Source organism: Megalobrama amblycephala, linkage group LG11 (genome assembly GCF_018812025.1).
Source record: "Megalobrama amblycephala isolate DHTTF-2021 linkage group LG11, ASM1881202v1, whole genome shotgun sequence".
Lineage (NCBI taxonomy): Eukaryota > Metazoa > Chordata > Actinopteri > Cypriniformes > Xenocyprididae > Megalobrama > Megalobrama amblycephala.
Window position 1 is genome coordinate 35,432,530 of NC_063054.1, and position 125,572 is coordinate 35,558,101.

Consider the following 125,572-nt stretch of genomic DNA (forward strand, 5'->3'; position numbering starts at 1 on the left):
ACAACAGACCCGGAAGAGAAGACAATGCTGAATAAAGTCGTAGTTTTTGTTATTTTTGGACCAAAATGTATTTTCGATGCTTCAACAAATTGTAACTAACCCACTGATGTCACATGGACTACTTTGATGATGTTTTTATTACCTTTCTGGACATGGACAGTATACCGTACATACATTTTCAATGGAGGGACAGAAAGCTCTCGGACTAAATCTAAAATATCTTAAACTGAGTTCCGAAGATGAACGGAGGTCTTACGGGTTTGGAACGACATGAGGGTGAGTCATTAATGACATAATTTTCATTTTTGGGTGAACTAACCCTTTAAGATAGTCCCAGACTAAAATGCATGTTTTAACTGAAAGCAACTTGCACTGACATATCTAAAAATATGTCTTTGTTTCGTCTCAAGATGCACACCATGATGTAAGGCCTTATCCATTTCTGGCTTAATCTAAACCCTGCCTTAAACACAGATATGTTAAGATATGTAGTTAGAAACAGGTAAATTGTTTACATCACATTTAAAAGAATAGCACATCAAAACTTGAAAAAAATTCTGTAATCATTTACCTCACCACAAATAGTAATGCCCCAATGCGGTAATCATACATTTTTTATAAGCTACTTTATAATGGGTTTGTGTCAGCTTCATTAAAAAGCTTATATTTTAAATCTGCTTTTGTGTTACACAGAAGAAAAAAAGTCACGAGGTTGAGTAAATTATGACTTTCAAGGAATTGTCAACTTTTTTCAAGCAAACTTTTTTCTCTTTTTTCCTTTTAATTGATCATCAGGGTATAGGTATTCCTCCACCTGTCTTCTTTGTGTCTGTAATAGCTCTCTCTGTTGCTTCTGTTCTTTCACCCATTCATCCACGTCTTCTTTAAAAAGCAGCATCTGTTGCGGCCAGCGCGCCGCAGAGACACCGAGAAACAGCGCCCCCTGCAGGGCGTGTCCGACAGCGACACACAGCGTCGACGCGACTGCCAGCAGCTGTGAGAGACACTCACAGAGCAAACACACTACCTCCAGGTAACGAACAGCCGCCTTTCTAAAATACGGCAAAAGGTACCAGAAGCGCTCTTCATCAGTACTAAAACTCGATAACTTTTGATCAAAATCATTAACACGTGGTTCGATTAAAATTTTCCAAGCAGCTCTGGCGAAGTGTTGAACGGCATGACGTAGCAATACCAGCGCCAGGTACAGCTGACACACCGCCTTGGCCACCGTGTGAAGAACCAGACGACACTCGTTAATTACCTTTGCTGTGAATGACAAAAAATTACAAAAATAAGAGCATGTTTAATAGGCCTAAGTAGATATATTACTTCGTAATTATGAAAATGCATTATTAAAATCAAAAGTTGTATTTTAGTAATATTATTTTAATGGACCTACTAATATGCATGAGCTAACATAAACTAAGAGTGAACGATTCTATTTTTATTAAATAACATTAACAAAGATTAATTAATAAACAGCCTACTGTAACAAATGTATTTCTCATTATTAGTTGCATTAACTATAATGGGACCTAATTGTAAAGTGTTACTGCATAGTGTGTCAGAATATTTAAAAACAGTATAAAAGTGTTTACCATCAACGAAAAAAATAATCCCAATAACCAACAGGATCCACATTTTGTTGATGACTGTGATCCTCGGATAGACCCGTGGCTGTGGAGTGAGCGTCTGTTTGTGAGAAACGAAACTCAAGACAGCTGGGCTGCGTTCCACTCCAGTTTTAGACACGCACTCGCGAACTTCCCTAAACACTTCTGCTGCGTCCCTATTCGCCTACTTATACTACGCCCTAAAAGTATGCACTCTTTCTGTGAACAAAAAGTACTTACTTTTGAGTGTGTAGCAAAAGAGTAGACAAGCTTTGGGACATACTGTCACGTCATACAATCGCGTCTTTGCTCTCTGTCGCATCCAGTCACCGTAAACTGACCTGTCAATCATCTTACATCCTCCACATTTCATTTAGCTAATTTCCTACCGTATCGGAGAGAAATGCAGCACGTTGATATGCAGTCGCGGGTCTTTCATGTGGAGAACTCTCCTCATGTTAATGCATAATGACGCATTTAAAAGTTAATGGCCATTCGGATCTTTATAAAAGTCCACATTGGTATTTGCAGATGAAAAATAACACGGATAACATTAAATATATATTTTCTATCAGGTTAAACTGATTATTAGTCACTCAAACAACCTCTCAGCGTCGATCGCGCGTATCCGCCATGTTTTGTAGTTTTTTAACACTTTTTACTCGTGTTTGTAGTTCTGAACTGAATCCTCGTCCAACGCGCAATGGGTTGTGGGCAATATTAGCCTTTATAGTGTACACGAATCCACACTTCGAAAATCTACCGGAAATAGTAGACCATCCGGGGACTTTTGGCATACTCTTTTCAACATACTATGCTTTGGGACACACTTATTTTAATCTCACATACTATGTAGGATGGATAGTATGGACATTGGAACGCAGGGTCCCCCTCGAGGGAATCCTCGATTTTAACCGAGGGAGCGAGTCTACTTCACATGTACACTTCAGGCAGCTCCATAACCCACAATGCAACACGATTATGACGTCAGCGCATATCGCGTTTAATTTACCCTACCGCAAACAATTCTATGATATATTAATTATTTTTTTAAACATTTAAAACACACATATATACATATAGAATGTTGTATTAAACAAATTTGTAAGGGGAAAAAATAAATAATAAATCAGCTCCATTGCGAATTCCAAGAGATCAAGGGCTTAGGACGTTCCAGTTCAGCTCATTGCAAGGGTTCCGCCAGAAGTGGGCACTCGTGCAACGTAAGCAATGACGTACATCCGAGTCAACGAGACCGAGGGAAGTTAGCGAGGGAAGGGCATTTAAAAACCGAACTGGAACGCAGCCCAGGTCTCTCAGGCAGGTAAACGTCACAATGCTGCGTGATTTTAACACACTGACATCTATTGTCACCATATGGTGTCAGCAGTGTGACTGCTAAAACTCATGGGGCCCGAAACAATATTCCCTGTTGTTATGGGCCCATTTCAAAGACTGTGATATGCATTTCCAAAATTATTTAAAAAATAATGTAAATCTAGCTAAGTTTTTATATTTTCACTTTTAAATTAGGCTCCTTGCACATCCGAATCAATCATATGTGTGTTGGAAATCCATACAAGTTTGCATTGTCACAAAAATATTTTATTCCAGTAGAATTACACTACCACTCAAAAGTTTGGAAACATTACTATTTTTAATGTTTTTGAAAGAAGTCTCTTCTGCTCACCAAGGCTGCATTTATTTGATCAAAAATACAGAAAAGAACAGTAATATTGTGAAATATTATTACAATTTAAAATAATGGTTTTCTGTTTTAATATGCTTTAAAAATATAATTTATTTCTGTGATCAAAGCTGAATTTTCAGCATCATTACTCCAGTCTTCAGTGTCACATTATCCTTCAGAAATCATTCTGATGATTTGATACTCAGTTATTATCAAAGTTGGAAACAGTTGTGTTGCTTTATATTTTTTGGAAACTGTGATGCTTTTTTCAGGATTCATTGATGAATAAATAGTCCAAAAGAACAGCATTTATTCAAAATAGAAATATTTTCAAACAATATAAATCTTTACTATCACTTTTTATCAATTTAACACATCCTTGCTGGAAAAAAAGTATTAATTTCTTCCAAAAAGAAAGAAAGAAAAAAATACTGACCCCAAACTTTTAAACGGTAGTGTATATTTTTACAAAAGATTTAATTTAAATAAATGCTGCACTTTTTTAACTTTTTATTCATCAAAGAATCCTGAAAAAGTATCACATTATAAAAAAAAATATTAAGCAGCACAACATTTGTAATAAATCAGCATATCAGAATGATTTCTGAAGGATCATGTGACACTGAAGACTGGATTTAATGATGCTGAAAATTCAGCTTTGATCACAAAAAATAAATTACATTTTAAAGTATATTTAAAAGAAAAACATTATTTTAAATTGTAATAATATTTTACAATATTACATTTTTTTTCTGTATTTTTGATCAAATGAATGCAGGCTTGAGAGACTTCTTTCGAAAACATTAAAAACAGTAATGTTTCCCAACTTTTGAATGGTAGTGTATTTTGGGTTGCAGTTATAACATCCACCGCCCGATCAGTTCAGGGTGGTCTGACATGGCACAGATGTCCCGATCAGGGGCATTGCAGTCCCCCAGCAGCTAATGACAAAGAAAAACATTTTTAATCAACATTTGTTTATTAAAAAACTTTCTTTTGAGCCAACTAGCTTTTATCAAGCATTTCCCAACAAGGCCACATATGAAGGTCTGAGTAGATTAGAAGTTGAACAAACAATCAGTTCTCATAATCAACATGTTGGATGCAGGAGAAATAAGCAGGAATAAAGATCTGAGTCGCCTTGCTTTAACAATTTGGCCCTTGTCAGAGTATCTCTGAAACGGCAAGGCCTGTGTGTTTCTCCCGGTCCCGACAGGGTGTTGGGCGACCAAGGCTCATCGATGCACAAGGCAGCGAAGGCTATCCCGTCTGGACCGAGACAACAGAAGGTCTACTGTGGCACAAGTCACACAAAATTTTAATGATGGTTATGGAAGTAATGTGTCACGACACACAATGCTTCTGCTGCGTATGGGGCTGTGTATGATGACCCATCCACCATCGAAAGCACCTACAATGGGCACATGACCTTGGAGCAGTGGAAGAAGGTCACCTGGTCCGATGAGTCCCGTTTTCTTTTATATCACGTGGACGACCATGTATGTGTGCACCATTTTCCGGGGGAAGTGATGCACCAGGATCACTGTGGGACGACGACAAGCCGGTGGAGGGGGTGTGACGCTCTGGGCAATGCTCTGCTGGGAAACTCTGGGTCTGTCATTCATGTGGATGTAAATTTGACACATGCCACATACCTAAACATTGTTACAGACCAGGTTCACCCCTTCATGACAATGGTGTTCCCGGTGGACTCTTTCAGCAGGATAAACTCTGCCACACTGCACACATTGATCAGGAATGGTTTGAGGAACATGATGAAGAGTTCAAGGTGTTGCTCTGGCCTCCAAATTCCCCAGATCTTAATCCAGTTGAGCATCTGTAGGATGTGCTGGACCAACAAGTTCAATCCACTGTGGCTCCACCTGCTGAAAACGTCTTGTTTTGGCAGCATGCGGAGGATCAACAGCATAGGCAGGTGGTTATAATGTTTTGGCTCATTCGCTTTCTTGAGTGATGCTAAAACTCAAGGGTGGAATTTTTAAACTGTGTTTGATTTTCTATATTGTCAACATCCTATTAGACCTGTTTTTTATACCCTGGCTAAAATTCATAAACAACTTATTGAGCCATCGGGTCATCCTTTAGTGGCTCAAAATGATTCTCTTTTATCAACTTTAGCGGCTTTTGTATCGGAGGTTCCTAGAACTATTGGCTGAAGTACCTGGATTTTGGTATGTTCGCACCGCAGGAACTAGGAACAATTTTAGTTCTAGCTACTCCTTTTGGAGGAACTAAATAAGCTCCTACTTCAGAGTAGGGTCTAAACCAGCACTATAGGAACTGTCAGTGACATAAGTGTATGTTGATTGGTCAAACACCGGCACCCCTCAAATTTTATAAGTCAGATGGCATCATATGTTCTGAAATATAACTATTTTGGTTTTGATGAGGACTTCTACTTACAAATGAGTAGGACAGTGATGGGATTGATCTTTGCTCCAAATTATGCAATTATTTGCCAATTTATGACAATTGTTTTTTTTGGAACATTATGTTTTTGAAGGTGCAATGTGTAAAATTTGGGAGGATCTATTGACAGAAATGCAATATAATATACATAACTGTTTTCAGTGGTACATAAAGACCTTTTATAATAAAAACATAATGAACCGTTATGTTTTTATTACCTTAGAATGAGCCATTTCTATCTCATATACCGCGGGTTGTCAAGTTGTCATTTTGCGTTTCTACAGCAGCCCTAAATGGACAAACACTCTACAGAGCATGTTTCATCACTACGTTGTTGTTCTTCTAAATCGTTCGTGTTTTTAGAGGCAGCTTGCATCGCCACTACGTTGAATATGCACAAAGTAGTAGTAGTAGTAGAAGTAGTCGTCTGGTTTATTAGAAGCAGGTACCGTTCTTGTTAGAAGTAAGAATAAACCTCATTGCTTTACACAAGCTACTCTCTGCTCTCTCAGACGACAACATGTCGGCCAGACGGCTTCTCCAAAAGAGAGGGGTGTGCGCCGTTAGTTGCAGTTCTCAACCTCACCACTAGATGCCACTAAAATTTACACACTGCACCTTTAACAAATGTGAACCCATTCATTAAAAAGATTTTGAGGCGGTAAAGATATATTGATGAATTTTTTTTGTATTTTTTGTAAGAGAATATAATGAGGTCCATGATTTTGTTATATTTTTACATGGGCTCATTTTTTAATTTTCTTGACATGTGGGTTCTCAAAAGAAATGGACCGTATTATGAACTCCAGTTTTCACCATTTTTGTTTCTCCAAAGAACCTTTCAGTGAACAGTTCTTCAAGTAACTTTTGAATAATCTAAAGAACTTTTTTGTACTAAAAAGTACCTTTTTTGAAATGGAAAGATTCCATGGATGTTCAAAGTTCTTCATGGAACCATCGGTGCCAATAAAGAACTTTGAGTTTTAAGAGTGTAGGAGAATATGTCATTCAGATACTGATTTTATTGAAAAATCAGAATGAAACAAATTATTTGTACAACGGGGTTGCCCAGAGGATTGCTGAACAGGTATACAGGGAGTGCAGAATTATTAGGCAAGTTGATTTTCTGATCATATTTTTTTCCCAAGCACATTTTACCAATTCCAATCCACATCAATCTTAATAACTACTATTAATATTGTTTTTAATCATTTATAAGTGATATATAATTGTTCATGAAGGCTGGAAATGAAAAATGCCTTATATTCAGGTGTGCAGAATTATTAGGCAAGTTTTCTTTTACAGGCAAAATGAGCCAAAAAAGAGATTTAACTCAGACTGAAAAGTCAAAAATTATTAAATACTCATGAGAAGGACGCAATACTAATGCAATACTAGAAATTGCAAAGTTAAAGCATGACCAAGGGACAGCAAAATGCTCATTGGGTCAGCGGGGTCAGACAAAAACAGGTGGAAAAGAAAAGACACATGTAAACTGCAAATAATTAAGAATTAAGGTGAAGAATTAAGTGTGAAACCATCAGGAACCCTTTAGTCTCCAGCGCCACCATTTTCCAGAGCTGCAACCTACCTGGAGTCTCCAGAAGTGCAAGGTGTTAGGATCTCAGAGACTTAGGTTAGCTAAAGAATCCTAAAAAATGACCTGCACTTGATAAGAATCACAAGCTGAAGTGTTATAAAATACATGAAGACTGGGTTTTAATAGGGCTTATAGACAGACAGCTTGAGAATGACTCCTGATGGACCAGCACCACATCCTCTTGTACCACTGTTTGAAGAATTTATCCAGAATCTGGCAGTAAGGTGTTTGAGTTCACTTTTAGTCCATCTCTTATCCTGAAATGTCTGTCTTGCAGAGATGGACTAAAAATGATCTTCCAAAACTTACTGCCAGATTCTGGAAGATAAATTCTTCAAACAGTGGTACAAGAGGATGTGGTGCTGGTCCTTCAGGAGTCACTCTCAAGCTGTCTGTTTATAAGGCCTATAAAAACCCAGTCTTCATGTATTTTATAACACTTCAGCTTGTGATTCTTATCAAGTGCAGGTCATTTTTTAGGATTCTTTAGCTAACCTAAGTCTCTGAGATCCTAACACCTTGCACTTCTGGAGACTCCAGGTAGGTTGCAGCTCTGGAAAATGGTGGCGCTGGAGACTAAAGGGTTCCTGATGGTTTCACACTTAATTCTTAATTATTTTGCAGTTTACATGTGTCTTTTCTTTTCCACCTGTTTTTGTCTGACCCCGCTGACCCAATGAGCATTTTGCTGTCCCTTGGTCATGCTTTAACTTTGCAATTTCTAGTATTGCATTAGTATTGCGTCCTTCTCATGAGTATTTAATAATTTTTGACTTTTCAGTCTGAGTTAAATCTCTTTTTTGGCTCATTTTGCCTGTAAAAGAAAACTTGCCTAATAATTCTGCACACCTGAATATAAGGCATTTTTCATTTCCAGCCTTCATGAACAATTATATATCACTTATAAATGATTAAAAACAATATTAATAGTAGTTATTAAGATTGATGTGGATTGGAATTGGTAAAATGTGCTTGGGAAAAAAATATGATCAGAAAATCAACTTGCCTAATAATTCTGCACTCCCTGTATAGGGCAGTAAATAGTAATTTATTCAAAACAACTTTAAAATAGATTTAGATGGACTGGAATGGCAGCATTTCATTTCAACTACTCAAAAACAGTCAGTGTGTTGTTTCAAGTTGGTCAGTGGGATGTTAAAGATCTTCTCTCGCACCATAAGAAAGACACGACGAAGGTGATTTTAGCACAAAAACAGTACATTTAATTCAAGTGTTCCCCAGCACAAGTGCACAGGAAAGGAGCCGCTGTGTTCGGCCATCTCTCCTTTCACTGCGTACAGAGAGAATTATGGAAGGATGAACTGCTACTATAACACTCCAAAGACCATCGAAACACAACAGAACTACAGCCACGCCGAGAGAGAGAGAGAGAGTGAGGCTAAATGTGTGTTACAGCGGGTGAAGAAAGGAAGTATAAGAGAGAGAGAGACCTGTGGACTGATCAGATGGACGAGGCTGTAGGGCAATAAATATTGAGGCAACAACAATCATATATAAAAAAACATTATAGTCTGACCTTAGCAAGAGTACATGGAGGGAGTTTGTAGAAAGGAATGTTGGGTAATGTAGTTTTGCCATCACTTCCAAGCAGTTAGGTAACAGTGTACAGTAATGCTGCCTTCAAGTCCTCCGGGGAAGCTCCTACTTACGAGTTCGAAAGTCAATTTGAAGTGACCGAAAATAAAATGCATTTCATATTTCATTTCCTGACAAACACAAGAAGCTTTTTAGCAGAAAGAGAAGAGAAAAAGATGTGCATTAAAGGGTCAGTTCACCCAAAAATGAAAATTATCCCATGATTTACTCACCCTCAAGCCATCCTGGGTGACTTTCTTCTTTCAGATGAACACAATCAGAGTTATATTAATAAATATCCTGGCTCTTCCAAGCTTTATAATGGGAGTGAATGGTGCCATTTTTATTTAAGCCCAAACTCACAAGGCTCCAGGGGGTTAATAAATGCCTTCTGAAGTGAAGCGATGCGTTTTTGTAAGAAAAACATCCATATTTTTAACTTTATAAACTATAATCACTAACTTCCGGAACTAGACTCGCGTACAGCCATAACCTGTAGAAGAGTGACCTCTGACCTCTTGTGTTTGTCTGAAAGAAGAAAGTCATATACACCTAGGATGGCTTGAGGGCGATTAAATTATGGGATAATTTTCATTTTTGGGTGAACTATCCCTTTAAGTGCAGGGAATGATGGAAAGGGTGGTTTTGTTTCCCCATAAATCGACACGTTTTATAGATAATTTTCTTCGACAGTACATGCCAATGTAAATTATGCAGCCAACATTTGCAATGAAAACCAAATTATGACCAATAAGATACAAAACTCAAAAATTCAAGAGACGGCGTTCGTTCACGTGCGCTCGACTCGTAAATAGAATCGCTCCGACGTGACCTGAAGGCAGCATGCGAATACAGTATGAATGAATGTTTCTTACTGAGAGGCACATACTACAGTAATGTCTAGGCTAAAACACATGAATCTGTACATTTTTATTCGTCTTTTTTACTTTTACATTTTCATCAAGTACAAAGTTAAAATGCCTTTTGTTAATATATTCATAAAAGAGTAAAATAATAGTGCTTTTTCAAGACTACACAACATAAAACAGTCATTGTCAAGACCAAGTCACTTCTCAACGATATAGTTTCACGTCATTCTTTTCTAATTCATCATTTATTAAGAATAATGTATAGCACCTTTTTGAAACAACCCTCACGGTCTCTTTGCGTCGAGATATTATTCCTAAAATAAGCTCACGCAAGACCCCCCGCCTCCTTTTTAGCTGAAAACGGTTGGTCGGCTCTCAAACGCATCACCTGTCGATCACCTTCCCCACACGGGTTCATAAATAGAAATTTATTGGACACGGCCACCTCTGACTCAGAGCTCCACCCCCTTTATTATAACAGCCATGCATATAATCATACACTAGCCAATAATAACGGCATAATTACTCTAAAAGAATTCAAAAACACCCAGCACACAAAATGTAATAAATTTCTAAAAAAAAAAAGAAAACAAAAGAGGCAAACTTATCTATGTACAATTCATTTACCACTGAAGTCTCGACTAATAACAATCAAACCTCACGTTGCGTTACGAGATTCACCAGCCTTCACCAAACGAACACAAACAGACTCTAAGGCTACGAGCGGTTCGACCCAGCACAGTGCCACAAAGATCCCGCTAAAGGAGTTGGATCCTACCAAGCGAACCCTGAAAGGAGAACATCCTGCATTTTAGATATTCGCTTTCAACATCTTGAACTCTTAGACTTGGCAGGTTTGGTTTGATTGAAATGAACTCTGCTGCGATTGCTCCGTTAGTGTGGTTCATTTGAACAAATGTGAACGCTTGCATCCGAATCCTGGTACAAGCGGGACCGAGACCCATCTATTCAGGGTGTCCGCTTCCAAATGAACTCCGGTGCGATTCGACTGAAATATGAACGCAACAAGGACCAAAGACATCTAGATGAATCCAAAACAGAACGTGATGGTCACAAGACGTGACGCTAAAACGGACAGAATGCTCAAGCACACCTGGTTCCTACGTTGCCCATCACAGTTCGGTACAGGTGTCGGCAACACCGTCTCCTTGCAACAGATCTTCGTTTGTGTGAAACAGAAATTCCTGGCAAAGTTTTGACTTCTTTACACATTTTAAATGCTCTTCATGAGTTCTCAGCTGGTAAAAATACATGTTTAGCCCAGTACAAAGCCGTTTTTTTTGTTTTGCATCTTTAAGTTCGATCTTAAAAATGACAGTGTGAATGCTAAATGAACCAGGACTAAACGTATTTTCTTTTTTTGGACCGAAAGAGCCAAGAAAACTGAACTACAAGTGTGAACACACACTAAATGATACTGGAGCAAAATAAAATGTTTAGGGTTAAAGGGGTTGGGATGACATTTGTCTTCAAAACCTAACAAAAGACATGCTGGTCATGTAAATGCATGCAAGCTTTCTGGAGAGAGTTTTCATTAAAACCTTTTTGGCAACAAAAATTGTCGGTGTTATCTCTGCGAGGCATTTGTAGACAGAATAAGCCAACTTTTTTGCATTTAAACATGGCAAATTGAGATTGCTAGACACTTACTCTCTCAAATTATGACAAAAATGGACTAAAATAACAAGGTGTTTTGAATCACATTTGCCCAAAGTGAATTATTATAATCAAGCAACAATCCAATAACTTCAAACATCTAAAAGGCAGGATGTTTTCCTTTAAGATCGGTTTCTGAGCATGAGCTAAAGCAGAAGTTTACTATAACCTGTGGGCCATAAGCATATTTCAACATCAACTGTGATATATAACCATTCAGGTCTGAATCTGAATCTGCAAAAAAAAAATAAAACTGTCTTTCAGGTAATGAGTTGGTTGACTGGCTTCAACATAGCCAAAAGTTCAAAGAAATGAGCAACTCTCAAATAAGAAGTAGTCTAATGTGCTAGTTTGATTAGAGAAACCAAAAAAGTGTCCTTTCCCGGTTGAAATGTGATCTGTATAAACTCTTCCCTCCAGCGAGGGCCAATTTAATTAATCAAATTCGTACAAAAATCCTCGGTTTCGTAGCACATCTCTGTGAGCACCAGAGTCCTGTTTACTTCAGATCTGAAACAGGATTATAAAACAGCACACGTAGTAGAGTTGTACAGTAATCCAGTTTGCACGTAATCCAAGTGTGAACTCTCCGATTGCACCAGAAGATTCTGGATTCTGGGAGCACCAAGTGACCAGCTTTTATGACATCACACAGATGGGCCACTTTCCCAGAATCCCGAGCAAGGAGCACTGAATATATCAGACTATCAAAAACCAGAACGGTAGAAACACAATGCTAGTCAGCCTGTAGATTAGCACGCGGGCTGATCCGTACGCAGTTCAGCACGAGAGAGAGAAAGGCTGCGTTCACACCGCAAGAGCCTGATTCAGATTCTAAAATAAAATATGCTTAAATTACAATTTGAATCCAATTTGGCCTCAGACTTTAGGACCCCATTATATTTTATAAAGAAAGATATTATCATTGTAATATTATAAATTTCCTTTTTTTAACTTTATTTAGTTAATTTATAGCAAGTTAAATTAACTCTTTCCATGCCATTAATGAAATTTTCCGTAATTTATGAGACAACGCTTTCCTGCCATTTACATAATTTTCTGTTTTTCACTATTATACGGTAGAGGGCGCTATAACGCATCTTCTGAAAGGGTACAGAATCTCCGGATCAAAACAAGGCCAAAAAAAGGAGCAGAAACAAGTGATAAAAGCATTGCTTATGCATGTTGTAGTCTTCTGTGGGCCATGAAATTTTTGCGAAAATTAGCAAAAATGCTGGTGGTGGCTGGCAAATGTATCTATTTATTTATAAAAAAAATAAAATAAAAAAACAAATGGCAGGGAAAGAGTTAAGAATGCAACTACACTACCATTCAAATGTTTGGGATCGATAAGATTTTTTTTTTTTTTTTTTAAAGTCAGGCTTAATTTATTTGATCAAAAATACAACAAAAACAGTAATATTATGAAATATTATCACAATTCCAAATTTTCTATTTGAATATATTTTAAAATGTAATTTATTTGAAATTTTCTGCATCATTCCTATATGATGATTTGCTGCTTAAGAAACATTTCTTATTATTATCAATGTTGAAAACAGTTGTGCTGCTTCATATTTTTGTGGAACCCATGATACATTTCTTTCAGAATTCTTTAATGAATAGAATGTTCTAAAGAACAGCATTTATTTGAAAAAGAATCTTTTGTAACATTATAAACGTCTTTACTGTCACTATTATTTTATTAAATGCATCCTTGCTGAATAGAAGCATTAATTTCCTTAAAAAAAAATCTTACCGACCCCAAACTTTTGAATGGTAGTGTATGTTAAATCTCCGTTGGAAGACGAAAATGTAATTTTTACTCACACTGTTGTCAAAAAACAGATATGGGCCACACGCATCTGCGGCGTGAACGTAGCCGAGCTGAACCGGGAGCAGAACGCAAGTCAGGAGAGAGTGAGAACGAAGCACCATGAAGCTGCACCATGGAGTATCTGCGGCACCACTGAGTTCCAGCACCAACAGGAGAAACGCATGCAGGGGCTAAAAACTACACAACATCCCTGATACCTGACTGAACACACACAAACATTGAACACAGTAAGAGTGGTGGTGTCTGGACAAGTGTGGAGTGAAAACGGCAAGATCTGGCAGAATCGGATGCAAATAATTCCATGCGGAAGGTCAGCTTCTGTCTGCTGGCGGAATATTGCATCAGAGACGACAGCGAACAACATGAAAATAAACTTCTCTCAGAAAGAAGTAGTTCACTCCCAAAATGAAACATCTGTCTTCTTTACTCACCCTCGTGTCATTACAAATCTGTACGACTTACTTTCTTCGGTGAGGGTGAGTCATTTAATTTTACCCTATCCTTTTACATGAATGTGTATGAGTGTGTAACAGCTCTCAGCGTGCATGTGTGTGTGTGTGTGATGTGACACAGCTCTCTCACATGTGCCCTATAGGCTCCAGCAGAAAGGCATCATACAGGACTGCGTGCTGCGTTTGTATTGCTGAGAGAGACAGGGAGACAGAGAGAGAGAGAGAGAGAGAGAGCACCATAGTCGAGTTAGTGGAGTTGTGAGTGAATAGTTACTGTAGTTTAGTAGTACCGTATTAAGAGCGTAACCTGTAAACAGTGTATTGTTGATTCTTCAAGCACATCTTCTCTCTCACAGGAAAAGTGTGTTTATGCATGAAAATGATGTTTGTGTCGATGTTACAGACACGTATCCTAACCAGGCACGACATGATAATTCGGCAAGTGATAATGTTAATATAAGGCTGTCCAAACTAACCGCGATTCACCTGATTTCTATACATGTAATGGTAGAAATAATACACAGCACTGCTTAATGCTTAATCTCTTGTAAATATGTCTGAGGTAAAAATTCATCCAAAAATCGAAAAACAAAACCTATTTTTAGGACCTTTTGGATTTATTTTTATAACAACTTTAACCACATTTTCCCCCAAATTATCATTACCATAATGCATCTGGATGTTTAACTACTATTGTAATATATATATATATATATATATATATATATATAAAAATGTTGGCATCAATTACAATAAATGCTACAAAAATTAATATTTGCATTACAATGAAATTTGGGAAATTAATATTTATATTTTTATATAATATAAATTACATATAAATATAAAAATATAAATATACACGTATTCATAAACATGATATTTAGAGGTCGACCGATTTATCGATTAATCGGCACCGATAGTTGATTGGTGGAACAAACGGTTATCGGCAAAAATCCTTGCTGATAGTTTTTTCCGTTGGAAGAGCTATATTAGGAGACTGGAGCGGCTGAAAAGGGTCTGCTCGTCATCATACAGTAGATTAGCGGCCTCTAGAGGCCAAATAAATACTAACACTGCGCTGTTGTTTACTTTGACACATGAGGCTGCAGGAGATCGCATTTAAAACACCGACAGCGAAATGGTTGAATACAGTACACTACAGTACATGCTGTCATATCATTATAAAATAATTAATTTGCTGACTAGATGCTGCATTAGCAGAAAAAGAACAGCAGTGCTAGGCTACCCTATGTATGTGATCAGGCTCAGAGGACGCTAACATTAGTAGCACCTCAAGCGTTTGAAACAACATGACAAAACGCACGCAAATCCGACCCAAACGTTTAACGTCACGATTGTTTTCATCTATTTGCACTAGTGTATATTCAGCTGGTCACTTTTATGCTTTCATTAGCCAGCGAAGTTGCATATTTAAAGCGACGTGTGAAAGTTCATGCAGCCGACAGAAACATAAACAAATCAGAAACGCATCCGATTTCATTTCTTTATCGTCACTGCAATACATATTTTGGTATTTGGATTAGATGATCATCAAGTGTTCTAAAATAGAGGCAAAGATTATTTATCTAATTAATATATTCATATTAATTTATTTCATTTAGCACATTTTCATGGTTCAGTACTTATTTATAAAAAAAGTTCAGCACTGTTTTACTTAGTGTTATTTTATTATTATTATTTATCCAGTATCCATTTTAAAAACTATCGGCTGATTAATCACTTATCGGCAAGTATGGTCCAACCTAGTTTTCGGTAAAATCCGATATCGGTCGACCTCTAATGATATTATGTATATATAAATACACATACATACATGTATTTATTTAAGAAATATTTATGCATACATGTTTATGTATATATACATAATAAATATACATAGTACACACACATGTATTATGTAAAAACAAACGTTTATTTTGGATGCGATTAATTGCGATTAATCGTTTGACAGCACTAATATATATATAATGAAATTTGGGAGGGGGAAATGTGCTTTTGTCATAAAAATCATGGTGCTGTTTATAATTTCTGATTTTTTTCTTTTGATATTAGGGTGAAGCATGACCTGCACATATTTTCCGTGAGATATATAAAACATTATATATGTGTTCAGTGTGATTTTGACTGTTCACCGCAGCATTTCGCTTTCAGTGAGGTCAGAACAATGACTTGACTCATGACGCTTGAAAGTTGCCACATCTTACCTAGTTAGTTTACGCTGCAACATCAGATTTAGGGTCGGGGAAAAGGACTCGCCCGGTTCGAGTATTCAGAGAGCGTCTGCTTCTGTTTCACACTAGTTAACCAGCGGTTTGTGCTCTATATTTTCGCGCTCGGACAAACATACACTTGCAAACACACTCACATTTTGTCTCTGTCAGTTTTGTGAGAGAGAGAGTTGTCACAGTTGGAAAATGACCAAAAAAAAATCTAAAACGACGGACAATAAAATACAAGAAAATTAAAAATGTGGACTCCAAATAAATATGTGAAGTGTGGCTGTCTAGTGGGTTGAACATTAATCTTGGGATAGCACCAGACATTCACAGGCCACGAGCAAAAATAAATGAACACAAGAAGGTGGAGCTTATTGGAAAGGAAAGGAAGAGGAGGGACGTCACGACGCCATCATGCCGTGTGGTGGGCGGAGCTTCAGAAACAGGCGAAGTATTCCTTCAGAGGAGCGAAGAGGTGGCGAATCACGGGCACACTCCATGACCTTCCCAGAAGCCTTTGCCTGGCGAGACGACTCATGTTAGACACGTCAGTGTAATGGACGGGGAAGCCGAACACTCTGTAACATGAACAATATATATTTATTATTATATAGCGTAATTAGATAATGATATGATTATTATAGCACATTTTTTGCATCTGGATGTAATTTTTATGACTATTAATATTATTATTATATCATTATTATATATTAATTTTGTTACAAAATTATTAAATATTAAAATTACTAAAATTCTTAATTTAAAATTAAATTTTCATTTTATATGAAAAAAAGTTCCAGAAAAAAGTTTATATTTATTTCCGATTATTCTCATTGAAGATGTAATAGCATTGTTTTTACTGGATTATGTAATATTTACAATTATTTAATTTTTTTTTATTATGAACAACAAATAAAAGACAGCACAACAACACTAAAATTATTTATATATTTATTTAAATTTTATTACATTTTTTATTATTGACAACAAATAAATGACAGTACAAAAATACTAAATTATTTATAAATATTTTATACATTTAACGATTTTTTTCAGGATTCTTTGATGAACAAAATGTTCAAAAACAGCATTTATTTGAAATAGAAATATTTTATTTTATTTAATATTTTATATTTTTTACTGTCACTTTTGATCAATTTAATGTGTCCTTGCTGAAGTTATTTCTTAAAAATAATAATAATAATAATAATTTACTGATATAAATATGTACAGTGACTCAAAAATGTATTTGGACACTAATGTTAGATTATTATTAGCATAATTTTTATATTTTATATGAATTTTATTATTAAATTATTAATTATTTAAATGATTAAAATTACTAAAATTTTGAATGAAAGTGATAATGATAGAGTAGGTTTTTTATTGGATTATTGTTAAATTTATCTTTTATTAACTTCGACAAATAAGAGACAATATAACAATACTAAAATTATTTACTTACTTTTTTAAAAATTTACTATTTAATTTAAAAGGATGGATACGAGAATTTGGGAGAAATATGCACAAATGTCATGAAAATAATGTCACGCTGTAAAAAAAATCTCCAAATAGAAATGTTTATTTTATGCTTTCAACTTTGGGATGAAATATTATTAGAAGCACCGGTCATGTGACCGCCCTCACCTCTCCATCTCGGTGCACCACAGGATATCCTCTTTATTGTTCATATAGACGGGATAGTGCTGGTCTTTGCCCTGTTTTATGGAGTTTGAGCGAGTTGTGATGGTTCGCACTTTGCCGAACTGAAAAAACAAAGCCAGTGCAAGAGTAAATCACTTCGCTGTCGGCCACCCAAACCTAGTGTCACGTAGCTAGTCTGTCGACATGGGCCAAGAACAACCCATTTAGAGAGGAAGAGACTGACATGGACAATAACCAATCACTATTTGTTTAGTTTTTTGCTACATTTAGGGGCATCAATCTGAAATACTTGAAAATTAATCGACTCAAGCAAACCACAATATAAAGTTCTGCCTCAAAGTGCCCTAAACAAGACTCAAACCTCCATGTTAAATTATGTCTGGATACAGTCAATAATAACAAATTATCTGAATAATTACAAACTGTCCTGAACAATTCATACTGAAATCATGATCTTTTCATGTATAATAATCATAATCACACCGTGTTCTTTCGTCGGCCAGAGGAGGACTGGCCTCCCGACTGAGCCTGGTTTTTCCCAAGGTTTTTTTCTCCATTCTGTCACCTGATGGAGTTTGGGTTCTTGCCACTGTCGCCTCTGGCTTGCTTAGTTGGGGACACTTAATATCAAACAGTATTATTGATTTGACTGCACTGACACTACTGGATCACTGTTTTCTGCAGAGCTGCTTTATAGATGAAATGAACTCATTTAATAACTGATGATCTTTACAACAGAACTGAACTAGCACTGAACTGACTTCAGCTGAACTATTTTCTCCTAGAGCTGCTGTACATCTGAACTGAACTGTGCATCACTGAATCATTTTCCTGTCCTCAATGTAAAGCTGCTTTGAAACAATCTACATAGTATAAAGCGCTATATAAATAAAGGTGACTTGACTATAATAAAACAAACTGAACACACACACCTTAGCTGTGCGTCCATGCTCCAGACAGTCTTGCAGGTCGAGTTTATCATTTGCCATGGCAGTCAGTGGCCTGAAAGAGAGAGAGTTTGTTTGGATGCTCATTTTTCACATGTAAGTCAAACACTACCAACAACAGATAATCTCACTCATATTGTAGATTGTACCGGTTCATTCCAGGTAAGTTGCCCCAGAAGTATCGAGCTCTGTGTGCGGCTGACACCTCCTTAGCGTCGATCATTACTGGATTACACTGGACGCACAGAGAGATGAGGAATTTCAGTACGTGCATTCTTTACAAAATGACTGTCAATGAGTTTCACTAAACAGTATTTGCAGGCCTTCAATATGTTTTTGAAAGAGTGTCTTCTGCTTATCAAGGCTGCATTTATTTGATCACAAATACAATAAATACACTAAAATTGTGAAATATTATTAAAATTTAAAATAACTGGCTTCTGTGTGAATATATTTTAAGATGTAATTTATTCCTGTGATCAAAGCATCATTACTCCAGTCTTCAGTGTCACATGATCCTTCAGAAATCATTCTAATATGATAATTTGCTGCTCAAGAAACATTTATATGGAAGCTTGTTTCCGCCACTGGATAAAAATAAAAAACATACTTGCGACTTTTTAATTCGCAATTGTGACTTCATTTCACACAATTGTAAGATATAAAGTCGCAACTGCAAGTTATAAAGTCCAATTCTGAGGACAAATAGGCTGATTTGTGACTTTATCTTGCAATTCTGACTTTATAACATGACCTTATGAGCAAAAAAGTCAGAATTGCGAGTTTATATGCCACAATTGTATAAAAAAAGTCACAATAACCTTTTTTATTTTTTCTGATTATTATCAATATGAAACATGAAAATGTTGTGCATTTATATAGACAGATAGATAGACTCCAAAATGCATTTGGATAATTGCCTGAATGTCACTGCATTAGTTTAAAAAAAAAATACTACTAACATGAAAAATTTAATTTAAAAAAGTTTCATTTAAAAACATTTTTGTTAACTGTTTCCCACCTCAATACAAAAAAGTCAGGATTTAAATGATAAAACAATAGATCAATGTTGAAAATAAAGATAAAAAGTATTTCACTTTGTGACTTTGTGTTAATCAGATGCGAAATTCAGACATTTTTCATTGTCCAAATCCATTTTGTGCTACTGTACACATAGACTGTTACATGCACAACCACAAGAGGGCAGTGCTGATGAACACCACACATGATTCACTTTACGCATGAATGTGTGTGTGTGTGTGTGTGTGTGTGTGTGTGAACACACCTCCAGAAAGCGTGAGATGTCCCTTTTATCACTGACTCCCATGGCAACAACATTTTCAAACAGCCAGAAGAACGGTCGGTCGTCTCCGTCTTTGGGTCGTGCTTCGTGAAGCAGCCGGTAGAACTCAAAAAACAGACGCCCGGTGCCCTCTGCACATCACACGGACAAACACTTAATACAACACAAATGCATCGATACACACCAGAGCTGCATGATTCTTGATAAACTGAGAATCACAAATTTTTGGTTTAAAATACAGATCATGATTCTCCCACGATTCTGAATAGACAACTAAACAAAACATGTAATTTACCAGAGATTCTGACAAAATGTTAATTGCTGCAGTCTATTTAAACAAAAATGTAATTCATTTGAATTAATTTTTTTTATCAGTTTGAATGAATGATTCAATGACTTGCTCATTACTTGTTTCATTACTGGATGAATCAGCTTTTTTGAATGAATCCCGAATGATTCAAAGACATTTTTTAACACTCACTTGTCGCCACCCACTGGTGTAATGATGTAATTGATAGCATCAAGTTGCTTTCAAAATATTATATACTTTATTTAATTGCTGCCGTAGACATCAGTGTTTATATCTGATCTATAAACTTTTATCCCAGTACTTCTGTGGTCATCTGAATTATTGTAATAATGGTTGGAAAGACTGTTTGTGAAGCTGTTTCATACCTATACATGACAACTGCTCTCTCTGGCTCAGTGGCAGTGCAAACACAGACTTGAATGTCCGCTGTGATCGTGCTCAAATGTTTAACAGACACAGCCGAATCGTCATCATTTAGGAATAAGAGTGATGGGTGTTTGAATCAAGATCACAATCTTTTAAAGGTGCCCTAGAACCAGTTTTTACAAGATGTAATATAAGTCTAATGTGTCTGTGAAGTTTCAGCTCAAAATACCCCATAGATTTTTTTAAATTCATTTTTTTAACTGCCTATTTTGAAGCATCATTAACTATGCACCGATTAATCATGTGCGGCCCCTTTAAATCCTCCCACTCCCTGCTCCTCAAGCTCTCGACTATTACAGTGCATTTACAAAGTTCACACAGCTAATATAACCCTCAAATGGATCTTTACAAGATATTTGTCATGCAGCCTATCGGATCATGTAAGTATAGTATTTATTTTGGATGTTTACATTTGATTCTGAATGAGTTTGATGGTGCTCCGTGGCTAAAGCTAACATTACACACTGTTGGAGAGATTTATAAAGAATGAAGATGTGTTTATGAATTATACTGACTGCAAGTGTTAAAAATGAAAATAGCGACGGGTCTTGTCTCCGTGAATACAGTAAGAAACGATGGTAACTTTAACAACATTTAACAGTACATTAGCAACATGCTAACGAAACATTTAGAAAGACAATTTACAAATATCACTAAAAATATCATGATATCATGGATCATGTCAGTTATTATTGCTCCATCTGCCATTTTTCGCTGTTGTCCTTGCTTGCTTACCTAGTCTGATGATTCAGCTGTGCACAGATCCAGATGTTAATACTGGCTGCCCTTGTGTAATGCCTTGAACATGGGCTGGCATATGCAAATATTGGGGGCGTACATATTAATGATCCCGACTGTTACGTAACAGTCAGTGTTATGTTGAGATTCGCCTGTTCTTCGGAGGTCTTTTAAACAAATGAGATTTATATAAGAAGGAGGAAACAATGGAGTTTGAAACTCATTGTATGTCATTTCCATGTACTGAACTCTTGTTATTCAACTATGCCAAGGTAAATTCAATTTTTCATTCGATGGCACCTTTAAAGATGAATCATGCAGCTCTATTACACACACAAATATTCTGGTTTTGATGCCGGAAATAGATCTCAAACTGGGTGTCGTACCGTAGAGGCCTTTCCTGGCAGGGTTGACGATAGACAGATCATTGCAGGGGCTTCCACCGATCACAAGATCAAAAGGCCCCCACTCCTGAATCTACAGAGACATGTGACGACAAACAGAGAGGGACATCAGAAGTGCGTCCAGGAGAAAAGACAGTGTGAGGCAGAGAAAAAGACATATGCTCACATGTTTGCGTGTGACGTTCCTCACATCGCCCACATACATGATCCGTTCCGGGTGTCGCACCATCCCCACCGTGATGGAGTCTTCACATATCTCTGATGCCACATACCGCTCCACCTGAATACCCAGATCCTTCAGCACCAGCAGCCCTGACAGCAAAAACAAGGAACCACAGTTGGTACATCAATATAATATTAACCGTGAACAGTTGCTGGTCCCCACTGACTTCCATAGTATGAAAAAAAAAAAAAATACTATGGAAGTCAATGGGGACCAGCATTCTTCAAAATATCTTCTTTTGTGTTTAACTGAAGAGAGAAACTCATACAGCTTTAGAACAACTTGAGGGTGAGTAAATGATGACAGAATTCACATTTTGGGGTGAACTATCCCTTTAAACACTAATGGTGCTTTTCCACCTCGTGGTACTACTCGGCACGGTTCGGCTTGCTTTACTTTTGGTTTGCTTCTCCACTGCAGTTTAGTACCGCTTCAGTAGTGGGATTATAGACTGATCGTATAGTTGCGCCGCCTCTACTGCCGTGGATACGCTCCTCGGCTACCAATGAGTCTGCACTTCATCTACTGACCACGATACAGCCATATATTTTTTCAAGTTGTGTGCGACAGTCACTTTCATAAATGATACTGCAGTGCGGTGGCTGTTACTGACTATTTAAATCTAGAGGGTTTTGGTGTCTCGTGTTTCAAATCCAATGATGCTGGTAGTGACGATTCTTTTTTGACCAATCAGTGACCTGCAGTGTTAACACACCACATTTAGTATCTGTACGGCATGCATGGATCCTCAACCAAAGTGAAGCCGTACCATTCCATATCGAACCGTACCTTGAGGTGGAAAAGCGCCATAAGGGTATGTTTACATGGCAATGAAGTACTAAAAACAAAGTTTTTTTCTTTGTACAGATAACAACTTTATCAAAAATACACCTGTTCACGCGGATCCGCGAAAAACGACTAAAACGCTAGTATTTTACAGAGCTCTCATGCCAAACAATGCCTGTAGACTAAACACGTAATACGCATGTGCACGCCGTCACACAATGCACAGATCTGTGTTTTTGTTGTTTACACAGAAATGATAACGGTATTATTTTCAAAAGTTTCTGTTTTTAGGCCCCCAAAATGCTGTTGTCATGTAAATGAGCGGGCAAAAGCATAAAAAGTAACAGGGTTGAGGTCTTCAGGCGTGATCTCACCTGTAGCGATGCCATCAAATAAAGAGAGCACTCTGATTGGCTGCCTCTTCTCTGCCGCTACTGGAGTATACAACCTTTGTGGTTCCTGAGATGGGAGAGATGAACAGATGTTGATTTTTTTAACTTCCATTTGTGTTATTTTAAAAGTTATTCAAATGTATTCAGTACTGTTATCAATTTGAATGAATGATGAGAACAAAACTTGAACTAAATTGAGCTGAATAATGACACCATTGTCTTCTGTAGAGCTGCTTTAAAGCTGAATTGATTTGATTTCATAATTGATGAATTTTTGCAACATTGACACTGAACTGACTTGAGCTGAATAATAACACTATAGTGATGCCCCAAGGAGACCTTTGCAGAAATAAAAAATATACAGGCTTTCGAATACGCATGAGAAACTTTTGGGTCCTCTCGAGAAACTATTTTTTTGTGTGCTAATGCGTCACAATTATGTAATTATATAGTATGTATACTATAACATTTTTCCTTTGTGTGTTGCTGCCATTTTACTACGGAGAAAACGAGAGTATGGATGCGCATGAATTAGTAAAAGACCTATTTGCTCAAAATTTGCCTTTGCAATTAGGGCAGTATACTATGGAGTCAAATTAATGCCTTAAAGTTTTGCACAAAAATTAAGTTTTGCAAAACACAAAAAAGAATTGAGCAATAAAAAAAATGTTTTTCAAACAAAAATAAAGAATTGCAAAGGAAAAATAAAGTATTGAGCGGAAAAAAATAAGTTTTGCAAACAAAAATAATAAATTGCAAAATAAAAATATAATCAATTACAAAAATCAATGACAGCTGTAATCCTATTTTATCTTTGCCACATATTTTACATGCTCAAACCTACCAAATCATTTGCAACGCTCATTTTATTCTGCGTTTCAGTCAAGCCTGCACTCACGATACCGGTTTTCCTTTGCGCTGCACTTTTCCGTGCGGTTCTCTTTATGGCACTGTTTTGACGTGGGGGTGGAGTCAAGAAACAGGGGCACGCCCCCGCAAAATGCATTGGAGGGGAACGTAATCGGCGACAGGTGAAATAATTCTTTGACATGGTTAAAAATAATGAATGGTTTGTTTTTGTTGGTTTGTTTAGCATATGTTGTCGCCGATTACGACCCCCTCCAATGCATTTCTTATAGTAATATGACCCGTTGCGCTCTGTCTCACTGCCTGTATCCACTTTTGTGTCCTTAAACATTCGTTTTTTGGGGTTGACAGCTTATAAAAACTTATTTCTGGGTTTTTTTAGCTTGTTAGCTGTACACCTTGTCACACACCAGCTTTTAGGCATTGTTCTGTATTCACGCAATACAAAGTCAGTGGAGACGGTTGGATTGTTTCCCCCCCGGTGGGTGTGGTTTTCAGATTATAATAAATGCGCTCTGTCTCTATATGCTTGATCTGTTCTGTTCCGATCTGCGTCTCCTGCCGATGACGTGTTTCGCGGAGGCGTGCCCCCGTTTCTTGACTCCACCCCCACGTCAAACCAGTGCCATAAAGAGAACCGCACAGAAAAGTGCAGCGCAAAGGAAAACCGGTATCGTGAGCGCAGGCTTGACTGAAACGCAGAATAAAATGAGCGTTGCAAATGATTTAGTAGGTTTGAGCATGAAAAATATGTGGCAAAGATAAAATAGGATTACAGCTGTCATTGATTTTTGTAATTGATTATATTTTTATTTTTGCACTACGTTACTTTATTTTGCATTTTATTATTTTTGTTTGCAAAACTTATTTTTTTCTGCTCAATACTTTATTTTTCCTTTGCAATTCTTTATTTTAATTTGCAAAACATTTTTTTATTGCTCAATTCTTTTTTTTTTTTTTGCAAAACTTTATTTTTGTGCAAAACTTTAAGGCATTCATTTGACTCCATAGTATACCTCTAATTTCACGGCCTTATGTCCGCTTTAACGCATCCTCTGTGGCGGTGAGAAACTGTGCTGTAAAATGGGCTGTTTGCGCAACTGTCCTATTTGCCAGGTTCAAGGGTCCATAAAAAAAGTCTGATACAGTAAAAAGTGCTAAAAATTTGGCTTTTGTTAGGGCAGTTATAGTGTACATAAACTGAAAATTGTAATGTGTGAGCATGCAAAAAAATTCCTGTGCGCACATGAAAAGTTTCTTGAAAGTCTATATATTTTATTTTTGCAAATGTCCCTTTAGGGTCCGTACTACGGTCTTTTTAGAGCTGCTAATTTGAATTTGTCTCATATCATACTGTTACGCTGCTTTGAAACAATCTGTATTGTATAAAGCACTATAAAAATAAAGATCACTTGACTTATTTTATAAAATGTTGCCAAACTGCTCAAAACTAGATCAACTCACAAAGTCCTGGTCGTGGTTGTTGGCGAAGAACATCTGCAGTCGTGAGGTCCAGTCGTCTCTGCGCCTCAGAAGGCCGAAGACGTTCTTGCTGCAGCACATGTAGCAGTTCCAGGGGTCTTCACGGATAGCGGCCTGTGCCGAACCGACCCCGACGAGCAGATCGACACACTCCACACAGAAACACCTACACAAACACACACAAGTCAATTTGCACAGATCTCTCTCAGGCTATGTCTACATTAATTCGGACACATTTGAAAACACATTTTTCTCTACTTTTTGACCTTTCTTCCACACTGAGACGGTATTTTTGTGCAGGGAAAATTGAGCTTTTGAAAACGCTCTCCCAAGTGGATATATGTGAAAACTGTTTTCGCATTGTAGTGTGGACTGTGAAAACGGAGGTATTCAAAAATTGACACATGTTTAGTCATGTGACACAGTGAAACCAAAAATTATTCAGACATTTTTGATATTTTTGGTATATTTTTACTATTGGGTGCAGGACACTATAGTTTATTTCTGTAAGTGAGGATAGGAAAATAAAGTAAACTGTGACATGTTATACCCCAAAATTCTTCATACAGTGGACTACCAGTAAAACTGATAAAAATTTGGAACCAAAAATTATTCAGAAACTTTCATGTGACCATGTTTTGCTTAAGTGTTATCTGACATAATTAAGATGATTTTTTTCTGACACAGTTTAACTCTGAAGGCCTGTTCACACCGGGACGAATATCGCGCGCGATTTTCGCCGACGTTTAATGCCTCGTGACTAAACAACGGGCGCCAATGTGAGTGTGCACACCGACGCGAAAAAAGGCGAGGCGTAAAAGCGTCATTTTTTTAAAAAACGCCTCGGGTTCGTTTTTTTGGTTTGACACGCCGCGTTAAAAACTGGCCGACCAATGAGATTGGTGATTTTGTTCACATGCCTGGAGCTGCTGAAGTTACAGTAAAACACGACTTGGTGGCGCTCAAGCACAAAACAGTCTTGCTGAGCACACAAGACGACGAAGAGAAAGTAAGTAGACGAGGAAGACCCCTACAAACTATCTCTGCGTCAAACTATCCCTGCGTCTCAAACGGCTCCCTAGCTAGATAAATGCTAGGGAAGATAAAAATCCCTAGCATTTTTATCTTCTTTAACTTTATTAATATCATAAATATGTTTATTTGCACTACAGTTCAGCACAAGCGCCACATACTGTCAGGGAGTGAATTTGCACGTTCACTCTGCGCATCGCCAGTGAAAATCGCTTGGGTGTGAACACAAAAAACGTCTCGAAAAACGCTGGCGATAAACGCGTGCGATATTCGTCCCGGTGTGTACAGGCCTTGAGATCTTGTCATATTTTATTACCTTTTTTTTTAACTATAGTGAATAAACTGTATTAATGAATGAAATGAACTTAACAAATATTTTTTCTTTTTTTTATATAGAATATTGCAGTATTATTATACATTACTTATCTACGCACATCTTTTTTTTTTTTTAATTAGTGTGCCCTCATAATCTTTAATCAAAAAACTTCCCCTCCCTATTGCAGCGACATCTCGTCTCTCCGCTGATGCCGTGCTTACTGGTGCGAGGGCGGGACAACGTGTCAATCACATGAGATTGACCAATAGCATTCAACAATCCAATCAATTTCTGATGGGGCAAAATCAAGTCCCGCCTTACATTTTTTCTTGTTCAAGAAGCTGTTTCACTCAGAATCTATGTCACAATAGGAAAACCTACTGTACATACACCCATACATACACACCTGCAGCAGTTGTTGTTCCCGCACATGAGCACTTCTCTTCCTCCACAGCAGATGGTGCAGTACGACTGATAACCGTCATCGTCGTACTGATACGCGCACTCCAGGAAACAGTTCTGCAGGGGAACAGAACACCTCTTCAGCACCAATCAGAGGTCAGAATGGGCTTGATTGACAGGTGGAAATGTGTGCATGCATACCTTGCAGCTCTGGCACATGGCTCCAATAAACAGAGGATGTTCAAGTGATACGTTCTGACTTCCACAGGAAATACAGATATCTGCACACAAAACGACTCCATGATGATGTTTGGAATAGCATGCTACTGTGCCATATTATTTTTGTTGTTTGCATATTATTCACAGTATGCACATTTTGACACTCTGACCTACTATATTTGCCAAAATATATACTTCTAGCACACAAACTGGCACTCACACATTGTGAAGATTCTTTGCATAGAGAATTATTTTGATGTAGAAAAAAAGTATTGATGATGCTAAACTGAATGTTATGTTTCAGATGAGTTTCTTTTAAAAAGAGCAAACACCCATGGGTCAAAGGTCACATTCAACAGCAAACTCACCTTCGAGATTGCAAGACTTCTGCCTGACTTCATACACGAGTCTCTCTGAGGAAAACAAAACACGCATTAACAATCGCTGCGGTTCATGTGAAATGTGAAGATGGCACGTGTGTGTGTGTGTGTGTGTGTTTGTGATACCTCGGGTTCCTTCATCTATAATCTCTTTAATTTTGGGTTTCTCAACACTGTTCTTCCTGGGTTTCTTGGCAGGGGGCGGAGCTGTGTACGCAGCAGCCTCAGGCTCCACCCACATCTCTGGATACACCTCAGTATAAGGGTTCCGCTCCGCTAGAGAACACACACAAATACGCTCACAAATGCAATGTCTCTAATATCTCAACTGTTTCTCTAAGATAGCAATGAGGTTTACTGGAAATAAAAAGTCTTCTCAGATGTTTATATCGAGAATAAGAGAGCAGTAATTTGATATTTTGAAATCCTCCACAGTTTCAGAAGAAATCTCAACAACTGTGCTCAGATTCTTTCAATGAATCAATCATTTATCATCAGATTCTTCCAAGGCCAAATTATCAGGTCTATGACGTCCAAAAAATAATTTGAGCAATACAATAAATAAAAAAATTATAAATTAAATTAATCAAAATAAAATAACTAAAATTGAATATATATATATATATATATATATATATATATATATATATATATATATATATATATATATACATTTTTAATAAAAATAAAAATATATATAATAAATATAACAAAATATAATAAATAATAAAATGATAAAATAATTGAATAAAAATACATCGCATTAATTTAAATAAAACATAATAAATACAACAATAACACAACAACTTAATTAAAATAAAATAAATATTAATATAATTAAAATAAAACATTAATCAAAATATAATAAATAATAAAATGATAAAATAAAAATAAATATCATTAATTAAAATACAACAATATAACAAAAACACAATAATAACAATAAAATTATAGCAAAATAAAATAAATATTAATATAATTAAAATACAACATAAATATAATAAAATATAATAAATAATAAAAACAGTAATAAATTAATAAAAATAAAATAATTTGAGCAATACAATAAATAAAAAATATAAATTAAATTAATCAAAATAAAATAAGTAAAATGTATTTTTTTACATTTTTAATTAAAATAAAAATATGTAATAAACATAACAAAATATAATAAATAATAAAATAATAAAATTATTTAATCAAAATGAAATAAATATCATTAATTAAAATAAAACATAATAAATAATAAAAACAATAAAAATAATTTTCCTTAATTAAAACAATAAAAAACAATAAAATACAAAAGTATTTTATTCATATTAATATGCATAACTTGTATAATAATATTCGTAATAGCAGTAATTATTTATAATGATAAATAATAAATAACAAAAAACTAAAAATAAATGAAATTAGACAGTACCTGGTGGCGGCTCCAGGCCTTTGGCACCGGAGGGGAGGAACCCAGCGCTGGCCCATTCAATCATCTGCCGCGTTTGCAGTTCTACACCCTTCACCGTGTCCGAGTCATCCGTGGACACACACACAGGGAACGGTTTACCTGCACGCGTACTCGCCGTCTGTACAGAGATCCACAGAAACAACATAAGAAAATACACACATGCCGATCTATATGCATATTTAAATCCATAAATACTTTATACACTCCATATACTTGATTAAGATATAGTTTAGTCAGAGACATCAGTTAGTAAATCAGGGCATTAACACATGATGGAGAATTATCATGTTAGTTGCATGACTTGCCTGTAAAACTTCATAGATGGCTTTTCTGTACATGGGTTGTTTGTTGTAGGTGGGCTGATGAAAAGATGTGCAAAATGTGCTCAAGGGCAACAGCTTTTCCACACACACCTGAGAGAGGGAGGGATGTTCACTGTAATGTCTGTTATCGGCACTCGTGAAGGATCCTGATTGGTCGACTGACTCACCACTGAGAATTTGCCATCTCCAAACCACATGACCCAGCGGGTTCCTTCAGCGGCCCGACTGCGACCCGTCATCCACCACGACACGATCCGGCCGGGCCACCAGGAGAATCCCCGTAACTTTCCCCAGATGAGCTCTCCGATCCCGAACCCACGGCCGTCCTGAGAAAACACATTTATTTACTAATAATTAATATTTTAGCAATTAGGATTAGTTTAAAAATGTATCATAATATTAATTAATATTGTTATCTAATTAATAATAAGATTTTAATTTATACATGTGAATTTACAATTATAATAAATATATTTAGGGAGTGAATTCACAAATTAATGTAGAATCAACATAAATAAAGCATATTTTAGGTGATATTTGTTTAATGGCAACTTTCATAAGTAATGTTTCCACTGTTTTTGACCCATTCAATATGAGTATATATATTAATAATAATAAATATGATTTTGTGTGATTATTATGTATATTATTAAATAAAAATATTAAAGAAAATAAAATATAATCTGTACTAATACTATTGTCCTTTTTGTTAATTTATATTAATCATAATAAATATATTTAAGAATTAAATCCTCAAAATTAAATTAAGTCAACAGAATTAATAAATAATAAATATATAAATAATAAATATATTTTAAATATTAATGTTTAATGTTTTATATATATATATATATATATATATATATATATATATATATATATATATATATATATATATATATATATATATATTATTACTATTAAATAAAAATATTATTAAGAAATCATTTGTAATAATACTAAATATTAAAGAACATAGGAAATAATCTGTAATAATAATATTGTACTGTTTGTTCATTTATATTAATTAAATATATTTAAGCATTCAATTCTCAAATTAATGTGGATGAAGTAAATGAAGCATAAATGAAGTATATTGTAAATGATATTAGTTTAATAGCAACCTTTTATCCTGATAAATGCATGTATTATTTAGCCAAAAAAATGTGGGAAAAAACATAGCGTTTTTTTAACATTACAGAAATTAACTTATTAATTTGTCCAGCCTTAGTTTGCAGACATTCAAAATCAACCTACTTTGAATTTCATGTTAGATAACAATATAACTTGCATATCTAATAAAACTGAACTAAAAACATTTGTTTTGTTTTGTTTTAAAGTCATGGAGCACCAAAGACTACCCTATTCAAAGTGCTGTAAACAACCAATGAAGAACCTGTATTTTTAAGAGTGATGGATCAGGACAGATATTGACCTCATATTCCAGATCCATCTCTGAGGACCTCGTCATCACTTTGTTACCGCAGGCGACAGGAGGTGCCTCAGGTGTCGTGGCAACCGTTGGGGAGGCGGGGTCAGTGTGCTGCTGCTGAGGTGTGGGTGTGGATGGGAGGTTGATGGCTGGCTCCTCCTCCTCCTTCTGAGAACTCACTGCTGATTGGTCGTCCATTGTGTCACTCACGGTGTGCACCGGGTGGGCCTTCTCCTCCTTAAAGACACGGAAACAACAAACACATGTGGTCAAAACAAGGTGAAATACAGATACAAACGCACATGGATTTTTACTCACATTGCTTGCAAATCAAAAGCAGCCACGTTTTAAACATCTTTTGCCAGCAAGACGACAGACTAGATTGTATGTGTGTGTTTAGGTAAATATTGGTTTGAAATCACTGTGGAAATGTAGCCTACAGGTTTTTACTGTCATGTGAGGACAAACTCTCAGCTAACAGGAGACAGGATGTCTCTGTGTGTGTATTAGACTTCTGAAATCTCCAGAATTATTGGTGTTTTTGAAATAAATGCGTGTTTACATGGACAGTAGAAATCCAACAGTTCAGACTGTTCATAGAACTGCTTCATTCATACTTCTGTTTATATGCATGACGATTCTGAGCGATTATGCATCTGTATCATCTTTGTTTCTATAGTTTTTATTGCAAAAGGATGCCGAGTTACACTACCATTCAAAAGTTTGGGGTCAATAAATATAAATATATTTTAAAATGTAATTTATTTTCAGCATCATTACTCCAGTCTTCAATGTCACATGATCCTTCAGAAATCATTCTAATATGCTGATTTGCAGTGCAAGAAACATTTCTTATCATTATCAACAGTTTGGGGCTAACACATTACAAGTAACGCAAGTTATGTAATCAGATTACTTTTTTCAAGCAACTAGTAAAGTAATGTATTACTTTTAAATTTACAACAAAATATTTGAGTTACTTTTTCAAAAAAGTAATGCAAGTTACTTTGTTTTCCATTTTATTGGCTGACAGCTCTCTTTTCGCCATGTTGAGAGAAATTGGGAGTGCAGAGGCGTTGTGTGAACATGATGGTTAGTCAAGACTAGTTCTCAGTGTTGGGCACGTTACTTTAAAAAAGTAATTAGTTATAGTTACTAGTTACTTCTCACAAATAGTAACGGAGTTAGTAACTGAGTTACATCATTATAAAAGTAACTAATTACCAGGGAAAGTAACTATTGCGTTACTTTAAAAAAAATAAAAAAATAAATAAATAAAAATATGCCAAATAAATTGAATGCCCCCAATATTACATATAAGTCTAAGAATAAATTATTCTTGATGCGACTCCTGACTCATGATCCGCTCTTGCTCACGACATGAAATTTCTCTGTACTGTGTTGGTAGCCATTAAAGAAAACGTAGTTTCATATTTATGTTTAAATAGTCCTATGTTATGTTTTAAATCCATTTATTTGATTATGAAAAGTGAACAGCGTGAGTAAGATGCATCATAAGATGCGCAAATATATCGGGAGACATGGAGTGGGTCAGACATGATTTTAAACACTTCATTAAGTTTTGTTTTATAGAAAGCCTCTCTTTAAAGTGAATTCCGTTTTGTAAAAATTGTATCTTAATTTTAATCGATGTTTCATCAACCAATTGCTTGGATTTAATATATAACAAGCAAATATAGCAGACAATAAAATCATGACATGGAAGCGCAGGCGCGATCACTGGCGCGTGAACTGGAGCGCGTCTTATAGGCTAAATGAACCGAAACTCAGAGGCTGCTTGCCTTGCAGACATGAGAAATATATCTATAGAATGCTTGAAATATCTACTTTAACGAAAATGAAGTAATTAAACACGAAAAGAAAGAGGCTACTCTGATTATGTAGCCTAATCCGAATGAAATGTGCGTTATCTCTCTAGGCGCGTCCATATGAGCAGATGATCAGCAATGAGAATCAGCAATGTCAACTTCATCTTTGCAGCCTACACTGATTCAGAAAACATTACTTTATTAATAAACAATTAAAATGTCTCCTTGCTGTTTTTGTCACACTCATAATCATTACTTTTGCCGGTTCTTTATGGCAATTATGCGTGCCCTTGAGTGCTATATAGCCTATATTACGTAATCGCTCACTATTATGGTTTATTCTCTCCAGTAATTAAGAAATTAAATTAATATAAATGTGATTAGTCAACTAATAGCTTAAATGAACAACTACTAGTCAACTAGAAAAAAACTCATTTCACATATTTTCGATCAAGCATCAAAAAGGGTATTCTGGTTTGAGCTCGCGCTTCGCGCGCATGCTCTGACAGACACACACACAGCGCATCATACATTATTATCAGTTTAAAATTATATTTGTGTATGACTAACCGCAGTACACACCAGAGAAAAAAACTTTGCAGGTCCTATGGCTGAGAGAGAGCTTACTCGGATGAAAACCGCTTCAGTGAGCTCAATTATAGTAACGCGGCATTTTTTTTGTCAGTAACGCTAACGGCGTTGTAACGGGAGAAAAAGTAATTCGTTTGATTACTCGTTACTGAAAAAAGTAGTGGCGTTAGTAACGCGCATTATTTATAACGCCGTTACTCCCATCACTGCTAGTTCTATTCTTCTGTATTCCAGAATGTCAGCACAGCTGAAAGACTTGTTTGTTTGAGCTGCGCACCTCTACTGTACATGCATGAATTTGCATTTCCTTCAGCCTGAGGCTTATTCATTTAACTTCTGGGGCCCTATTTTAGCGATCAAAGCGCATGGTCTAAAGAGCACGGAGCAAGTGCACTTAGGGCGTGTCCAAATTCACTTTTGCTAGTTCAACAACAGGGAAAAATGGTCGGCACGCCTGCCGCATGGTCTAAAAGGGTTGTCCCTGTTCTCGTAATGTTTTGGGCGCATATTACTAATGCACTCTTTAAATAACAAAAAAAATTAAAAAATTGCGTCATTGACTTTAGACCACGTTTCAGTTGGTCAATGGCGCAGTCATTTTCAGTTCCCTCAAAATAGCAATGCGCCAACAATGCACCTGAACACACCTCGTTTTCAGACCAGCACGCCCATGGGCGCACAAATGCATATGCTATTTAAACGACGTGGTGCAGGACGTGAAAATGAAAACTGCGTTGGGCTAAAACTAGCAAAAAAAAACACTTGGGTCGTGCCTGGTGCCACATTGCGCCGGGGCCCATAGTCTGAAAAGGCCTTTACATTTGCCAAAAATAGAACTTTTTTGTTGTTATAAAAACAAACAAACAGCACAGCCCAGATGAGAAAAAAGTAATGCAAATGTAATGTATTCATTTCCTTAAAATGTAACTCAATTAGTTACTTTTTAGGGAGTAATTCAATATTGTGATGCATTACTTTTAAAAGTAACTTTCCCCAACGCTGAATATCAATGTTGAAAACAGTTGTGCTCCTTTATATTTTTAAGGAAACGGTGATGCATTTGTTTCAGGATTCTTTAAAGAATAGAAAGTTTAAAAGAGCAGCATTTATTTGAAACAGAAATCTTCTGTAACATTGTAAATGTCTTTACTGTCACTTTTGATCAATTTAATGCATCCTGACTGAATTTTACTAACCCCAACCTTTCATTGGCAGTGTATGTCTAGTCAAGAATCATTTTGTGCAGATTTGAAGAAATACCGTGGGTTTGGAAGGAGACAAACAGATTCTGATGATGATGTCAACAAGATTCCCATGACATTAGAGATCCAGCACCACTGATGCAGGAAAGGAAAATTACAAACGAGATCTCAACTGTTTCCACAAGCCATTTTTCATTGTTAAATGTTAAAATACTTCCTCATACCCCTGCTAAACTACTAAAAATAAACCATTTATATGTAAATGTCCCTGAAAAGTTTATTCAAAACATTGCTCTGTCCATTTGAGCATCCTGACATACCAAAAAAACTCCACTTACACATGATGCTGCAGAACTTTACGCAGTTTCGTTCTCGATGCTTAGGCTTCTTTTGTAACTATACTGTATGTGAGAGTGAAACTTTGATGCCTTTGAGCAGCTGTTGGTTCCTCTTGTGCGACCTTTGCAGGAAGGTCATAAGTGCCTCATTTGACCTTTAACCCCACTAAACGGCCAACCACAGAGTAGCTAATCGCACAAAAACACAGAGACACTAAAATACAGAAAGACAGGCCTGTTTGACGGGTCAATGGAGACTCCATAAATAGTGCAGTCCTTCACACAATATTTTTTCCATGTGAGGGATGGAAGCAGACATCTCAGATGCTCAGCCCTAAAAAAAGGTTTAAACATGATGCATATAGTTTGGCGATCTGATCACAAAGCGCAGTCAGATGAATAAATAATCGTGTGCAAATGTGTGTCATGTTATTGTCATCTGCACTCTTGAGAGATGTGTGTGTGAGTGTCTGTGTGTGTGTGTGTGTGTGTGTGTGTGTGTTCTGGAAGTGCTGCTGATTATATATGATTATAATTAGCTTTACAAATTCAAGTTCAAGAACATGAACACACACACTAGCTCAAATCCTAATAAACGGCCTTGCAGCTTTTGGAAAAAAATTAATATTTTTATTCAGCAAAAATGCATTGATCACAAATGACAATAATGATATTTATAATGTTGCAAAAGATTTTAAAATTCATTATGGTTTTCTAAAAAACTTACTTCAATATTGATAATAATAATAAATATTTCTTGAGCAGCAAATCAGAATATTAGAATGATTTTTGAAGGATCATGTGACACTGAAGACTGCAGTAATGATGCTGAAAATTCAGCTTTGAATCGCAGGAATAAATTACATTTTATTTTATATTCAAAAAGAAAACAGTTATTTTAAATTGTAATAATATTTCACAATTTTTACTGAATTTTTGATCAAATAAATGCAGCCTCGATGACATCTTTCAAAAACATTTTAAAAAATAGTGTAGAGTAGTAGAGTAGTAGCAATAATATCTAAAAGCAATGCTATACTTACTTCTCTATCACCATCAAAACATTAGCTGGAAGTTTTTGTACAATAAACAAAATGAGTGATATCTTTATCAAAAAGACGATTTGCTCTTTTAACGATTGCTACAGCCGTCATAATGAGCATTATGATTTATCTCATTGATTTTTATGCGATTGTTCTGCCTCCTCCTCATAACGTCTCTGTTACAAGAGAGTTTGACATTAGCATTCTGGAAACATGAATATTGGGTAAAATAATTAGCTTTTTCAATCAGAAATTTACACAGAGCAATGCATTCTGGGATCGCATCATTCGTGATGAATACATGCGATGATGCCTTAGAATTTGGCCAAAATTTCAGAAGGCAGCATAAAGTTGCCGCCTACCTTTTAGAACAGCCTTCATTCGAACCGAACGCACCTATGATGCCTTAAAATACTGCAGCTCACTAGGGTTTTGGAAGAGAGCTACTATCTGAGGCAGATTGTCTATCCTCTTCCAGTCGTGTCTCCATGACGTTATAGTGGTTGTGTTGGTGGTTACCCAGCAGCCCCTGGCAAACGGCCCAGTGCACCCTGGGAAATGCGGTCTAAACAGATTACCTAATTTCCTGCTGCAGCTTCCCAAAAAACTTCACTGGCACTCTATAAATGGCAAGTCTTTCTGTGTGCCTACAAGTAGAAATCTTTTGCAAACTTCTCATGAAAAGTGTGTGAACGTCTCCCACTATGACCTGAACACACCCTCTGACCCCTTGGACTCAGTGATGACCCTTGGCTTTACGACAAGTTTCAAGAGCTGAGAGCTTTATGACCGTGACCCAGGCGTGGATGACCTCTGACCCCAACCTCACTGTGACCCTAAAGTCTCTCAGGCTCATTTCTATACAATTGTCACTCCTATTGGTAAAGCATTCAAACACGGTTTGGGGTTGGTAATATTTTTTTATGTTTTAGAAAGAAGTCTCGTCTGCTCACCAAGACTGCATTTATTTGAATACAGTAAAAACAGTAATATTGTGAAATATTTTTACAATTTAAAATAACTGTTTTCTATGTGAATATTTTTTTAAATGTAATTTATTCCTGTGCTCAAAGCTGAATTTTCAGCATCATTACTCCAGTCTTCAGTGTCACATGATCCTTCAGAAATCATTCTAATGTGCTGATTTGATGCTCAAGAAATATTTCTGATTATTATCAATAAGTCGTGCTGCTTCATATTTTTGTGGAAACCGTGATCCTTTTTTCAGGATTCTTTGGTGAATAGAAGGTTTAGCAGAACAGAATTTTCCTTCATTATTTTTTTTCTTCAAAATCTTACTGACCCCAAACTTTTGAACGGTAGTGTTCACACAAATACACGTCATATGTCATATATGTCTAGAACGATCAATGCAATACAATGAAGAAAAAAACAGCAATTCCAAAAAGGTCCTCGCAGTCCTATAAATCGCAATATATGGTTGTATTGGCAGAGACCTAAAATACACTGAACAAATATTACAGTGTCCTAACTAGATTCCAGAAACAACTAATTCAAAGTCAATCAGGAAAAAACAAACTAAAAAATCTCATGGTGGACGGGGCTACCCAGTGCAACATGACAGAAATACACACCCAGTAACTGACAAAACATCAGCGGTGTATAATTTGTTGCTTTATCACAGGGATTCTCAAACGTTTTTTGTCCGCCAAACCACTTTGAATTGTAATATTTACTTAAATCCCTGAGATTTTAAAGGGGTCTTTGTTTATGATTTCACTTTTTTAACTTTAATTGGTGTGTAATGTTGCTGTTTGAGCATAAACAACATCTGCAAAGTTACGAAACTTAAAGTTCAATGCAAAGGGAGATATTTTCTTTTAAAAGAATTCTCTGTTTAAGGACTACAACAAACGGCTGGTAGGGGCTACAACGAGCTTCTTCTCCGTAGGTGACGTCACAAACCCAAAATTTACATAATCCCCGCCCCCGAGAACACGCAACAAAGGGGGCGAGGCCATGTTGGGCTGCTTTAGAGAAGAGGAAGAGTTTTTGTAGTAGAGTGTTGTTACCATGCCGTCATTTTACGCCGGACTGCTTCACAAACGAGGGTCAATTCAACGCTGGATTTGCACAAAAGATTAACATGACGGTAAATGCTAGTCGACGAGTTGAATCAACTCCACAGCAACTACATAAATTTATCCACTAACCATTCAGAAACATCCAGTTTCATTCTAAAAGTTGTAACTTCTCTCCATCAGTGTCGACTCCGGTTTGAACAATGTAAGGCTGAACACCGTTACTGACAATCCTCATTTTGGCTGCGTGAGATTCTCCAGCTTTGTTGTTGTTGAGCAACCGAAGCACAAGCTATTAAAGCTCCACCTTCTTTTGGAAATCGGGCCGGGAGCAGCAGCTCATTTGCATTTAAAGGCACACACATACAAAAACGCTGTGTTTTTGCTCACAACCAAATAGGGGCAAATTTGACAAGCTATAATAAACGATCTGTGGGGTATTTTGAGCTGAAACTTCACAGACACATTTTGGGGACACCAGAGACTTATATTACATCTTGTAAAAGGGGCATTAAAAGAATATTTCAATAATTTAACAGCACTTCTGCATTTTCATGGTTCTCTGAAATCAGTTAATGGTAACATAACATGCAGGAAAAAAAATTCATATCACATTTTCATTTTGATTGTTTTTACTTTAAATATATATATATTTTTTATTTTACATATGACTCCCGAAACTCAACGAACCCCTTGCATTTCCCCTCAAGAACCACAGTTTGACAAACCCTACTTTATCACATAATGGTGCAAGAATTTTGTCAAATTCCTCACACACAAACACTGAAAATGGAAACCTTTTCAGTTCAAAGTGACTATCAATGCCATTCAAAAATTTAAAAAAAGGCAGTTTGAGACTCAAATATATGGAAGAGTAAAAAAAAGAAAAGCATCCAGCTATATTACACTCTAATGGACAAACTTTCACTCTATGTTCACAAAAGCATAATACTAGTACCATTTCTTAAGTATGCAGTGTGCATACTGTGCACACACAGTATGCAATTTTTTGCATGGAATACCCAAATGACCTACTACATTTGCCAAAGTATGCATACTACAATATATATCACACAATGCCATGCATTTGACTTGGCTTTCCATTATACTCCGATGACTGAATTGAAACAACTGTGATCTTCGACTTATTTGATCACACTGTCAAAATGTAAGACTTTTTAAAACAAAATGACATTAAAAATGCAAAATAACTATGTATTTCCATGCACAAAAACATATAAATATTTAGCATAATCATCTGCATAATGATGCACTTTCTTTTTAAAAAAAAATAATTTGCAGTACATAGTATATACTGCACAGTATGCACTGCAGGAAGCAGTAAGCAGGCATGGCTTTATAAAGCTACAGAGCTAGAGCTCTTGTGTTTGGTTTAAAGTGACACACACACATGCACACACACACACACACACTTATGCAAACAACCAAGTCAGCATTTTCTACCTTCATCCTCTGCTAAACACACACACACACACACACATCAGTAAATGTGTCTTTTCCACACAGTGCACACGTACCAACACACGCTGCTGTGTCTGATCGCCAGTCCCTCTCAGGTAGCTGTGTGTGTGTGTACATGTGTGTACGCAGGCAAAAAGACACTTTTAAAGCAGAAAGTGGGGGGAGACACACGCACAATGTCTTTGTTTAGGAATCGTGGGTCACGTGACTCAATGCTGATTGGTCACAGAGGGTTTGCAAATACCGGCCAGGAGGGCGTCCGCCGCAAAACCTGAACGAGAGCGGAGCGCAGACCAGAGAAAAGAGAGAAAAGAGAGAGTGTGTTTGTGCAGGATTAGATTTGTTATTGTGCGATTCCTTCGCTGCGAGGAATTTTACTAAATGTGTCGACTGTCATTGGAACTGAGAAAGACGGGAAGGTTCAATTAAGCCATGATTTATGACCCTTGAATGAATGAAAGAGACACACACACACACACACACACACACACACAGAGAGACACACATGCACACACACACACACACACACACACACACACACACACACAGAGAAAGGAAACTCTTTAAGAAAACAAATGAAAAACACTATTGCGAATAATTACATTATTCTTTATAGTGTCTACATAAACTAAACCGCTTCACACACCATGTGTGATTCTCTCAAACACACACACATGTTTGTAATCAAGTCTTGGTGAAGCGACGTAGCAGCGCTGCGCCAGAGTTTGATGAGATCCAGAGGCTGCAGTGGGCGGAGTCTCCCCAACCCGAGAGAAACAGTCCTCGCTGGGTGAGCCGAGGACACGGCAGCCCCTGAAAACCCCCGCGGCCCCGGATAAACACACGCTTTAATACTGCATAACATAAACCGACCTTTGTTATCTAGTTACTAGGGTTGTTTTGAGCATTATAACTAAAATGACCCTTTATTAGATTTGCATAACATGGTTAAAACAGAGATAAGAGCATTATGCTCTAATTGGTTGCTGAAAGAATCATCAAATTAGCTGAAATATTTCACGCTAAAGTGTTTATTTATGATTCAGAGTAAATCCGAGGAGCTTTCTGTGGAGTGAAATCCAAACACAAGTACTTAGACAGCAGAATTATTGTCATAAAGATGGTTGTATTATATCATAAGAGTAATTTCAGTCTTACGGCATACTAAAGGGCCACCCAGAGTTTTGGTTTGTTAGTGAAATAACTGATAAATCTGTTTGAATAAATATGTAAATATTAGTATTTGTATTCGTCCCATGAATTTTCGGTACGTGGCTTACGGTTCTGTACGCATGTGTACACGACGAATACAGTGTTGTAAGCTAACCACCATTAACCACCGATAATTGGAAAAAGCTCCGCGGTTTGTTACTTTTGACAAGAAACAAAGAGTCAACTATCAAATTCTGTCCATTTTATCACGAAATACAAACAAAAAATGCCGCTCTATCAGCGCTCGACGGCGGAAAGACGTCAATAAAACAGCTTGTAATGTAAACAATGTCACTTAGCATTACATTTACCTCAGGCACGTCATTCAGTGTCCACAGCTTATTAGTTCAACTCTTTCGCTAAATATATGCATTATATTAGCCTATATTTTCGTTATATTTTACTTAACCTGTTAGTGACGTCTTGATTATTTATGTTTAAATCTCTCATGAAATTGTGTAAATGATTATTTCAACAATGAATTGGACTAAAACATAATTTTATAATTAGATTTAGAAGTTAATGCAAAAAATCCCTTATGTGCAATTTACATGTTTGCATAGAATATGTTATTTGTGTTGATTGTTATCGAACCGTGACTTCAAAACAGAGGTACGTAACGAACCGCCACTTGTGTGTACCATTACACCCCTAGTAAATATATAAACCAATCCTGTCAACACCGAATGCAAAAAACTATATAAAACATACTACTTACATGATTGAGTCTTATTTAAATGGGAAGTAAATGCTAAAAAAATAAAACCATAACACACTAAAATATATATCAATAACTTCAGAGCTGGTTTGAGTTCGCCCTGTTCAACACACTTGCACAGCACACACCTCTACAGGAAACAGGGCCTCACAATGTGGCCAAGCACTCTACTACTACAAACACTCATTCTCTCTCTCTCTCTCACACACACACACACACACACGGCTGTGAGGCAAGTAGACAGTGTTTTAGTGAACCCAACCCAACTGACTTTCCACTGATGTTCACTTTCCGCTCACTTCACTGGACAAAACACACACACACACACACACACACACACACACACACACACACACACACACACACACACACACCAGAACAGTATGCATTCAACTCAAGAGTTTTGGATCTGTACTTCTCAACGTTACTAAATTGTTTTCCATTCCTCATAAACACACTCATTTGTATCATTCAGCACCTTAGACTGAAGGACGTGAGTTTTCCATACATCTTTAACTCAACTCATCTCAACCTTCAACAGCAGCGATTCAAAACTTTCCTTCTTTGTCTCTAAAGGAATGTTCCAAGTTCACTACAACTTAAGCGTTTGTGGAATAACGCCCATTACCAGAAAGAATTATTTTGAGTTGTCGCTTGCAAAAAAATCATGGTTGCAGTAACGCACATGAGTGGGAGTACACCGGACAGTGCAATAAACATTAAAATACCATTTTCCAAAACCACTTCCATTATTAAATTTACAACATAATGTAAGTAGTAACAGATTTTTTTTATTCATATTATAAATGTACATCCAAGTGAAACATTCTTGAAAAAGAAAGAAAATGCAGTCGATGTTGATGGTAAGAAAGGAGCGGGTTTAAAGCAGAACTAAGTAACTTTTTTAGCTTCATAAATAGTTGTCTAAGTCCTTACGATGGTTAATTGACTTGTAGTGGTGTGTTTGAGGCGTGCACTAACCCCCTCTGGCACGTCTACGCCAGAAAACAGCACTTGCAAGTTGAGCTGCGCCGACCCGACACAATCACGCCTCGTGTTCACGTTCATGCGAGAGCGACAAAATGCTTTACGGTATTTCAAAAACAATGTATATATTGTGACTTTATAAGACAATTTCGAAAATGACCCACCTCCATCGAGATTTCTTGTACTGTATTTGCAAAACTACTGCGCTGGTGAGCGTTGTAGTCGTTGTAGTCCAGAGCTGCGCTTGGAGTATTTACGACAGTGTGATTCACTGAAGGAACCTGTAGGGGGAGCTTCGCAAATCTTACTGAGTTCCGCTTTAAGTGGACTAAATGATTAGATTTATTCAACTGGAAGATCAAGTTATGATATTTTGATTAAAAATAACAAGGTTGAAAACAGAAATTTATGCACAGATGAAACAACCACAATAAGATCTATAACACATGCATTTAGAAAATAGGACGAAGTTTCATTTCATGCCAACTTTAACATTCCATTACTTATAAGACTACCATGATGAAATCACTTACTAACCTGTCCTGTGTTAAGTTATCTGGTAAATCTGACACTTGACTTTTCAGACAGAAAGTAACCCAAACATATCCATTACGTGAGTGAGGTACAGTATAACAGCATATACAATATATGAGTCAAAGATAATTAGCAGTAAATTACTTTTACACCATGAATGTTGTTGATAGACTGTACATAACTATTGTATTGACACTTCTTTAAAATCACTCATCAGAAATAACTGATTGGCTGTGTCTGAAATTGCATACCCTCTTGAGTAGGTGCTTATTTTGAGTAAGTAATTACTTCATGACAGCTAAAAAAGTATGTTCTGTATAGTATAAATGTATGTAGTATGAATGTAATCCGGACACACTACATTCGCCATGTTGTCATTATCATCTCACTCACAAATCCTCTCCCATGGCCTCATGGGATCGGATGCAAACACTTCAGAATCTCGCCGGAAGTAGTAGGTCATCCGGGTACTTTTTGCCTACTCTTTTATGAGTACTGTGAATTCGGACATACTTTGTTTTTTCACATACTTTTTTTCGCCTACTATACAGAATGGAATTATGTGATTTCAGATACAGCCATTGTCTCTCTCACCTTCACTTTCTTCCAGCGGGCGAGCCACTCCTCTTTCTCCCTGCGGCTCATGTAATAGGGATCTCCAGCCTGGTAGGTCTCTCTTGGTACGGGCCGTCTCCTTAGACTGATGTCCCAGCCCTGCCGGCCCCTCAGACGGCCCCCTTCGCTCTACAAGTCAAGTCAAGTCACCTTTATTTATATAGCACTTTATACAATACAGATTGTTTTAAAGCAGCTTTACAGTAATAAACAGGAAAATAACAGAATCAGTGATGCAAACAGCTGTAAAAAAGACAATAGTGTCATTCTTCGGCTCAAGTCAGTTCAGTGTTGATTCAGTTCAATAACTGTGTAAAGTTCATCAATTTTGAAACAAGTTCAATTCAGCTATAAGCAGCTCTACAGAAGAGAACAATGTTGTTTTTCAGGTTAATATTGATTAACACAAGAATGAACCTCATTGGTTCTTGCGGAAGCTCAAACATGATGCGTAACACAAGAACGAACCTCATTGGTTCTTGAGAAGCTCAAATGTGATGTGTAACACGAGAAAGAACCTCATTGGTTCTTGAGAAGCTCAAACATGATGCGTAACACAAGAATGAACCTCATTGGTTCTTGCGGAAGCTCAAATGTAATGCGTAACACATGAGAATGAACCTCATTGGTACTTGAGAAGCTCAAACGTGCTGCGTAACACATGAGAATGAACCTCATTGGTTCTTGAGAAGCTCAAACGTGATGCATAACACAAGAATGAACCTCATTGGTTCTTGAGAAGCTCAAACGTGCTGCGTAACATGAGAATGAACCTCATTGGTTCTTGAGGAAGCTCAAACGTGATGCGTAACACATGAGAATGAACCTCATTGGTTCTTAAGAAGCTCAAACGTGCTGCGTAACATGAGAATAAACCTCATTGGTTCTTGAGAAGCTCAAACGTGCTGCGTAACACACGAAAATGAACCTCATTGGTTCTTGAGAAGCTCAAACATGATGCGTAACACAAGAACGAACCTCATTGGTTCTTGAGGAAGCTCAAATGTGATGCGTAACACGAGAATGAACCTCATTGGTTCTTGAGAAGCTCAAATGTGCCGCGTAACACAAGAATGAACCTCATTGGTTCTTGCGGAAGCTCAAACATGATGCGTAACATAACAACGAACCTCATTGGTTCTTGAGAAGCTCAAACGTGATGTGTAACACGAGAAAGAACCTCATTGGTTCTTGAGAAGCTCAAACATGATGCGTAACACAAGAACAAACCTCAGTGGTTCTTGAGGAAGCTCAAATGTAATGCGTAACACGAGAAAGAACCTCATTGGTTCTTGAGGAAGCTCAAATGTAATGCGTAACACGAGAAAGAACCTCATTGGTTCTTGAGAAGCTCAAACGTGATGCGTAACACGAGAAAGAACCTCATTGGTTCTTGAGAAGCTCAAACATGATGCGTAACACAAGAATGAACCTCATTGGTTCTTGCGGAAGCTCAAACATGATGCGTAACACAAGAACGAACCTCAGTGGTTCTTGAGGAAGCTCAAATGTAATGCGTAACACATGAGAATGAACCTCATTGGTACTTGAGAAGCTCAAACGTGCTGCGTAACACATGAGAATGAACCTCATTGGTTCTTGAGAAGCTCAAACGTGTTGCGTAACACGAAAATGGACCTCATTGGTTCTTGAGAAGCTCAAACGTGATGCATAACACAAGAATGAACCTCATTGGTTCTTGAGAAGCTCAAACGTGCTGCGTAACATGAGAATGAACCTCATTGGTTCTTGAGGAAGCTCAAACGTGATGCGTAACACATGAGAATGAACCTCATTGGTTCTTGAGGAAGCTCAAACGTGATGCGTAACACATGAGAATGAACCTCATTGGTTTTTGAGAAGCTCAAACGTGATGCGTAACACGAAAATTAACCTCATTGGTTCTTGAGAAGCTCAAGCGTGCTGCGTAATACGAGAATGAACCTCATTGGTTCTTGAGGAAGCTCAAATGTGATGCGTAACACAAGAACGAACCTCACTGGTTCTTGAGAAGCTCAAACATGATGCGTAACACAAGAACGAACCTCATTGGTTCTTGAGAAGCTCAAACTTGCTGCGTAACATGAGAATGAACCTCATTGGTTCTCGCACGTCAAGCAAACACGCTTGAGCTTACGTTTACCACAACTGATGTGTGAGTTGATGAATGTTTATATGTGAATAAAAGCCCAAATTAAATCAGTTCATCATATAAAGCGATCGAGTCTCCTCAGAAAATTTGGACTAAACCATTAAATTCATATGGATTAGTTTTACAATCTCTTTATGGACTTTTTGAAGCGTCAAAGTTCCAGTTGTAAAGGCAGTTTATGGAGGGAGAAAACTCTCAGATTTTATCAAAAATATCTTCATTTGTGTTCCGAAGAGTGTTACAGGTGAGTAAATAATGACAGAATTTTCATTTTTGGGTGAACTAACCCTTTAAGTTTTCATCTGATAGTGTGAGTGCAGTCAAATCAATAATATTACTGAATATTAACCCAAGACAAACACAACTCCCCTACAGTTATACCTACAGTTTTAAGGGAATACACACATTGTGAATGACAGACTCAAATAGCTCCTGCTTTCATGAGCATTATATGTTTTTGGTGGCGTCCTGTAGGTTTTAGGGCCCTGACATGCTAATAAAACTCATTTGATGCATAAGAAAGTGACTTTCACAAACTCTTGATTTGCAACGTGTAGGCGTCTTTATTTACTCTGCGCACATTTGTGAAGTGTTGTATGTACATAGCCCCAATAAAACATATGTTCAACAGCCTGTAAACTCATTTCAGTGGCGTGTTACCACTTACAGCTGCCATTTGGGCCAAGTTACGGCTTTACACATTCATGTCTCTCACATAAACAGCCTGGAGCATTCCACCAGTCCATTCTCATGCTCTTGGTGAACATGTTGTCTATTTTCTGTGATCTACGTCGAGCAAGAGCAGATTAATCAATCACAGATGGTCAGCTCTCTGTGGTGTATTAACTAGACCTGTCTGAACCACCCGACTGGGTCCAGATAACCAGTTAGTTTAAGTTTAACCAGTTTTCTAAGCAACTCTCATGGATTCTGTGTAGTCCTGGGTAATAAAACCAAAACTGTGATATGGCTTAAGCCAGGGACACACCTAACGATTAGCTGAAACATTCTAAGACTGAACTGAACACATGTACCGATTATTTCCTGCGACTGAAGCAGATTTAAATACTTACACATGGAATTTAAACACCGACTGTAATTGCAGACTGAACGCAACTGGCTCTGACTGGACGCATTTGAGCGTGATCAGTCACAAGTATCAATTTACATTCATAATCGGCCTTATAATCGTTAAGTGTGTGCGCGGCATTAGTGTGATTATAAAATTAATTAAACATATACTGTTTTTGCGCTGCGTGTTTCAAAGTGAAGCATGGCACTGCATTCTTTTACACACAAGCAGCTCATGCTCATCTGGGGTTACAGGATCTTGGTTCGATAAGTTTGTGTTTGGGTTTGCCAACTATCTTACCAAACAAAATCATTATCAACAAAAGAGAATCTTTTTTTTTTTCCGAAACACGTTTTTAAATCGCTGGTAAATCTTACATCACGTCACAAACTACCTTGTAACCAATCACATCAACATGCCGGCAGGCTTTAGCATTTCATTAACTATGATAAGCTTCATAAGCTCTGAAGCAAGGGAGTCGTGTAACATTAGCAACACATTATAAGCTGATAATGTAGTCAAGCAAAAGGCTAATCATATTAAAGGTGCCCTAGAATCAAAAATTGAATTTACCTTGGCATACTTGAATAACAAGAGTTCAGTACATGGAAAAGACATACAGTGAGTCTCAAACTCCATTGCTTCCTCCTTCTTATGTAAATCTCATTTGTTTAAAAGACCTCCGGAAAACAGGCGAATCTCAACATAACACCGACTGTTACGTAACAGTCGGGATCATTAATATGTACGCCCCCAATATTTGCATATGTCAGCTCATGTTCAAGGCATTAGACAAGCCCGTATTAACGTCTGGATGTGCACAGCTGAATCATCAGACTAGGTAAGCAAGCAAGAACAATAGCGAAAAATGGCAGATGGAGCGATAATAACTGACATGATCCATGATTACATGATATTTTTAGTGATATTTGTAAATTGTCTTTCTAAATGTTTCGTTAGCATGTTGCTAATGTACTGTTAAATGTGGTTAAAGTTACCATCGTTTCTTACTGTATTCACGGAAACAAGAGCTGTCGCTATTTTCATTTTTAAACACTTGCAGTCTGTATAATGCACAAACACAACTTCATTCTTTATAGATCTCTCCAAACTCATTCAGAATCAAATGTAAACATCCAAATAAATACTATACTCACATGATCCGACGCATGCTTGAAGTATTCATGACGAACATCTTGTAAAGATCCATTTGAGGGTTATATTAGCTGTGTGAACTTTGTTTATGCACTGTATTATCGTCGAGAGCTCGGGGGGGGGAAGGGAACGCACAATTTAAAGGGGCCGCGTGCTGAATCGGTGCATAGTTAATGAAGCCCCAAAATAGGCAGTTAAAAAAATTAATTAAAAAAAATCTATGGGGTATTTTGAGCTAAATCTTCACAGACACATTCAGGGGACACCTTAGACTTATATTACATCTTGTAAAAACTGGTTCTAGGGCACCTTTAATTACCGTTATGTGTCCGACGTTGTAAAAAGCAATACCACTGTGCAGCGTTTACCTCAGTAAGTTGATCGAGTGGATCTCTGAGCTTGTGCGAGTGAGTAGAGGAGGGGCTAATTTGCATATTCATAGATTCGTGTATACTAAATGAGGCAAGGGTGTAGAGTTACATTTAAGCTATGTTACCGCATTAAGATTTTTTTTCCCACAGGAAAACTGTTTAAAAATATCATTTTGGTGATCAAAGATGAGTTTTAGGTGATAAAATTTTTGATTTCAGGGGGACTTTAAAGGCTTCCTGCTGTTTTCCGCCAAAATAAAAGCTTAAATGTTTAATGTTTGAATGCAATTTTTTTTAAATTTTCTAATTAGTTCACCCAAAAATATAATCCTGTCATTAATCACTGGTGGACGATATCAGAACACTGCTTTGTGAATCTTTTGTTCCGAATCAGTGATTTGGAGCGTGTATCAAACTGCCAAAGTATTATTAACTATTGAAATTTTGAAACACTTATGATGTAACGAAGCCTCATTTACTGAAATCATGTGATTTTGGCACTCCGAACCACTGATTCGAAACAAAAGATTCGTAAAGCTTCGAAGCTTCATGAAGCAGTGTTCTGATATCGCCCATCACTATTGTTGAATAAAGTTGCTATTTTTGGCACACAAAATGTATTCTCGTCACTTCATAACATTAAGCTTGAACCACTGCACTCACATGAACTGTTTAAATATGTTTTTAGTAGCTTTCTGGGCTTTGAAAAAGGAAACGATCTTGCTGGCAATGGAGGCCTCACTGAGCCATCGGATTTTATCAAAAATATCTTTTGTGTTCCGAAGATGAACGAAGGTCTTACGGGTGTGTAAAAATTCTTATTTTGTTAAATATTTTAATTTATTTTATGCAAATTATGCACCCCTACAAACAAGTAGAGCAAACCTTGAGGTATTAAAATAAATAAATAAATGCATTTTAAACCAAAATCACAATTTTTATAAGATAAATTACAATTAGATTTTTTCCCCACATCATGCAGCTCTAGTCATATGTAACGTTAGTCATGAAATGTAGAAAATGTGATTCTCAAATTGTATTATATACTTTATTTGACTATGTTTTATTGTGTTTTGACTCAAATTTTCTCACCTCTGCTCTGCTGGTGTCGCTGCTGGTGTCGTCCTCCTCCACGTCTGAAAGACAAACGCAGAGGTCATTTAAAGGAAAACAAGGCTATAAAGAAAAAAACGTGGACCCCTGTAATGACAAAAACAGATGCATTTGCTTGGCTGACGCACTGATGCGCTCCTGCATTAATGTGGCAGTACTCAAGGGGGCGATATAGCTACTTGTGCCATTGCTTTTATTGCATTATAAATTGTATTTTCTGACACTTTTTGGAAAGAAAGGACATTTGAAATCTGACTGAACAAGAAACGAGTGACTCACGTCGCTCTGGGTGCTCGAGTTTCCGTCGGCCTCGTTTCTTCCGTGGAGTGGAAGGGGCAGAGTCTTCGTCTGCCCCGGGGGGTGTGTCTGTGCAGTTCCTGTGGGTGGAGTCAGGGGAGGAGTCGTTCCGCTCCAGGTTTTTCTGAGAAACCCGACTGTCTGCTTCACCGTTACACCCTGCCTGCTTTATACAGGCCACACCCTCTATTACACGCCCACAGCTATCCACCTATCAAGAGAGAAAGATGCAATCAGGGAGCAAATCACTTAAATGTCAATGCTGGATGAGATGTCTGTGTCATAGAGGGAAAAGGAGTAATTAGGTAGGTGTACATGCAGCAGGGACTGTCCCTAATTTTATAATAACAGCGACATGCAGTCTAGTAGGATGAATATCAATTAGCTAAAACATCCTTCACAGAACAGTTGCAGTTTACAACAGCAATATATTTCTGTTTTCATTTCTTATAATTAGCATTAAAACTGATATTTATTTATTTATTAGGCTTGTTATTATTATTACAATTTAATTCAACCAAGGTTTTTTTTACCGAATAACTGTAATTTACAACAGTAATATATTATTTCTGTTTTCATTTATTATAATTATAATTAAAATTATTTATTTATTTATTTACTTGTTAGTTAGTTAGGCCTGTTATTATTATTCAATTTAATTCAATCAGGGTTTATATAGAACAATTGAAAGTTACAACAGTAATATATTTCTGTTTTCACAACTAATACTATTTATTTATTATTTAATAATAATAATAATAATGATCTATTTTGATTCCCAAAACAGCAGTTTGACCATTAACCAACATCAGAGAATCACGCAAATGTGTTGTTAAATTACTGAAATATTAACTTAAGATATCAGGGGGACTTCAAGTAAATATTTTATGTCTGAGGGGTTTGGATGACAAAATAAAGTCTGGGAACCCTTTCTATAAATGAACATACTGAAAGTCTATTATTTTTTACTTCTGTTATAGTCTTGAAACATGACATTTCGAGTATTGTTGGCTAGTGTGTCTTACATAAATTGCTTGTGGTTTTCCTCATTTGTTGCTTCAGATAAAAGTGCCTGCAAAATGTGAATCAGCATAGACACATGGCATAAAACACACATCGAGGCACAGTGACACAGCAGCTAGCACATTAGTGCTAATGGTGTCATGGATCAGCTAGCAGTTTATAGTTCTTCCTGTATTGCATATTAAAGATGTATTGCAAATGCTTTATAACCATTTACCTCTTTATAAACAATTAGTAAACATTATGCTTTTTCTGAATATTACCTTTCATGCAGTGTGTAATATAGCTGTTTGTGAATGTAAATGGTCTGCAAAGTTTTAAAAGATCAAAGTGCACAACAAATAAAGTTATTGAAAGAATCAATTCTAAACTGCTGAAACAAGTCATCATTAATACCAGTCTCATTTCCTATGCCTACATAACAATGTAAGTAATTTGCATAATGCCAGTCTATGGTTTTCTATGGAAGCCTGTTTCCGCCACTAAATAAAAAAATAAAAACAGTAATTGCGACTTTTTATCTCAGAATTCTGACTTTTTTCACAATTCTGAGATATAAAGTCGCAATTGCATGATATAAAGTCACAATACTGAGATATAAACTTGCAATTGTGAGAAAAAAGTCAGAATTGCGAGAAAAAAGTCAGAACTGTGACTCTATATCACGTAATTGCGAGTTTATCTCAGAATTCTGACTTTTTTTCTCACAATTGCGACTTATGAAGTCAGAAATGCGAGAAAAGAAGTCAGAATTTATCTCGCAATTCTGACTTTATAACTCACAATTGTGAGAAAACAGTCAGAATTCTGAGATAAAAAGTCACAATTACTGTTTTAATTTTTTTATTTAATGGCGGAAACGAACTTCCATAGTTTTCATTGGCTGCCCGCAAACGTCTACTTTGACCCTCAAACACTGTAGCTGAGACTGGAAGACTTTGGCTCGTGTTGTCGACATGTCAAGTATACATTGTTTTCTGTGCTGCGTATCTACTTTGCTGCACTTCAAAAGGATGAGGATTTGCACTGGAATTGATATGGAAAAAACCGATGGCATCATTCGAATAACTGTGTATCAAGGGCAGAGGAAGTCTCTGGAGCTGAAATTCAGTTATGGTAATGGCCGTTTTGTTTCTGACATGCGCTGTAAGTGGTAGACCAATCACAACAGACTGAACCATCGGACCAATCAGAGCAGGCTCACGGAAAGGAGGGGTTTAGAGAGACTGAATCTTCGAACTAAAAGTTTTCAGACTCTTTGAGAAATTAGGTGATGTGCAATGTATATTATAAAAAAATTAAGTGTTTTTTGACCTTGGGTGCATGTAAAACTATTGCAGGAGATCTCTAAAACACATAAAAATTTACTTGACTTAACAATATTTTCAAGCATGGACTAGGTGACATCAGCCGAAAAGGTTGTTTCAAAGGTGAAGTTAACATATTTTTATAAATGCATTAAGAAAATAAACAAGGTCATGTTTGATTTCACATTGACATTATCATCCATCAATGACGAAAATAAGCAGGAAATCAATCAAATGTTTGGCAGCTGCTGGGACGTCCTACAGCGTGACGCTGTCTGCTAACTTTATGATGAACAATAAAAGTCTCTTTGGTTCAGTATGATGAGGGCTGGTGTGAGTTTTACTGCTGTCTGTGAGTTAATAGATGCCAAACACACTCGTGCACACATATGAATCAGTGCAGGCACACACACATTAGTGGTTTAATTAGAGTGATTGGCGACACTCTTTGACAGCTGCTGATGCCTTTAATCAACAGGTGAGAAACTCTATAAACCTGCAGGTGTTTCAAACCCAAGCACACACACTCTTTCTTCACTCATTCTCTTTAAATGAGGAAATATACTCTGAAGTATGTGAATGCATATGCGTCTAGCCACGCAAGCTCAATCTCATGCATCCAAAATGTGTTGAAACACAAATTGCCTTCATTCAAATGCATTAATTGTGCTTGAGTACTTGTGTGAAGGCTCTGGCCTATATCCAAACATATTGCACCAGACCTACATGGACGTTGCAAGATCGAGGAGATGAAATGGATCAAATAGTTTGGCAAAGCAACTGTACATTAAAGAGGATAGTGAGGCCTGAGGCGAAGGAGTGTGTTCAACATTCATCTACTGAATAAACACTCCAATTCCCACAAGACTTCTGAGCTTTTAGAGAAAGACATGGCTGTGATGATTTTATTAGACATCTGTAGACATTTTTGTTGCCTTTTTGCTCGTACTTTCAGAGCTTAGTTTGTTACTAATGATAATGCACAACCTGTGCATTGATATGATAAATATGTGTTTACATAGTATAGAATAGTACCTGCATAATAGTATATGCAGTGCAATGTAAAAATGAAAACCACTAACAAGCAAATATCTCCTGTGAGAATTTTTCACATTGGAGAGTAACACATTTTGGAAATATGGAAAATATTTAGTGGCCAAAACATCTGAAACAAACAAACAAACAAAAAACTTCTTGTTTGGTCTAGATTCTGGATTGTTTGGTCTAGATTCTGGATTGTTTTGTCTATATTCTGGCTTGTTTTGTCTAGATTCTGGCTTGTTTTGTCTAGATTCAAGCTTGTTTTGTCTATATTCCGGCTTGTTTTGTCTATATTCTGGCTTGTTTTGTCTAGATTCTAGCTTGTTTTGTCTAGATTCCAGCTTGTTTTGTCTAGATTCTGGCTTGTTTTGTCTAGATTCCAGCTTGTTTTGTCTATATTCTGGCTTGTTTTGTCTAGATTCCAGCTTATTGGCTTGTTTTGTCTATATTCTGGCTTGTTTTGTCTATATTCTGGCTTGTTTTGTCTAGATTCCAGCTTATTGGCTTGTTTTGTCTATATTCTGGCTTGTTTTGTCTATATTCTGGCTTGTTTTGTCTAGATTCCAGCTTATTGGCTTGTTTTGTCTGGATTCTGGCTTGTTTTTTCCTTTCTTATTTTGTCTAGATTCCGGCTTGTTTTGTCTAGATTCCGGCTTGTTTTGTCAAGATTCTGGCTTGTTTTGTCTGGATTCTGCCTTGTTTTGTCCTATCTTATTTTGACTAGATCCCGGCTTGTTTTGTCAAGATTCTGGCTTGTTTTGTCTATATTCTGGCTTGTTTTGTCTGGATTCTGGCTTGTTTTTTCCTGTCTTATTTTGTCTAGATTCCGGCTTGTTTTGTCAAGATTCTGGCTTGTTTTGTCTGGATTCTGCCTTGTTTTGTCCTATCTTATTTTGACTAGATCCCGGCTTGTTTTGTCAAGATTCTAGCTTGTTTTGTCTAGATTCCAGCTTATTGGCTTGTTTTGTCTGGATTCTGGCTTGTTTTGTCCTGTCTTATTTTGTCTAGATTCCGGCTTGTTTTGTTTATATTCTGGCTTGTTTTGTCTAGATTCTAGCTTGTTTTGTCTAGATTCCAGCTTATTGGCTTGTTTCGTCTAGATTCTGGCTTGTTTTGTCTAGATTTCAGCTTAGTGGCTTGTTTTGTCTGGATTCTGGCTTGTTTTGTCTAGATTCTAGCTTGTTTTGTCTATATTCTGGCTTGTTTTGTCTATATTCTAGCTTGTTTTGTCTAGATTCCAGCTTATTGGCTTGTTTTGTCTGTATTCTGGCTTGTTTGTCTATATTCGGGCTTGTTTTGTCTAGATTCTAGCTTGTTTTGTCTAGATTCCAGCTTATTGGCTTGTTTTGTCTGGATTCTGGCTTGTTTTGTCTAGATTCTGGCTTGTTTTGTCTAGATTCCAGCTTATTGGCTTGTTTTGTCTAGATTCTGGCTTGTTTTGTCTAGATTCCAGCTTATTGGCTTGTTTTGTCTAGATTCTGGCTTGTTTTGTCTAGATTTCAGCTTATTGGCTTATTTTGTCTAGATTCCAGCTTGTTTTGTCTATATTCTGGCTTGTTTTGTCTAGATTCTGGTTTGTTTTGTCTTGATTCTAGCTTGTTTTGTCTTGATTCTAGCTTGTTTTGTCTAGATTCCAGCTTATTGGCTTGTTTTGTCTGGATTCTGGTTTGTTTTGTCTAGATTCTGGCTTGTTTTGTCTAGATTCTAGCTTCTTTTGTCTAGATTCTGGCTTGTTTTGTCTAGATTCCAGCTTGTTTTGTCTAGATTCCAGCTTGTTTTGTCTATATTCTGGCTTGTTTTGTCCTGTCTTATTTTGTCTATATTCTGGCTTGTTTTGTCCTGTCTTATTTTGTCTAGATTCCGGCTTGTTTTGTCAAGTCTTATTTTGTCTAGATTCTGGCTTGTTTTGTCTAGATTCCGGCTTGTTTTGTCTATATTCTGGCTTGTCTTGTCCTGTCTTATTTTGTCTAGATTCTGGCTTGTTTTGTCAAGTCTTATTTTGTCTAGATTCCGGCTTGTTTTGTCTAGATTCCGGCTTGTTTTGTCAAGTCTTATTTTGTCTAGATTCTGGCTTCTTTTGTCTAGATTCTGGCTTGTTTTGTCTAGATTCTGGCTTGTTTTGTCCTGTCTTATTTTGTCTAGATTCTGGCTTGTTTTGTCCTGTCTTATTTTGTCTAGATTCCGGCTTGTTTTGTCTAGATTCCAGCTTGTTTTGTCCTGTCTTATTTTGCCTAGATTCTGGCTTGTTTTGTCCTGTCTTATTTTGTCTAGATTCTGGCTTGTTTTTTCCTGTCTTATTTTGTCTAGATTCTGGCTTGTTTTGTCCTGTCTTATTTTGTCTAGATTCTGGCTTGTTTTGTCCTGTCTTATTTTGTCTAGATTCTGGCTTGTTTTGTCCTGTCTTATTTTGTCAAGATTCTGGCATGTTTTGTCTAGATTCCAGCTTGTTTTGTCCTGTCTTATTTTGTCAAGATTCTGTCTTATTTTGTCTAGATTTTGGCTTGTTTGTCCTGTCTTATTTTGTCTAGATTCCAGCTTGTTTTGTCCTGTCTTATTTTGTCTATATTCTGGCTTGTTTTGTCCTGTCTTATTTTGTCTAGATTCTGGCTTGTTTTGTCCTCTCTTATTTTGTCTAGATTCTGGCTTGTTTTGTCCTGTCTTATTTTGTCAAGATTCTGGCATGTTTTGTCTAGATTCCAGGTTGTTTTGTCCTGTCTTATTTTGTCAAGATTCTGTCTTATTTTGTCTAGATTTTGGCTTGTTTGTCCTGTCTTATTTTGTCTAGATTCCAGCTTGTTTTGTCCTGTCTTATTTTGTCTAGATTCTGGCTTGTTTTGTCCTGTCTTATTTTGTCTAGATTCTGGCTTGTTTTGTCCTCTCTTATTTTGTCTAGATTCTGGCTTGTTTTGTCCTGTCTTATTTTGTCAAGATTCTGGCATGTTTTGTCTATATTCTAGCTTGTTTTGTCTAGATTCCAGCTTATTGGCTTGTTTTGTCTGTATTGTGGCTTGTTTGTCTATATTCTGGCTTGTTTTGTCTAGATTCTAGCTTGTTTTGTCTAGATTCCAGCTTATTGGCTTGTTTTGTCTGGATTCTGGCTTGTTTTGTCTAGATTCTGGCTTGTTTTGTCTAGATTCTGGCTTGTTTTGTCTAGATTCCAGCTCATTGGCTTGTTTTGTCTAGATTCTGGCTTGTTTTGTCTAGATTTCAGCTTATTGGCTTATTTTGTCTAGATTCCAGCTTGTTTTGTCTATATTCTGGCTTGTTTTGTCTAGATTCTGGTTTGTTTTGTCTTGATTCTAGCTTGTTTTGTCTATATTCCAGCTTATTGGCTTGTTTTGTCTGGATTCTGGCTTGTTTTGTCTAGATTCTGGCTTGTTTTGTCTAGATTCTGGCTTGTTTTGTCTAGATTCTAGCTTCTTTTGTCTAGATTCTGGCTTGTTTTGTCTAGATTCCAGCTTGTTTTGTCTAGATTCCAGCTTGTTTTGTCTATATTCTGGCTTGTTTTGTCCTGTCTTATTTTGTCTAGATTCCGGCTTGTTTTGTCTAAATTCCGGCTTGTTTTGTCAAGTCTTATTTTGTCTAGATTCTGGCTTGTTTTGTCTAGATTCCGGCTTGTTTTGTCTATATTCTGGCTTGTTTTGTCCTGTCTTATTTTGTCTAGATTCCGGCTTGTTTTGTCTAGATTCCGGCTTGTTTTGTCAAGTCTTATTTTGTCTATATTCTGGCTTGTTTTGTCTATATTCTGGCTTGTTTTGTCTAGATTCCGGCTTGTTTTGTCTATATTCTGGCTTGTTTTGTCCTGTCTTATTTTGTCTAGATTCTGGCTTGTTTTGTCCTGTCTTATTTTGTCTAGATTCCGGCTTGTTTTGTCTAGATTCCAGCTTGTTTTGTCCTGTCTTATTTTGTCTAGATTCTGGCTTGTTTTGTCAAGATTCTGGCATGTTTTGTCTAGATTCCGGCTTGTTTTGTCCTGTCTTATTTTGTCAAGATTCTGTCTTATTTTGTCTAGATTTTGGCTTGTTTGTCCTGTCTTATTTTGTCTAGATTCCAGCTTGTTTTGTCCTGTCTTATTTTGTCTAGATTCTGGCTTGTTTTGTCCTGTCTTATTTTGTCTAGATTCTGGCTTGTTTTGTCCTGTCTTATTTTGTCTAGATTCTGTCTTATTTTGTCCTGTCTTATTTTGTCTAGATTCTGGCTTGTTTTGTCTAGATTCCGTCTTGTTTTGTCCTGTCTTATTTTGTCTGGATTCTGGCTTGTTTTGTCTAGTTTCCGGCTTGTTTTGTCCTGTCTTATTTTGTCTAGATTCTGGCTTGTTTTGTTTAGATTCCGGCTTGTTTTGTCCTGTCTTATTTTGTGTAGATTCTGGCTTGTTTTGTCCTGTCTTATTTTGTCTAGATTCTGGCTTGTTTTGTCCTGTCTTATTTTGTCTAGATTCCGGCTTGTTTTGTCCTGTCTTATTTTGTCAAGATTCTGGCTTGTTTTGTCTAGATTCCAGCTTGTTTTGTCCTGTCTTATTTTGTCTAGATTCTGGCTTGTTTTGTCCTGTCTTATTTTGTCTAGATTCTGGCTTGTTTTGTCCTGTCTTATTTTGTCTAGATAAAAGACACAAACTCACACACTTTCAGTGTCTGCCGTCACAATATATGAAGACATGAACAAATAAATTTCATATCCAGAGCTGCTTTAAGAGTCACTACACAAGTTTTTTACCATTTCATTTGCGAAAAACTATCATCAAATACACGCTGAAACTAAAACTGAAAGATCTTCACGATAAACTGTCAAAATAAAAGTTCACAGTATGTATGAGTTGCAGTCTGAACACATTTTTCTGCACCCTTTTGATTAACAGGATATAATCGGCCCTAATCATCAGCCGAAAAATCCTTACATTTATATATCCTTACATATGTAATTATAAGTAGGCCTACTTTTTTACTTTATAGACAGCGGGAGATCTAATGAGCTGCATTCACGTACGGATCTCTTTTGAAATATAATAAGTAATGTGGTTTGTCCTGTCCATTTAATTCCTTAAGCCAAAATTGACTGTGTTTACATTCATTTTGTGTCATAAAACCATTTTGAGATGCAAGTACATTAAACCACTTATACGGAGTCGCACACAGCCGCATGCGCGAGCAGTTTTCACAAACAAAGCGTCAGAATTTAAAATCGAAAGCAGCCTTCTGTAAGTGAGTTTCATATTTTAAATATATAAGTCCACTGCATTCCAAACTACATAAATGATGCCTTCGTAGAGCATTTGTAAGGAAAATACCGATGGGTGAGACCGCGCACAGCAACATTAAACAAAGCGTGTGTCTCTCACAGCGCATCCTGTGCAGCCCACGAATACCGTTGTAATTCGCTTCAACCGTTCCGAACTTTATGAAAGATTATTTTACGGAAGGTTCGAGTGGCGTATCTGCATGTGGAATTGGAAGCAAGCAGAATCTGGGTGTTTCTAAAGCACACGCATTGTCATCGCGCATCTAAATAAAAACTAAGCTCAGAATCGATTCTGAGATCCAGAATCATTGGAGAGAGAATCGTGATGCATCGCTTTTCTCTCCAACCCCTAATAATATATGTATGTATAATATATACATACATACATACATATATCCCCTAATAATAATAATAATAATAATAATAATAATAATAATATATATATATATATATATATATATATATATATATATATATATATACACATACATATACACAGAGAGAAAGAGATCATTTAGTAAAAACAATCTAGAAAGCATGGCTTACTTTTTTAACTAGATTTTTAGTGCATTTCACTAACAATTTGATTATAATTTTCAACTCAGGCTGTTTGATTACAATGATGCTTCTGCCTGATAAATTCACCCCTTTAAAAGCTCCATTTCAGAGCAAATACATAAATAATCAATACTAATTTTATTTTTGCTGGCTCTGTTCTGCTTCAATTCCATTCAATTCCTCCCCCATACATCACATTGCGGAAGTAAAAATGGCTGCGAACAACATTTAACATTGACTTTAAGCATGCGCCTATACTTCAAAAGACTCTTAAAGGGACAGTTCACCAAAAAATCTTGTCATCATGTTGTTTCACACTTGTATGACTTTTTTTTTCCATGACATAATGTTCATCTAAAACAATTAGGAAGACATTGATACAAACTTACCATCATCAGAGACCTACAGGCTAGAGCACCTCGTCTTTCTCTCACTCTCTCACACTTCAGACTTCAGATCATGTGACTACGTCTGCAGCAGCCACAATTTCCTGTTCCTGTCAATGTGCTCGAGTAAACCTGACCTGTCTCTACGTTCTCAGTACTGCATGGCGGCTGCAAGCGTTGCAGGTTCAGTCACAGGTACATACGACACGGTGGATGATAGCGATAGAGGGACTGTCCCTGACATTACTAAACTATGCTATGAGTATGTGTTTGGTTTTCGGTTTAACTTCGGAAATTAGCATCATCAACTGAATTAATTTAGTTAAAATTTAGCTGATTATTATAGTCAAAAATCCTTGATGTGTGTCTCTGGTCGCCTCTCAACAACAGTAATCATTAAAATACTTCAGATAAAGGCAAGCCTTTCCATTAAAGCAATAGTTCAGCCAAGAAATGGAATGCAATTTACCGTCAGGTCATTGCATACCTATATGACTTGCTTTTTTCCGTGACAGACAAAGGAGTTTAAAAGATGGCGTAGGAGTGTGCGATATAACCAAATTCTTATTTCAGGATATGACAAATCTTATTTCATGGTAACGATATATATCACAATACAGATACTTTGGGTTATTTTATATCATTTCTGTTTTAAATTACAAACAACAGGACAAATACTATATAACAAAAATATGAATTAAACTAATTAAAGGGGTGGTTCATTGCGATTTCACTTTCTTAACTTTAGTTAGTGTGTAATGTTGCTGTTTGAGCATAAACAACATCTGCAAAGTTACGACTCTCAAAGTTCAATGCAAAGGGAGATCTTTTCTTTTAACGAATTCTCTGTTTAAGGACTACAACAAACGGCTGGTAGGGACTACAACAAGCTTCCTCCCAGGTAAGTGACATCACTAACCCTAGAATTTACACAAACCCCGCCCCCGAGAACACACAACAAAGGAGGTGAGGCCATGTTACTGCATTACAGTATGTAACACAAAGGCAATAGCATGTCATAAAAGCAAGATGCCAACATAAGTTATAACTGTAATTAAACTAAACTATACCTGTTCTATCTTCATGCAGCATATATTCTCTGGCTCTGTAGGATCTTATAACAGTTCCCACATGAGCGATTTATAGATTATCATGACAGAATATGCTAATCAATGACTTTAAGATAGTTAACTCCACATCAGTTACATAAATTCATCAACTAACCGTTCAGAAGCGTCCTGTTGCATTCAAAATGTTGTCACTTCTTCTTGAGTCTCTCTATCATTGTACTAAAAACTTATGTATCATTACATAAACTTAATGTCTAATTAATGTCTAATTGACTTGCTGACATCTTGAAAGTGATGTCAAATGACGCGTCTCGCTGAGGTCGGGGTTGATCGATGTACCCCGACGTCAGAGGTCGAATGTCCCACTTTGAGTGGTGTTCCAGACGTTATTTCCTAAGAGGTAGGAAAAATCCATTTTCCCATCTGTCTGGAACGCAGCATTTCACAAGCTCCTGAAACTCCACCCCCTTCTGAGCAGCAGCAGCTCATTTGCATTTAAAGGGACACACAAAAACTTCACATACACACTCTGGGGAGATTAGAGACTTATTTTACACCTTATAAAAGTGGCATTATATGATAAACTCATTATATGAGTTTTTCATGTACAATAGGTTTATTTAAAGTATTAGATGAGCATTTGTGGTTAAAAAGTATATAATTATTTATTTATTTATTTTTTAAATGACCGATCGTTTCGCTAGATAAGACCCTTATTCCTCGTCTGGGATCATGTAGAGCTCTTTGAAGCTGCATTGGAACTGACATTTGGACCTTCAACCCGTTGAACCTTGTTGAAGTCCACTATATGGAGAAAAATCCTGGAATGTTTTCCTCAAAAACCTTCATTTCTTTTTGACTGAAGAAAGAAAGACATAAACATCTTGGATGTCATGGGGGTGAGTAAATTATCAGGAAAACTTCATTAAGAAGTGAACTAATCCTTTAACATGTAGTTAGAATTAGTACAGAAATGTAATAATCAAATGTAATAGTTTTCACTGTATGAATTAAATATAAATGTTTTCTTATTAAAGCTAAAAAAAAAGTTATTCAGTCAAGAGCAGTATGTTATTTTCTCTTTTGTTTGATTCACATTAATGACAAAGAGCAGAAGCAGGTATATAAGGCTGCTGTCACTTTAAGACCGCACTGAGCTCCTTTTCAGGATATTTTGCACTTACAACTCTTTTTAACATTAAAATCATCCTGCTCTTTATATTCTCATTCATGCATTTCATCACACTGAAATGTCAATAGTGATATATATTTACACACTGCGATATACACAATATAGCAAAATCTCTAACGTTTAGACATTTTATACCACGGTAACGATATATATCGTCATACGGCCCAGCCCTAAGATGGTGCATTTTAAATGAAAATGAATGGGGACAGATGCTGGCGAGATACAAAAACACACCACTGAAGCAGTTCACACAACTCAAATTTCCATACAATGGCAATTCACAGTGACAGCAAATTTTAAGCATCAAAAAGGACATAAAAAAATCATCATAAAGCAGCATAAGATTATTCAAACTGGCTCATGCACTAGATGTGGTCACTATGAATTGCCATTGCACAACCTACCGTTTTAAAAGTTTGAGGTTGTAAAGATTTTTGTTATGTTTTTGAAAGAAGTCTCACCAGGGCTGCATTTATTTGATCAAAAATACAGCAAAAACAGCAAAATTGTGATATATTAATACAATTTCTATTTTCTATTTAAATGTATTGTAAAATGTTATTTATTCCTGTGATCAAAGCAGAATTTTCAGCATCATTACTCCAGTCTTCAGTGTCACATGATCCTTCAGAAATCATTCTAATATGAATCAGCTCAGGAAACAATTCAAGATCTGACAGCAGCTATATCGCAAAATGTACGAATTTCATAATGCTCTGTAAATTATGGCTTTAAATGGATGTTTTCAAAACACTCAACATGCAATAATGAGGGGGCGTTAATACTTTTTTCTATGCAATGATGTTAGCCAATCATAACAGTGACCCTTTACTGACAAGATATAAGGTATAGTTCACCTAAAAATGAAAATTCTGTCATCATTTACTCACTCTCAAGTTGTTCCAAACCAGTAACCAAACAGTTGATGGGCCTCATTTCCATACTATGGAAGTCAATGGGGTTCATTAACTGTTTGGTTACCGACATTCTTCAAAATAACTTCCTCTGTGTTCAGGAGAAGAAAGAAATTCATACAGGTTTGGAACAACTTGATGGTGAGTAAATGATGACAGAATTTTCATTTTCGGGTGAACTATGCCTTTAAATCAACAAATCATGCACACAGACACACAGGACTGAAGCTGGCATCTCATGCAGTATTTGATCAGCTGCTGATTTTTTAATCACGGCTCACAGACATTCAGATCAGCTCTTTGAATTACTGCCATACAGAAGACAAGGCAATGAACATGCTAAGCAAATCTATTATTAGTCCACAGAACACACATTGTGTTAATGTGTGTGCAGTAGCTGTGCATATGTGCACATGTACTCACTCCTGGTGCTTTGCGTTTTCGAGCGGGTCGTCCGACTCTTCGTGTTGGTGTGTCCGTCACTCTCTCTTCATGTGTGACCTCACACACTTCCTGTTCCGCCTCTGGACTCTAAAACAAACAAACACACAAACACATCAGCACTACAACAAACGCACTCACTCACTCACTCTCTCACACACACACTCTTTCTTTTCTCTTTCATCAGTAACACTGGCTCAAAAACTGCACTATCCTATGAGAAGATATTCTCTGATAAAATGTATTTTCACATAAATATTGAGTATCAGCAACAATGATGACTGCTTTAGCAAAGAAACACCTAAGAATTATTAAAAAATAATAACAAAAAGTATATAAAATTACATGCAATTAAATTAATGATATTTTATTTTATTATATTAATATAATTTAAAATAAGTTGGTATTTCATATAATATTTTATACAATATAAATAAAAGAATATTATGAAAAAATAAATTAATATTTTATGAATCAAAATAATATTATTTTATAAATAAAATATAATACAATTAATTAAAATGTAATAAAATAACAAAAAAATAATATTAAGGCCTTTGATCTATAAAATAAAATAAAATAAAATAAAAAATAATCAAATAAAATAATTTTAAGGATTTTATATTAATATTTTCAGATTCACGCACACACACACGCACACGTAGATGATCCGTCTGGACTCTCTCAGTGGGGATTCAGTCGGATGAGAGCGACAGAGAGGCAGTGGTTACTAAGGTGAAAATACTGCTTAGCAACTGTCTCCAGGAGGTCATGATGCTGCTCTCCTCAACAAAACCATGAGGTCATTTCCCTGGCAACAATCCCGGCAACCATGTGCCCACTAATGTTATTTATCCACTAGTCCTATCATCACACACAACCATGAAACCACAACACACACTAATTCATGAACTCTCCTGTCTCTCTCATAAATCGTTCTGTCGTAACCTTTGAAACAACACGAAGTTTGATCAGTCCCCACAGGTCAAGGGTCACCAGGGGAGTATTTCTACAAATGAGATTGTGTGAAACTGAATGGATGTTAATAGTCATTAAACATTAACCTCAAGTCCATCAGAGATATGAAAACCCCAAACCATCCACCAGTAAACATGACATGAACTCTCACTGATCTGTGTTGCTTCACGTGATCATTTTGGTTAATTTTGTTGCAATATCTGACAGCACGGAGAGGCTGTATTTGAATGGCTGACCTAAATTTACACACACAAAAAAGAAGTAAACAGTAATAAAATAAGTTTACGTTTTTCAGGTGAGTCTAACAGTAGTATTCGGAGAAATACTACAGAAATGAAAGTAATCAAATGTAAAATAGCACTGGATAGTCTTTTAAATACAGATAAATGCTTATATTTAAAGTTACAAAGTTATTCAGTCTAGAGCAGCAAGTGATTTTCTCTTTGTCTTTTGTTCTTTCATTAACATGACAGCAGCAGTTTTATTAGGCTGCTGTCACTTTAAGAGCTTACGCAACATGCGTTTTCTCTCAACTATTTATGTTCCAAAACTGATTGTATTTACCTGAATACTTGGCAAGATGGGCATTTTGACATCATTTTGTATGTATTTGACTGTTTAAGCGCAATAAGCCATGAAAAAAAGTCAATTTGGTACTCACTAGCTATTTGAGAGGCGGCTTTATGCGAGCGCCACTTATATAGATCAGTGATGCGCGTGCGCTTCTGGTGTGAGCGCAAAACCTGCGGGGATTAGTAAAATTATGTGCAAAACAAGCACTATTCAACTGCACTACCAAAGCAAATGAGACGAGTGAGTAGGGCTGGGTATTGACACAATTTTCACAATTCGATTCGATATCGATTATTTTAGATGTATATCAGATACAGTACATGACAAATTTTCTAGAGGAAAAAAATCTCTCAGCTAAAGCTGTAAACTACACATGGGAGTCAGTTGGTACTACTATATTAATATTGAAGGTTAAATTAACTTATTTACATACAAACACTTAAATTACACTCATTGATGTTTTTTATAACAAATAAAGTTTCGAATTACATAATCATATTTCTACTCCAATTCGTTTTTTTTTTTAAATATAAACATTTAAATCTTGGCTGTCAACAGATTTATTCAAACATGCATTAAATATTGAACATTAAAAATTATAATGAATATGTAATGGTGCATAGCGCCATTTATCAGAGTGCTGCTCTCTAGAGTTAATTTTTCTAGCTGACTAACAAGTTTATGGTCACTGAATATGTTTTTCTGAGGTAAATGAGACGTTACGTGACATTGTCTACAAGCTGTTTTATTGACGTTTTTCCGAGGTTGAAAGACTGATTGAGCTATTACACGAGACATGATACGGATTTCGGTAAGTTGTACTGTGTCTTTTAGCATACCTTCAGATGTTTAGTCGTGTTTATTTCGCGCTGTAACCGGTATTAAAGCGGAGGAGAGGATGTTCACATGCGCTCGTGCTGCCGCTTCTCTTTAACTGAGGCGCTACAGCGATCTGTCACGCCACATTAAACAGCGCCAAAACTGTATTTATTTTTAGAATCTCATAATGAGATGGACGTCATTTGAAATCTGAGACTTTGCTTCATATCAGAAGTAACAAAGCACAAAGATTATTGCGATTTATTGGATGGGAGGTGCTACATATTCTGTTCATTCATCAACTGAAAACAGACTAATAGATTCTTGGGATTTAAGAATTGATATCAGTTTGTAAAAATGAGAATCGATTAAAATCGAGAAATCCATATTTTTTACCCAGCCCTACGAGTGAGTGACAGGAGGCAGGTGTGTGTCAATTTGCCGTTGGGAGGAAGAGAGCAAGAATATAATGTGATATAATATAATATATATTGTAGAACACTTATAAGCGATGTGCCACATTGTACTTCATCTCATGAGATATCACTGAAATACATCATAATTAAATATTGCATGATTTATCGCTGTACTTCAGTCCTTTATAATAGTATAAAAGAAAATGTGGTAGTAATTATACTAATACAATAATTGTTGTGGGTTACTCGTAATATAAGTGTACTACAGTATAAACACATGACTCAGTGTTTCAGTTTTTAACAGTATAGTAGGATATTACATCAGAACATCAGAGCACCGGAGACATTTTGTGTCTGGTTTTGTCATCTCCCGATTATTTCGGTCATCAGCGGGTTATTTTAGGCCACTGCTGTTGCCAAGCAACGAGACTGGGCCGAGAACAGGAGGAAGTTCCCTGGTGTAACGAGTCTGTTGGGTCCTGCAACTCTCTCTCTCTCTCTCTTCCACATACTCCGCTCTCCATCTCCAGGTAGAGTATAATAGACTCATACACATAGGCTGAAATGACTGAAGAAAATACACCTGCACACTATCCTACACTCTTAAAAATAAAGATTGCAAAAGGGGGTTTTCGATACGATGCCATTGAAGAACCATTCTGGGTTCCCCAAAGAACCCTTCAGGAAACAGTTTTCTTAGTGTATAGAATCTTTCTTAACTATAAAGAACCTTTTGTGAAATGGAAAGTTTCCATGGATGTTAAAGGTTCTTCATGGAACTATACACTCTAAAAAATGCTGGGTTAAAAACAACCCAAGTTGGGTTAAATAAGGACTAACCCAGCGATTGGTTTTTTTTTTTTGATTGGGTTAAATTTTTGACTACTGAACTATTAAAAATCACCATATGGCTGGCTGAAAATGAACCCAAAATAGGTTGTAAATTAAAAATCAGACACATAATTAGGAAACAGTAATAATCAAAAGGTGAACATTTATTAATAAGCAATTTAATAAATGTTTATTTAATTATTATTCATTAAACCTATTAATAATTGTTAATTTCCAAACTATTTTTGGGTACATTTTAAGTGAGCAATATAGCAATTTTTAAACTATAAAATAAGGTTGGGGCAAACATTTAACCCAACTGCTGGGTCAAAACAACCCAATCGCTGGGTTTGTCCATATTTAACCCAAATTAAGTTATTTTTAACCCAGCATTTTTAGAGTGTAGATTCCAATTAACCATTATTTTTAAGAGTGTACACATGGCAAATTAAATACATTTTTTTTTTAAACTATATATAATATTTATAAATGTACAATTAAAATCTAAGTATCATCATTGAAATAATTCCACAGTATTCAATGCCCAATATATAAAAAGGTCAGGGCATTGCCGCATATCCAAATGCTCATGCTTGCTTTTCAAATTCTCATTTAAATAGTTTGCGATTATTACCAATCATTCACAATAACACCAAGAACATATTTAAGAACCAATAGGAATTCATACTGACTCTTAAATTAGTGTTTTCAAACATCTATAATAGAAGTAAAATAAGTCAAGTCAAGTCACCTTTATTTATATAGCACTTTTTACAATGCAGATTGTGTCAACGCAGCTTTACGGTGATAACTGGTATATAATTTTGGCTGCACAGCAGCTCTTAAAGAATAGTGTCAATGCAGGCAGATCAAAGCACTGTTGAATATCAAATGTCAAGTCAAATGTCAAGTGTCCCCAACTAAGCAAGCCAAAAGGCGACAGCGGCAAGAAAAATAACATATTTCAGTTAGAATAAATGGTAACACTTTAGTTTAGGGTGTAATTTTTACTTATTAGCATGCATTTTACTAGGATATTGGCTGTTTATTAGTAATTATACTACAACTTATTCTGCATGACCACATTCTACATCCATTAATCGTACCCAATAACCTAAACTTAACAATTACCTTACTAACTATTAATAAGCAGTAATTAGGAGTTTATTGAGGCAAAAGTCATAGTTAATAGTAAGTAATAGTGATAATTGGACCCTAATCTAAAGTGTGACCGAATAAAGCATATTGAGGACATAAGTTGAATGTTTGTGTGCTCCTATATGCAAGCACAAGCTTTTAAATGGGTCGATTTTCTCTGCCAAAGCAAACACTATCTGATCGCTGCCATAAATACTATATCAGCCAATAAATAACTTCTGCCGGGTTCACAGAGGACATCTGAATGAGTAAAGCAATAAAATACACCACAAACAACACACACACACACACACATCCATGATCTCAAACACAACTTTTGCTCTGTTCAAGATTGATTACTAAAGCTCTAGTAACTGATTCACCTGTTCAACAGACCAAAGTTGGCCCAAAGTTAATGAAAACCAATGAAAACAGGACAGTAAACCAGTTCACCCCCAACACATTGTAAAAAAGAAAGCTGATAATAGTTCAAAAGATCATCAGTCCGTTATTTCACAAACACACTTGTGTCTAGATTTGGGTGTAAACTGACTCTCTTCCCCTCAAAATACACCAATTCACCTTCAATGTGACATGAAAATCTACCACATGCCTCACCTCACATGACTTCAAGCCGCATAAATCGGTTAGACAAGGCTTTCCTGATGACTGTAAGGCCAGCGTACATAAACTACTCTGACTGTGTGCTGGTCCAATCGCTGAAAACAGATTTATAATAACTGAACGGCCATTAAACTGTAAGAGGAGCGGAGAAGGAAAATGAAGAGTTACGGAGAGTTACTAGAGCGTTCCTACACACCCACAGTCGTAACCTCAATGACACTGCAGTGGTTCTCTCGAGATTCCTGAGGTCAGTGGGACTGTAAAATCTCTGATGGGTTCCAGGTTAATGTTCATCGGTGATTTTAATGAGTTTCCCTAATCATTTATGTGGTTATTTCACCTACTGATTCCAAAGATGGGCCATTTCAGTTATCGACTAGCTCAGGGGGGAGATTTTATTAGTTTAGATGTGTTTCTGTGGCTCTACAGGGGTATAACATAAAAAAAATGCTACAATAACTTCAAGTTAAAAGCAATAACATTACATTATTGCAACTAAAATGACATAGTTGCCTTACACCTTACGGTACAGCTATAATAACATATATTTTGTTAAAATATCTTATCAGCTTCATTGTTTTTTGGCGCTTTTAGGCTAAAAACAACTTGCACAAGGATGCAAGCACAGACATAATGGACAAAACTGTTGTGTATACCCTATCAAAAGTGTGAAAAAAACCCCTGCAAAAATACATTATGCTAACTTGAGCAAATTTTGGTCGCAGCTTGTGGAAATGGTGAGAATGCAATGCGAATATAATGTTTTTGATTCAGCGTTTTGAACCAATCGGTTGAGTCAAAGATTCAATGACCCATTAATATACAATTGCCTCATTCTTGAATTAATCAGCCGTTTGAATGAACCAGCCGTTTTATAAAGCTTTTAATGGCAACGACCTGTTTGAAGCTCGGAAAAAAACGCATCATTCCATCATAAACTCCACACAACTCTGGGGGTTGATAAAGGCCTTCTGAAGTGAAGCAATGCTTTTGTTTAAGAAAAATATCCATATTTAACACATTATAAAGTAAAATATCTAGCTTCCGCCAGACTGCCTTCCACATTCAACTTACGGAAAAAGCGTAGCTGACACAACGTTTCGTAAGTTGACTACAGGAGGCGTAGAACGTAGTGTAAGCATTTTGAACTGCGAGAGGAGTTCCACTTTCTTTGTAAGTTGAATACGGAAGGTGCTCTGGAGGAAGCTAGTTATTTTACTTTACAACATGTTAAATATGGATATTTAGGCCTTCATTAACCCCCTGGAGCAGTGTGGAGTATGCTTATGATTGATGGATGCACTTTATAAGGGTTCAAACAGGTGGTTTCTGTGCACTGCCATTATAAAGCTTACACATCAGGGTGTTTAATAATATAACTCCGATTGTATTCGTATGAAAGAAGAAAGTCATATACACCTTGGAAGGCTTGTGGGTGAGTATATCATGAGGTAATTTTCATTTTAAAGTGAACAAATCCTTTAATGCGTAAATATTTATATAATAATGAGACTCTGAAGCCTTTAAAGGGTTAGTTCATCCAAAAATGAAAATTCTGTCATTAATTACTCACCTTCATGTCGTTCCACACCCGTAAGACCTTCGTTCATCTTCAGAACACAAATTAAGATGTTTAAGTTGAACTCCGATGGCTCAGTGAGGCCTGAGCAATGACATTACCTCTCTCAAGATCCATAAAGGTACTAAAAACATATTTAAATCAGTTCACATGAGTACAGTGGTTCAATATTAATATTATAAAGAGACGAGAATATTTTTGGTTCGCCAAAAAAAAACAAAAAAAACCCGACTTATTTAGTGATGGCCAATTTCAAAACACTGCTTCAGGAAGCTTCGGAGCGATATGAATCAGTGTATCGAATCATGATTCGGATCGCCTGTCAAACCGCCAAACTGCTGAAATCACGTGACTTTGGCACTCCGAACCGCTGATTCGACACACTGATTCATAACGCTCTGAAGCTTCCTGAAGCAGTGTTTTGAAATCGGCCATCACTAAATAAGTTATTTTGTTTTTTTTGGCGCACCAAAAATATTCGCGTCGCTTTATAATATTAATATTGAACCACTGTACTCACATGAACTGATGTAGATGTGTTTTTAGTACATTAATGGATCTTGAGAGAGGCTATGCAGGCCTCACTGAGTCATCGGATTTCAACTAAAATATCTTAATTTGTGTTCCGAAGATTAACGAAGGTCTTACGGGTGTGGAACGACATGAGGGTGAGTAATAAATGACAGAATTTTCATTTTTGGGTGAACTAACCCTTTAATATAATACCTATTATGAGGGTATTTCCTTCTTGGTGCAGTTTAACTACTTTCAAGCATCGTTTTCTGAGCGACGTGTGCGCAAAAAAAAAAAAACACACGACAAAACGACTTCGTTGATAAAAGCAATATCATAACGTTCAGGAGGAGGGCTTTCATGTAATGTATTTTATAACCTCTTCAAAAATATAGCTAAAGTAGCTAACTTTTTACACAGAAATAAGAAAGCATTTTAATTGCGTTATCTAATCTATTATTAATAAAGAGACAGCCTAGCCTATAGTTCGTTTCTTTTAAACTATTCTCAGGCGTCGTTTAATTATAGCCTATATCGTAACTACAAAAGTAGAACCATCCGTCATAATCAACGAAGTCGGAATAACCTGCGTAATGCAAGCGCGCTTCCTTGACTTTAGCCTAACTGGAGCGTACTATTTTTGTCTTTTAGACCGCGTAAAAAGGTGCGTTTTACGCGCAGCCTGGTTGTCCTCACTTATGCCTGTGTCTGGCGGCTTCCGCACGGCTCCCCCGCACACACACATTCACAGACAGACCAAACTAGTGACGAAATGAATCTCCCTTACCGTTTTGTTCGCCGCTGCGTCACAGTCCAGATCGAGAGGCATGATGAAACAAAAACACACTACAGGCCTGATCGATGCATTTGAAATCAACACAAGTGAAATAAAAGACATTAAAATGCTGAGAGACTTTTGTGGCGATGAAACTGATCCACCTTCAGACCATCAAATCCTTCTTCTCCCTGCAAAACCAAACATAACAAAGACCGTATTAATTTCTGGAGTATGAAAAATGCATTTGTATACATTAATAGTGTATGATAGTATGAGATCTTATTATTTTTCTGGTAAAGTCTATAAAAGCGACACATTTTATAACAGCACAAGTGTCTGTAATGTTTCCCTTATTATCCCTTGGTATAAATGAGGCAAGAGTGTCTCATCATATCACGACAGTCAGTGAAAAAGACAAAATTTGTGTCCACAGAAGACAAACAGCAGCCAGTTTGTTGTTTAATGTGGAGAGTCTGTAACATGGCGGGCGTTTGAATCTCTGCCAGTTTGTCTTTGCGGTTTAACACGGACGCGTCGCGTCAAGATGCGTTCGGTGACGCTCTGGAAAGCGGCTTTCTCATTTATTCATAACATCTCATTCATTTTCACATAACCTCATTCAAAAACCTCCGACATACAGTGTCAAGAGAGCAGTGAAATTAAGAGCTTTTCCTGATGAAGAGCGAAATGACTTTATTGTCATCTTAAAATTGCCACAAAATTGAATACAAAATTGCCGTAACATCACGTAAATGTAAAAATGCATGTTTAAAAGAAACAGATTTCGCTCTACATCAATACATAAGCTACTCTTATAACCTTTTTATTTGACTGCTTGAACTTTTCTGACGTTGATGTGTCGAAGACACTTTCTCAAAAGTAGTTTTCAACCAACACTGGATTGAGGAAATCTTTAAAAAATAAAATAGTTAACATTACATTATATGCTTGACAGATCATTAGTTGACAGAAATTAGTCAGTTCACAAAATGTAAGACACACTGTAGCCTAAATGTTATATAATCATCTTTTTGATTATGTCCTTTGCTAGATATTATTAATTAATGACATTCCACTTAAGTATTTTTAAACACACAATGAAGCATTGGGAAAAGGAAATTCAGCCTGACCATTTCTTTAGATCTAGCAGACACACAATAGGGCGTTTCTGATGTTAAACAATGAGTAAGTGGAACAAATTGAAGGCCTAATGTGGAAAATCACGAATACACTCTTACAAATAAACGTTCTTTAATGGTTCTTTGCCACAACTTCAGGTTCAGCGCAGCATCAGAAACATAGCTGGCTATTTTAATCTTTGGAGACTAAACAAAAACAAGGTTCTTCAGATCAGCATGTTAGTTTTTAAAGCATCATAGATGTTCTCCTTTACTGTAAAATCTTTTTGTTTTGAACTTTTAAGAGTGTAAGAGCTCAAGGTGTTTATGAAGATGCATGACAGTGTGATCAAAACTGTGAGCTGCTGTGGGTCACAGTCCAGACAACCAGTGAAACCCATGACACCTGACACAGGTGTGGACAGACCTTCATGAATAAACTCAAAAATGCACATTTTATTGCTGTTAATTAATGATACAGTAGAGACACAAAATAGGCCTACTAACAGGTCAGATAGAGCTTTCAAGCTTTCTAAATATATATAGGAATTCTTAAATAGCCAACAGCAACGTTAAAAAGCATTGCGTAAAACAAAATTTTACTATATAGGCTATTTGCACAAATATAATCCTGAAAGAGGCCTCACAGAATTAACATCTCAAGATCAACCAGAACTGCTTTGTCTTCCGTTTTAAACTTCATTTCTCACATAAGAGGAACAGTTAACACTCGAAGTTGTGATAAAGTCAAAGATATTGATTAATATTGCATTAAATCCTGGTGATCATGTGTAATGCCGGTTGACAGACTTCAGCTCGCGTCATTCACACATTCATTTAATCATTTCACTAAAGCGAATTGAGCTGAATTCACATGTCACATGAACTTATGCGTGCGGACAGAAGAAAAACTATTTTTATGCAGCAGCTGCTGGGTTTTAAAACGCACATCTGCGCAGATCTGAAATAATCATGATCTTCACCACCACCTTCTTCATCATCATCATCATCCTCGTATGTCAGACAGAAGCTCGGTGTGTGTGTATCTGTGTGATTTACCCGTTTCGCCATGCAGCCCCGGGCCTGAACCCTCCGGTGGTCGCGAACTGCCCGTCTTCCCTCCGCGTCTCTCCCCGTCCTGACCCTCCCCGGCACCGGCCTGCTCCTCTCCGCCGTCTCGGGCTCTCAGACGCCGCAGAGGCCCGTCAGCGGGAAGAAGTTCGCTGGGTCCTAGAGACCGTTAGAGATGGGTCGCAGTGACGTCACAATCCTCACGCACACTAAAGAGATCGATAAAACACGTGATTTAAAGCATTATAAATTTGTTTCATCGTCTGACATTGTTTGGTTACACGTGTCTGTGTTATGTTCTTGTTTTTCTTTCACTTTATTTACAGTGATGGGAATAACAGCATTATAAATAAACGGCGTTACTTTTTTCAGTAACGAGTAATCAAACGAATTACTTTTTCCCGTTACAACGCCGTTACCAATGCTGACCAAAAAAAAAAAATGCTGCGTTACTATAATTGAGCTCACTGAAGCGGTTTTCATCCGAGTAGGCTCTCTCTCAGCCATAGGACTTGCAAAGTTATTTCTCTGGTGTGTGTGTGTTGGGGTGGGAGACATGCTAACTGATAACGATTGGTGTGGGAGTAGAGATGACAGACCTGCAAAGCGTTTTGTTGTAAAGAAATAGTACAGGTTAGTCATACACAAATATATTTTTAAACTGATAATAATGTACGATGCTCTGTTTGTGTGTGAGTGTGTGTGTGTCAGAGCATGCGAGCTGAGCGCGAGCTCAAACCAGAATACCCTTTGTGACATGCTGGATCGAAAATATGTGAAATAAGTTTTTTTTAGTCGACTAGTAGTTGTTCATTTAAGCCATTAGTTGATTAATCACATTTATATTAATTTGATTTCTTAAATACTGGAGAGAATAAACCATAATAATGAGCGTTTACGTAATATAGGCTATATAGCACTCAAGCACATGCATAAAGCTTGCTATAAAGAACCGGCAAAAGTAATTTCATCCTTTCTATAGATATATTTCTTATATCTGTGAGGCAAGGAGGCTATAAGCTGAGTTTCGGTTCATTTAGCCTATAAGACGCGCTCCGGTTCACGTACAAGTGATCGCGCAGGCGCCTCCATGTCATGATTATATTGTCTGCTATATTTGCTTTTTATTTATTAAACCTAGGCAATTGATTGAGGGAACACTGATTAAAATTCACTCTAAAGAAAGGCTTTCTACAAAACAAAACTTAATAAAGTGGTCAAAATCATGTCTTACCCATTCCATGTCTCCCGATATACTGCGTATCTTATGATGTATTCTATCTTACTCATGCTGTTCACTTTCCATAATCAAATAGATGAATTTAAAACATAACATAGGCCTACTTAAACAAATAATAATTTATTTTTAGACTTATATTTAATATTGGGGGCATCCAAGTTAATTGACATTCTTGATTTTTTTTAAAAAGTAACGCAATAATTACTTTCCCTGGTAATTAGTTACTTTTATAATGATGTAACTCAGTTACTAACTCAGTTACTATTTGTGAGAAATAACTAGTAACTAAAACTAATTACTTTTTTAAAGTAACATGCCCAACACTGCTAATGTATGTTTCAGTCGATGGATACACATTCTGGCTTCCCAATATTACAACAGCGTTGATCCCAAAAAAAAAAAAAGAGTTCGAATTCATAGTATTCGAAAAACAGTAGGTGAAAAGTCCCGGATGACCTACAACTTCTGGCAAAATTCCAAAGAGCGCATTCGATGGACACTTTAGTATCCCATGAGGCCACGGGAGAGGATTTATGAATGAAGGTGAAGCGACGCAACTGACGCTGGTAGGTCACGTGATAATGACAACATGGCGGATGTAGTATGTCTGGATTACATTACCCACATTCATGTACTTTTTTAACGGTTGCGAAGTAAGTTCAAATTCAAATGTACTCAGACAGTACACGATTTCAGACACACAGTGTGTGTGCACTCATCTGAAGTGCGCACACAGAAAGTCGCATCTCAGACAGCGTGCAAATTCTTGCACTTTAACAGACAAATTCAAACCAACATTATGTCAACATGCCCATTTTGGTGAGTATCCTAGCAAACATAGTCGGTTGAAAATGGTGGTTGAATTGCTGTCTATGGATGAGTCATACACCTCTCGGATTTCATCAAAAATATCTTAATTTGTGTTCTGAAGATGAACAAAGGTCTTACGGGTTTGGAACGACATGAGGATGAGTAATTAATGACAGAATTTTCATGTTTGGGTGAACTAACCCTATAAGTGAACGTAAACAACGCATGTGTAACAGTCTTAAAGTGACAGCAACCTAATATTCCTGCTGTGTTTTTAATGTTATTCAAACAACAAAAGACAAGGAAATCACTCAGTGCTCTTGACTGAATAGCTTTTGTAACTTCAATAATGACTAACTTCATTCAAATTTTCCCTGACTATAGCACATATCGAACCGTACCAGAATGTGATAAAAACTGAACCGCGAGTAATTTGCACACAGTAATATACACACACATATCCAGTCAAAAGATTTAAATAATTACGACTTTTTAAAAATGCTTTTGAAAGACGTTTCTCATGCTCACCAAGGTTGAATTTATTTTAAAAAAAAAATTTCATTAAAAACAGCATTACTGTGAATAGATCAAGTTTTTGCTTATATATATACCAGCAAAGTTTTTGTTTTAAGGGACATGACCTAATATAACTGTAATAGAGCATAACAGACAGCCAGAGACGGTGAGACTGGAGAGAGACGGTGTCCTTGAGTGAATCCATGCACCGTCTTACTCTGTTACACACACAGATTTCCCCCAGCGTACGTCTGTTCATGCTGCTCTCATTAAAATTCACCCCACGTCATGCCTGCTCACGCTGGCAGTGCACAGAGACCGTCCCACTGCCCCTCTCTCTCTCTGTCTGTCACCCACAGGTACTCAAACAGAAGAGTTTAGAGCTATCAGATCTCAAAGCGCACTTATAGAAGGACAAAACATGCAGAAAAACTGATGTGGATCCTGGCGTTCTGTTCTACTAATACTATATACACAAAAGTATACACGGTCCCATCACCAGCAAAGCGCATGTTTTTGTGCACAGAAGTGTAAATTCGGACGCAACCACTGAGAGCATCATATTACCCAGAAAGCTTTGAGCCTGTATGGTACCTGAAGGAAAACCAAACATTCAAATTTAAAGAAAAAAATACAAAGTTAAAGAGAGAAGAACTTCAGATAGAAAGAACATTACTCCAGTCAATGCTTTTTTTTAATAATATTTATTCTGAACACAACAAATCATCACTTGAAATCACATGCGTATGATTCACGGCCTCATTTCTGTAAAATTAGCTTTTTAAAAAAAATATATGAAAGTTGTTCGGTGGAAAGAGCGAAACACTACGGCTACCGGCACCGTAACGATAGTCTCGGTCAAACCAGCCAGCTTTCACAGAAGAGCTCTTGACCCGAAAGGGCACAGGAAGTGATGTTATTAAGCCCTGTGTGCTGCAGGTAGAATCACATGATGGAGAGGACCATAAACAAATGAGTCCATGAATGAATTTGGTGCAAAAAAACCAACACATTTTTTTTAATAAGAGTAAATAAGACTGAAAACTTAAAAAAAAAAAAAAAACTAAATCAAGAAGTCATTTTTGGCAGGTATTTAAGAATAAAATGAAATGAAGGCATCAATATGATTCACATTCCAGCTTTGCACAAACACACACGACTATAGAGAGGCAAACATACCACACAAATACACACATCTCCAGAAAAACACACAGCAGGTCAGACGTGTGTGTGCAAATGTTTGTAGGTAAGAAATGTTCGTTCACAAGAAATATGACTACAAACAGTGCTTCTAGAAAAAAAAAGAAAAAAATCGACAAAATTAATGATGGGTAAAACTCTCCAGTAAAAGGAGCACAGTAAGTAATTCACCTCTTTATCAAAGTACCTGTTTGAAAATCTATAAAACTAAATCATTCTGATCTTAAATATACATAAATGCTGAATCGGACTTGAAAATCTGAAATCGATTATTTGAAATGACCAAAATATTTCCTCAAATGTACATCGAAAATGCTGCTGAAATGCTGTTTGTCTAATGAAAATAAATTAAAAAAAGTGAATCGAAAATAAATTACAGTACAGCTTGACACTTTCATTTAGATCCTTTAGAAGGTCGTTTTTACGCCATTCGCAGCAACTGCGTCCTCAAAATCAACATGACCACACCAGAACCCACATCGAACAAACCACGCCCACATACTTCAGCCAGCCAATCATCAACTCTTCACGCTTGTCCTTCAATCATGTATCACATTCTATCGCGTTCCGTTCCGTTTCCACCTCAGTCCATTCTGTCCCGTTCTCGACAGTCTTTGGGTGCATACGTTTTTCAAAAGCTTTCAAACTCACAAACTAACAAAATCAGCTACAAAACTCAAATGAGAGTAACTAATCAAACTAGCAGGTTTGCAACACAGACCCTTAAATCCACATCTCAAAAACAAAAAGAGTAAAAAACATTGAAAAACAACAAAACATTTTCCTTCTCAAGCAATCCACAGGAAGCCACGTCCCACCCAAGTCCCTGAACTCTCTCTGACTGGCTGAGCCTGGGTTCAGAGGTCACTGTCTTTGTTGTGATGTCAGCAAAAAGTGTTTGCATGGTGATGCCACACCTGAAAAAAGATAAAATAACATATTCAAAGTGAACAAAACACCACACCTATAGTTGTCCTATAATGTGTGATACTCACGTGGCACTGCTTGCTTCATATTTGGCTTAACCTGGAAAAAAAAAAAAAAAAAACTTGTCATTTTAAAATCAAAGACTCACAATACTGTAAAGCCTGACATAAGAAATAACCAACAAAAAAAAACTAGAACAGAACAGTTTATTGAAACTTTGGACAAACTTTGGTTTCATATTTGATACATTTTTTACAAGCTTTTATGGTTCATACAGTATAAAAACATAGTAAAGGCTTTATAGGGTTAATAAAGAAATAAAGAAATAAGAAATATCTTTTACTAACATATGAACAGTAATATTCACGCTGTCTGCAGGTCTCTAGTGATCCATTAATTCTCTTATCTGGAATTAGTAAAGCTGCTTCAGCTCAGTACAGTAACTAATTGAGTAGATAATCTACCATCTTGTTTCCTCAACCCCTATTTAACCTACATAATGTTTTTAATTAAACAGACCCACTACACATTTTACAAAGCGTAGAACAATTGTGCATATGAAACAGCTGGCTTTCGTGTCCCTCGTTATTGTATGAATAAATAATGTCTACAAAAATAAACAGCTGATGCGAGCCTCATCCACAAAAACAAACAAAACACAACAAATCAATAAAAATAGATGATTTTGAGATATATATATATATGTTTTCATCTGTACTTGGTGCAAATTAGATGCATAGATACTACTGTTCAATACTGTTCAAACATTATATATATATATATATATATATATATATATATATATATATATATATATATATATATATATTTTAAATTACAGTCAAACCAAAATGTATTCAGACACCTTGAACATTTCATTTATTAAAGCGGAACTCAGTAAGATTTGCGAAGCTCCCCCTACAGGTTCCTTCAGTGAATCACACTGTCGTAAATACTCCAAGCGCAGCTCTGGACTACAACGACTACAACGCTCACCAGTGCAGTAGTTTTGCAAATACAGTACAAGAAATCTCGATGGAGGTGGGTCATTTTCAAAATTGTCTTATAAAAGTCATAATATATACATTGTTTTTGAATTACCGTAAAGCATTTTGTCACTCTCACGTGAACGTGAACACGAGGCGAGATTGTTTTGGGTCGGCTCAGCTCAACTTGCAAGTGCTGTTTTCTGGCGTAGACGTGCCAGAGGGGGTTAGTGCACGCCTCAAACACACCACTACAAGTCAATTAACCATCGTAAGGACTTAGAAAACTATTTATGAAGGTAAAAAAGTTACTTAGTTCTGCTTTAATACAGTTTATTCACTACAGATTAAAAGAATGGTAATAAAATATGACAAGATCTCAGAGTTAAACTGTGTCAGAAAAAAAATTATCTTAATTATATTAGATAACACTTAAGCAAAACATGGTCAGGTCAAAGTGTCTGAATAATTTTTGGTTCCAAATTTTTATCAATTTTACTGGTAGTCCACTGTATGAAGAATTTTTGGGTATAATATGTCACAGTTTACTTTATTTTCCTATCGTCACTTACATAAATGAACTATAGTGTCCTGAACCCAATAGTAAAAATATATCAAAAATATAAAAAATGTCTGAATAATTTTTGGTTTGACTGTATATGTGTGTGTGTGTGTGTATATATATATATAATTATATTATATTATATTATATTATATTATATATGAATTAATTCATGAAAATAAATCACGAAAAATTGAGTATTTCGTGCAGCTGTTAAAGTAACATTTATAGAATAATTATGAACTCTAATGAAATAATATCGGAACATTTTGAAAAAGGGATATTTTAATTTTACATTTTAGTTCACAAAGTAGAGTGAGATTTTCTCTCTTATGCCTTGTCCTTTCGTCACTGGGAAGCACTCGTACACATTAAACATCTACGTTTGAGCAGTTTACCTCTGTTCCTCTCTGGTTTCATACGGACTACATAATCAGAGAATATTTGAATTGCTTCATTTGAATTTCACATTTCACGCTTTCTATAGACACATTTCGTATCGTGACTAAGGCAAGTTAGCTAGTTTTGGTTCATTTTTTTTTGTGACGCGCTCCAGAAAGGAGACCAAGATGGCAGAAAGCGCATCCTGTTTGTTTTCTTTATTTTACAATGTAGCATGGGCTACTGTTGAGGGGGCGATACATTTTATCCCTAACCGGGGATAAAAATAATTCAGCAGAGCCTGGGAAATTTAGACCAGAGTGGGGGGAAAATCCCCTCCATCCAACCCAGCGAAACGCACCCTGTATATATGATCAAAAATCATTGGAACATTTTACCAGAGGCATGTTTTAAGTTTCGAAAACTTAAACTTTTTTGAGCAAACTTCTGCTTGAAGCCTAATTTGACTGATGGTGTCTGAAACGAGCAGAGAAAGGCCATCAGAAGCAGACCTATAAAACATGAGCGGTGGAGCTGGATGGAGAGATGAATGAATACAATGAAGAAAGAGAAAAAACGAGCGCTATAATGAAGGTGTTTCCCAGTACGGGTTCTGCTCATAAAGGTTCAGTGTGTAGGACCCCTCTGACCCGACAGGAAGTAGTTAAAAAAAACATCCAGCACCCCTCCCACACACTCGTAAACAGCCTCCTCGTTAATACTAACGAGTAGTTAAGCACTAACGAGCCCCCTCAGACAGCACAGACACACGCCAGACACACACAAACCCCGTCCTGTAAAACATTATGAGCTTTTGTTGTGTGCAGGGAGGATAAATCTCATGAAATCATTGATGTTCGTGTAGTGAGAGCAACTGAAAGGGCCATGGAGGTCAGGATTCAGTAGCACCGATGCATTCTGGGTAATGTAGTTCTGATGTGAAGGGTAATACCTCTATCTTTGCCATTCTGCAATCTCTCCTCCTCCTCTCCTGCATCCTCTACTAAAGACAACAGAAGATAATAAATATATATACAGTGTATATTTACACACACACAAATATAAATACATATATATATATATATATATATATATATATATATATATATATATATATATATATATATATATATATATATATATATATATATACAGTACAGTCCAAAAGTTTGGAACCACTAAGATTTTTAATGTTTTTAAAAGAAGTTTCGTCTGCTCACCAAGGCTACATTTATTTAATTAAAAATACAGTAAAAACAGTAATATTGTGAAATATTATTACAATTTAAAATAACTGTGTACTATTTAAATATATTTGACAAAGTAATTTATTCCTGTGATGCAAAGCTGAATTTTCAGCATCGTTACTCCAGTCTTCAGTGTCACATGATCCTTCAGAAATCATTCTAATATGCTGATTTGCTGCTCAATAAACATTTATGATTATTTTCAATGTTGAAAACAGTTTTGTACTTTTTTTTCAGGATACCTTGATGAATAGAAAGTTCAAAAGAACAGCATTTATCTGAAATACAAAGCTTCTGTAGCATTATACACTACCGTTCAAAAGTTTGGGGTCAGTAAGAATTTTTATTTTTATTTTTTTGAAACTTTTGGACTGTATAAAATTTATCATTAACTGAAATATGAAATAAAGCTAAAAATTTTAGAGAACAAAATAATTAAGCTAATGCAAACTTAAATATAATAGTATGTACTTTAATGAAATTTAGAAATGTTGCCTTTGCAACCAACTTAAGTTGAAGTACTAAAATTACTAAAACTGAAATAAAAATAACGCTCAAAACAGAAATATTAATAAATTAATTCAATTATTTTAATAAAATTGAATAATTTTAAATGTAATTTAAAAAAAAAAAAAAATTATAAAAGATCCTAAAAAATTACTAAAATATAAATTAAAATGAAAACGTAAATATATTATTCAAACATTACCATCATACTACCATGTCCAAAAGAAACAAGCTTTCTCTCGATTACTTTCCAGTGGTTTTTGCTAGTTTATTATTAACATAGTCAAATTGAAAAGGACTGTGTGTCTATTTCAGGTACCGGGTAACACTATTTCTTTCTCATAGCTGTGAGAACACAAACTACCCACAATACAACACGAGTAGTGGTTAAACGGATAGTAGTTGATCCATACAGACCTGGCCCCACGGTTCGGCACATGTGATTTGTGGATTAATTGCAAAATTTAACCAACAGACAGTGAAAGTTTTTCATTTGCATGTTTTGTCTTGCCAATTTAAACATTCATGTGTTTCTAAACCATTCCAACACAAAAAGAGGCAAAAGAGAACTCCATTCAGTACTCGCACGCTGTTATCTGTGCGCACAGCCTCGCGTTTCAGCGAATTGATTCCTCTTTCGCATCTCATTGCGCTTCAAAGGACACATACACACAAACTTATGTCAAAATACCCATCTTGGCAAGTGTTCATGTAAACACAGTCGGTTAACTTTTAAGTGAACTTGATCCGAACCGTGAGTTTTGTGATCTGTTGAACCACTAAACATGACTGATGAGAATTAGCTATCTGCATTCACACTCTCATACCAGAGTTGAGCTCTTTGACCAGTGAAGACACGGTGTTTGTGATGGAGTCCGCTGCCACCAGGAGATCATTTCGTAGGTTTCTGCGAGGTCCTGTAAATTTGAAACAAAAAAATTATGATGTGAAAAAAGTTCTGATTTGATGTCACACAAAGTGTTTAATTATTACACCAAGAAACAGGTATGAACCGACACGTTTCCAAGTAATTTGCCTGTCCACAACACAACACGAAAACTAACAGCCAATAAGAACACCAGTCCAGTCCAGCAGAAATCTGATTCACGTGACCAACAAAAGTTCTGTTGCTCATTAGAAATGGAAATAGAATAGCATCTGTGTTAATAGTGGTACATTAAGAAGTTACCCTGAGCAAATGCTTCCTGAACGTCTCCACCCACTCCAGCTAAAGAGTCCTGGGGCCCGTGGGTGGGGTGTGGCCTGTGGGGGTGGGGGTGGAGCCTGACGAAGGAGAGCGAATGGGCACTGGCATAGAACGAGGGGAGGCATGGCTTGGGGAGGAACCAGAAGCTTGAGCCTGAGAGAGAAAGAGATGAATACGTCATATTGTACATGATACACCTACTAAATGTTTCTGCTAATGCTAAAAACTACTGACTGATCTCACTGCAGGTAAAAGTCTATACATGTAAATGCCTTTTACAGGGTTGCCAGGTCTGTGAAACAAAAGTAGCCCAAAAGCCAGTTAATAGTAGCACAAAAATAGCCCAATGCAATTTTCTCCATCGGGCGGATGAATTCTCCACTGAATTTGTACGTCTAGGGGGTGTTTCAAGGGTGTTGGAGAGTCAAAATTGTAAGTATAGGGGTGGAAATCACCCTGCAGAAATTTTTTTTTACCCACGGCAACAACTTAAAAGTAGCCCAATTCCTGGCAACACTGGCCTATTCACATCAACACTGAATACTCTCTGCAAAACTAAAGCCAAACTCATGAAATAAAGACTGAGAGAAAAATACAGATTTTTGGAAAACTTAAAGAACTTGAGAACTTACAGCACACAGTGGATGTTAAACAGTGGGAGGAAAAGAAAGAGAGAAATAAGTCTAAATGAAAATCAAATGGAAAAGAACTTTCAGTTAAACAAGCGAGAGACACTGAACAATTTCTCTCACATGCACAGTACAGCGCACGCACAAAAGGACAGTGCAGATTCATGGGAAAGTGAGTGATTAGTTTATACTGTATGTGTCCTCTTCTTAGCTTTTGAATTAGCTTTTATTTTTATATTTTCAGTTTTTGTTTTAAGGCCATGACACACCAAGCCGACGTCAAAGAACTAGCAGCGACTGTGTCACCTCACGTCAGCTGATTCAACATGCTGAAGTGTCGACGTGTGGAACACAACACCAAAAAAACAAAATAACGGCTTTATTCAACAATATCTAGTGATGGGCGATTTCAAAACACTGCTTCATGAAGCTTCGAAGCTTTACGAATCTTTTGTTTCGAATCAGTGGTTCGGAGCGAGTGTCAAACTGCCAAACTGTAGTCACATGAACTGTCTTTAGTACCTTTCTGGGCATCTGAAAGTGTTAATTATTTTGCTGGCAATGGAGGCCTCACTGAGCCATCGGATTTCATCAAAAATATCTTAATTTGTTTTCTGAAGATGAACAAAGGTCTTACAGGTGTGGAACGACACGAGAGTGAGTAATTAATGACAGAATTTTCATTTTTGGGTGAACTAACCCTTTAACAGTTCTACTTAATTTTATATTTATTTCAGTTTAAGTGTTTGGGAGGATGTTGCCATTTTTAACCATGTAATGCACTTAAAGTAAATGCAAAGTATAATAAAATATATTCTACACATGGTAGAATACTTCCTGGTTACAATTAAAAATTAATAATTAAATTATTAAATAATTAATTAAATTAATTAAATTATTAATTAAAAATTAATAATACAATTAATAATCAAAATGTTGCAAAAGCTGTCTTGGGTTTTAATGAGTGATCATTTTATACTGTAGATGTCCTAAAAATTCTGAAGAATTCTAAATTCTCCTAGTTCCATAAATGACATCATCCGCACTGTAACACTGAAACGTGCATTTTCTGTAAAGCTGCTTTAAAAAGATATTTATTGTGAATAAACATACATTGAACGGATTTGATTTTGGTGGGAAAACAACAGCACAACATCAGTAAGTCTAGCTCTGTTCAGCAGTGATGTCCATTTGTAGACCAGCCCAGAATTTCCTGACTGTTTTTATAATAGCAATATTTGATTTATGGGTAAAATAAGGTCTGTGATTAATATATTACTTTAAGAGACCCTTATAAAATCCTTAGTTCTAACAAGTTGCCAGATGCAAAAGTGATTGTCTGATTTGTGAGGTGTGTAAACTCACATTTTGACATTGTGCTTATTTAGCAACTTACATTTTAAGAGCAATATGTGATTAATGTTGCAGAACAAAATGTGTTACCAGACCTTATTTCACTCATAAATCAAAAACTGCTATTCTCAAAAAAATACTCATAGGAGTTTCCAGAGGGAACTCAAAAATGCTAATTCTCTTCCAGGTTTTTGGACTACAAACTAAACGGCTCTATTTATCTACATGTTTATTTTTGTAAGAGACTTTTAAAATAAGTCTTGTACTTTTTCTGTAAATCACACATGCACAGTGAAACACACACTTACAGCTTGTCTCTGCTCCTCATCCTGCGAGAACAGAACGGAGACAGAGAAGAACAGAGGAAGTGAAAAACAGAGAGGAAAAGATGACGAGAACAACTATTAACACTATAAACTCTAATCTGTAAAGAGAAGAAATGAATAAGTGTGAAACTAGAGCAAGTATGTGAGAAAAAAAAGCAGCTCAGATGATAAACGCTAAAGAGAGTGAATGCCCTCCAGTGGCGGAAATGTTACAGTGCACTCCAAAAGAGTTTAAAGTGTTAAGAGCGTCTTCTCTTGCGCTGTGTGTGACGGTACCTTCAGTAGTTTCATGAGTCCTTCTAGCTGCACCATGAGCTCTCTCCTGCTCTCCTGCAGAGAGGACATCCTCTGCTCCAGCTCATCCTTCCTCTGCCTAAAACACACACAAACACAATGACAGACCTTAGACCAGAGGTCGCCAGCCTTTTTGCAATGAAGTGCCATTTTTAGGTTTCCTATGCCCCGTTTCCATCTGCTATTAAAATGAGTTTTGGTCGATCGATCACAAGTGGACGGTGCTAAATACAGGTGTAAAAGTTGTGTAAAACATTTTGAGCTTGTCCACTTTCGTCCACTTCCATAGGTAGTCGAAAACACATTTGGCCGGATTGCTTTCATAGTGTAGACGCTCATGTGGTTGAATGTGTTCGAGCAACTACAAAAGACCGCCTACTGACCTAATGCATAAACATTATGAGAAGCGCGCTAGACAGACGGCGGCTGAAGACCCAAGTTTGGTTTGAAGAAAAAAATGCAAGCACAATGTTCTCTCACCATTCCTGATTTCTAACACACACTCACAGCGTTCAGCGTGATCTGACGGCTGTCAGAGTAGAAATGAAAGTTCTCCGTGTGTTAAGACTGTGTCTTAAGAACTAAGAACTAGTTTGACCAACTAGCAGCAAGACAAGAGGTAATCAGTCTTAATTTTCTGATTAAAATTAGACCGATCTACCTTTTTATGTAACCGACTTTAAAAAACTCAGAACTCTTGAAGAAAAAAAATAGATGACTAACTTTTAAGACTAGTCTAAGAAGTTTATACAACCGGCCACAGGTATACTTGAGCATACTGTCCTTTTTAGGGTCACATCTTGCGACATCATGTCCTGTTTTTGGTTTGTTTAGATGTCTTTGTGCCGTTTCAAGTTCATATTTCAGTGTCACCAGAGGTCACCCTGAAAAGGTGGGTCTTGGTCCGTTTGTTTGGTTGCAGCAGGGTTCGGATGCAAGCGTTCACACATATTCAAATGAACCGCACTAAAAGAGCAATCTCACCAGAGTTTGTTTCAATCAAACCAAACCTGCCAAGTGTAAACACACACTTGATAAAACAGTAGTTACCCCTGTTGTTCATTGGTAATTTGTGTTAAAGGGATAGTTCACCCAAAAATGTAATTTCTGTCATTAATTACACACCCTCATGTTGTTCCAAAACCCATAAGACTTTTGCTCATCTTCAGAGCACAAATTAAGATATTTTTAATAAAATCTGAGCCCGTTCTGTACTCTCCATTGACAGCTGCACAACTACCAATTTGATGCTTCAAAAAGTTCATAATGTGATCGTAAAACTAATCCATATAAATAGAGTGGTTTATTTTAAACTTTCTGGGGAGCCTAAATTCAATCAGTTCATCATATAAAGCAATCGTGTCTCTTCAGAAAATGAAACTAAACCGCTCAATTCAGATGGATTCGTTTTATTTTGTCCCTCTGTCAATAGAGGGACAGAAATCTCTAAGATTTTAGTAAAAAAATATTTTCATTTGTGTTCTGAAGATGAACGAAGGTCTTACGGGTGTGGAATGACATGATGGTGAGTAATTAATGACAGAATTTTCAATTTTTGGGTGAAGTATGGCAATATAAATGTAAGTATTTATAAATGTATTTTTTGGTTCTGTCAGCTGCTGTGATCTATGGAAGAGGATTAGGGCCAAGCAATAATAAAAAAATAAAACCATCTCGAGATTAAAGTTGTTAAATTTAGAAGAAAAACTCGTTAAATTTCGAGAAAAAAGTCGAGATAAAATGTTGAGAATAAAGTCATTAAATAACGAGAAAAAAGTCGCTAAATTACGAGAACAAATTCGTTAAATTATGAGGAAAATGTCGTTAAATTACGAGAAAAAAGTTGTTAAATTTCGAGAAAAAAGTCGAGATAAAATGTTGAGAATAAAGTCATTAAATTATGAGAAAAAAGTCGTTAAATTACGAGAAAAAACTCGTTAAATTTCGAGAAAAAAGTCGAGATAAAATGTTGAGAATAAACTCGTTAAATTACGAGAAAAAAGTCGTTAAATTACGACAAAAAACTCGTTAAATTTCAAGAAAATGTCGAGATAAAATGTTGAGAATAAAGTCATTAAATTACGGAAAAAAGTCGTTAAATTACGAGAACAAATTCGTTAAATTATGAGAAAAATGTAAAATTTTGAGGAAAAAAGTCGAGATAAAATGTTGAGAATAAAGTCATTAAATTACGAGAAAAAAGTTGTTAAATTACGAGAACAAATTCGTTAAATTATGAGGAAAATGTCGCTAATTACGAGAAAAAAGTTGTTAAATTTCGAGAAAAAAGTTGAGATAAAATGTTGAGAATAAAGTCATTAAATTATGAGAAAAAAGTCGTTAAATTACGAGAAAAAACTCGTTAAATTTCGAGAAAAAAGTCGAGATAAAATGTTGACAATAAACTCGTTAAATTACGAGAAAAAAGTCGTTAAATTACTACTAATAACTCGTTAAATTTCGAGAAAAAAGTCGAGATAAAATGTTGAGAATAAAGTCATTAAATTACGGAAAAAAAGTCGTTAAATTACGAGAACAAATTCGTTAAATTATGAGAAAAATGTAAAATTTTGAGGAAAAAAGTCGAGATAAAATGTTGAGAATAAAGTCATTAAATTACGAGAAAAAAGTTGTTAAATTACGAGAACAAATTCGTTAAATTATGAGGAAAATGTCGCTAATTACGAGAAAAAAGTTGTTAAATTTCGAGAAAAAAGTTGAGATAAAATGTTGAGAATAAAGTCATTAAATTATGAGAAAAAAGTCGTTAAATTACGAGAAAAAACTCGTTAAATTTCGAGAAAAAAGTCGAGATAAAATGTTGAGAATAAACTCGTTAAATTACGAGAAAAAAGTCGTTAAATTACTACTAATAACTCGTTAAATTTCGAGAAAAAAGTCGAGATAAAATGTTGAGAATAAAGTCATTAAATTACGGAAAAAAGTCGTTAAATTACGAGAACAAATTCGTTAAATTATGAGAAAAATGTAAAATTTTGAGGAAAAAAGTCGAGATAAAATGTTGAGAATAAAGTCATTAAATTACGAGAAAAAAGTCGTTAAATTACGAGAAAAAAGTTGTTAAATTACGGGAACAAACTCGTTAAATTTCGAGAAAAAAGTCGAGATAAAATGTTGAGAATAAAGTCATTAAATTACGAGAAAAAAACTCGTTAAATTACGAGAACAAATTCGTTAATTTAATGACTTTATCCTCAACATTTTATCTCGACTTTTTTCTCGAAATTTAACGACATTTTTCTCATAATTTAACGAATTTGTTCTCGTAATTTAATGACTTTATTCTCAACATTTTATCTTGACTTTTTTCTCGAAATTTAACGAGTTTGTTCCCGTAATTTATTTTTTTATTATTGCTTGGCCCTAATCCTCTTCCGTAGTGATCATCACAGTCAAAATCTTTAAAAAACATTAAAGAATATCTTGCAATGGCTCATAAAAGGTATGCATAGACTGCGTCACCTTAGCTGTCTGAGTTCGGCCAGCAGGGTCGGGTTCTGTTGGACTCTCTCTGGAGTCGGCTGACATGCCTGTTCATGCTCCACTCGCAAACGCTGGATCTCCTGTAAAATCTCCCTGAAATCACAAACACACACTGTATTATCATTTACACACTTACCAAGAGTGAAATCCAAAACCACTGGACTTAACCCGTTATGAAAACATTTCCATATGAAGTCATGAGTGTATGTACCTGTTCTTGTTCTCCAGCTGCATGATGAGTTCTCTCTGCTGTTTGTTGGTGTCATAGCTGAAGTCTGAAGGTCTCTGTGATTCACAAGAGCAGCAGGAATAAAGATATATGACTGTTTTACTGTGAGCACCTGCTCACTGCAAAAAATGCTTTTCTTACTTAGAGTTTTTGTCTTGTTTCTAGTCCAAATATCTAAAAATTATTTAATCAAGAAGCATTTTCTAGACAAGTAAAAATTATTGCCTTGTTTTCAGAATTTTTTTTTCAAAATTAAGTTTTTCCTTAAAACAAGCAAAATAATCTTGTTTTCAGTTTGAAATTCATTATGAAACAAGTTCAATTCAGCTATAAGCAGCTCTACTGAAAAAATATGGCGTTATTTTACTGTCAATTGTCGAGAGCACATTATTGTGACGCGAGAGCATATCAATGTAATGCGCGAGCGCAAATCTGTCCGCTCGCGCGCGGATTTCCTCTGCTCTCGCGCAAATCTGTCCGCTCGCGCGCGGATTTCCTTTGCTCTCGCGCAAATCTGGACGCGCGCGCTCAAATATACAGTGCTCTCTTATGAACTGCCTCTCCTCTCGCTCAGATATTGCGTGTGCACGCTCAAACTGTTTCCTGCGTGCTCAAACGTGTCCTGCGCGTTCAAACTGCACATGTGCGCTCACGAATCTCTCCGTGCTCTTGCAGAAATTAATTTGCTTTTGGATTAAATGCTGTCAAAAGTTATAAACCAATCAGAAGAGACGACTGATCCATGAAAACGCTACATGGAATCTTATTGGCTGAGAGTGAACTGCGCCTGGAATTCTTTCGACAAAAATATATATTTGATTTCTTTACAATTTAATAATATTTATCAAATGTAACCTAGTCTAACTGCATCACATTACAGGTCAAACCCCTATTTATCTAAACAAACAAACAAAAAATGTTTCTTAAAGTTATTGTGGTCATACGTTTTGTGTTGAAATTAAAAAAAAAAAAAATAGGTAACATTTTACAATAAGGTTTTTATTTGTTAACATTAGTTAATGTATTATCTAACATGAACTAACAATGTGCAATACATTACTGTAATTATTAATCTTTGTTAACGTTAAAAATACAGCTGTTTGTTGGTTGTTTACTTCACAGTGCATTTAATAATGTTAACAAATACAACATTTGATTTTAATAACGTATTAGTAAATGTTGAAATTAACATTAACAAATATTAATAAATGCTGAAGAAGAGCAATTCATTATTAGTTAATGTTAACTAATGCAGTTAAATAATGATAACGCAACCTTATTGTAAAGTATTACCAACAAACATCTTCTGATTTAAGACCGAACAAGATCAGGGTCAAATCGTCATTCCCTTAATACTTAATGTGGAGATCACATACCACCATAGTGGTATATTTCTTTTGAGGTCTGGTATAAAACATGACATACAAAAATACCTAAGCTCTTGTGTATGCACGATTAAGCAAAAGAACGCGATCTTATTCCTAAATGACAACGATTCGGTTATGTCTATTAAACCTTTTGAAATTACAATCATACCAGAATATTTAAACCTGCTTTTGCATTGCTGCTGAAAGCAGTGGTCATGTAAGCTATATGTTTTAAACAGCTTCACAAAGTGTTTTCAACAACATACTATTGCTACATCTGTGTTGCAAACATTAAATAATAATGCAAGTATTGCAATAACAATTTATAGTCTGAATATACACTGATTTCAGCAATTAAAATAAGTAGCTAAATGAATGTTGAAACTAATGTTGTTACACTGTTCTGCCAGTAGGTGGTGACCAGTGACTGTTAAAATGTATTTGATGTATCAGAATGTATTTGATGTATCAGAATCATTAATTCCAGACCTCAAAAGAAATTGACTATGGTGGTATATGTGATCTCCACATTAAGTATTAAGGGAATGACGATTTGACCCTGATCTTGTTCGGTCTTAAATCAGAAGATGTTTGTTGGTAATACTTTACAATAAGGTTGCGTTAACATTATTTAACTGCATTAGTTAACATTAACTAATAATGAATTGCTCTTCTTCAGCATTTATTAATATTTGTTAATGTTAATTTCAACATTTACTAATACGTTATTAAATGCACTGTGAAGTAAACAACCAACAAACAGCTGTATTTTTAACGTTAACAAAGATTAATAATTACAGTAATGTATTGCACATTGTTAGTTCATGTTAGATAATACATTAACTAATGTTAACAAATAAAAACCTTATTGTAAAATGTTACCTATTTTTTTTTTTAAAAAATTCAACACAAAACGTATGACCACAATAACTTTAAGAAACATTTTTTGTTTGTTTGTTTATTTAGATAAATAGGGGTTTGACCTGTAATGTGATGCAGTTAGACTAGGTTACATTTGATAAATATTATTAAATTGTAAAGAAATAAAATATATATTTTTGTCGAAAGAATTCCAGGCGCAGTTCACTCTCAGCCAATAAGATTCCACGTAGCATTTTCATGGATCAGTCGTCTCTTCTGATTGGTTTATAACTTTTGACAGCATTTAATCCAAAAGCAAATTAATTTCTGCAAGAGCACGTAGAGATTCGTGAGCGCACATGTGCAATTTGAGCGCGCAGGACACGTTTGAGCACGCAGGAAACAGTTTGAGCGTGCACACGCAATATCTGAGCGAGAGGAGAGGCAGTTCATAAGAGAGCACTGTATATTTGAGCGCGCGCGTCCAGATTTGCGCGAGAGCAAAGGAAATCCGCGCGCGAGCGGACAGATTTGCGCGAGAGCAGAGGAAATCCGCGCGCGAGCGGACAGATTTGCGCTCGCGCATTACATTGATATGCTCTCGCGTCACAATAATGTGCTCTCGACAATTGACAGTAAAATAACGCCATAAAAAAACAGTGTCATTATTCAGCTCGAGTCGGTTCAGTGTTGATTCAGCTCAACCACAGCGCTGATGTTGCAAAATATTAATTTATGGTATTAAGTATGTCTGTAGTGAGCATAATTTGAAAAGAGAGTAAATGTGTGTGTAACTCACTGCTGTGTGTCCAGGGTCCGTGGCCAGACGAGATGCGTAACGAGCGATGAGTTTGTGCTCTTCATCCGTTCGGCTAGGACTGTCTAATGCACTACACACACACACAGACAGAGAAAATATTATTACATTTACAAGACCTTAAATAACCTCAGATGATACACACACACACTCAACACACTCACCGTGGGCTGCTCTGGAGTTTGTTCACATATGCTGCGATCAGTGCATGTTCCTCGTTCATACGCTGAGCTGCGGCTAGAGTCGGCAGTCTACACACACACACACACACACACACACACACACACACACACACGTTTGTTTCACTGTATTAGTGAGGGCATTGTATAGACTTCCATTGATTTTATGGCTAAACACTAGACTTAAATAAAAACATGTTTTGGCCGATTTATAAACAAGTGTGGACCAATGAAATGTCCTCACTAGTCGGTTGTCATAATACTGAGTGAGGACATTTGGCCCTCACAAGTATAACCAAACCTGTATCAAATCATGATGCTTTGCAAAACAAAAAACCTGGAGATAAAATGCATTTTAAATTGCAAGTGTAATTTTTAAAAAAAGATTTGTTTTCCCAAATCATTCATCCTTAAGTAGTAGTAGCAGTAACTGCCTGTTTTTAATGAAAATCAAATACAGTTTCATAGCTGGTAAAACAAAGATTAATGGCTAGTAAATTTTTTCAAGTCACAAGCATTTTGCAGTTAGTTTTGGACCCTGGAAGTACTAATATTAAACTTCCGATGAAAGACAACTGAAAATTGATAAAGTCAATTATTATTTTCATGCTGCTGATATTGTTAATCTAAATTATACGGAAGAGGATTAGGGCCAAGCAATAATAAAAAAAATAAAACAATCTCGAGATTAAAGTTGTTAAATTTCGAGAAAAAAGTCAAAATAAAATGTTGAGAATAAACTCATTAAATTACGAGAAAAAACTTGTTAAATTACGAGAACAAATTCGTTAAATTATGAGAAAAATGTCATTAAATTTCAAGAAAAAAGTCGAGATAAAATGTTGAGAATAAACTCATTAAATTATGAGAATAAAGTCATTAAATTACGAGAAAAAAAGTTGTTAAATTATGAGAACAAATTCGTAATTTAACGAATTTATTCTCGTAATTTAATGACTTTTCTCATAATTTAATGAGTTTATTCTCAACATTTTATCTAGACTTTTTTCTCGAAATTTAACGAGTTTTTTCTCGTAATTTAACGAGTTTATTCTCAACATTTTATCTCGAGTTTTTTCTCGAAATTTAACAACTTTAATCTCAAGATGGTTTTATTTTTTTTATTATTGCTTGGCCCTAATCCTCTTCCATAAAATTAGATTTATTTGTTAAAAAAGAAAATTAAAATACACCAAAATCTAAAATAAGTAGTTGGTATTTTACAAGTGATTACAGGCATCACAACATGAATGTATGAAAGATGGATAAATATTCCTTTTGAAATCTGCATGTAGTAGAAATTAACAGATGGATTAAATAAAATCTCTCACATATAAAACAGACTCTTTCCAGTATCATCCCAAAGGTCAAAGGTGAAGAGCAGGTGCGCCTACCTTTTAGAGGGGGTGGGGCCTGCAGAAGAGGGCAGAACTGGTTCATTCATGTTTCCTATTGGACGGGCAGGACTTGAGAAAAAATACACATAAATATGGGTATCTATACATAATAAAATTTGTAATGTATATCTAGATATGCATTTCATTTAGATATTAATAATATATTTTTCTATTTTATAATAATATTAGATTTTAGACAACTTCATTCTTGCAGTTTTCATAGTTTTACATTCATTGAGAGACAGGGAGTATTTGTACTTTTAAAACTAATTTGTCACACTGTAGTGAACTACAAAACATCTAAAAGGTGATAAAAATTAGATGAATGAAATCACCTACAGTCACTTTCCAAGCACATTTTACCCTAAAATCTTACTGATGTTGACAAAGGTTCAGGGACATCATGACATCTGTCAACTTGAAAACAGTATATACACACCCTTTCTCTCTCTCAAACACACATGCATTCAGAATAAATCAAACATTACACTGTTCAACTGACCCAAAGACACACACACACACACACTGGTTAGTCATGCAAAAAAAAGAGCCTGAAACAACACAGACAGAACAGAGAGAGAAACAGAGCGGGATCCTGGGAAAAAACAGGCAGATTGAGACGAACAGACACCTGAATGAAGACAAAATTATAACTGACCTCATGCCTGTAAGCAGATAATAAAAGCAAACTCCTTCTCTGTCTCTCTCTATGCTCTGTCGAGGGATCGTGTCTGACCCTCATCAGTGTGTCCACAGAGAAAATGTGATCATGTGATGTCAGGAACCAATAGAAACATTCCCAACACTTTCAAAATGGCCACAGACAGAGGATTGTGTGTGTGTGTGTGTGTGTGTGTGTGTGTGTGTGTGGCTGTCTTACACTATATTGGACAGGTTGAGGGGTTTCTCTGGGTATTCTGGGTAGACGGGGTGGGACGGCTCTCTACTTGGCACACAGCCCAAAGATTTACTGATGGCACGGCCCAACTTCTTAGCTGGAGATTTCTGGAGCAAACACACACAAATAATAAGAGACCAAAACTGAAACTCTCCAGATGATGTAAAGAATTTCCACTTGTATCCATCCACTGTGTATTCTGACTGTTTTTGATGAAATAACAGAATCATATAATGGCATATAAAAACTGTACTTTTAATACAGAAATTTCCATGTCTGTGGGAAGCCTAGAAAAAGTCATTAAAACATCAAAACAGTCATAATTTAATTAAGTAACATATGTAATTTACATATACACTACCGTTCAAATGTTTGGGGTTAGATTAAAAAATAAAGAAATGATACATTAAATTGATCAAAAGTGACAGTAAAGACATTTACAATGTTATAAAATATTTCATATATTATATATGTATATTTTAAAATATATTCAAATAGAAAACTCAAATTATGAAATAATATTTCATAATATTACTGTTTTTACTGTATTTTTGATCAAATAAATGCAGCCTTGGTGAACAGAAGAGACGTTGTTTAAAAGATTTTTAAAAACCTTACCGCCCCCAAAATTTTGAATGGTAGTGCAGAAATATATATTTGCTATAGAAATGTATCACTTTTAAGATTTTTTTATTAATGTTAATGACTTTAACAGCCTGAGGAGAGGATTCCTTGATATTGTCAGGTTCCTCATGGAAAGGGACAAACTAAATTATGATCTTGAGTTACCCTGAGTAACATTATTAATGTAAAAATACAAAAAATTATTAAAGGTGCCCTAGAATCAAAAATGTAATTTACCTTGGCATAGTTGAATAACAAGAGTTCAGTACATGGAAATGACATACAGTGAGTCTCAAACTCCATTGTTTCCTCCTTCTTATGTAAATCTCATTTGTTTAAAAGACCTCCGAAGAACAGGCGAATCTCAACATAACACCGACTGTTACGTAACAGTCGGGGTCATTAATATGTACGTCCCCAATATTTGCATATGCCAGCTCATGTTCAAGGCATTAGACAAGGGCAGCCAGTATTAACGTCTGGATCTGTGCACAGCTGAATCATCAGACTAGGTAAGCAAGTAAGAACAATAGCGAAAAATGGCAGATGGATCAATAATAACTGACATGATCCATGATTACATGATATTTTTAGTGATATTTGTAAATTGTCTTTCTCAATGTTTCGTTAGCATGTTGCTAATGTACTGTTAAATGTGGTTAAAGTTACCATCGTTTCTTACTGTATTCACGGAGACAAGAGCCGTCACAATTTTCTTTTTTAAACACTTCATTCTTTATAAATCTCTCCAACAGTGCAGCATTAGCCCGTTAGCCATGGAGCATATAGCCTCAAACTCATTCAGAATCAAATGTAAACATCCAAATAAATGCTATACTCACATGATTGACGCATGCATGAAGTATGCATGACGAACATCTTGTAAAGATCCATTTGAGGGTTATATTAGCTGTGTGAACTTTGTTTATGCACTGTATTATAGTCGAGAGCTCAGGGGCAGTGAGCGCGAGATTTAAAGGGGACGCAGCCTGAATCGGTGCATAGTTAATGATGCCCCAAAATAGGCAATTAAAAAATTAATTAAAAAAAAAAATCTATGGGGTATTTTGTGCTGAAACTTCACAGACACATTCAAGGGACACATTAGACTTATATTACATCTTGTAAAAACTGGTTCTAGGGCACCTTTAAAAAATTAAGGAACAAGCCATGACCGTTGCAGCTGATCCTCACCCAGGACGAATGCTCCTTCATCTCATGCTGGCTGTTGTGGTTTCCGCTCGCATGACCTCGCCAAAAACAGTTCTGACAAAGTTGATAGTTGAAACACTGTTGACAGCGATAACGGAATCCCATCATGCCTTCCGACCGACAGAAAGAACATGCCACTGGATGATAGACTGAGAAAGGGAGAGATTCAATGTGCTGGAATATATGAATATTAAACTACAAAATAAATGTTCATGACGTTAGGGATAAGGAAAAATTCTAGCTTTGTCACTGTAGTATAAATAAGTCTGAGTAATATGAATAAATTAGCATATAATATTTTGAGCGCGTGTTACCGTTCTCCACATTTGCCAGCCGATGCAACAGAGGAAGCCAAAAGAGACACTGAGGAAGAGGATCTGACATCAGAGTATCCAGAAACATGTTCAGCATCACCTTCTTCTGTTACACACACACACACACACACAGTAAATAAATAAAATACGCAATACAAAACACTATTTATACTCATATTTATTTAGCTCAACATAACTCTTATTCACATTCCCTTGCACTGTATATAACTTATCTGTACATACATATATTGTCCATTGTTTATTTTGTATATTGTGTATTTTTTATATATATATATTTTTAATCACTTATTCTATTTTTATTATATCTATTCTACAATTATTTGATCGAAAATACAGAAAAAACAGTAATACTGTGAAATATTGTTACAATTTAAAATAGCTGTTTTCTATTTGAATATATTTTAAAATGTAATTTATTCCTGTGAATATGATATATTTTCAGCATCATTACTCCAGTCTTCAGTGTCACATGATCCTTCAGAAATCATTCTAATATGATGATTTGATGCTCAAGAAATATTTCTGATTAATATTATCAATATTGAAGACAGTCGTGCTGCTTAATAATTTTGTGGAAACCGTGATACATTTTTTCAGGATTCTTTGATAATATAAAGTTAAAAAATATAAATCTTTTGTATCATTACAAAAGTCTTTACTGTCACTTTTGATCATTTTAATGCATCCTGAATAAATAAAAGTATTAATTTCTTCAAAAACAAAACCATACTGACCCCAAACATTTGAACAGTAGTGTATATATAATGTTTTTTTTATTTACATTACACTAATTTTTAAGTTCAGTAAATCCATGATGTTTCCAGCATCAATAGGTAATCATATTAAATAATCATGATGTCAATTTTGACCAAAATAATTTTGATTATGATTTTTGCCTTAATTGAGAACCCCACACCAGGTATTATTCATGTCTGCAGCACAAACAATGCACTACAAGTTGTACACTAACCTTACTTATGAGCAATAATACTGACATTTAACAAACAACACTAACAAGACAAAAAGAAGAAATGTGTAAAACTGTTACTTGTTGAGGAAAACAGGATCTGGCAAAGTGATCCTTGTAGCCAAACGACGGCCCCTCATACACAGCGGTGGGAAGCTTGAGCGCCTCCTGCAGGAAGTGGTCGAACTTGGGCATCAGCATCGAACCATGAGAATCAGATATCTGAGAGAAAATATCTAACACACACAAGCACAACAAGCTTGTTATTTCAACGTATATCTGTCCTCTGGTGGGCGGCACTACTGAAATCTCACAGCTATGGCACTCTTAACATTCAGCTATGTTTCCAAGTTGCAAATTTAACTTGTGCGAAAGATTAAAGGATTAGTTCACTTCAGAAGTAAAAATTTACTGACAATTTACTCACCCCCATGTCATCTAAGATGTTTATGCATTTCTTTCTTCATTCAAAAGGAAATTAAGTCCAGTGGGTTGAAGGTCCAAATTACAGTTTCAGTGCAGCTTCAAAGGGCTCTAAACCATCCCAGACGAGGAATAAGGATCTTGTTTAGCGAAACAATTGGTCATTTTCTAAAAAAAAATAAAAATTGTATACTTTTTTTCGCCACAAATGCTCGTCTTGCACTGCTCTGCGATGCGCCACGCGTTATGTAATCACGTTGGAAAGGTCAGATCCAGTGTTTTCAAAGCGAACGTCCGACATCAAGGTAAAACCATGATGTCGGACAATTTTGAAGTTGGATGAGAAAATGAGATGGAGTTTTTAGCCCTACCGCGGTATTTCCGCATACGTCACGTGTGACCTTTCCAACGTAATTACGTAATGCGTGGAGCATCGCAGAGCAGTGCAAGACGAGCATTTGTGGTTAAAAAGTATATAAATTTTTATTTTTTAAAAAAAATGACCGATCGTTTCATTAGACAACACTCTTATTCCTCGTCTGGGATCATGTAGAGCTCTTTGAAGCTGCATTGAAACTGTAATTTGGACCTTCAACCCGTTGAACCCCAGTGAAGTCCACTATATGGAGAAAAATCCTGGAATGTTTTCATCAAAAACCTTAATTTCTTTTTGACTGAAGAAATAAAGACATGAACATCTTGGATGACATGTAAATTATCATAAAATTTTAATTCTGAAGTGAACTAATCCTGTAAAATATCGCATAAAACATTTGCGAATAAAGCACTGTTTCCATCCCATGTGTTCAAGAAAACAAAATTGTCACCTCCTAGGAAAATGGTGCAAAATATCTAATAAAAATAGAAGTTGCTGTACATCATAAATGACTTGCATCTCAGAGCGCACAGACGAAACGCAATAAATGCTGTCATGTTATCTTGTGTTCAGTTTTTGGGAACGCAATCGCAAAAACATTCTGATGACAGACTTTGGCTCAGGTATTTCAGAATGATCAAACTAACATTTGAGATGCTATGATGTAATTGGTCTGCTGGTTAGTCCAGTTATCCAATCACATCCTCTGTTGAGGCAAAGTCACGTGAGTTTTTTTGTTGGGCATCGAGGGATTTATTCAGTAAATGTGTTTCCATCGTAGTTTATGCACATCTTCTTATCTGATAAAAAATTATCCACCTCAATTGTGTATTTTTATGCAAATTTTTAGAATTATTCGCATCTTTCCATCCAGGGTTCTTTAATGCGATATCACAAAATCCGAGGAACATAAGCTATTGGTGCGTGAACTTACAGCGAAGTTTATCAACCAGTTTCCCTCCACACAGCACCGAGAGCATCACTTTGACGGAAAACACTGTTAGCCTTCCCTGAGCATCACTGCAAAACACAGTCACATTGTCAAATAAACTTCCACAAACACAATACAAAACCAGCATACACACACACACACACACACACCTGTCGTGTGCCGCCACCATGAAGTTGAGCAGCAGGCTGGTGTTGTGCTGGACGTTGATCTGGTGTGTGGTGGGCAGTCGTTTGTTTAGCTGCTGGTAGATGCAGGTGAGGATGGTCTCCAGCCGAGCCACGCTGATCTCGGTACAGACGTCCAGCGTGTTCAGACCGTTATCACGGAACGCCTCGATCATGTTCCACACGTCCACCAGATGCACTGAGAGAGAAAATACATCAAATATAGGGAATTATGTCAGGAAAAGCCTTACTATGTCAGTCCAGATTACTCTACATATAATACAAATAAACAAGTGGCATTAAAAACTCACTTTTAAACTTTAAATTGTGATCCTATATCATTTTTAACATATAATACTGTTCAAAGGTTTGGGATTTTTAATGTTTTTGAAAGAAAGCTGTATTTATTTGCTCAAAAATTCAGTAAAAAAACAGTAATATTGTGAAATATTATTGCTATTTACAGTAAATGTTTTCTATTTGAATATATTTAAAAATGTAATTTATTCCTGTGATCAAAGCTGAATTTTCAGCATCATTACTCCAGTCTTCAATGTCACATGATCATTCAGAAATCATTCTAATATGCTGATTTGCTTCTCAGGAGGCATTTTTTATTATTATCATCAGTGTTGAAAACAGTTTTGTTGCTTCATGTTTCTGTGGAAACAGTGACACATTTTCATGTGACAAGAGTAAGTGACGACATGACTGACAAGACCATAGCGGAGGATTCGTTGCACAACAGAGCTTAAGCGCCTGACAAATGTCTGATCTTGTAGAATTCGTGCTCAGCACCGCCACTCCCTATTCACAGAGTACGACCGATCCTGAAAGCGAAAGTAAAACGCGAGCGCGTATTTAAATGCGATTTCATATTAAAAGCGGCTCCCTGATGCATGCAAATATCTCCCAATATGAAAGCTATCTTAGGCTGGGCTGTGTAGTTGTAAGCATCTCTCAGCTCTGCATCATGCTTATAGAAAAATTTGGTCTTTATTAAATTTGCACTTTGAATATTGAGTGAGTACTTTGATTATGGTTGCACTTATTGTTTGCATTTAATATGACTAAAAGAAAACTGTGTTATTTATTTTTATTTCTATGACCAGTTTGTGGAAAAGTGTTCAGTTAGGAGGTCAATAGCTGTAGAAGCTCATAATTCATCTACAGTAAGTTCTGAAGAAAAATCATACAGGAGAGAAGCCAGTCAGTTGAGTTTGTGGCATTTTCAAGTAGTTTCCGTTCATGCTGAGCTTATTTTTGAACTTGCTGACAATGAAAATGCATCTTCTGCATTATTAGTCAGTTGTGCTTTAAAGTGAAATACTCACAGTTGCATTTCTTCTGAATGAATCTGAGCTTGCAGGCGGTGCGGTACGTGGACAGCTGGATGGTGTCATAATTCTGCGTCTCTGAAGAATCAAAGTCACACATCAGTCATTTCATATTCAAATGCACAAGTCTACAAACACTTGCAGTAGGGTCAAAGGTCACATGGTGGGCAGAACTCACTCATGTCCGTGAAGATCTGCTTCCTATCGGCCATGACATTCCCCTTCCGTCCCGCCTCCTCTATCATCCTAGAGACACACACAGAGAAATGAAATATAGATGGATGATTATTCGATTATTTCACACACATTAAAATATTGTGTCACATTGCGGCCCTGATTAAACTTCAAGTGAATTTGTAATTATGTGGATTTTATAATCATGCATGATGGAAACAACATGTATTGATGATAGAATTTTTTATGTTTTGCAACTAAAATAAATAAATAAAGACAATTTTTTTGCATAATGTGTAACTAGGGTTATCATGGTACCAAAATTTCAGTAGTCAGTACCAATACCAGTAAAATTTTGCAGTTCTCTTCTCAGTACCAATTTCGGCACAAAGCAAAAATTGTTCTAAGCAAAAATTAAGTTAATAAATCTCTTATTTACATTGTATTTACACTTTGCTGGTTATAATGAGGATTTGTGAGCACGTGGCTCACATTGTGAACAAAACAAATATAAAAGTTATTGAAATGCATGTAGAAATTTTCCGATTCCATGACCTTCATCAAATGCCTGATGTTTATTGCATTGGGTTTTGACAAAAATGCCTTCATCCTACACACCTATGAAGTACACATTGATAGGTTAATAGTTTATTGATTATATTACTATATATACACAGGTCAAAATGACGGGTCATTTTTTTGTCCAAAGGCCTTAATAATAATAAAAAAACAAAGATAAGACATCCAAAGTATGTAAGGTAGTACAACTAGATCACTTTTATTGAATCCAAAGGTTTTAATTATATTTTGCTAATTATAAAAGGTATTTTAAACATTTTGAAGTGCCAAAAGGTCCTTCGGTTTAACCGTTCAAAGGCCAATACAGCCAATTCATTCGTGATTAAAATATCTTAAAATGTAATAAATGTATGCGTTTTATTCTGGCATGATTTTATAACATCATATTAACATACAATTAGTATTAAAATTATGTTTACAAGTCATTGTTTTGTTATGAGAAAGAATGTCTGAAAGATGTCATTCGGAGTAACCAATATAAAGGGACCATTTTGGATCAAGTCATGCGTTCAATATCATGTGACAGGATGTGACATCATTCAGACACCTGCAAAGGACCACATGGTTGTGAAACAAAGTAACTAACGCTCTCTTAACTATTTGAAAAATTAATTTCACTTGCTCATACGCATGTCCCGAAACGTCAGGTCATTCGGTACAACCGCTATAAAACATGGGAAAAAATAATAATATTAATAGTTAAAACTTGGAATATTTTTTAAAAACATGTACTAAATATAAAATGTTTGATTGTCCTTTTGTTAGCTAGCTAGATATCAGCCTGTTAGCATTGTTTGAAAATATCGTCATTCGGTATAACCAAAATTTTGGTTAAACCAAATGACTTTTTTGGTGACAAATTTTGTCCATCTTGTAAAAAATGACAAAAACAATGTTAATTGATTATAAAAACCACATAATCTTATTGTTAACACTTAATAAAACTTCAAAATTAATTATATCTCCGTTAGTTTTTTTTTTTTTACACTTTTAATAACCTTATTCATCAATGACCCATACACTATATATAGTATACTATACTTAAACTATATAAGTACCCCAAAACACCCTAGCAACTACATTGCAATGTGCTAAAAACCCCTCAACAATGACTTTATTGAGACATTCATTGACAACTGACTGAATTTCCCAAACAGTTGCATCTTAATAAAGAACAGAACCAAATCTCTCTTACTGCAAAGCACTGAAGCATGTGTACACACACATTCCTGTGGGGATTTGAGGGTCTCCGGTGAGACTTACCCATAATCCCTTGGGACACAGAGGCACAAAAACTGACAACAGCTAAGTAAAACAAAACTCAGCTATAACTGTCATGATCCAAACACCGTAAGAACTCATTCTTTTATTCATTGAAGAATTCTTCTTCAATCGAATGACATTGTCGTTTTGTGTCTTTATTGCCTTAAAATCCCTTTATTTGAACTATTTTAGGTGTTTCTGCATGAACACACACACACTTGAGTGGGAATTATTTCTCAAACAGTCGGCCCAGACGTGTAGCACCTCACTGCTAAAACATTCCAGAGTCCTGAACTCACATTAACACTCATCACACAGACACGCTAAAAATCATTAACACACAAACACACTGACTTCAGCGGTGGGACTGAAACTTCCTTTTACGGTTTAGTGTTTTAATAACAGCGACCTTTAATGAAAGACTGTTATATTTCATACTCAAAGTTTGGGGTCAGCAATAAAAAAAATTAAGAAATTCATACTTTTATTCAGCAAGGATGCATTCAATTGAAGAGACTGTTACAAACAATTTTTAAAATATGAAGCAGCACAACTGTCTTCAACACTGATAATAATAAATGTTTCTTGAGCAGCAAATCATCATATTAGAATGATTTCTGAAGGATCATGTGAAGACTGGAGTAATGATGCTGAAAATTCAGCTTTGATCACAGGAATAAATTACATTTTAAAATATATTCAAATAGAAAACAGTTACTTTAAATTGTAATAATATTTTTTTACTGTATTTATGATGCAGCCTTGGTGAGCAGAAGAGATGCATTTCAAAAACTCATCTCACAGACCACAAACATTTGAACTGCAGCGTAGGTGTGAAATACATGCAATTAGAATATGAAATGCAGAAGAACAAGACAAGAGGAAACACCTGCTGTTAGTTACCTGATCTCGGCTGTAGGTCAGGCAGGTGAGAGCATCAAGAGGCCTGAAAACAGGAAGAAAGTGAGATGATCAGAAGTGTGAAAGTGATATGTGAAGTAACCCATACTCAATTTTGTCCACCCATCCAAGTTAGTACACACACATTAGGAGTAGTGAGTAGTGAACACACACGCCCGGAGCATTGGAGCATTTTGCCGTGGCACCCGAGGAGTGATTGGGGGTTAGATGCCTTGCTCAAAGGCACCTCAGTCATTTCCTGCCGGTAATGAGACTCGAAACTGCAACCTTTGGGTTATCAGTCTCTCTAACCATTAGGCCATGACTTCCCCCCAGACAACTGGTGTTCACTTCAGTTCAGTCACACACTCACACTCACACAACACACAGATGAATCACCACTGATCATTCGTCCTGCTGCGTCTGTGATAATTTATTTGGATGTCACATTAATGTTCACTCACGTCAATCTGTCTATCACATCTCCTGTGACCGAGGCGCCGCACAAGTTCCCATGAGCAATCAGTGTTTCATATGACATGAGTTATAATGACAGATAAGCTCAGCATAACTTCATTCAGTACTCATTTAGTGTATCATATAGTCAAATGATTCCATATTCCAATGTCCTTATTTCAAAGTCAGGGTCAACTGAAATGGTTTTCAATGGCTGATGATACAACGCAGGGTGGCCGGTGCCCAATAATGCTCACCAGCCACTTTACTAGGTACACCTGTTCATCTGCTCATTAACGCAAATATCTAATCAGCCGATCATATTTCAAGTCAATACATTTAGGCATGTAGACATTGGCTGCGTCCGAAAACTGGAAAATGCTGCCTTCTGAGGACACATTTCAAGGTAGGAAGGCATCAAGGCATGTCCGAATCCAATGTTAGCTTCACTTCCTGTCTCATGAGATACCTTCATCTGATCGATATTTGAAGGAAGCATAGATGTAGCCTTAGCTGCCTTTGAAATCCCACAATCCATTCTGTGACAGTTGAGCTAGAAAAAAAAAAAAAGATGGCATCCGAAAGTTGCATTTGCTGCTCAGTTTGTGAATAAATGTACAATTTTGACCAACGTATTTCAATTTTGATATAATTTCTATCGAGAAATTACTACTTTAGTAATTAAATATTTGTTTAGTTCTCACCAAAGCTCGTGCTAGTTTGGTGTAGATCATTAAACTGTTACGCTGCCTCAGAAATCTGTCCGAAATCAGTTTCGTGAGATGCCTTCATGCACAAATGCTGTCGTACAAGTCATTCTCTTATAAGGCAGCGAGGCAGCAAGACAGCTACCTAGGTTTTCGGATGCAGCCATGGTCAAGACGATCTGCTGAAGTTCAAACTGAGCATCAGAATGAGGAAGAAAGTTGATTGAACATGACAGTGAGGTCACTATACTCAAACGACCTCCAGAGTCACCAGATCCCAATCCAATAGAGCTCCTTTGGGATATGGTGGAATGGGAGATTCGTGCATCTGACAAATCTGGAGCAACTGCGTGATGCCGTCATGTCAATATGGACCAAAATCTCTGAGGAATGTTTCCAGCACCTAATTCACTAAGAGCAGAATATGTAAATTATGACAAGGTTGTTGTAGATGTTGGAACTGACACAAGATGGACTGACCACTTGGTGAGGCTAAACTGACATCAAGGCATGAACACACAAACAGCATATAGTTCTGCACATTTAGGGTTGAGGTGAAGACACACTGAATTCAAAGCACACTCCGTTTATCTAATGGACTTTTAATTCTGTATCAGGGTCAACACAACAGCAGCTCAAAGCTGATCTATTTCAGCTCTTATTGAACTGCTGCTACAGTTCGCAATTAACTCAAACACACCGTCTCTGTACAACCACAACCACCCTCAAAGTGGAAGTAGAGAAGCAGATGGGCGGCAGTGAGTTTACTATTCCTGTCAGCCACCCAAACTCATGACCTTTCACTCAAACACCATAAGTGGAAAACAATTATGTAAAGGCGCCATATGAGGAGTGTGTGTGTGAGTGTGTGTGTGTGTGTGTGTGTGTGTGTGTGTGTGTGTGTGTGTGTGTGTGTGGGCGGATTTTAGCCTCTGCTGATGCAGTTCATTCTCGAACCTCCATTCATACCTGCCGTCAAACCCAGAGTTCAGCCGCTCATTTATTTCAGACACCACGGCCTCTCGAGGACTAAACCAGAACAGAATGTTGCTGCCATACTCACACTGACTAAATACTGTCAGATATTAATACTTCAGCCAGATATTAATAATACTGCCAGATATTATTGGTTCACTGCTGTGAGCAATTTATGAAACAGCGACTACAGACCAGAGCTCAACATACAAGCAGTCAACAAACTGACAACATTTTTAATTTTCAAAAGTTATGTTTTAAAGTTTGACTGAATGAGCTGTCAATTTTTTATTTTCAGACATCATAATGTAACGCTTGGTATTTTAACGTAACATGTTATAACAAGAATATGGCGAGAGCTCTTTTCAGTCGCTGCTTTCTATCCTCGTGATTATTTTCTTTTGTCCCTTTGCATTCCACACTGCAAAAAATGCTGTTCTTACTTAGAATTTTTGTCTTGTTTCTAGTCAAAATATCTTAAAGTTCTTAAATCAAGAAGCATTTTCTTGACAAGTACAAATTATTTTCTTGTTTTCAGGAAAAATAAATCAAAATTAAGTACTTTTTTCCTTAAAACAAGCAAAATAATCTGCCAATGGGGTAAGCAAAATAATCTTAGTCCAAACTGAAAACAAGATTATATAGCTTATTCTTGGTTTGAAATAAGATTATTTTGCTTACCCCATTGGTAAGAACAGCATTTTTTGCAGTGCACTGTAATAGTATGAAAAAGAACAACATATACTGCACACTTGTGGTCTGTTCTCCTGATATAATTTATGATGTATCCCATTAATAATTCACTGGAACGCATGCCGAATCTCTCATTTTTCTCGTCAAATCCTCACGTCTCTTTCCAGGTTTGTTTTCACAGGTAAATACAATTTATTATCTGTAAAAATGATGGAAATCACTTTGAAACAGTATCACGCAATGTTGAAGTTCATGAAGGCAACGTATATTACATAATACAGATTTTAAATTTAACCCGTCCGTTATTGCCGTGGAAAAAATCATGGCCTGTTGAAAGTACCTTGATGCTTTTACACTTTTAAATGTCCTTTTAATGTTTTTTGGTTGAAGGGTGAGTAGAATAATGTTATCTCATTTTACCCAGTTTTAAAATAAAATGTATAATTGCGTTCATAGAGCGAGCCTTTCACTGACTGTTTACAGCTTAACGGAAGTTACACCCATAATTCGCACAAAGCATCATGGGGTGCAGGAATAAGGTGGATACATTTTAGCCAAATTTATCCTTATTAATATCAGAATTTTTTTTTAATTAAAAAAATATATAAAAAATATATCGAAATTTATCTAAAAATGCATTTTGTCCAAAAATATATATAATTTGTAATAATTATACATTATTATATTATTATCCATTTATTATTATAAGTGTAATTAATAAATTATTTAAAATAAATTACTTAATTATTTAAAGTGTACTTAATAAAATAAATAATTTTATAAAAGTATTTAATAATTAAAATACATATTGTTTACAATGTGTTTATATATACAGTACAGTCCAAAAGTTTGGAACCACTAAGATTTTTAATGTTTTTAAAAGAAGTTTCGTCTGCTCACCAAGGCTACATTTATTTAATTAAAAATACAGCAAAAAACAGTAATATTGTGAAATATTATTACAATTTAAAATAACTGTGTACTATTTAAATATATTTGACAAAGTAATTTATTCCTGTGATACAAAGCTGAATTTTCAGCATCGTTACTCCAGTCTTCAGTGTCACATGATCCTTCAGAAATCATTCTACTATGCTGATCTGCTGCTCAAGAAACATTTATGATTATTTTCAATGTTGAAAACAGTTGTGTACTTTTTTTTTTCAGGATTCCTTGATGAATAGAAAGTTCAAAAGAACAGCATTTATCTGAAATACAAAGCTTCTGTAGCATTATACACTACCGTTCAAAAGTTTGGGGTCAGTAAGAATGTTTATTTTTATTTATTTGAAAAGAAATTAAAGAAATTAATACTTTTATTCAGCAAGGATGCATTAAATCAATCAAAAGTGGCAGTAAAGACATTTATAATGTTACAAAAGATTAGATTTCAGATAAACACTGTTCTTTTGAACTTTCTATTCATTAAATAATCCTGAAAATAAAATAAATATTTTGTACAATTGTACACATTAAATGTTTCTTGAGCAGCAGATCAGCATATTAGGATGATTTCTGAAGGATCATGTGACACTGAAGACTGGAGTAACGATGCTGAAAATTCAGATTTGCATCACAGGAATAAATTACTTTGTAAAATATATTCAAATAGAAAACAGTTATTTTAAATTGTAATAATATTTCACAATATTACTGTTTTTACTGTATTTTTAATTAAATAAATGTAGCCTTGGTGAGCAGACGAAACTTCTTTTAAAAACATTAAAAATCTTAGTGGTTCCAAACTTTTGGACTGTACTGTATATATATATATTAGTTTTATAGTTATATTTATTTTATATTTTAAAATGCAATAAAATGTTTACCATTTGCAATAATAAGGATCAAGACTGTATAATTTGACTATATAATAAGACTGTAGTAATGTGAGCTCAGGTCATGACAGAACATAGCAATAAAAACAGATATACATGATCAACAAACCATTGGATTGCACAAATGTAGTAAGCACTGGCCCGTTTTTGTAAACCAGCCTAAAACTTGGACATTGTCATGGCTGATTGCTGAAGACTATGGGGTTTCTACCAGTGTGTGGGGTAATAATTAAACAAGTCATTAAACTGTGAAAATGCAACTATGCAATAAAGTTGTACTATTACATTTAATTAATGTTTTATGTCATTTATCAGCTAGTTTATAACAGAATGGTTGAGGTACTGAACTCTCTACAGTAACAGAGGTGTATGACTGTGTGTTATGGAAACATTTACCACAGCAACATTTGCTTTGACAACCACAACTGACAGCTCCATCTGCTTGTTTACACACTATGCGTGCTTAAGTGCTGCATGTATATTTAGCATGATCTAATAAGTGTCTTTATTAATCATCTGAAGATATTTCCTTTGATTTGACGGAGGAGCTGTTCTTTTCTTCCAGCGCCAGCCCGTATCAGTTTCTCTGACGTGGAGCGAATGATTGAATATCTCCTTTGGGAAGATCAACAAAAGCCTTCCGACGGTTCCCGCGGACAGCGGCCCTGATCTCCCTTTCAGACTTTCCTCTGAGCTGAATAAGAGAAAGACTTTGATGGAGAACAATGTCTTTGCACAAAAATAAGATCAAACTCAGTCGCTGTGGTCAAGACGTCACATCAATTCAGCAAAGAAGTGACGGAGTACAGGAGAGATTATGTGTGTGTGTTTGTGTTTCACAGGACTGGCATCAGCTCTATTTGCATTTCGTAGAGAGACAAATAAGGCTGAAAGCCCAGAAGTTAAACACACAGAAGAAGAAGGTAACTAATGAAACCTGTCAAGAACACATCTGCCTCATATTTCACCTCAAAATCAAAAGATAGAAATTCAAAAAAATTTTTAAGGATGATTTAGACTTCATGAGAATTAAGCACATATACCATTCCACACACACACACACACACACCAATTCTCATGACAATAAAAGACAAATTAAATATATTTCATTTATATATTCCAAGAAAAAATAAAGAAAGGAAAACATCCGGAATCATTACAACAAATGGGAATATGGGTGGAATGTGCTTAATTGTAATGAAAAAATGCTACAATGGCAAAAAAAAAAATCTTAGAGAAATATTATGCATTTTTACATTATTAACTTTCTTTAGTGTGTAATGTTGCTGTTTGAGCATGAAAAATGTCTTTGTTTAGTTACAAAGACCACAGTCACATTAAACAGAGTTATTCACTGTATCAGCGCACACTGTTTCTGAACTCCCTGAAACACCTTCATTTCTTCCAGGAACGAACAAATCACAATATCCCTTATTTAAACAATTCCTGCCCAAGGCATACACGGAATAAAGAGGGCAAGGCCTGGTTGAGTTAGTTAGTGGTGTGTTGAAATTAAGACTTATGATTAAAGGAGTGACATTTCCAAAACACGCTAATCACAACACACTGGTCCAGTCGACCAATCAGAGCACATTGTGCTTTTCAGAAGGAGGGGTTTAACAGAGACCGGAACTAAACAGAGCGTTAGAGACAGACTGGAAAGAGAGGTGCTGCAACAATGGAGAATGGAGCATGAAAACCTATTCAAGTAAACCACAAAAACAAGATCAAGGCCTAATACGGAATACTAACTAATACTAACATATTATATGTTTTATTAGACAAGGGAACAACTGTATGGATACATTTATAGACAGAAATCTAATCATTGTTATCTAGCTCAACACAGTTAGTCTTACTGTTTGAATCTTGTTTTCTTGATTTACCGCGAGTACCATGTTTGTACCATGACGTCTGTCTTACTGCAGTGTGCAACAAGTGTCTCACAGCAGCCGCTGAGCGAATGCACAGAGTAACGTTATAACATCATTTTCAACACACTCAAATGTATCTGATATGATAAACCGGAAGAAGCAGAAGCGAAGACATAATAAAAGTCTCTCATTAGCAATCGCTCCAGCGGCCTCATTTCTGCTCGCACAGCAGAGTTCATACTACACTAACATTAATAATCTCATCCAAGAACATGTTGTCTGCCCGAGTCCCGTCCCGATTCTTTTCCACCGGCTGTGAGGTGAAGACGACACCTCCCATGAATCTGCGCTAGGGCTGCAACGATTAATCGCGATTAATCATTTGCAAAATAAAAGTCTGTGTTTATGTAATATGTATGTGTGTGTTCTGTGTATAATAATTATGTATATATAAATACAAACACATTCATGTATATATTTAAGAAAAATGTTATATTTATATATAAAATATTTATGTTTATATGTAATATAAAATATATAAATATATATATTTAGAATACATGCATATATTTCTAAACTTTATACCTGTATGTGTGTGTATTTATATATACATAATTATTATACACAGAACACACACATATATATTACGTAAACACAGACTTTTATTTTGCAAACGATTAATCGCGATTAATCGTTGCAGCCCTAATCCGCGCTCAATCTCGGCATCATCAAGCTACTCCTTTGTTTTGAATAAGCGACCTCTAGTTGCAAAAAACTACATATTGTGCCTTTAAATATTATATATAAAAATGTACATAATGTCCTAGAACAAAACGTATCCGCTTGTTAAGTCGTGACGTAAGGAACGCCGTTTCTGGGTCCAAGCCTCAACTTGTTTCACTTGAGAATGCCATTGACGGCCTTTTATGAGCGCTATTTATTCATATTAAACATTTAACATTTTAAAAAGTTAAACATTTTAAATACTTACAGTCTACACAACAGTCTACATGCACACATTAATATTTTAACGTTTTATAAAAGATGAATCACTCTCTGGGCATCTGGAATTTTGGTATGGAGATAAAGGTTATAATTATAATTTTTTTGTAGTATTACACCACATTGTGTGTGTATATTAGCACCATTTGTTGTTTTTCTTGTGGTAGGAGATAGAGCGTTTGGACCCGGAAGCGCTGCCGTGTGACGTCAGACTTAACAACCGAATGATTATGAACTAAAAAATTAATTTATAATACATTTTATCCAAGTGAATAAGCCAGCATCATCATAAAAAAATAAACTGGTGTAAACAAAGGCCAACGTTCTTGACTTCTGACGAGGTCATGAACAGGTGCATCTGTATTAAACCTAAACTAATTCAGAACTCAACCTAGTAACATGACCAGCACTTTCAGTTTCAGAAGTGTGTTAAAGGTTCAAGACATTCTGCGGACTGTACACTGATGTCACAAGCAATATATGAACACAAACCTTTTAGGGTCTGCTGGTTCACAGGATTATTTTATGACATCCTAATTCTGGAGGGGGCCGTCGGTCTGTCTGAATGCCACAGTGGATGTGGACATGCATGTGTGTGTGTGTGTGTGTGTGTGTGTGTGTATGTGAGAGTGTGTCTGCGCGTGTCAGGTAGGCAGAACATCCGATGAGGGGGACAAACATTCCAAAGATTCCGGATCTCAAACCTCTGTCAACCTTTCTGTGTGTGTGTGAGAGAGAGCTTTCACCCAAGTCACATGAATAAATGGATTTCAAACACTTTGTTTTAAGAAGCAGCAGGGGCCCCTTTCACACACACACACTTATATGCACACACATACAAAAGTACAGCCTGGCATGAAGATACTCTCATGGTTATTTTTGCCCTGGCGACAACCTGAGGACTCTCTGGTCTGGTATGAACATGCACACAAATATAATCTCTCAAACTCTACCAAACCTCTGTGCACATAAGCCTTCACAGTTATCACATCAGTATCAACTCTAATTGTGTCCAACTTCAAAGAAAAACACTGCCTGTGATGACTTGATGACTTGCTCTGGCTTAGATTAATCTCACTATAGCACAAAGTTAAAGTTACAGCCCATTACATAAATTACCATAGTATTATTATTATTATAAGACACCACTATAATGGTAGTAGCATATATAAACACAGTGATGTAAACACTATACCGTGATAATAACACCAGAGTACTTTTCAATTAGGGCCTTTAAAGGATTAGTTCACTTTCAAATTAAAATTTCATGAAAATTTACTCACCCTCATGTCATCCAAGATGTTTATGTCTGTCTTTCTTCAGTCGAAAAGAAATTAAGGTTTTTGATGAAAACATTCCTGTATTTTTCTCCTTATAGTGGACTTCAATGGACTCCAAACGGTTGAAGGTCAAAATGACAGTTTCAGTGCAGCTTCAAAGAGCTCTACATGATCCCAGATGAGAAATAATGGTCATATCTAGCAAAACGACCTGTCATTTTCTTTAAAAAAATATATATAAAATAAATTATATACTTTTAACCATAAACACTCGTCTTGAACTAGCTCTCTTCTTCTTCTCTATTAGAATTCCATCACTGCTAAGTGTATTACTGCCCTCCACAGGTCAAAGTTTGAACTAATTGTTTTATACTTGCACTAGCATATTGTATATGACAATTTAATTCAAACTTTGACCTGTGGAGGGCAGTAATACACTTAGCAGCATCTGCACTGCCGGAATTCTAATAGAGAAGAAGAAGAGAGCTAGTTCAAGACGAGCGTTTATGGTTAAAAGTATATAATTTTTTTTTTTTTTTAGAAAATGACAGATCGTTTTGCTAGATAAGACCCTTATTCCTCATCTGGGATCGTGTAGAACGTTTTGAAGCTGCACTGAAACTGTAATTTTGACCTTCAACCGTTTGGAGTCCATTGAAGTCCATTATAAGGAGAAAAATACAGGAATGTTTTCATCAAAAACCTTAATTTCTTTTTGACTGACAAAAGAAAGACATAAACATCTCGGATGGCATGAGGGTGAGTAAATTATCTGGAAATTTTAATTTGAAAGTGAACTAATCCTTTAATATGTTAAAAACCTACAGATGCTTATTAATAAAGTGGTTTAATCATCAATCCAGTTCAACATCAGATCAACCAAATAGAAAACAACAACTGATTCTTACAAAAAGCTGGTACTGAATGAGAATATACTGTACATCACTTACAAAAAAGTACCATAATAGGCTACAATACGTTTTTTAATGGACACTGCACCATGGTATCTTTGGAAACACACTGGAATAGCACCATGTAAATAAATACCATGGTATGTGAATTTCAGTACCATGGTATAAAGTCACTATAATGTGGTGCTGCAACAGTGCTTTTTTATACCAATCCAAAGTAGCCCACTTCAAAGAATTATTATCATGGTACATGTTCAAAAAAACATGGTAATACCATGGTATTTTTGTCAGTGCATTTTATTGCCGTGTTTGAGTTTCTCTTTCTGACTTCCTACGCAATGACAACGGAAACACAACACAACATACACGTACCGACTGAAAAATCTCCCATAAACACACAAAAACACACGAAGAGCCGAAATCTCTCATATGAACTACTGATGTTGAGTAAGAAGTTACAGGATGTTTCGCGTTTGTTGTTTTCGTTTAACGGAAACGGTTTCATGCGCAGGAACAGATTCGCGCAATCTGCATTTAAATAAACCCCTACATATGTATATGTTTCATATTAATTAACAATTACAATATGTCTTTAAGTTAGAGGAATGAAGAGATGAAAGCGAGCAGCCATGTTGTCAAACATTAACTCCATGTTCACCTCATTCACCGCTTAGAGTTTCTTTCCTGCAGACATGAGAACGTTTTTATAGTTTATAATGCTGTATTATCATTTAAAACGTTATATTATCGTGTATAGTTCTATGTTTGGGTTTGTAGTTGTGTGTTTATTGAAGGTTTCTGAAGAGCAGAAGTTCGGTTTTGACTCACCGGAGCGAATTTCCGCCGCTCTGATCCCGTTAAAACCCTCCAACATCAGACTCTCATCTCTGTGTTTGATTTCTCATTATATTCTCATTGTGTCCGATGATTCAGTGCTGTTGATGATTCACGAGATCTCCGGTGTAACGGCAGAACGACTCTGTGTGATCGCCATACTAGAGAAACTCAAGACTCAATGAACTCTCTCTCTCTCTCTCTCTCTCTCTCTCTCTCTCTCTCTCTCTCTCTCTCTCTCTGTCTTTCTATTGGTAGTATGAGTATGACACACAATGTTGCACTCAGTATTTACACATAATATTGCCAACATGTGACAGAAATGGGGGCCAGTATTAGTAATACAAAAAAAAAAAAAAAAAATAAAAAACAAATTTAATAATTCTATCAATACATTGTGAACATTGTTATATTATAGTAAATGAGTTTTAGTAAAAAATATATATATATTTTATTAACGTTTTATAAATATTGTCAATATAAATGTTATATAGGTTATGTATATATATTCCAAAAATCAAGTACTTGTAATCAGAGTAAACTACTTTTTAAAATACTTGTAATCAGACTACAGTTACTTTTTTATGGATTACATGATTACATATTATTTACACAATGGCAGTAAGTTGTTCACAATTCATTGATTCTCCTAATTTTTCATTTTTTTTAACGTTTATATGTATATAATAAACCTGCCGCTTATACACTACCGCTCAAAAGTTTAGGATCGGTAAGATTTTTAATGTTTTTAAAAGAAGTTTCGTCTGCTCACCAAGGGTGCATTTACTTAATTAAAAATACAGTAAAAACAGTAATATTGTGAAATATTATTACAATTTAAAATGACTGTTTTCTATTTGAATATATTTGACAAAGTAATTTATTCCTGTGATGCAAAGCTGAATTTTCAGCATCATTACTCCAGTCTTCAGTGTCACATGATCCTTCAGAAATCATTCTAATATGCTGATCTGCTGCTCGAGAAACATTTATTGTTTACAATTGTACAAAATATTTGTGTACAATTTTTTTTTTCAGGATTCTTTGATGAATAGAAAGTTCAAAAGAACAGTGTTTATCTGAAATCTAATCTTTTGTAACATTATAAATGTCTTTACTGTCACTTTTGATTGATTTAATGCATCCTTGCTGAATAAAAGTATTAATTTCTTTAATTTCTTTTCAAAAAAATAAAAATAAAAATTCTTACTGACCCCAAACTTTTGAACGGTATAGTGTACAAAAGCTTTGCATTTTAGATAAATGCTGTTCTTTTGAACTTTTCTATTCATCAAGGAATCCTGAAAAAAAAAGTACACAACTGTTTTCAACATTGATAATAATAACAAATATTTCTTGAGGAACTAATCATCAAATTAGAATGATTTCTGAAGGATCATGTGACACTGAAGACTGGAGTAATGATGCTGAAAATTCAGCTTTGCCGACACGAGAATAAATTACTTTGTAAAATATATTCAAATAGAAAACAGTTATTTTAAATTGTAATAATTTTTCACAATATTACTGTTTTTACTGTATTTTTAATTAAATAAATGAAGCCTTGGTGAGCAGACAAAGCTTCTTTTAAAAACATTAAAAATCTTACCGATCCCAAACTTTTGAGCGGTAGTGTATACGTTCGTGATTCTTCGAGTTTTTCTGGTGGTGAGGGTGAAATATAGATGAAATATATATATGAAATAATAATATAATAATAATAATAATAATATATTAAATGTAGATTAAGTATTTGATGTATCAGTGATATTGCTGTGAATTTCATGTTTTTCAATATTTGTTTTTGTAATGTTGCTGTTTTCTAAATTTGCTTAATTTTAAGTAAATATGTTTTAAAATCATAAGATGTGATTTTGTTTTATTCAGTGTTACTATCAGCAAACACTAACAGGTACATTAGTGTTAGTATTTTGAAGACTTGAAAAAGAATCTGTTGACGCTCTTGTTGGTGAATAAAATATATATTTTTGAATATATTTTTCTTTGTATCTGTCAAAATAGTACGAGATTATCCTACAATATATGTGACATCAAATAAGGGTTAACACAAAAATAATCTAAATGTAATCCAAAAGTAGTCAGATTACGTTATCAAAAATGTGTAATCTAAGAGATTATATTACTGATTACAAATTTTGTCAGTAAGAGTAACTGATTACAATTCATAAGTAATCTACCCATCTCTCTCTCTCTATATATACACAGCCTATATATAGCAATGTATTTATATATATATTGCTAAAATATTCTATGTTTATGGTGGAGCTATTAAAAATGTTAAAATCTTTTTTCGTTGTTGTTGTTGAGCCCTTTTTGTTTTCTAACTGCTCACAGCAGTGAACCAGTAACATTTGGGTGTATTATTAATATCTGACAGTATTATTATTAATATCTAACCATATTAGTCAGTGATTGTGAGTATTATTATAAAATTTTGTTCTGGTTTAGACTTCGAGAGGCTTATAATGTAAGTAGATGTACTATAGGGTTAGGGTTATTCTTGTGCCATCATGCTTATATTAAAAAATGCTCCTTCATGTCATTCCATTATTATTTCTGCTTTATTTGCATTCTTCCGTGAAACACAAATGCAGATATTTAACTGACGAATTCTGCACAATAGTAAAACAAAAGTACTGTTTTTAATTGAACACAAGTATGAATGACTATTGAAAGCTATGGCAGAGCAGAAGAATTATTCTTGAATTAATATTATGCTATCGTATGCCTTGGAATAATGTAAACAAGTCATTGTTTTTATAGTGTTTTTTAGTGTAAATCATGCATGCTGAGTAACGACACGTTGCCTATATCATCTCCTTTTGTGTTTCACTGCAGAAAGAAGTGTTGGACCAACAGGAGTGTATTTTTGGGTGAGCTCTTCATCTGCGTTTGTAATGCATGATGTCAGAGCTCACCCACCCGTGAGATATGTTTAGATTCAAGGGTCGGACTAATGACTGAGATGACAGAGATGTGCATGTTTACCAAACTTTTATCTGAACTCAATGAGCTGAAACAATCATTATTATTACTGGGTAAACATCAGTACCGCTTGAGTTCAAAAGATGTTCTGTTTCATTTTTGTGTGTTTTTACAAACCATTTTTACACAAGACACAATGAAACAGCTTCAGTATAAAATCAAACCTTTGTGATCTTTGCCCTCTAGAGTCTACAAATAGCAACACAACACATATTTAAAATAATGGTGAGTTACTCATGTTACTTACTGATGTTGCTGTTGAAACAAAATTAAACAAAAAGTATTTAGTGCTGTCAAATCGATTAATCGCGATTAATCGCATGTAACATAAACGTTTGTGTTTACGTAATATATGTGTGTGTATATATATATATATATAATATTTATTATATATATGTGTATGCACACAGAGACATATATATAATATATATATACACACACACATATATTATGCAAACATTTATGTTACATGCAATTAATCGCGATTAATCGATTTGACAGCACTAATTTAATTATTTATTTGTTTGTTTGTTTATACCCAATATATAAAGTGACCAGTACCAGGTCTGGTTTATTGGCCAAATTATCATTATTGTTATAACATGAGTAGGTTTTTTCAACACAAATCAGGTCAAGTACTGTACAGTCTTGTATAGTTTTTTTTTTTTTTTTTAAGTAATGTTATTATTCACCTGAGAGCTGGTTCGCAGTTTAAGGTATATAACTTTTTTTTTTTTTTTTTGCAATGCCAATGAAGAAAATGAATGATGAATAGGGAAAAAAACAGCTCACAAAGTGGGCAGTCAGTGTTCTCTCAATTAGCCACACCCCTTATAATTAGCCACACCCACCAGCATTAGCAACATGCTTAAGGATTGGCCACACCCCTAATGTACATCAGTGACTGAAACCTGACCTGTGAAAAAGCTTGTAGTGCCATGAGGAACATTCTTCTGTGTTACATGATATCACAATCACAGTCCTCTTTTGTGTGTGTGTGTCTTCCTGCTGTTGTGTCTCGCTGTCTCTTCCCGTCTCGCTCTCTCTCTATGGTGAATCATTGTCTCAGTAAATTAGCTGCAACATCTGTATTTTGAACAGAAAATGCATCAGCACATCTACATCTACATCCGTCCCACAGGGCAAACAAGATTTCTACAAAAGACTTATTATTTATCTGAATCACAACAGAACCTCAGCACACTTTCTCCAGAGAGTCGTCGTTATTTAAAAGATATTTTCATGTTTGTAGGTTGTGTAACATCCCCAGATGAATTACTGATGAGCAGCGAGTTTATTTCTGTGTGTCCGTGACATCCTAGAAGGGCAGGAACCCGTGTTAAACCCGTGTAGAATGTGATCATGTGGATGGAGATAAACACGGTTTCCCTTCAGTCTCTCGCACCACACAGACGAGTTGAACATTAACTGTGGCGCTGTCCATAAACAGGTGGTTTCCAAGGGTTTGGCACAATAAAAACTTTTACATTTAAGAAATTCTGCTTCACAAATGAAACTAGCTGGCAAGCATGTTGTCTGGTTGTTGAAGAAGTGCTTCTGTACAAATACAGCACTAGTAGCCTACTACTGCAAACAAATAAACAAGCCAAGTGTTTTTCCTGATTGTGGTTTACATGATTATAATGAAGGATTATCAGTAAATTAGATTGTACTGATTGTGGCCCTAAATAGTCTGAAATATATTCAGTTGGCCTTTATTTGATTTCTAAAAAAAGACAGACATGATCCCTGCCATGTGGCATTGGAAAAGTAGTATCCACTGCAAAAGATCTCAATTTACTTGATAACCAGTTCTTTACTTTACTAGTCTAATTTACTGTCTAATTAGTTTCATATTTTTGTCAAAACTTAACAAAATTATTCTTGCCTGTGACATAAAATAAAAGTGGAAAAGAGAAAGAAAGAGCCTAAGATAGTTAGCTGGAATTAGCTGGTCTGTTGGCTGGTTTTAGAAGGTTTTTTAGCATAGATATATATACATAGATTCCTCATAACCGTCTGTTTCAATGGGCCGCTATACCTAAGCCGTCCGCCATATTGGAGCGGTCAAAGCAGGTCCGTGAACACTCGAGATTAAGTTCTGAGCCTCTGCAAACGTAGTTAGATGGCGTGTATGAATAGAATGAATATATATATATATATATATATATATATATATATATATATATATATATATATATATATATATATATATATATATATGCAATAGACTTAAGCAGATGATTATGCAAAACTACATTACAACAGGACGAATGTGTCTAACAAGACATTAAAAAGTTACTATAGTTTAAAAATCTGTAATATTGAGTTAATAGTCTACATATAAAAACACAAACCAACACATTCTCACCTGTGAAAGATTATCCAAATGTCTTCGGGAATTTAAATCTCGGCAGTTTTACAACCAGAAGCTGCGCAATGGTGTGGTATCAATGGTTCGTTGACCGTTCCAAGATGGCGGGCGCGCCGACGTGTTTGGAGCGGTCAAATGTGCCATCTACGTATAGATGTATGATAGGCCATGTTGGAAGGCCAGCTTAAACCAACTAAGACCAGTAAACAAACGGAGGCTTGTTTAAAATGTTTAAGTTCCAACAAAAGAGATAAACAAAAGTAATAAACAGTAAAATTAATAAAGCAGTGTTCGCTGAAGGTCAGTTTATGCGCTGCCATCTAGCGGTCAGAAGCGGTACCAGCACTTCATAAATGGGTCAGTCAGCTTGTTTCTTTGTTGTTATTGTTGTATTGTTGAGTTTAGAGGCGAGACATTTTATCCACAATATATTGATATTTCCCTGTTAACCAAAACAAAACCAAAAACAGGTGACATTCTCTTCAGGAACATGAGTCAGTGTGTTTTATCCAGCAGAGGGCGCTGACAGCGCGGTGATTTTCAGTAAACTGGAAAATGCAGAATCATAAATAGGCCTAAGCGTCAAATCAATGTCTGCTTCTTTAAAAAAAAAAAAAAAAACACCACTCTGTTTATTAGCCCGTTACTATTAATAGTATGAATAAATGCCAATAAAACGGCAAGGTTGTATTTCAATCATAAATAGCCTATATTTATGTGTGTGTATGTGTGTGAGAGAGAGAGATGGGGGGGGGGGGGGATTGATGCAATGACCAAAAAAGAGGTTGTCATGGAAACAGTGATGGAGCTCTGGCCCATAGTAAGGACTTCATTACTCAGTCCTCTTGGATTTATTATCTCTCTCCCTGTAAGTTTTATTTTTATTACTTTATTTTATGATGGTAGCCTACATGATAACCACAATATCACTCATATGAACAGAGCTTGAAATGTGAAATTGACCTTTTTCGTTCAGTCCAGCCCAGGTGTCCATCATCAGAGAACCCAAAGAGGCCCGTCAATCATGAAACTGACCTGCACAAGTGTTTAGTAAGCAGTCCTTTAGTCGGTGAAGTGACACTGATGAAAGGGAAATGACCCGCATGTAGGTTAAACAGAACACGACACCAGCTCACCACACGCGACCTCCAGCATCCCCCGATTAACCGTAACGGAAGGCGCCGCGTTGGCACGCGCGTTAATTATTCAGAGAAGATCGAGATAAACTGCATCAGCAGCTCTACTGTAAACCTCCATCCAGACTGAGAGAGAGAGAGAGAGAGAGAGAGAGAGAGAGAGATTGTCTTACCCTGCCCTCAATGACTCCATCTCAAAAATGAAAACGCTCGAGCCAAAACACTAAAGTTTGGGATCTTTCCAAATAAATAAATAAATAAATAAATAAAACATGTTTTTGAAGTGACAGTATAAAGACATTTAAGCTCTCTTACAGAAGATTTAATAGGCTTAGAGGCTGTTTAACTTTCTATTAGTCAGAGTCCTGAAAAAAACTTCCACAAAAATATGAAGCTGCACAACTGTTTTCAACATTGATATTAAAGGTGCAATATGTAAGACTTTTGCAGTAAAATATCCAAAAACTACTAGGCCAGTGTTATATATTTTGTTCACTTGAGTACTTACAATATCCAAAATGTTTGCAACTATTTGTAAATTGTGAGAAAATTGCAATTTTATCCAAGGCTCCGGAATGTGTGAGGAGTCGCCTGTCAATTGCGTCATACCCGCGTTACCCTCGGTTTCTGGTTTTATTTTGAAGAAATAACAGAATTGTAAAAAAAAAAAAAAAGTATGGTAAAAAAAATACTGTTTTCAAACAGGTATCACAATATATAATGTGGCATAATAAAAGTCCCGCTGCTTGTGAGGTGTGTGTTGCGCAATCGCTCCAGCGGGCTCATTCAGCTCCTACAACACTCGCTCCTGCTCTGCTTCATACTACAGTAAGGTTAATGATCGCATCCCTGAACATGATTTCTTCCCGAGTCCTATCTCTATTCTTTTCCACCAGCTGTTGAGGTGAAGACCACATGTCCCAAGATTCCGCGCTCAAACTTGCTGACATCAAGCTATGCCTTTGTTTTGAATAGACCTCTAGCGACCTCTAGCGGACAGAAAATATTACATATTGCACCTTTAATCAGAAATGTTTCTTGAGCAGCAAATCAGCATATTAGAATGATTTCTGAAGGATCATGTGACACTGGAGTAGTGATGCAGAAAATTCAGCTTTGATCACAGGAATAAAATACATTTTAAAATATATTCAAATAGAAAACGGTTATTTTAAATTGTAATAATATTTCACAATATTACTGTTTTTACTGTATTTTTGAACAAAGCTTTGGTGAGCATGAGAGACTTCTGTAAAAAACATTAAAACTCTTACAGACCACAAACTTGTAAATTCAAGCACACACACATTTGTTTTTCTATCATCATGACACTTTCCATTGACTTCTATTGTTTTTATGCTGACTATAATTTCATTTCATATATCCTCAAACCCTAAAACTAACCCGAAAACAAACCTTTATGCACTTTTTAGATTTCCATTATTTAATGTTTATTAAGCTATTGCACCATATAGTTGAACCCAAAATGCACAATCGCACATTCTGTTATCATTTACTCACCCTCATGATCCAAATATGAACTTTCTGTCTTCTGTGAAACACAAAAGAAAATGTTATGGAGTTTATCTTTGACAAGAAATTGACAAAAGCCCCTTGAAAGTAGTACAATACATACAATTTGTGTGTTATATTCAAAGTCTTCTAAGTATAGCTAAAGCCCAAAGTATACTTCACTTTTAACGTGTACGCGAGGGTCAGCGTACAATGCGCTTGACGTGAATTTCGCCATCAGAAGAGTCGCTTGCCACCGGATTTTTTGTAACCGTGCGTAGGTTGCACATGCGCTTTTTTTTTTTTTTTGCAGTAATTAGTTTATCCACAAGATGGCAATCATGCCCTGGGGGCGTCGATTCAAAAGGTAGTCAAAGAAAAACTGCATAAACAGAACAGAAGGGAACGCATGCAAGCTACAGTGACAGTGGAGGCCTATATAGACAAGAGATTGTGTAAAGATGTTAGAAAGTACCCTCATTTGTACGGAAGAGGATTAGGGCCAAGCAATAATAAAAAAATAAAACCATCTGATGAAAAATTTCATAAAATTTCGAGAAAAAAGTCGAGATAAAATGTTGAGAATAAACTCATTAAATTATGAGAATAAAGTCATTAAATTACGAGAAAAAAGTCGTCAAATTATGAGAACAAATTCGTAATTTAACTACTTTTTTCTCGTAATTTAATGACTTTATTCTCAACATTTTATCTAGACTTTTTTCTCGAAATTTAACAAGTTTTTTCTCGTAATTTAACGAGTTTATTCTCAACATTTTATCTCGACTTTTTTCTCGAAATTTAACAAGTTTTTTCTCGTAATTTAACGAGTTTATTCTCAACATTTTATCTAGACTTTTTCTCGAAATTTAACGACATTTTTCTCATAATTTAACGAATTTGTTCTCGTAATTTAACTACTTTTTTCTCGTAATTTAATGACTTTATTCTCAACATTTTATCTAGACTTTTTTCTCGAAATTTAACGAGTTTTTTCTCGTATTTTAACGAGTTTATTCTCAACATTTTATCTAGACTTTTTCTTGAAATTTAACGACATTTTTCTCATAATTTAACGAATTTGTTCTCGTAATTTAACTACTTTTTTCTCGTAATTTAATGACTTTATTCTCAACATTTTATCTCGACTTTTTTCTCGAAATTTAACGAGTTTTTTCTCGTATTTTAACGAGTTTATTCTCAACATTTTATCTAGACTTTTTTCTTGAAATTTAACGAGTTTTTTCTCGTAATTTAACGAGTTTACTCTCAACATTTTATCTAGACTTTTTCTCGAAATTTAACAACTTTAATCTCGAGATGGTTTTATTTTTTTATTATTGCTTGGCCCTAATCCTCTTCCGTATATTTGTACAACTCTAGCATGAAAGAATACACATTTACATGGTTTGTTACTCATGGTGAGAGATTGCTCAAAACTGCGCATGTGTCGAACGGCTGTTACTAGTCAAATGAAGTATAGTCTTCTTTCCAAGGCTGTGCGAATACACTAGCATACACGTAAAAAATGAAGTATACCAAGGGCTTAAGTGTGACAAAAGAAATGTAATTTATTGTTTACTGAAACATATTGGTGCAATCTGCGAACATGCATCTTCTTGACACGCTATATATAAAAAATAGCGTAAAAGAGTAAGCCTAAGATTTGAGAGCAGAGAGCTATCATTATAATCTAGCTCATAAGATGTATTATTGACGCTTTTTGTCATTTGTTGAGCTTTACAGATTTAATAAACATCCACTTTTAAGAAAAATAGCAGCGTGAGCATCACATTACACATCTCTGTTTGTGTTCCACAGAAGAAAAGAAGTCATAGGCTATGGAACGACACAAACAAATGATGACGGAATGTTCGTTTTTGGGTGAACTAAACCTTTAAGACTAAATCAGATGCATTGATGCATGTTTTTATGCAGGTTCACCAGCATAGTTAAGATAAGAGAAATTTTCACAAACACAATCATCTTTTGCCAGAGAACTTTTTTTTTATTCCATCCAGTGAGAGCAGCTCCATGAGCCGATAACACACAGATCATCCTCTGACACACATAAACACGCAGATCTCCTGTACATAACGAAACTCCACATATGTTCATAATTACAGGAGAGGGGCATCCGGCTGGAGAACATGGCTGCTGCTTTGAGTCAAGTAAATCAAGTAAGCAAGGCGTGCATGTGTGTGTGTGTGTGTGTGTGTATGAATGTTTTTGTTTTGTAGGTCTATGGCGTCTCATTGCTTTAAGTTAGTGCAGTGGTTTAAAGGTCTAAGCAAAGGCCAGCTCATATAGTACATGCTCAGCTCTCTCTAGAGCTCGTTCTAGAGCCAGGGTTCCCACAACTTTAAACCATTGAATTTCCATCATTTTTATTATAATAAAGATGGGAATACGGATTTTTACACACACACATGCACACATACTCACCAGCCACTTTATTAGGTACACATCAATTGCTCATTATCAACGCAAACATCTAATCAGCCAATCAATGCATTTAGGCATGTAGACATGGTCAAGATGATCTGCTGAAGTTCAAACTGAGCATCAGAATGAGGAAGAAAAGTGATTTAAGTGACTTTGAACGTGGCATGGTTGTTGGTGCCAGACGAGTTGGTCTGAGTATTTCAGAAACTGCTGATCTACTAGGACTTTCACAAACAACCATCTCTAGAGTTTACAGAGAATGGTCAGAAGAAGAGAAAATTTTATCCAGTGAGCGACAGTTCTGTGGGTGAAAATGCCT

At 35.8% G+C, this 125,572-nt stretch overlaps 2 protein-coding genes and 1 long non-coding RNA gene across 7 annotated transcripts; 1 reads left to right on the forward strand and 2 right to left on the reverse strand.

Annotated features, from left to right (window-relative positions):
- The first annotated feature begins 895 nt into the window (after positions 1–895).
- On the forward strand, positions 896–13,409 carry LOC125278507. The gene is made up of 2 exons (XR_007187158.1): positions 896–1,033; positions 13,327–13,409. It is a non-coding gene; the product is annotated as an uncharacterized LOC125278507 (long non-coding RNA).
- Positions 13,410–13,875: 466 nt separating this feature from the next.
- dnmt3aa (DNA (cytosine-5-)-methyltransferase 3 alpha a) lies at positions 13,876–73,683 on the reverse strand. 5 transcript variants are annotated; one of them, XR_007187156.1, is made up of 24 exons: positions 73,459–73,683; positions 71,291–71,469; positions 63,016–63,123; positions 49,849–50,077; positions 49,549–49,592; positions 43,686–43,835; positions 31,117–31,350; positions 29,849–30,007; positions 29,664–29,771; positions 29,320–29,476; positions 28,023–28,172; positions 27,885–27,929; positions 27,499–27,578; positions 27,302–27,414; positions 25,530–25,713; positions 23,181–23,265; positions 21,964–22,109; positions 21,780–21,870; positions 19,902–20,050; positions 18,748–18,851; positions 18,602–18,671; positions 18,153–18,289; positions 17,652–17,770; positions 13,876–16,582 (listed from the first exon to the last, which is right to left on the reverse strand). XR_007187156.1 is itself a non-coding variant. In XM_048207728.1 (23 exons), the coding sequence occupies exons 2-23, from the start codon at positions 71,399–71,401 to the stop codon at positions 16,441–16,443; spliced, it is 2,778 nt and encodes a 925-aa protein (XP_048063685.1). In that variant the 5' UTR covers positions 71,402–71,469; positions 73,459–73,681; the 3' UTR covers positions 13,876–16,440. The 5 variants fall into 5 exon arrangements, 3 of the variants coding, with proteins under 3 accessions (XP_048063685.1, XP_048063686.1, XP_048063687.1); XR_007187157.1 differs by having other exon boundaries at positions 18,766–18,851; positions 73,459–73,682; XM_048207728.1 differs by lacking the exon at positions 18,153–18,289 and having other exon boundaries at positions 73,459–73,681.
- A 3,131-nt stretch (positions 73,684–76,814) lies between these two features.
- dtnba (dystrobrevin, beta a) lies at positions 76,815–114,995 on the reverse strand. Its single transcript, XM_048207732.1, is given in 23 exon segments — positions 76,815–78,153; positions 78,232–78,262; positions 81,045–81,095; positions 82,674–82,763; positions 83,036–83,092; positions 83,095–83,206; positions 85,344–85,364; positions 85,638–85,734; positions 89,139–89,252; positions 89,371–89,444; positions 92,416–92,506; positions 92,598–92,684; positions 94,007–94,078; positions 94,890–95,014; positions 96,726–96,892; positions 97,058–97,163; positions 98,127–98,281; positions 99,779–99,864; positions 99,946–100,159; positions 101,295–101,375; positions 101,476–101,543; positions 104,217–104,259; positions 114,775–114,995. Coding segments are annotated over 20 exon segments (1,872 nt in total). The 5' UTR covers position 101,543; positions 104,217–104,259; positions 114,775–114,995; the 3' UTR covers positions 76,815–78,153; positions 78,232–78,257.
- Positions 114,996–125,572: the final 10,577 nt, after the last annotated feature.

What these genes read in the sequence shown, in the direction of transcription:
- dnmt3aa (XM_048207728.1), bottom strand. Translation starts at nt 71,401, where the DNA reads ATGTCTTTTATTTCACTTGTGTTGATTTCAAATGCATCGATCAGGCCT. An exon ending in GAAAACGCAAAGCACCAGGA is followed by an intron (nt 50,078 to 63,015) that starts GTGAGTACATGT and finishes CTCTCTTGATAG; the next exon opens with GTGGATAGCTGTGGGCGTGT. An exon ending in ACAACCACGACCAGGACTTT is followed by an intron (nt 23,266 to 25,529) that starts GTGAGTTGATCT and finishes CTCCCATCTCAG; the next exon opens with GAACCACAAAGGTTGTATAC.